The following is a 131,075-nucleotide window of genomic DNA, read 5'->3' as shown; positions in this document are numbered from 1 at the left end:
CTGTCGGCCATGTTGCGGCCGTTCCAGTTCCTGTCCCTGTTCCTGTCGGCCATGTTGCGGCCGTTCCAGTTCCTGTCCCTGTTCCTGTCGGCCATGTTGCGGCCGTTCCAGTTCCTGTTCCTGTTCCTGTCGGCCATGTTGCGGCCGTTCCAGTCCCTGTTCCTGGAGGAACAGGGACTGGAACGGCCGGGAGGTTTCCTCCAGGAGGAGAAGGAAACCTCCTCCTGGAGGAAACCTCCCGGCGGACCTCCAGGAGGGGGTCGCGCCAGCCGCAGTCCCGGCGGACCTCCAGGAGGGGGTCGCGCCCGTCGCAGTCCCGGCGGACCTCCAGGAGGGGGTCGCGCCCGTCGTAGTTCCTGCCGACCTCCAGGGGGGGTTGCGCCCGTCGTAGTTCCTGCCGACCTCCAGGAGGGGGTCGTTCCCGTCGTAGCTCCTGCCGACCTCCAGGAGGGGGTCGTTCCCGTTGCAGCTCCTGCTGCACCTGCATCTGTTCCTGGCGGCCCGGCTCCGGCCGCACCTGCATCGGTTCCAGCGGCCCGGCTCCGGCCGCACCTGCATCGGTTCCTGGCGGCCCGGCTCCGGCCGCACCTGCATCGGTTCCTGGCGGCCCGGCTCCGGCCGCACCTGCATCGGTTCCTGCCGGTCCGGCCGCACCTGCATCGGTTCCTGCCGGTCCGGCGCTGACCGCGTTGCCACGTCTGTTCTCGCCTCGGCAGCTGGACTGGTGGCCTCGCCCTCGGCGCTTCCTGCCGTTTGGGTGGCGCTGCCTCCTGCGGCGCCGTCCGCCTCGGCTCCGCCGTCGTCATGGCCGCTCGCCTGGGGAACGCCCCCTCCTGCCACGACGATGGCGAGGCCTCTGCCGCCGTCGCCCACCACAATCCTGGGACTCCCCTGCTGCCACCCTCCAAAAGAGGGGGGGGTTTTCTGGGCCCCATGGGGCCGTTGGGGATGAACTCTGAGCTTTCTGCTTCCGGTTTTATGAACTCCTGATTTGACCCTCCTCCAGTCCTCCCTCCACCCACCCTGCTTGTCTGCCTTGAGGGGGGGGATTCGGTCCCTCCTCCTGTGACCACCCTCTGCCCACCCTGGTTTGGAGGGGGGGGGGGCTTCCGTGGGCGCCGTGGAAGACGCCCTAGAGGGAGGGGTACTGTCAGGTTCTGGCTCTTTTATCAGGTTTATTTTGAAGGCACCCTGTTTTTCTGTCATATCATCATGTTTTGGGTTCCAGTTTCCACTTCCTGTCTTTATTTTGGTAGTCTCTCGGTTTCTGTTTTCGGTTCCAGCTTTACTTCCGGTCCCCATTAGTCACACCTGCTCCGTATCAAGTAATCACTTCTTGTATTTAACCACCACCTGTTTCCTCAGTTCCCCGCCAGATCGTCTTATGTATGCCAGACATCCCTTCCAGCATTTAGTTACCCTGTTCGCGCGTTTTTGATTCTGCTCTGTTTTTGACTCCGGATTCTCGCCTGCTCCCTGATCTGTACTGTTGCCTGGATAGCTCTGGTATACCGAACCTGACCGCCCGACTACGAGACAGCCTACTCCCTTACGGTACTGTAACCTGTGATTTTCTGTTACCGAATCTCTGCCTGTCCCTGGACTTGAATCAGCCTGCTCCACCGGTACTGAAGCCCAACGAACTCCTGTGTATGACCCGGACTGTCTGTGATACCGAATACTGGATTAAACTGTTTAACTCTCTACCATCTGCCTACGGTTCTCTGTGCTGTGCATGTGGGTCCTTTATCTGCCGTTCCGTGACACAGGAAACTACACTAGAACAAAAAATGCTGCTGAGCTAAATACAGAGCAAAACCCCACTATACAAAATAACTAAACGATAGGGATGAGGTTTTATACCAAGGCTACAAAGAGTGTGCCGAATAGGGAAGAGGGCGTTTCCGCAATGCCTGTATCGGCGCTTGCTTCATTTAGGGGAGGAGCTGAAACTGATGATGTGTGAAGCCTCGCTGCCCAGCTGTTCCAGGTGACTGACTCAGGAAGTGGTTCAGGTTGTGCCACGAGGAAGAGGAGGATTTCCCCTGTGAGAAACTTTGGAAACCTCTGTCCTGTACATCATTGTCCACATTACACAAGCATAATCTGTGCCCTTTTTCCAGTTCCAAAAGCACTTTTACTGTCCTCTGCCTGATTACGCCCATGCCATTTTCAAAAAAACAGCTTAACCTGCCATATTACATTACCATTTTGAGAAAATCTATGACAGAATACATAAAAATGTATTATAAATGTTTATTATAATTTTTGTACAGAGATATTTTTGGTCATACATTTTTTGTAATTCATATTCATTCCCAACAGACATAACAGACACAATTCAATCCAATGCATCACACATTATGTGGTTCAGATACAGCTGCATTTTATGCCGTTCGCTGACACACTTGAAGCTTCGAGAAATTAACCCTTCCCGAACAAATTGGCTCAAGTTGTTCAATGCCTCATGAGGCTTCATCTTGCCATCACTACTAAAAGAAATGGCAGCAGGCTCCACAGGCTCAAACAACTTGTTGGAGGAAAACTAGAAGGAACGGCATAATGCATATGTAAGCGTATGCGTATGGCAACAACACCAGTGACTACAGCATGCCTCAGGTGCGGTCTAAGTACTTCTATGTCAAAACCCCACCCCTGGCCCCACCTAGAGGGTGGAGACTAAACACAAACACAACACGTGTAATTTGTGTGGAAAATAATCAGTACAAGTTCTGTGGTGGGTAACAGGGTCAGAAGGCGTCCGCCACGGGAAAGAGTCATTTCTGGACCAACTGGAACTAGGGCTAGAAGGGACCCCGGGCCGCCGAGGATGATGGCTAGGTCTTGAGTTTGACGTGGCAAAGCTGGAGCTGGAGCTTACTGTGGCTCAGAAATAGGGACAGGAATGGTCGCTTCTGGACCAACAGAAACCAAAACTCTGGCAGAAGCTTGGCATGGCAAAAAGCCATTTGCCATTTGCAAATGCACTGCACATACTAATGCTAAAGACAGAGTGTTAAAAGGAAATGCTAAAGCAGACAAAGAAGCAAAAAGGGCCACAAAGCAATGTCACATCTATCTCGCTGACCCGGTAGACAGCACACCCCTAGAACAGATGCAAGACATCTCCCAAAAGTGAAAAAAATAAATGAACTGGAATGGAAAAAAGATAAATGGAGCAACTGTTAACCCACAGGGTTATTATGTTTGACAAGAGGGGAAACCTATCCTACCAGCATCCCTCTATGAATGGGCCTTGCCATGTCTCAACAGGGAGAATGGTACGGATAATAAACAAATATTATACTACTTGCATGGATTTACTGTTACAGTTCACCAAGATGGCGAACAGTGTCTATAGCTGAGAGTGTAGATTGAGTCAGACCCGGAGTGAGCCATGAATAGGTTAAAGACTTAATAAACCTTTAATAAATCAGATCTGTAGTAAATGACAAACCAAAAACGCTCCTAAACACAGGGTACGAACTGAAACAAACCAGGAGGACGAAAACTCTAGATAACAGAACAACGAATAAACAAAACTATGTTTACAAATACGACTAAAGACTAGGAAAAACATTAGCAAGGATGAACATGAAACTAAGGCATGGCATGAACAAACGAGTGTTGGAGGCATGGCCTAAACAAATGTGACTAGAGCAAGGCATGAACAAACGTGGCTAAAGGCATGGCATAAACAAACTGAGAGCTAGTGGCATGGCATGAACAAAAGAAGCCACTGCAAAGTATGAACAAAAGACAGGTGCCTGTGCACGTCTTATATGCCCAGCAACGCGTGACTAACTGAAGACAGTGTCGATCAAAAGTCCATGTCCGTAGTGACAGGTAAGGGCGTATTGCCAGGAGTCTACTGAGGGAGAGAGAGGGCGTGGGCATGGTCCAAGGCAGAGGCGTGGCGTTGTGAGGTAGAAGGTGTCGTCCAGGTTAGAAACAGAAGGGCTGGCAGCCCAGGATTTTGACATTTACAAATTATTCTAAAACATTTTGTTCTCGATGCATCATGTGCACTAAACATAACCCTCAGGGAAATATTGGACAAATAAGAAGAACATTCCCTAAAGCAGAATATCTGTTCCAAAATATACATATGGATTTTATCAAATTAACTAGGTGTGAGGTAAAAAGTATTCTTTCACATTTATTGATCATTTTTCCAAATGGGTAGAAGTGTTCCCCACAACGATTAATAATGCATTAGCTGTAGCAAAAATACTAGTACGAGATATAATACCTTGATTTGGAATACCAGAAAGGATTTACAGTGATAATGGACCACATTTTGTAAATCAAGCCATCTCTATTGCAAATGATTAAATATAGAAACACTGTGTCTACCACCCTCAAAGTGCAGGGTTGGTAGAAAGAACTAATACAACTAAAAATAAATTGAGAAAGGCCATGGCAGAAACCAATATTATCTGGGTTTCTTGTCTTGATCTAGTTAAACTTAGTATGAGAATCACACCTAATGAGACTGGTTTGTCACCTTTTAAAATACTGAATGGAAGACAGTATAAAACACCTCAGTTCCCTAATATACTAATAGCAGGGTTACATGTAGAAGGGGACATAATTGATCACATGTCAAAGGTGTTAAAACATCACCAGAAATGCTACTTTGAAAATGCTTCTCAAGATGTGCCTTGTCCACAGGAGGGACTGCTGCAGATGGGTGACTTTAAAATACATAAGACATAAAATGCAAGAACTAGACCTCACTGCGGTGGGAAGGCCCACACAGAGCGACACTTGCAACGCCTACAGCCTACAAAGTCAAAGGCATCTCTAGGTGGATACACAACACAAACTGCAAAAGACAACTGGTAGTATTGTCTGTGAGAAAAAACCCAACTGACGGAGGGGAAATTTCAGTAGAGTTTAGATCACTGGTTGTCTCAACGGCCGTGAAGAAACCAGGGGTACCCTCTCAAACTTAGGGGCACGTTCTCATAAGGAGATACTATGAGGGGACACTGTCCAGCCACGGGAGTTGTACTAACTACCCTTGTACTGTTGATTGATGCTAAGCCACTCCCTAACCTCATCGAGGATGAGGAGAGACCTCCTGATCAGTATCACACTAACTCGTGGTATTTCACATAAAGACAGAGCACTCAGGCCCTCAACCTTTCCCTCGGCGAGATCATGATTTTGCGCCCTCTACTCACCACCTCTTGGAGGGGGCGCAATTGCTTCGGTGCTCTAGGCGGGATTGTGATTTAGTGCCCTTCTCCTCCTCTCCGGGCGCCTTTACGAACATGTTTTTTACTGATGGTTTAGAGCGGCGCCCCAAAGCAGGTGACGCCCTAGACGACCCCCTAGTTCCCCTATGCCCAGAGAGCACCCTGAGAGCACTCATAACTTTACTGGTTAAGTGTGTCTCTGTAGAAATCCACGTCTGGACTGAGGTAACCTGACCTACATGTGAACTTAACTCCCTCCTTTGAAGAGCCTCTACGTTCTCTCCAGTCCCCAGAGATAAGGGACCCTGAACCTTCCTCCACCACAGGAGGCTGGTTTCTATCACAACAGGCACCAATTAGTGCCAACATCTCAAATGTCCCTATCAAAGAACCATGAGTCCACTTTGTTAGTCTACCTGTAAATCCCTCAGGATTCTACCTCTGCTTATCATGCCAAAAGGACAGGCTGTCACATTTATCACTGAGAAGCTGCCTCTCCCAGAACTGGGACCACCAGCCATAAAATGGGGAATGTGCTCATTAAGAGAAAAAAAGACTTCATTTGGACACAAGTTCTGGTTCAGATGCACCAGAACCTTCAAGTTCCATGAAACAGATGCCATTGTATTCTGTGGACAAAATGTTTTCATTTGATATTAGATTGGTTTCTGTGTGATGTTTAATGCCTGATCTACAGATTTGCCAGGAAATTCCTAAAGTTACAAAGGGACTTCAACTCATCACCATGCTTTTCTTTGTGTGTAGGCACAAAGTTGAAATACAGATACTCACCTTCTTTACTTCCTTTAATCTGTGCAACATACACATAGACTATGTCCACCAGCTACAATTCGGTATCCTCATTATTGTATTACGTTTTAAGTGTTACAACTGTTTAATTAGTAATGTCTAGATTAAGCCCTTTATAATTTGATTTTGCTTGCATTTATTATTTGTGTATGTTTTAGTGTTTACTGGGTGTTACATAAGACAAGACCAGTCATGATTAATAACATTACATTTGTTACAGCGTTTTAAGGGACCACGTATAAAACCTTAATATTCTATGCATTTAATATTGCTGTTTAACCATTCTGACTTCTCTGCTTATTTAAGTGTCAAAGTGATCATTACATGTTTATTGTGTTATGGTGTGATGAAACTTTGAGCTTGATGAAAAGAGGAAAGCTTAGTTATCCCAGATTTAGGAGCAGTCCAAATTAAATAGTTTGATTCCTGATCTGAAGAGGTGGAACTCTTCACCACTGGTTAAACCAAATTCTCCGCCCTGCAGTGACCACTGCCCCAGAGGTATTTAAACCAGTGACACCCTAGGCGAATTGGATTTCCCTCTATCCTCAAATTTCTTTCACTTTTTCTTTTTGCGTCGCATTACTTTTCTTTAATTTTCCTTTGTTCTTAAATTTTGTAAACCTAAGTTAAACTTAGAAACACGAACGAACAACGATTTTTGTAACGTTAGAAAGTCATCAAGAAACTCCGCGAAACTGAAACTATTACAACCAGTCCTTAATTGACTCGCTATTTTTGATCGAACTAATTAAATTGGATTCCAGCCCGTTTCCCCTTTGGGCTAGTTTAAGTAGCGCTGACGCTTTGAAACACCTTGGAGGTCCAGCCTGGCTGACTGTTACTTTGCTGAACCCGAGCCGTCCTCATCAATCGCGGGCGACGATTCCTGGCCCAGAGGCCGTGGCACCTGGACCAGAGAGGGCACTGCTCCACCCACCGGTAACGGGAGACGCTGCACAGCGGCTACAGCTCCAAACTAAGGCAAGACGAACGTCTCTAATCCTCTGAGAATTCTGGTGTTTCTCAAAGCGCTAAAATTGAACATTCCAAATTCATTAGTTGTCCCTATGTTTGAATTAGTTAGAGACAAATACTCTTTTCGTTTTTGTTTTCACTCATTGATTCATTCACTGTTCATCATCTCATTCTGATCGTTCTCTCATTTTCTGTTCTGTTTATTTGAGTATTTCCATATTATGTTATTCATATATCCAGTAGTGTTAGATTAATAAAACGTTAAAAGGAATCTGGTTTTGTGTGCATTGCTCTTCAGATTTAAGCAGAGGTGACTGAACCGCGACAAGAATTCACAGCATAAGAGACTGATTTGGTTTTATCACAAGAAAGTGTTAATTGTTGTTCATGAGTGGTAACTCTTGAATTGATATCTGGTGTTGACTAGATTAATACAAGCGTGGTTTCAGCTTTAAAACAAACCTGGTGCCCCAACTTCGAGGTATATTAATGTTTCTGCATTAATATCAAACTCTTAATAATTTGAATCCGCTACATCTCTTATTATGATGTTCCTGATTTCATGGTTCATGGTTCCACTATGTCTGTGGACACATGATCCATGTTCATTTTCTACTAAAATGGGTAGGTTGTTGTGCTCCTGTTTATTTTTCAGATGGCTCCTGAAGTACCTAATGACACCTTAGCGGATGACGGCTACGGAAAAGAGAGATCAACCTGAAGGAAAGTGACCACATCTGGGGATCAGACATTCCCATGGATACAAAGCTCTGGACAGAAAGTGGCACTATGCATATTTCCATGGTTGGAAGTAGGAAAATCATGCTGAGTTAAAACCATAAATTACTGCGTGACCCAACAGGCAATCTGTGACCTGAAGCACATGTCCAATGTGCAGGACAAATCCTAATTTGATTAGTTTAGGTCGGGCCCATGAACGACATCCTGATGAAAATCTTCGGTAATGTCAGTTCTACACTGTTTGCAAGGGCAGACAGACAAACAGACAGACAATAGTCTGTTTAAAAAAGTTGAGAAAAACAAAAAAGCTGAGAAAACTTGAAAATTTGACTTGAACGTGTTAAAAATGTTAATGAGACCACCCCCATTTTAGCACCAAATACGCAATTCCAGGGTAAAACCAAAAGGTGGAGCTTTAGTATCTGACCTGTATACCTGTACATCTGACCTGGGTCAAATACCAAGTATAGGCACAGTTCTGAGAACAGGACATAGATCTGATAATGTCAGTTCTACACTGTTTGCTAGGGCATACAGACAAACAGACAGACAATAGTCTGTCTATACAGTCAACTAAAAAGTTGAGAAAACTCATGTCAGAGTTGAATGTTGAACTTACTTTTTTAAATCATAGAAAAGCATCGGCAGTTCACGTTTGCCACAGCTGCCAAACTACCTTCTGGAGGTTTATCAGTTACTGGCTGTATTAGGTTTAATCGACTTTACTAATCTACCTAATTAAATCCTTAAAGTCTCATTCTATTTATTCGGCCATATTTACTTGGATGTAGTATGTGTCCGTCTGCCTGCTCCAGGAGCTGTTTTAAATAAAAAAAGAGCATTTGAATCTTCTAATCAAGCTTAGATGAACATAACAATAGAGAGCCTCTTTTCAGACAGAACGACCAATCCACAGCACTAGTTAGACTGGTTTCACACCACCCCCTTCTCCCCAAAGCACTGCAGAGTCCTGCAGTGCTGTTACCTGATGTGATGCAACCAAAAACATTTGTGAACTACTTAAACAGAATATTCTTTCTGTTAACTACAGTTAACTAAAGTTAACTACTTTACATTTAAGACACTCATGAGGTTTGTGTACTCTTTATATATATATATATATATATATATAAACATATACATATATACATATATACATATATATATATATATATATATATATATATATATATATATATATATATATATATATATATATATATATATATATATATATATATATAGAGAGAGAGAGAGAGAGAGAGAGAGAGAGAGAGAGAGAGAGAGAGAGAGAGAGGTGCAATGAAAAGACCGATGCCCAAGAGGTACAGCCAGATGACCATACCTGAAGCACTCGAAACTGCCAAGCAAAGGCTACAAGCCTTGGCCAGCCGCCTAAAGAGATACACCAGAGATAACGAAGCCAGACGAATAAACCGGCTGTTCGCAACACAACCTCCGAAAGTGTACTCTTAATGGCAGGGTAATAACAGCGGAGCAGACCCACCAAGGCTGGAAACTGAACAGTACTGGAAAGGTATATGGGAAAGGGAGGCATCACACAACAGAGATGCACAGTGGCTGGTGGATCTGAGGGAAGACCACAGCAACCTCCCTGAACAGAACCCAGTGACTATCACAGTGGCAGACATCCAACAAAGAGTCTCAGGTATGAAAAACTGGACAGCACCCGGCCCTGACATGATCCACACCTACTGGCTAAAGAAGCTCACTGCAATCCACGAGCGCCTGGCAGCACAAATGAACCAGCTGCTAAGGGATGGGACTCACCCTGAATGGCTAACCGAAGGGCGAACGATCCTGATAATGAAGGATCCCTCAAAGGGTGCAGTCCCATCCAACTACCGGCCAATAACCTGCCTCTCCACAACATGGAAGCTCATGTCAGGCATCATCGCAGCTAAGATAAGTGGGCACATGGGTCAATACATGAGCGAAGCACAGTGTCACGATGCTCGAGGTAGCGGACCCACATGCAACAGCGGAGACAAGACTGGGTGGTAACGCAGTTTACTAGTTCTCGTGGTCAGGCAGGCAAAGGTCGATACACAGAGTAGGCAGGTACAGTACAGGCAGGGTTAGACAAGCAGTAGTCACAAGGCAGGCTAGGGTCAACTCACGGCAGGGCAGGATCGTAGGCAAGACAAGAATCAGGGTCAGGAGAATCAGGGTCATACACGGGTTTTAAGATCATAGATACAAAACGCTGGATTGCTGGCTAATGCTCGTAGACAATCTGGCAACTGGCTGGGGTAAGAGGTGGTGCTTAAGTAGTGGCGAATGATGGCTAGATGGGAAACAGGTGTGTGGTCTGTGGCAGGAAGTAAAGCTGGCAGCAACTAATAATGACCGAGGCAGGACGTGACAAGAACATAAAACCGGAAATGAACATAAACAATGGTGCAGTGACTGAGTCCATGACAGAACCCCCCGTCTAGGGCGGATTCCTAGACGGCCCAGGGAGGTCCGGGTGGGCTTGATGGAAATCCCGGATGAGGCTGGGATCCAGGATGTCCCGTGCCGGGATCCAGGATCTCTCCTCTGGACCGTAACCCTCCCAGTCAACGAGGTACTGCAGCCCACGACCCCGCCGCTGACTGTTCAACAACGCCCGGACCGTGTAAGCCGGGCCACCATCGATGAGCCGTGGTGGAGGAGGTAGGGGCTTTGGGGGAACCAGAGGGCTAGAGTTGAATGGCTTGAGTCGACTGACGTGGAAGGTAGGGTGGATACGCATGGTTCTAGGCAAGGAGAGTCTGACAGAAGATGGGTTAATGATACGCTCTATGACGAAGGGTCCAATGAATCTTTGAGACAGCTTACGTGACTGGGTTTTGATGGGTAGGTCCTTGGTGGAGAGCCACACCTGCTGGCCTACTGCGTAACTGGGAGCCTGTGACCGGTGGCGATCCGCTGCCCTCTTGTGGCGCTCTTGGCTCGCGATCATAGCACGACGCGCCCTTAACCAGGTGCGTCGACAACGGCGGAGGAGGGCATGTGCGGACGGAATGACGACCTCCCCCTCCAATGATGGGAAGAGTGGTGGCTGGTAGCCGTACGCGCACTGGAATGGTGACAGACCTGTGGAGGAGCAAGGCAGGGTATTGTGGGCGTACTCCACCCAGAGGAGCTGTTGGCTCCAGGTGGATGGACTGGTGGAGGCAAGAAGGCGAAGCCCGGTCTCCAACTGCTGATTGGTCCTCTCAGTCTGGCCGTTTGACTCCGGGTGGTATCCGGAAGTCAGGCTGACCTGGGCACCGAGCAGGGAACAAAACTCGTGCCAGAACTGAGAGACAAACTGGGGTCCTCTATCGGAGACCACGTCCTTGGGGAAACCATGGAGCCGGAACACGTTCTCAAGCACTGCCTGAGCTGTCTGCTTGGCTGACGGGAGTCTGGGCAGAGGAATGAAATGGGTCAAGCGGGAAAATCGATCAATCGACGAAATCCAGTGCTATGTGGGACCAGGGTCGATGAGGCACGGGCAGAGGCTGGAGGAACCCCGGAGGGCGCTGGTTAGAGGCTTTGTGGGTCGAACAGACTGGGCAGGCTGCCACATACTCCCTGATGTCTTTGAGGACTGACGGCCACCAGAAACGACTGCCCACCACAAAAGCCGTCCGTTGGACTCCCGGGTGGCAGCTAAAAGTGGAGGTGTGGGCCCAGTGGATCACCTCTCCCCGAAGCTCCGGGGGCACGAACAGCCGATTCGGCGGGCACGCTGGGTGTGGAGGCAATCCCCGGGTGGCCTCCCTCACCCGAACCTCGACAGACCAGGTGACCGCCCCTACTAGGCAAGATGCGGGCAGGATAGTTGATGGCGTCTCCACCTCCTCCCCTGACTCGTGGACTCGGGATAGGGCATCCGGCTTGGTGTTTTTTGACCCTGGACGGTAGGAGAGGTGGAAATTGAAATGGGAGAAGAACAAGGACCAACGGGCTTGGCAGGAGTTCAGACGCTTAGCGGTATTGATGTATTCCAGATTCTTATGGTCGGTGAACACCAGGAACGGCTGCTCGGCGCCCTCGAGCCAGTGACGCCACTCTTCCAGAGCCACCTTGACCGCGAGTAGTTCCCGGTTACCAATGTCGTAGTTGCGTTCTGCAGGGGAGAGTTTGCGGGACAAGAAGGCACATGGATGCAGTCGCCCACCTTCGGGATCACGCTGGGATAGTACCGCACCCACGCCGGAGTCAGATGCATCCACCTCCACCACGAACTGATGAGCCGGGTCCGGCATCCGCAGCACCGGAGCCGATGTGAAACTGGCCTTGAGCTGGAGAAACGCCCGGTTGGCTTCTGGGGTCCACTGGAAAGTTGTCCTGGGGGAGGTGAGAGCATGAAGAGGGGAAGCTATTGCGCTGAAGCGGCGGATAAAACGCCTATAGAAATTTGCAAACCCCAGGAACCATTGGACGTCCCGATGAGACTGGGGTACGGGCCACTCTGTCACAGCCTGGGTCTGGGCAGGGTCCATCTGAATGCCCTCCGGGGAGATCACGAAACCTAGGAATGAGATGGTGGAGACATGGAACTCGCATTTTTCTGCTTTGACGTACAACCGGTGCTTCAGCAGCTTCCTCAGGACCTGGCGGACATGATCACGATGTTCTTCTTCATTTCGAGAAAATACCAGGATGTCGTCTAAATAGACGAAAACAAACACATTAATCATGGAACTTAGCACATCGTTCACCAGAGCCTGGAAGACGGCCGGCGCGTTGGTGAGTCCAAATGGCATGACTAGATATTCATAGTGTCCGGTGGGGGTATTAAAAGCTGTCTTCCATTCATCCCCCTCTCTGATGCGAACTAGGTGGTAAGCATTCCTCAGGTCAAGCTTGGTGAAGACCTTGGCGTCGGCTAGGAGCTCGAAAGCGGACGAGAGCAAGGGCAAGGGGTAGGAGTCCCGAACGGTGATGGCGTTAAGCCCCCGGTAATCAATGCAAGGTCGCAGGGACCCGTCCTTCTTCCCCACAAAGAAGAACCCGGCCCCCGCCGGCGAGGAGGATGGACGGATGAGGCCAGCGGCCAGGGCCTGGTTGATGTACGCCGTCATGGCTTGGCGTTCTGGAGCGGAGAGCTGGTATAGTCTGCTCTTGGGTGGCGTGGTTCCGGGGCGAAGATTGATCGCACAGTCGTGTGCCCGATGCGGCGGCAGGCTGGTGGCTCTGACCTTGCTGAAGACGGCTTGGAGGTCATGATAGCAGGACGGTACCTCAGACAGATCGATCTCCTCCATGCTGGGCTCCGGGGAGGTTCCGCCGTGGTCTCGGGCCCTGCCCCGAAACATGAATCGCGGCAGCTGGGACCCCACTCCACCACCTCTCCGGTCCTCCAGTCGAGACGGGGGTTGTGTCGGCGAAGCCAGGTGTACCCAAGAACGACTGGGTGATAGGAGGACTCGACCACGTGGAAGTGAATCTGCTCGGAGTGGCCATCGGCAAATGTCAACGTCACAGGGCCGGTGCGGTGAGTCACCCTCCACAACCGGTGACCATCCAAGGCTGTTGCCTCCATTGAGGCGGGCAGGGGAACCGTGCTAACACCTAGCTGTTTCACAAGGCTGGAGTCCATGAGGCTGGTGTCAGCACCTGAGTCCACCAGAACCGCTTGCTGGACAGACTGAGATTTCGCGGATAAGGTGACCGTGGGCATGGGGCGGGCGGAGGCATGACACATCGACTGACTGGCTCACCACTATCCTCCGGGCTAGTGGTGAGCGGGGGGCTTTTACTGGGCAAGATACTGCGATGTGGCCAGGCTGGCCGCAATACAAACACAGCCCGAGTGCCCGTCTGCGGCTCTTCTCGGCTTCAGGCAACCTAATCCGCCCCACCTCCATTGGTTCGACGGCGGATCCTGACGCAACCGCTTCTGTGGGCTCCACCAATCCCGGGGCATAGGGCGTGGTCCGACGCGCGGGCGGCTGCGGAATCCCTCGTACCGCCAGGTTGGGTGGGGCTGCCGCATTGCGAGACGGCGGTCGAGGATGGCGGGGGGGCGCGGCCCGCTCCTCCTCCCTGCGTTCACGGTCACTGCTCCACAGCCGGCGATCCACCTTGATGGCGAGCGCGATGACCTCGTCCAACTCGGACGGAAGCTCGGTGGCCGCCAGGCTGTTCTTGATCCGCCGCGCCAATCCTGCTAGGAACACGTCGATCAAAGCGGTGGAGTCCCACCCCGCCTCCGCAGCTAGTGTGCGGAACTCAATGGCGTAAGCCGCCGCGGATCGATCGCCCTGACGGAGACTCGTTAATCTCTGGGCCGCTGCGCGTCCCGGCGTTATCTCCTGAAATATGCGCTTCAGCGCTTGGGAAAAGGCAGCGAAAGTGCTCAGGCAGGCGGAGTTATTCTGCCATTCGGCCGTTGCCCACAGCTCTGCTCTGCCCGACAAGTGGGAAACGGCGTACGCCACCTTGGCTCGCTCGGTGGGGAAATTCGGCGCGTGCAACTCAAACTGGATCTCACATTGCGTGATAAACGCTCGACAGTCACCTGAGTCTCCGGAGAAGCGCGCTGGAGCTCCCAGATGAACATTCGGTGCAGGAGGACGCGGAGCCGGAGCGGCGGACACAGCTGGAGCGGGCGGCTGCGTCAGCCCCGCGGCGAGTTGCTGGGTAAGTAGCTTCAGCTGTTCCCCATACGCATTTACCTGCGCCTCTTGTCGTGCCGCGTGCTGAGTTAACTCCTGGAGCAGCACTCCGGTCTGTTCCTCTTGCTTGCGGATTCGTTCCGCCTGGGCTCGGAGCTCGGTCCGGATGGTCTCGGCGCTGGCTGGGTCCATGTTTGGCCAGATTGTACTGTCACGATGCTCAAGGTAGCGGACCCACATGCAACAGCGGAGACAAGACTGGGTGGTAACGCAGTTTACTAGTTCTCGTGGTCAGGCAGGCAAAGGTCGATACACAGAGTAGGCAGGTACAGTACAGGCAGGGTTAGACAAGCAGTAGTCACAAGGCAGGCTAGGGTCAACTCACGGCAGGGCAGGATCGTAGGCAAGACAAGAATCAGGGTCAGGAGAATCAGGGTCATACACGGGTTTTAAGATCATAGATACAAAACGCTGGATTGCTGGCTAATGCTCGTAGACAATCTGGCAACTGGCTGGGGTAAGAGGTGGTGCTTAAGTAGTGGCGAATGATGGCTAGATGGGAAACAGGTGTGTGGTCTGGGGCAGGAAGTAAAGCTGGCAGCAACTAATAATGACCGAGGCAGGACGTGACAAGAACATAAAACCGGAAATGAACATGAACAATGGTGCAGTGATTGAGTCCATGACACACAGAAGGGCATTGGTAAGGATACAGGAGGAGCCAAACACCAACTCCTGGTAGACAGAACAGTCGCCCAAGACTGCAGAATGCGACACACCAACCTGTGCACAGCCTGGATCGACTACAAGAAAGCCTATGACTCAATGCCACACACATGGATCACTGAATGCTTGGAGCTGTACAACATCAACAGAACTCTAAGGGCCTTCATTGCAAACTCGATGAGATTGTGGAGAACCACCCTTGAAGCCAATGGGAAGCCACTTGCCCAAGTATCCATCAAATGTGGCATATACCAAGGAGATGCACTGTCCCCACTGCTGTTCTGCATAGGTCTGAACCCCCTCAGCCAAATAATAAACAAGACTGGCTATGGATACCGACTCCGGAACGGGGCCACCATAAATCACCTCCTCTACATGGATGACATCAAGCTGTACGCCAAGAGTGAGCGAGACATCGACTCGCTGATCCACACCACCAGGATCTACAGCTCGGACATCGGGATGTCATTCGGGCTCGAGAAATGTGGGAGGATGGTGACAAAGAGAGGCAAGGTAATCCACACAGAAGGGGTCTCACTCCCAGAAGGAACAATAGCCGACATTGAGGACAGTTACAAGTACCTTGGAATACCACAGGCAAACGGCAACCTTGAACAGGCAACAAGGAATGCGGCAACAGCCAAATACCTCCAACGAGTAAGGCAAGTCCTAAGAAGCCAGCTCAATGGCAAGAACAAATCCCGGGCAATAAACAGCTACGCTCTGCCAGTGATCAGATACCCTGCGGGAATAATAAGGTGGCCAAAGGAAGAGATACAGACCACAGATGTTAAGACACGAAAGCTCCTCACCATGCATGGAGGGTTCCACCCCAAATCCAGCACCCTGAGACTGTACGCTAGCCGCAAGGAAGGAGGCCGTGGACTAGTGAGCGTGAGAGCCACTATGCAGGATGAAACATCCAAGATCCATAAGTACATCAAGGATAAGGCCCCGACAGATGACGTGCTGAGTGAATGTCTCAGGCAGTGGAGAACAGAGGATGAGATGCTGGAAGAGGGACCATCATGGGAGGACAAGCCCTTGCATGGGATGTACCACCGGAACATAACTGAAGTGGCTGATCTCAACAAATCCTACCAATGGCTTGAAAGGGCTGGGCTGAAGGACAGCACAGAGGCACTCATCCTGGCTGCACAGGAGCAGGCCCTGAGCACCAGAGCCATAGAGGCCCAGATCTACCACACCAGACAAGACCCAAGGTGTAGACTGTGCAAAGAGGCCCCAGAGACGGTCCAGCACATAACTGCAGGGTGTAAGATGCTGGCAGGCAAAGCATACATGGAACGCCATAACCAAGTGGCTGGCATAGTATACAGGAACATCTGCGCGGAGTATGGACTGGAAACCCCAAGGTCAAAGTGGGAAACACCTCCCAAGGTGGTAGAGAACGAGCGAGCCAAGATCCTGTGGGACTTCCAGATCCAGACTGACAGAATGGTAATGGCGAACCAACCAGACATTGTGGTGGTGGATAAAGAGCAGAGGAAAGCCGTAGTCGTGGATGTGGCAATACCAAGCGATGGCAACATCAGGAAAAAGGAACATGAGAAACTAGAGAAATACCAAGGGCTCAGAGAAGAACTGGAGAAGGCTTGGAAGGTGAAGGTCACAGTGGTGCCTGTGGTGATCGGAGCACTGGGGGCAGTGACCCCCAAACTGGAGGAGTGGCTACGACAGATCCCTGGAAAAACATCCGAAATCTCAGTCCAGAAAAGTGCAGTCCTAGGAACAGCAAGGATACTGCGCAGAACCCTCAAGCTCCCTGGCCTCTGGTAGAGGACCCGAGCTTGGAAAGGGGATGAGACCACCCGCGGAGGGTGAGAATAGAGTGTATATATATATATATATATATACACACACATACACAAACCTCATGCACTTCCAGTCTACCTGTGGGCCTGGATTACACAGCACTGCATGCACCTGGTGCATGAATGTGCAATTGCAGGTCATCTCTTAAAAAAGGTTAAGGTTAAGGGGGCGTTAACAAGGCAGCTACGCATTAAGTATATACCAAGGAGATGCACTGTCCCCACTGCTGTTCTGCATAGGTCTGAACCCCCTCAGCCAAATAATAAACAAGACTGGCTATGGATACCGACTCCGGAACGGGGCCACCATGAATCACCTCCTCTACGTGGATGACATCAAGCTGTACGCCAAGAGTGAGCGAGACATCGACTCGCTGATCCACACCACCAGGATCTACAGCTCGGACATCAGGATGTCATTCGGGCTCGAGAAATGTGGGAGGATGGTGACAAAGAGAGGCAAGGTAATCCACACAGAAGGGGTCTCACTCTCTTAATGACAGTGGGGGGATCATGACTGGTGTAGGGGGGCTTGGTGGAATGGTACCTAAGTCATGCTAATGTCATGACAAGATCAGCGTGAAATCAGTCAGGAACGAGTCAGCTAAAATTTGCCGCTCCATCTGTATACACCTTTGAACCTTGATAACTGTGAAAAGAACCTCAACAATGTTGACAGAAATACACACTAAGCTGTAAATACTGTGCGTTTGTGCATTTGACCCTGCCCAAGAGGTTGCAACATTTATTCCATGTTTTATGATAACTGCATTGAAAATTGAAAGAAGTTGTGCTGTTCTGATGTATAAATGTCTGTTTAATGAATGTTTCAATGTTAAACAGAGGGGAAACGTTGAAAAAAAATATTGCATTTAATTATTGAATATTTTTCTGTTTTCATGTAACCTTGTTAGCTGTGCTTATCCACAACAAGGACGACCTTTTTGTAGCATCTTTGTCCTTGATGCTTGCTCTGTGCAGAAAATACTTCCCCATGAACTGTGTGACCATGCACCGCCCCAGGGTATATAAGTAAGCTGTGCTCTTCTCTCTTGGACTGAGAGGAAGTTGCCTAGCTGTAAACTGCTCACTCCTGTGCAAGTAAAAACCCTAAAAGGTCTCCACTGATTGTGTCTCTTATATTTAAGGTGTAACTACAAAGGGGATTCAATTTTCTACTCAACAAATACAAGTAGAAAATTGGCCCGAAATGACAATCACACAGTGGCCAATAGCCAGTGGAGTCTGACACTAGCAGTATGTTCTGAAGTATGGAGTCAAATTAGGGTCACATATTACAGGAGATTTGTGTATGCGTAAACCGATCTGTGTGTGCGTAACCAGATGCGTATGTGCGTAGCCAAATCTGTGTGTGTGTAAACCGATCTGTGCGTTCGTAAACCAATCTGTGCGTGCTTAAACGGATCTGTGTGTGCGTAAAACAATCTATGCGTGTGTAAACAAATCTGTGCATGTGTAACCAGATTTGTACTTGTAGACTTAGTGGGGCTATACCATGCCTACACTTATAATTTGGGGAATTAAAATTACGCACAAATCGTGGCTGAATATACAAGTAAAATAACGTGACCATAATTTGCCTCCACGCTCTGATTGGCTAATGAACAAGGAAGTTGTCACAGTTCTTTAAAGTGGCGCAGCAGATCCTGAAAGCTCCACAAGCAGCAACAAGCTGCAACAAGTCCACTGACTGATGACTTTAATTATATTTAATGATCAGACAGACATGATGGCTCATTCATGTGTATGAAGTGTGACGTTTTCTCGTGATTTGCGGAGGTGATCCAGTTGCGCCAACGTCAAACTGGTGTTTCTATCATACGTCAATGTAGCATGTTAGTCGACAGGCTATTAGCAATGCCATGCTATGTTATGATGCAGCTGGAGTTAAGGTGGGTTTGTTCTACTTATGCTACCGTTGTGATTCTGTGTGATTGTTTATCAGACCACAATAAGCACGTTTACTTTAAAAATGCTTTTAAACAGCCTGATATGTAATGACAGGCTTGGATTTCAGTGCAGGCTCTCGGTGCTTCCCAGTGTTGCTTGCATCAACAGAGTTCCCACATGCTTACTTAGCCGGTTACAATTCCAAACAAAGAGGGGTCGCCATCCTGATAAATAAAAAGATTAACTTTATTCATAATGATAATATTTGTAGATCCAGAAGGAAGATATATAATCATTAATATCTTAATATAAAACACTGAGTATTGCATAGCTAATGCATATGGTCCTAATGTTGACGACCCCTCTTTCTTTCACAGCTTCTTCACTCTGACTCTATCACAATCAGTGATCATGCCATTAATCATCACCAGTATCAATTTATTTGATTAAGACAGTTACACCATAAACCAGGAATTGGAGGGTATAATACATCATTAATCAATGACTTCACCACTTATGTGAGGAAAGAAAGGGCAACCTTTATGGAAAACAACTGTTTTCGTATTTTGTTGAAGCTGCACCCTGCACACAGACATGGAAACAGGAAGTAGGTTGGGGCCGCTAACTTTTGCTGGGTTAATCGAAACGGCAGGAAAAGGTCAGCAGTCTTAGGGTTGAACAGTTCATAATGCTTTACGCCTATGCTTGTACAAACCAATCAAGGGTTTTATCCTTGGAATGGAATTTTCTTCTCTGTTGTTTGTTAGATCTTAATGTATTCATTGTAACCATACCATACACCCATATCATGCAACTTCAAGGCCTGTCATACTTTATTAACAAGCCTGCACAGGGAACACTGTTGGAGTTCGCAGTTCCTGGGTGAAGCACTTACAACTTACAAAGACCTCAGGCGGGCTACCCTTGTGCAAGTAGGACAAAGTTGTTGGCTTGTTGTGCTTTGTTGTCCTCATCTCTTTGCATGTAAAAAGTGTTGTGGCTACTTTAGACCCAACAACAATGATACACCAGGAACCTCACCTTGTGTTCTTTGGGAGACTGGGAAGGCAGTTATGCGTGGTAAAATAATTTCATATTCATAAAAAACTGACATGTTACTTAAATTAGAATTTAACCAATGATGTCCTAGAAGACAAGAAGAAGTAAATCTAAAGCTGTAATTAAATAATATAACTAATCGCAAAACTCAGTTTCAAATAGATTAATTACGCTGGGAGAACTTTGACCACTCTAACAAATGTGGTAAATTTTTGGCCAACCAATTAAAAAATAATAAGGAAAAACAAATCATCAATTCAATAACTAATAAAAAAGAGAACATCACTCATGATCCCCATGAAATAAATAATACTTTTAAAAACCTTTACCAAGAGTTTTATACGTTCCAAATAGATCCGTCCACCTCAGCCATAGAGGAGTTTCTGAATAAAACTAGAACTGCCAAAGCTAAAGGAAGAACAAACCACAACTCTAGACTCATTGTTATCTTTGGCAGAACTACACGAAGCTCTGCAGGAGATGCCCAATAAAAAAGCTCCAGGACCAGATGGATTCCCAATTGAATTTTATAAGGAGTTCTGGTCTATGCTGGCACTCAAGTTAAACAACAGCATTCATTACCCACAAATATGAATTCAGGCTTCATAAGCCTGCTACAAAAAACAAAAAAAGACGAAAAAAGACCTACGCTTCCATAGCACTTTATTCCATATACAGTATAATTCACTCTGATGAAACAGGATTTGTTAAAGGTAGACAGTCAATAAACAATGTTAACAGATTAAACAACTTAATTGAGTATGTCACCACCCATAAACTAGAGTCAGCCATCGTCTCCTTAGATGCAGAAAGAGCTTTCGAAGTTTAAACTGGAAGTTTCTTTTAGCCACTCTGCATAAATTTGGCATTGGGAAATCATTTATAGACTGGATCCAAATATTATACAGCTCAGCAAACGCCACAGTCAGAACAATTAACCAGATCTCACCAAGTTTTAATCTGCATAGAGGGACCTCTAGCCGCAGCAATGAAGGAATTACTGGAATATCGATCAAATCAGTAAATCATAAAATAAGTTTATATGCTGACGATGTGTTCCTGGAGCCACAGACGTCTCTTCCTACAACTATCAGCCTCATAGATGAATTCTCAGGACTTTTTAGAATACTCTATTAACTGGACAAAATCTATAGTGCTACCACTTAAGAGGTTATTGATCTAAACTACAATCCATTAATAAAACAAATAGAAGCCAACCTCAAAAGATGGCAGTCCTTACCCATTTCACCTATGGGAAGAATTGCCACCATAAAAATGATAGTCCTGCCAAAAAGTAATTACATAATCTCAATGATTTCGACTCAGCCAGGTCAGGTGTGGTTTAAGACATTAGACTCATACATACAAAATCTAGCCACTATGATTTATTTAAAAAAACTCTTTAAAAATCCAGACACTGCGGTGGCCTAGAACTACCTAATTTCCACCACTATTTTCTTGCCAATAGACTGAACTATGTCCACAAATCGATAAAACCCATGCCAGAAGACTACTTGCTGCCAGAGCATTAGCATAAAAGCATCTCTGGCAGCCTGGTGGGACTTTCTTAAAATTAATGGATTTTTGCTTACTCTTTGCCAAAACACACCTCTCTGGAACAATCCAGACATCATACAAAACAAAAAGGCAATACACTTTTCGACCTGGCATATCAAAGGGATAACACATCTAACATGTTTTCACAAGAGACAAGTTTACCTCTTTTGAAGAATTATTGTCCCACTATGAAATCACTAGTGCTAATTTCAGCAACTAAATGTCATTACTTAATGCAAAAACAAAGAATACTCCTATCCAGATGCAACCACCGCCAGCAATAGAACAATTTTTTGCAGGAAAAAGGACAGTATCAAAAATATATATTTTAATTTCCAATGTTGATTACACAGTGAGCCTTTCGATCCCTAAATGGAAAGCTGATCTGGACATCACCACTAATCATATGTTCCAAGGACATCCAAGGATGTTCCAAATGGGTCTCATAAACTCGAATATTTGCCCTCATTGTACAGGTAACGCCAGCTGTGGCCTCGCCCACTGGCCCTGGTGGAAAGATCCCCACCCAATTTTAACTGTAAAATAGACATTTAGGGTGGGGGGGGCACTGTCCCCGACTTGCACTCTACTTCCACACACTCACGTTCAAGCTGGGTTGCATGGTTCTGGGGTGCCTTTCCCGCTGCCCCTGCTTCTCCAGGTTTGGGGGGGCGGTAGTCAGGGATCGGGAGGTGCTGCAGTCCCTGCCTGGGGCCACATAGGCGGCAGGCCAGAGACCTACCCTCCCCACAAATTAGATCAAACAACAAAGCTGTGAGATCTTGTGACTAGCAACGTAAGACCAGGAAAAGCATGACTGAACATAAACCGGAAATAAAGGAGCTGGCAACAGCTTTCACACTATTGTTATCTTCTGGCATTCACTGTATTGTTTTTCTAATCTTTATTATTTCAATTTTCATTTTCAATTATTATTTATATCGCGCCAAATAACAACAAAGTTATTTCAAGGCACTTTACAAAGTAAAGTAAAGTTAAAACCTCACACAACTAAACCCAACAAATCCCACATACAGCAAGCATTTAATTTGACAGCAACAGTGGAGAGGAAAAACTCCCTTTATAACGAGGAAGAAACCTCCAGCAGAACCAGACTGGATGTGGGCGGCCATCTGCCTCGACCGGTTGGGGTGAGATTATAGTTCTTCTGTCTGTATATAACTAGCCCCACATACTTTAAGCAACAGAAACCATTAATATACCAAAACGTGCAGCTTTTTATTTTTCTCATTTATATGTTTCATATTTTTCAAGTTATTAAGCTTTTTGAAATGAATGGAAACAACTTTTCAAATCCTCTTCAGCCTTTTCTTCTTTCGGCTTTATCTACTTCCACATACTTTAAGCTACAGACACCATTTGAATTAAAAAAATACTCTTCAACTATTAAAATATTAATCTCTTGTTCAGCTTTTTAATATCTTTAATACTTTCTGTGTTTTAGCAGTTTAAGCATAGGGTGGTTTTTGAGGAATTCTCAGCTTTTCCATTAGTGTGTGTTGCGTGAGCTACAGTGCGTGATGTTTTTTTTTAAGACAGAATCTTTCTCTTTAACTCGTCTCTACAGCCACAGTTTACACTCTGAACATAATTTTTCCACTCGTTCGTAGTCATACTTTTTTTTCTTTTGTTCTGTCCAGCAGTTTAACAACCAACATATATTACGCTGAATACCATATTGTGATTGACAGCTTTGCTTTAACAAGAGGGGTATATATAATATATATATACTCTTCTTGATTAATGGTTTATTTAATGTTTTATTTAGCTAATCCTAAATATGTGTGATGTTGCTGTGTTGGTGGACAGGTTAAGTTTCTGCTTTGAGGTGTGTGTGCGGGGGGGGCTAGGGGTGCAACCAGCTGCTGAAACCAAGCAAATCTGTTAAGTAAACAATCGGTGCAAAATAAATAAGCAGGGATGTACCTTAGGATGACACATTCATAACTAAACAACTGTTTACCTGTGGTTTACCTTGGAGATTAATACTAATACCAATAATAGTCTTAAGGTATGTGCACATACTCATACAAACATATACATATCATATACATACACATATGCATTGCTATACATATCCCATACTACTTAATGTCATGACATACAACACCACAATTTCTATATTTACACATTATTGATATTGGTAGTGATATGTATCAGTAATACTTACAGTTGGGTTTGGAAAGCCTGTTTATCAGCTCAGGTGTTGAGTGTCCCACTACAAGGTTAGTAAAGCTGTAGCTTAACATTGTTCACCCAAAGGGTGAGGAGGACGTTGGTGCATGAACAATGCCACTTGTGGAAGCCAGGGTGATGGAGGAGCTCGGCCACTACGCCCATTCAACAAGCAGAGGAAAGAATCCTAGCAGCCAGGGAGCCCACGCACCTTCAGTTCCAGGAGGGCAGGTGTTGCGACCCAAGGTCCACAGAGAACCCCCCAGGCAGAGCTGCAGCAATGCTGTCCGCCCCATGAGAACAAGGAGCAAACACTCCCCCCAGTCGAAGGGCCGGCCTAAGAGAATGGAGCCCGAGGACCCTGGGTCTGTAGAGAGCCCACTAGGAGATGCCCCTGCGCCAGCAGCACAAGGCCAGCAATTGGTGGGGGTCAGCAGAGACCACCCAGGCAGCGGATCCATGTACCCCGGGAGGAAAACAGGAGCCCCCACACTCCAACCGCACGACACGCATACATACTAACACAAACACAGACGCACACACACACCCACACGTACATCAACACACACCATAAACTCTCTCACAACGAAATAGTCATATGTGAACCCATGCACTCTCAGATACATTCTCGCACCCACACCATTCGCTTGATCTAATTTGTGGGGGGGTAGGTCTCTGGCCTGCTGTCCATATGGCCCCAGGCAGGGACCGCAGCACCTCCCGAGCCCTGACTACCCCCCCCCCCAACCCGGGAAAAGCAGGGGGCAGTGAGAAAGGCACCCCAGAACCCTGCAACCCAGCTTGAACGTGAGTGTGTGGAACTAGAGTGCACTGAAAGTGGGGGACAGCTCCAGGAGCACGACCGCTGGCTAATGGTGTGACCCACAGACAGTGGCCTCCCACCCTAAATGTCTTTTTTGGAGTTAAAACTGGGTGGTGATCTCTCCACCAGGGCCGGTGGGCGAGGCCACAACTGGCCTTGGGAGGGACGGAACCACTTCCTGGTAGCCCCGGTCCCTCCATCACCAGGACGCCCCTTGCAGACCTAAGAGGATGAATGTGAAGAAATGAAGTTGGTAAGCAAAGCACCGAGGTCAGCAGAGCCAGGTTCCCGACTAGCTTTGCTATCCATCCCACCACCCCCGACAACCCCCAGCCAGGAAGAGATAGGCGACACCCGGGGACCGCAGTACTACTGCCCAGGCACCACACACAGCGCACCCAGAACCATCCTCACCCTTCTTTCACACTTATCCATTTTCTCGCCCAAGTATGCCCATACTCGCCCTGTGTAGTGCTACACACAAAGCTGCACACATACTCTTTTGTTGTACATTGAGGGCCAACCTCCGCCCAGGGCCCAATGAAGGCCGCAGCCCGAGTAGTCCGCCAACCCCCCGCAACAGGCCCAATCCCCAGGTCCGCCCCCGCACACCGGCAGGGAGGCCCGCCTCTGCTCCCCGGAGACAGGGACACGCCAACCCTCAAAATGTACCTACAGCGGCACCGGACTGCCGGTCTCAGCACCCACCCACCACAACCCCGCTGCAGGGGACCCATACGGCCAGCACAGAATCCACCAGCCCCCTTGTCCCGGTTCCTTAGGCAGGCAGGCACTCCCAACCCCCAGTCACCCCCCCACCACTATGCCAGACACGACGCAGCAGCCGAGCTCCACGCATCCCTACCTGGAAATGGAATCAATCAGAGTATAGTTTTGATTATTGATTTGACGAAGTATAAGTATATATAATGTGTTCTATGAAGAATTTTATATTGTATTAGTTGTAAATTTGTATTTTTTATCATTCTGAATAAATTAGAACACTAACATACTCTGGTAGCAACTAGGGTTTTTGATTTTGGTGCGGATAAAGGGTAGATCTGCAACTTTAATATTTCCACAAAATGTATGTTCAGTGTTTATCCAGGAGGAGTCTGCTGACATGGGTTTTATCAATTTGGGCACATGGTTCAGTCTATTGGCAAGAAAATAGTGGTGGAAGTGGTGGATTTTTGAAGAGTTATTAAAGGTCCATGCACACGCTTTTTTCATGCTCCACATTGCTGAAGAATTGGACCTCAATGTCTCAGTAAGGTGTCCGTAACTTTTCACACCAAAAAGCGCTGTAGATCGCCCACACGGCCCGTCTGAAAATGTGTGTTTTAAGCTCTCGTCCACAACGCTCTATTTTCGGAGTGTGTCGGAAGCTAAACTGATCACCACACCCCTTTGAGGAAACGCATAGCCGTGATCCGCCGCGGGAATCAAACGTCACGGTCACTGAATCCAACAGCGAAACTGGCTACCTCATCCTCGTAATGGAGTTCAACCCTATGTTTGAATGGGAGGCTGTTGAAGTGGTTACACTTTGACTGGCGCAAGGTACGTCTAACTGGCAGATTCACGTTTAATTTAATTTGATTTATATAATACGCAACTTGATTAGCTGCTAACGCTAATACTAATGGTTGCAAATTAGCAGCCTGAATTAATACAACAGAATATTCATAACACGACTACAGCTTGTTTGGGAGCATAGATTGATAAACTAATATAAACTCATTTTTACATGTTTTTTTATTTCTCGTTCTGCTGCTGTGTGAAAATAATTTTTCTATAATGGGATCTTCAGCTGCAGCTTATATTTTGCTGTGTTTGTCTGTAATTAAGTGCCAATGTAGGAACAGTGAATGCCTACAGAGGCATGGTGTGACAGCAACTCTTGCTTTTAAGATATTGCATGTGTTTATTACTTTTATTAATAAATTAAAATTTTGATAAATCTTACCTCAAGACGCCTGAACCAGTTGCCAAACCTACTGTCATGTATGGTTGATGATCCAGGAATGGAGCCAGTATGATTGAATGTGTATTCATTACAGAACACATTTAATATACAGTATATCAGACAATTACACATGCATGGAATAAATCAGTATCTCAGAAATTCATAAAAAACTTTAGAACATTTTACTATTTACAGATTAATCATAATGTACCTGGGAACTCTGGTTTACAAACATAGTTTTGTTTCTAAATATATATTGACCTAATATTTTTTAAATTGCTTTTAGTAAGGCGTATGATATATCAAGTGCTAATACAGAGGCAGCCGGTAAAAGTGTCTACCCCCACCGTGTTTGGGTTTCAAATTTGCCGCGTCAGTGCCGGGTTTGTACTGCGGGAGGAGTGTGTTACGTCCTTCTGGCCTGTAGGTGGCGATTGACTCCCACTTTTGGTCCTAAAACATCGTAGTTGCTTACGTCATATAGCCTCTTGTAGAACAACCAATGATCAGGTCTTTGGTGGCCTAGTGGTTAACGTGCATGGCCACAACGTTTTTTTTTTGTCCGGGGTTCGAGTCTTGGTGGAAGCAGTTTTTTTTATTTTAATTATTGGAAAAACAGCGTCTCATCATCATCATGTGATCACGAGATGACAACGTTGTATTACTTAGTGCATGTATCGCCAAGACCATGAACCGCTGGTCGCGTTATAGTATGAAGTTATGAACGTAAGTAAATTATAGCAAATTATGGCAGTTTAAAACCGAAAATAGGAAGCTGAACGGTGCGCCCTCCCGCGTGCAGCGTTCGATTTATGGCAGACAAGCTACTGTAACCCTGATTTCTTGCTGTTGGTACGGGCAATTTTCTTTACGTGGAATGCTTCTTTAATGCACCACACGGCAAGACAGTACGGCACATGTACACTTTTTTCTTTACGCCGCTCTTATCCAACGCGCGTCACCTTTTTCCTGTCCCCCGTCAACAAGGACAGGTAGGAACTAATGTTGATGACAAATAAAATCACAGTAGCTGAAATGTCACGTTTCCCAAACATAAAATAAAAAAATAAAAAGGAATACTAACTAAGGTTACACTACTACAATTTAAAAAAGTGAATAAGGATGATCTAGACCAGAGGTCTGCCACCGGTAACACCCACGTTTTAAATGAAAAAAACAAACACTGGGAGCCGCGGAGGGCGGCAATATTATATTATTTGAGAACATTCAACATTTGTTTTTTAATCCAAAGAAGACATAAAAGTCGGGGCTCAGAGATCTAACCGATGATAAAACATTGTCAAGGCATCGACAAGGACAGCTAACTCGCTTTTCCCTGCTTCAAACAGCTGTTTTAACTGAGAGCAACCCGTGCGGCATCACCGGTCAATCTGTAAACGTATTAATTTTTTTTTGTAAATAAAAATAATGTTTGCCCTGTTCAAACCTGCACTTCCATTCAACAGACGGACGTGAAAGAGGAAATAACTAAATAAACAGCTGGTTAACTTTGTGGGAACATGGCTGTAGCTCTGCAATGACTTTATGTGGTACAGATGTATATAATAACGAAATAAACAGCTGGTTAACTTCGTAGGAACACCTTGTAGTAGGAACTGGTATATTTAGAAAACCCAGTAGTCCTAGTGTTAAGGTGTGTGAACTGGGGAGGAGACGGCAGCAGCGACTGAAGAGCGACCGAATAGAGTTGATGTCTTCCCCGCTGACAGGCGCATTCATTTGATAATGCACGTACCTTGGCTGACAGTTCAGTTAAAAACCACACTGAATCTTTATTAAACCGTCCCTGAATAACAAATATGAACTGCAGTTTCTTCCTTGATTATCCATGATTATTATGAAAGAAGCGCAAATCTTCGCCAGTCCAAATTGTGCAATTAATACTGTGTTTACAATAAAGGTAATAAATAATAATATTAGTATTTTCATTTTAAAAAGCACTGCATATTTTAAACGAATGTCGAAGTGCTACAAATAACTTAGATCAGAAAGCTACGATAAATACATGTGTTTATTTTTGCAGAGTAAACGTATGTAGAACAAACTACTTGCTGCATTAATGTGTCTTAGACCTGCAGCTGATCACGCCGCCCGATGCTGCCCAGTCTCCTACGGAGCTTTGTCCTGAAGCTGAGGTATTTCTCACCTGCTGATTGAGTAGTAGCAACACATTAGCATGTCTATGCGCCTCTACGAAGGAGGGGGAGGGCTGTGTAGATTTCCTTTGCGACTGTGAGCAAACATGAGACAAGCAAAAGCTTGGTCGAACTCAGATCCAAGTCATCTGAGTATGAAACACATCACATTTCATTCGATCTCGTGTTTCATTCGAGCAGCAGTCGGGAGCTCTCTGCTAAGACTGCTGCCCCGCGACCCGTCCACGGATGAGCTTCCATTAAAAATTAAAAGCAGAGGTTTTTTCTCTAAACGAAAAAAAACAGCTTAAAATTCAAGTCCGTGTGTTTTTGTTAAAAAATATTTTTGTTCGGTTTATTGGTTTGTAATGCGGTGCTTTTATTCGGGATAGATAGACGGATGGGAAATCAAAGTTTTGAAACGTACACGGGCCGAATAAGTCACATCAGCCACTCATTCAGTTACAATGACACGCACAGTCAAAACAAATTCTCGCTACATCTAGTGCACCACTCCCCCGTTCCTCTCGTAGCCCGCATTTGCACGTCCATACATTTGTGTATTGGTCACTCTCTGTCTGGACACATGACTCCGAAACACGTCACGTGTTTGTGTAAGAGATTGATGTCTCCACCAAATTATATGCAGAGGTAACGAGAGAACGACTTTTTGTTTTCCGTTTGTCTCTAAACAATAAAACATATTAACTCCAATTCCGTGTCTTTTTGTAAAAAACAAATATTTTTGCCTGTTTTATTGGTTTGTAAGGCGGTGCTTTGATTAAAATCCGTTTGCAGCTCAACGAAAGAGAAACGAAAACGCCGGTGAAAGTGGCTGGATGGACGGATGGGAAATGAAAATGTTGAAACGTACACGGGTCGAATAAGTCTCTCAGCCACTCAGTTACAATGACACGCACAGTCAAAACAAGTCAAACTGCAGTTCTGCAGACACAGAGTAAACGCGTAGGAACAAACATGTTGCTGTAATGCGTCGCTATTGATCTGCTGATTTCTGGCGTCCTGTCAAAATTACGACCGACAACTGCTGTAAAACAAATTCCTATGATTATTACGGTTATTTACGTAAAATCTACGACTATTGGAAAACATTCATTAACAAGTTGTGGAAGTTTAAAACCTAAATAAGCGGCTGTAGTCGCAGATGGACTGCGCTCTACGTCTTTACTTGCGCATTCAAATTATATTAATTAAACCGCGACGAATAATCATGGTATTATGTGAAGTCAATGTGTTGTATTGGATGTTAGAGCGGTGGGTGTGTACATATTTTTAAGAGACGCCTTCTATTTAAAGACACGAAAAAGCTGAGGAGAATGAAAACAAGAATGTGTTGCTGCTGTGGCGCTGCCTGTTTTAAACCACACAGAACGATTATAACTTCGCAGTGAACAGAAAATAACTAAGCCATCAACAAGTTGTTGCCCTTCACACTCCCCATGTTTTAGCACACAACAGATACTTAATAGTAAAGACTTAATAGTAAAATAGGTCTGGTGTAATATATGTGTGTTACAGGTAGAAATGAACAGTCGGACCTCAGTTACGCTGTAGTGCTTTGGAGGCTTCTAATCAACGCTGCGCCACCTGGTGGTTAAAACGAGACTAGCGTCCTGATTTTTTCCAGCCGGCTGCAGGATTAAAAATCTTTAGTCAGCGACGCACTCGCTGCGCCGTGGCGACGCGGCGGTACTGCAGTAAAAACCCTAGTCACTTTGAACCGCTGCCACTGTATATAAATTATAATAAAAATGTAGTTATTGTTTTTTTCAGTACTATGTCTGTGTGTATCTCAAGTTGTTGCAGATATCTAGCCTAGACGTCTTGTCAGCTGGTGCTGGGGACTTCTAGGGCAAAGAGTCCAAGTCATCCCCCCTTCCCTAGTCTGGATCAGGGCAGTGTTTCCTGAGGGACAAGGCACCTAAGTTGGAATTAGACCACCTGTGAAATACCTAAATTATTGTTTTTTTTATATTTCAGCTTTTATTGATTTTACCTCAATAAAAGCTGAAATATTATAAAACATTTGTCTGTTTTCCCTTATTAGGTATATACATACAAAAATAGTTCAGTGAAAGAGCAATAGTCAAAGCCAACTTTATTTTTAACCAATGCACCAGCACTATAATGCTGGATAAGTTACCGTCACAGTTCAATTTGCAAACCACAAAATGAACGGGTAGGATTTATGGTTATGTTGAAAGCAAAGTTTCTGGAGTGGAACAGGTACAGTCATGGGCAGTTGGCTGGGGAGATGTGAGGATCTTTTTTGTCTTCACGTGTTGGAAGACATCGGAAGCAGTGCAGCTGCTGTACAGATGGAGGATGCAGCTGTTTTCCTTGACACCACTCTAGAAGGTATAAAGAATAGTATAGCAGATTAATAAAATGACCAGTATTTCCTATGTATCTCACAACCTTTACAGATCTAAACAATAAATAGAGGTAGATAGATCAGTTTTAATGGTGTTTGCAGCAAACACGTTTTCAACTTATTTTATAGTGCTGGTTTGTTAAATCTTAGCATGACATTAATGACCTCCTTTCTGTCAGGTTGCTCAAATTCTGCTCAGAGGGCCGGTGGGACAGGGATGTTTACAAGGTCCTCCATTGAACAACCTGAGTCCAGCAGGACTTTATTGAAGATGGTCTCCATCACATTTTCCACATAATCTGCACCATAACACTAGAGTTACAAATTACCCGTCAACAGACTAAAATATCAAAATAAGTTGACCAACTGCATACAGATTAATACATAGACAATAATATAGATCAGATTATGAATACAACTACTGAAATGTGAAATGCAAAATCTCTGTCAAATAAAACTGCATATTGGCCAACAAATGATTATACTGCTGTTAAATGTACAGACCTTTGCTCCTGAGGCGAGCACTCTAATACTCTTCTACAAGGTAGCCGCGTGTCAGTTTGAGAAGCAACCTCCTCGCGTTTCGGTAGCTGGCATGCGTCAGCCTGTATAAAAAAACATGTCACGTTTACAGCTAAAGTAGCTGACAAGATAACACACACGTTAGACTTATATAGAACTTGCAATAACCCAAATTCACGGGTCTACTTGGGCTACAACATACACACGACAGGCTCTGTAGTAATTAGAAACACAGCTGACTCTCACAACTTACTAGCGCTAGCCGCTAACGCTGCGCTAACATCGCGCTAGCGGCTACAATGTGAGCTGAGTGAATGACCTCAGTACCATATATCACACAATTCAAACTGGACAAATGCTGAATAGGTTTGGACTCATCCAAATTGCGTGTCAGCACCTTGCAACACTGTCTCTTTCTGTCGCTATAGCTGTTAGAATCCATGGTTCTAGCAATTAGCATTCCTTACACAGGAGGGAAGCTACATTATAAACAGAGAAACTTCTGGAGTACATACATCAAATAGGAATCAAGCATGTACTTACGTTTGGGGAAGCAGCAGGTGGATAACGTCTTGAGGAACAGGGCGCTTCTTCAACCTGAGTGACTTCTTCTTTTGTCTTTTAAATGGCGGGTGGCAACCAACTGAAAGGTGCATTAGCGCCACCTCCTATGGTAGACTGCGCAGTGCGTGACTTCTTCTTTTGTCTGTGACTGGAGTGTGTCACGATTTATGTCAGTTCCTGTTTTATGTTGAAAGGACTTCCTGTTTCACCTCAGCTGTTTTCTGTCATCCCGGTTCACCATGCACACCTGTCAATAATTAGTAATCACACCCAGTATTTAAGCACCACCTCAGCCAGCAGTCAGATGCCAGATTGTTGAGTCCTAGCACCACTTTCCAGCGTTCTCGTACCGTTACCGTGTTTTGCCAATCTTGCCTGTCATTGACCACCGATTCCTGCCTGACCCTCATCTGTACCTTCACCCTGGATTGTGATAGTTGTCTGACCGTCTGACCCGTGAGTTTTGCCTAGCCCTTGTCTGTACCTTTGCCGAGTGTATCCGTGTACTGAACCACTGCCTGTCTCTTGGACCTGATCTGGCCTGTTCCTCATTGTGCCTCACGCTGAGATACGTTGTGTATGACCCGGACTGCCTGACGACGCTGTACAATAAAACCCTGCTTAATTCACCAAGTCCGAGAGTGTGCTGTGCATTTGGGTCCTCAGCCGTGTGTTCATGACAGAGTGACTGAAACAAAATGTTTCAGGTACATTTAGGGGTCCAGGTTTGTCTGGGGGAGGGGGCGAAACTGGTTCTGTGATTGGTCATTGCGAATGCAGACGTATCCAGTCCGCCAAATTTGAAACAATGCTTCTTGAACCGGATTGGATAAACTCTCAAAAATGTGAAATAAGTATGGGGCGTACTTCTAACACACCAGGAGTGTCTTAACGTGACCCAGGAAGTCAAATAAACCTACCAGAATGTCCAAAAAGTGAATTTTGCATGTGCATGGACCTTTAAACTAATTTGTGGTGGCTTGGTTTTCCCCAAAACTGTGAGATGTCTGAGTCTAATGTCCTAAACCACACCTGGGCTGGCTGAGTCAGAATCATTGAGAATATGTAAATAAATTTCATCATTTTTTATGGTGGCAATACTTCCCATAAATGAAATGGGTAAGGACTGCCATCTTTTGAGGTTGGCTTCTATTTGTTTTAATACTGGATTGTAGTTTAGATCAATAAGCTCTGATAGCCTAGACGACAGTTCAATGCCCAAGTATTTAATGTTCCTTGAATGGAGTGTGGTAGAAGACATGTTAGTCACCCTAAAGGAGACTGATCATACTTTTCATTCTAAAAAATATTGGACTTTAATGTCTCAGTAAGGTCTCTGTAATTTTTAATTCCATAAAACCCTTTAGATCGTCCACACTGCCCCTGTCAATATGTGGTTTTCACTCCCCATCAGCAAACGCTGTGGTTTCTGGGCGTGTCGCAAGCGAAGCTGCTCACCAAACCTCTGTGCGGAAGCGCATACCTTTTTTGTTGTTGTTTTTTTTTATTGGCTTCATTGATACGAACCACCTCACGGTTAGGATACAATAGGTGGCAATAGTGCGACATTGAGAATGCAATCCAACGCAATCCTCCACATGAGAAGACCCACTACAGGACTGCACGACATTAGCCAGCTGGTTCGTAGCGTAGTAGAACCATACGTCTATGATCTTGAATCTGACCCTGAAGCTGAAGAGGAGGCTGTTGAAGTCGTCTCATTTCGGCTGATGCAAGATTTGTCTCATTGGTAATTTCGCATTTACTTCAATTTAATTGATTTATGTAATTTGCAAAGCGACTAGCGGTTGCTAATGCGTATGCTAAATGGCCTGTGCAGCTTGAATATTCACAACACGACTTACCTGGAAAACTCTCGTTAATAGAAAACACTACTTTAGCTTACATTATACAAATAAATAAAAGTTTGAGCGCATAGCTGAAATAATATAAATACATTTTACATTTACACATTTCACTGTTTTTGTCTTACTTGTGCTGCTGCTCTGACATAATTTTATTTAAAAAATGTGCATTCATATTTAGAGCAAGCACTGCATGACCCACCTGGGAACAAAAAGCATTGGTTCAAAATATATATTGCCTGATGTATTTTTACTGCTTTTAATTATGTTTTTTGTCATTCTTGATAAATCTGACAGTAATATGTCTCTGTATCTGAAGTTGTTACAGGTATCTAGTCTACAGAGGCTAGTGAGCTGGTGCTGGGGATTCCTGGGGTGAAGAATCAGAGTTGCCATCTCTTCATGCTTGGGTTTTAGATGAAGGCAGAGTTTCCTGATGGATAAAACGCTAAAACACTCATTGTATGATGGATGTAAACCACCTGTGGAATAACCCCTTTACCATTTGAGTAAAAATGTGTTTTTTTTTTAAGTACAATACTCATTAAGATTTTTTATTTATTTATATATAATTAATATGCTTTTTTATTTATGGCCGATTTAACTTTATTGCTAACCATATTAGAAAGTGAAAAACATGTAATTTCAATACTATGATTTTCTGAATAAGTGTTTTCCCTTCAGAAACAGAGTTCAGTGAAATACGTAATAGTTAAAGCCAACTTTATTATCAACCAAAAAAATGCACAAGTACTCCAAGGCTAGAACAAACTGTTATCTTAACACTCCAATGTGCAATGTATAGGTTACTGAGTTAATTAAGAAGTCTGGGGGTTTGAGGACAGAAGCTTTTGCAGGGCCTTGCAGATGAAATGCATGATGGAAGTAGGGTAAACAGTCCATGTCCTGGGTAGGGGGTAAACTTGGTTATGTTGAAGATTTGTTTCTGCAGCAGGACAATGTTATGGGAAAAATTGTGTCTTCCTTACTTCTATGCAGTTATTATATGATTTATGACTTATGTTCTGCAATTAATATCTTATGTTTTGTCTTACTGTATGCATTTGACATTTCACCTAGATTGTTCAATGGTTGTCTCTGCCTGATAGACTCTCAACTCTAGCTCCCAAACCCAAGGTCAGGGAGTTGTGTCTCTGTCTGTTGAGACTTGGTGCTCCTTTCTCACTGATAGTTGGCCGTCAGCGATGCAGGTGTGAGAATGTAAATATCTTCACACACACTGCGACAGGGAGAAGATGGTGCATGTAATTTGATTGGGTTAGAAAGACATTCCACCCTAGTCGGACAGAGAAACTAAAAGGCAGAAGCAACATGAGGATCATGGGCTCTTTGCATCACACCTTCGTGGTGTGTGCACTGATCTCCCCAGCTGGTTTTTGGTTTGTTGATGTGCATGATCAACATCCATGCTTTTTATTTGCTTTCCCCATTATTTTTATTTTCTTTATTATTTCAATAAATCGCACAAAAGGACAACTCTCTCATCTGCTTCTTTATGGAAATATTCCACCACACCAATAAAAAAGCTCCAGGACCAGATGGATTCCCAATTGAATTTTATAAGGAGTTCTGGTCTGGCTGGCACCCAGATTTTACAAAATGGTAGTTGAAATTAAAAAAACGCATTCATTAAACACAAATATAAATTCTGCCTTCATAAGCCTGCTCCAAAAACCAGGAAAAGACCCTACACTCCCATCGAGTTATAGACCAATTTCACTAATAAATGTAGATCTAAAAATAGTGTGTAAAGCACTTGCTAGAAGATTAGAAAAAGTCACTCCATATATCATTCACTCTGATCAAACAGGCTTCATTAAAGGTAGACAGTCAACAAACAATATGAACAGACTAATCAACTTAATTGATTATGTCACCACCCATAAACTAGTCAGCCATCGTCTCCTTAGATGCAGAAAAGCTTTCGATAGAGTAAACTGGAAGTTTCTTTTAGCCACTCTGGCAAAAACAGCCACAAAAGCTATTGTGCTACCACTTAACCTTAAAGGGGTCATATCATGCAAAATCTACTTTTTAGACATTTTGGAGCGTTCCTATGACTCTATGGGTCACATATACACAGCATTTCCTGCTTTTTCACATTTTGAAAACGTAAATTTTCTCATCCAATGGAGAGAGACCTCATCCTACTCTTAGGCCGTTCCCCAGAAACACTGCCTCAGCATTTATACGTATGTGCATTTCAAACTAGGGTGCGTACAATGCTGGATTTGTTTCACGGCTCCTGTTGGAAAAAAGGATCTATTCCTACAGTCCGTCATTCACTCACTGAAGTAAATACATGCTTGATATTTATAATGTTTTAAAATGTTAGTTTGTCTGTTTAAAATGTAGTAACCTATGTGTGAGGCAAGTTAGTAGCTAGCTATTCTAACGGCTACAGCCAGTCCACGAGCCTTTGTCTCCTTCAAATGTGTTTATGTGGGCTCCTGCAGCCACACACCTGTGTGGAGAAAAGCTAATGGCTATCGGCATCGAGCGGCTACAGGCAGGGAGCGGTGGGTCTAGCTCGCTGTAGTAAGTACGTGCTTGATACTTACTATGTTTGTTGGTCTGTTTAAAATGTAGTGACCCACATGTGAGACAAGCTAATGGCTATCGGCATCGAGCGGCTACAGGCAGGGAGCGGTGGGTCTAACGTTTGTCCTTTTTCTGTAATCGCATACATCTGTGGAGAACAGCTGATCGTTATCGCCCTTTGAGCAGCGACAGACAGGAAGCGGTGGATCTAGCTCGCTGTAGTAAGTTTGTGCTTGATACTTGTGATGTCTTAATATGTTAGTTGGGTCTGTTTAAAACGTAGTAACCCACATGTGAGACAAGCTAATTGCTAGCGTTGCTAACGGCTACAGCGAGTCAACCGAGCCTTTGTCTCTTTCAAATGTGCTACTGACTTGGTGCAGTCACACACCTGTGTGGGGAACAGCTAATAGCGATGGGCCTTCGATCGGCGACAGGCAGGGAGCGGTGGATCGACCTTTTGTCCTGTTGACGTGCTGCCTTTCCTGTTTGTGTCTTTTCTATACTGTAGGGGGGCACATCCCAGTTACCCACATGCAAGGAGGCTGTCAAACAGAGAAATCACTACAGACTGTTGGTACACAGACAGCTCAGGAGTGAAGGTATGTAAGTTTGTATGTACTAACAGTAAGATAGGCAATAGAAGGTTTTAATTTTAATTAGTATATACTGTTTAGATTTTAGATTTGAATTGTAACAACTGTTTATCTGTTGTTTTAGCACAGACAGGCCCATCCTTTTTGTTTGGTTTAATTTTTTGTCTGGTATTGTGTATTCTTACATTAGAGAAGGTTTTGACCTACATAATAATGAACATTTTACTGATCTACAATTCTGATTGCAGTACCTTTTGTTTTGATGAGGTGATGGTGAGGACAGCCACAGCTTCCATCTGGTAGAGGACTGCTTCCACTCAGTCTTCCAAATAGTGATGAGAACAAGGATCACCACATCTCCCTGGTCATCTGTCTACAACTATACCTGTTGTGGTGGAAATTTTCCAATCAAATTACATGCACCATCTCCTCCCTGTCGCAGTGTGTGTGAAGATATTTACATTCTCACACCTGCATCGCTGACGGCCAACTATCAGTGAGAAAGGAGCACCAAGTCTCAACAGACAGAGACACAACTCCCTGACCTTGGGTTTGGGAGCTAGAGTTGAGAGTCTATCAGGCAGAGACAACCATTGAACAATCTAGGTGAAATGTCAAATTCATACAGTAAGACAAAACATAAGATATTAATTGCAGAACATAAGTCATAAATCATATAATAACTGCATAGAAGTAAGGAAGACACAATTTTTCCCATAACATTCCCCCCTTTTGATTACACAATCAACCACTCAGAATAAAAATTGTCAACATCACATTCTGTAATAATAAAAGACCCTTGCAAATGAAACAATAAGGGTATTAACTCATCAAGATTCAAAATACACCTTCACATAAAATGCAAGTAACTTAGGGACAAAAGGTTGGGAGCTGTTTTTGGTGGGTAGTTATACAAGAATAACCTCTGTATTGGCATGTGAAGAAAATAAGCCAATAGTCATATTTGTGTCAGATTATATTTCGTGATCAGGTAGCCTAAGACCATCGTCAAAGTCATTACGTGAATTAGAGTTGGGGTTTTTGAACATAGTGCATTGTGTCATTTGATACGAGAGTGTTGCTGAGGTCGCACGCATGATGAGACCTCTAACCAGTGGGAGAACCTTCGGATATTTAAATGTAGATTTGGGTCTAGAATGAATACGAGAATCAGGGATTTAACCAGAATGATGATGCGTTTTGTCTCATACCCTCTGTCATCTGTAAATGAAGGATAAAAAGTAAATGTAGCAGTGACTAAAGTGATTGTGAGCAAATTAAACACCAAATCAACTTTAGGATATTTAAACTCAGTGTTGTGAAATTTTCTTTTTTAAAAGTAGTGTGTAAAGTTATATAGAAACATCATATGCTAAAGGCAACAATCCAAGTAACATAAAATGAAGTCTAACAAAGCATGGTTACAATTGATGTCTGTAACAATCTGCTTCGTCCTGTTGAACAGTAGCGTTAGATTGTTTCCAACCTGTGTGTTGAAGTATTGACAGTTTGTTGGGGTTCTTCAGGTTGTGATCAGCTGATCACAGAGACACTTGGGATTCGTTATCACCGCCAGGTTTCCTCCCAATGTCGTCTGTGTCACTGTCACTCCCGTGATGTGAAGAGTCTACACGTCGTCCAGCGTCGGCAACTCAAGGCTGCTCGTGTGTGTGTTTTCTCAGGAACGTGTGTGTAGATGTATGGTCTGACAGTGTGATTCATCGGCGCAGCTTCAGGCGGCGCTTGGCTCACACCTTTAGCTGAACGGTCAACGCAGCCTCGCCCCAGTGCGTGTGTGAGCACAGCGAGGGTCATTTCTTCTCAATTCTTTTCGTTAGTGGTGATTTTCTCCGTGAGATGTAGATGGAGGGATGTTCGTCTGTTGGATCTGGGACCTTCCTGGATGGAGTGGATCCAAGTTGCTCTCTCTGCGATCTTTACAGCCGTGTGGGTCGTCAGAAGGACCTGGAAGGGGCCTCGCCACCGTTTGGAGTCCCAATGCTTCTTCCTGAACTCCTTAACAATCTCTCAGTCCCCTGGTTGGATGGTGTAGTGGTCCTGTCGCCTGTTTTCAACTGTTGGGAAATCTGAATTGTGGGGAAAAAGTGTTTGGGCGGCATGGCTGCCATCAGGCCCAAACCAGACTCCATGGCTACAGGTGGAATCATTCGTCAGCCAGAGTCTGCATTCCTGTGAGGTACAAAATGTTTAAAGCACAGGGAGAGATAGGAGGAGAGGGTAGAGAGAGTTGGAGAGGAAAACGAGGATCAGGAGAGGGAGGGGTTGTTGGGCAGCGACCTTCGCAGCAGCGTCTGCAGCTGCATGTCGGCAGAAACAAAGTCGTCACTAATGGTGTGAGTCGGACGGTTAAAAACAGCATTAGCTGTAGGTACTGTAGCAGGACAATGTCCAGCAAAGCAGAACCTAATCACAATGTGAGATAGGTTTGCAATCAGAGTTAAAAAGCTTCCTATGCTTCCACAGAGCACCAAAGTGTCACAAGCATCTGTGGAGTCTGTGTAGATGGCAACAGACTCTCCTTCTGCTGGTTTACCAGCTTCAGTCAATACGATCAACTCTGCAGCCTGAGCAGAGTACTAGACTTCAAGACGGCCTCTTGATAGTAACGTTCAGCATGTTGAGCAAAGTGGTGTTGCATCTAAGCCGTCAGGCTGTAGAAAGATGTGATCTATTCCAAAAGAATAAAAGACACAGTATGAGGACAAAAGAACAGAAGTCGTATAACCTGATTTCTCATTCACTGTTTGAGTGAAAGGTCGCGTAGGGTCAGATCAGGAAGACCCAAAGTAGGAGCCAACTGAAGAGCAAGCATGAGGTCGGTGAACGTTGTTCAGCCTCAGACGTCCACGTGAGACAAGAAGTGGACTATGAAGACGTCTGCATCAGAGCCCTGAGTGGGGCCTCAGAGAAGGTAAAGTTAGGACTGAAGGTCCTACAATAAGAACAAAAACCTAGAAGAAAATAAGCTGTTTTTACGTGCACGGTTTAGGCAGGTTTCAAATTGCTTTTACTCTGTTGGGTGATATGGATTTGCCATCAGCTGTAATTACAATGACCCAGAAAATAACCTTTGTCTGAACAAACTGTAATTTAGACAGGCTCTTTGTGGCCTGTAGCATCCAATGATTCAGTATCTTAGTGGTGTCTGCAGTAACGCCATCTATGGCTTCCTTTAAGAGGGTGTTGTTGTTTACATGGTCTGTGGTCAGATTTAGGTGTGATGACCCCTGGTTCACATCCTCTGATCAAACCTACATTATATCTGTGTGTGAGCCACAGGGAAGCAGGGCTTCCTGTAAGGCTGAGTGTTGGGTCAGAGCGTCCTCTGAAAAATGAAAATAAAAACAAAAGCATGTAGTGTGTCATTAGAATGTGGAGGTACCAAGTTCACTGTTTGCTGCACATAACAGGCAGAATAAAAAAAATTATAAAGTATGCAAACTAGGTAAATACGTCACATGGGGTCAGAGGTCGTTTACCAGTCTCCACCCCGTTAACATCTGTTCACGAAAGGACCCACGTCCTGCATCTGTCTCCATCATGTTTTCACAGAGGGACGTGTGGAACTGTAGAACAAAAATCAAAAATCTTTTTGTTCGTTAGTAAAAGAAATCGTAAGCGCAGACCTGTGTTCATCCCAAAAGAGGGAAGTTGAGGTCAGTTTGAGTGTGTGTGAAATAATAACTCTTCAAATTTATCATCAGGACCAGAAGACACATGTGCTGTACAGGACAGGTCAGATGTGTTTCTGGAGGTCGTATCACATGGAAACAAGCTGTGATGCAGCCTGTGTGAGGGCCTCAGTTACAGCCCCCCCTCAGCAGCCAATGATAAGAGCACAGCTGAGCTGAAGTTAACAGCAACAAAAGAGGGATTATTTAGAATGTCTGTAGATGTAACCTGCACTCCGTCTGGAGTGGAAATACATCAAATACCTAAACTACACATGAGATCTCTTCTTAAGAATTTAACTGGGCATAAGTTTGAAAGCAAAAATTAATGTTAAGGTGTCTGATGTCAGATGTTGCACAGTGAAAGAATAAGTTTTTCTTTAATAGTCTGGTACGTGCAGTAATTATTATTACTTCTCTCTAATAGTCGTCTTCCCTTTAATAGTCATTAATAGTCTGTTTCAGTCAGTTTCAGTCTTCCTATAGTATGTTTTGTTTTGTTTTCCTACAGTCTTCTAGTCTGGCCAGACAAACCTATATTGTGCACAAATCTTTTTAGAAACATGAAGGATTTTATTACTGAATTTGTTGCAAGTTAAAATAGATTAAACCCATCAGACTGTAAAGTCATGCAGCAGTTGTCATTTAGCTGTTTGTCATCATTTTAAAATCACTCTGTGGGATTTTTTTAAGCAAAAAGCGATTCTTCATTGCGAGCAGATAAGCATGAACATGAATTTGAGCGTGTATCAGCTGTAAGCGTGTTTCTTCGTTGCGTGTATGAATGTGTGTGTGTTTGTGGTACCGTCTTGTACGTCACGTGAAAAGGAACCGTCACCTTCCTCCTTCCCCAACCATCAGTCTGATGTGAGCGCCAGTGGGTGAAGCCTTTCGATGGGACAGTTGTTCCTCGATGACAGACCTTTCCTGGATCCTCAGATGCAGCTCTTTTGGGCCGATCACGTCTGAAGCCTCTCCTGTTGTTTCAACCAGTGTCTGTGTCAGAGCACGTCTTCTCGCTCTGCTGTTGCTCTGTCCTTGTTTTCCTTTGCTGATTGTCATGAGCAGGTGTCTGTGTCAGACACACACGCTTGTAGTAGCTGGTTCATCTGATGAGCCCAGAACGTGATGGCTGCAGACGTGGGGTCAGTGAGGCGTCCATGCTGTGGTCTGTGTCCTCCAGCTGCTGTGGTATCAGAGCTTCCACCCTGTTCTGGTTGTTGATCAGGCGCTTCTTCTCCTTCGGTTCTTCTGCTGATGGTGGGAAAGGAGTCCAGATCCGGATTTACCCTCATCGCGCTCAGTTCTGCATTAGAATAGAGAGCAGAAACAATGGGAGCATTCGCTCTTGACATGATATGTGTGTGTGTGTGTGTGTGTGTGTGTGTGTGTGTGTGTGTGTGTGTGTGTGTGTGTGTGTGTGTGTGTGTGTGTGTGTGTGTGTGTGTGTGTGTGTGTGTGTGTGTCTGTGTGTCTGTGTGTCTGTGTGTGTGTGTGGTGGAGTGCAAACAATTCTTCCCCAGAGTTGTTATCTCCTTTTTTTCTGTTACTCTCATCTCTCTTTTGTTTCTTTTAGGGGTGTAGTTTTCATAGTTTTGCTTTTTCAGATCTTTTCTTTTGTCTCTAATTTTTTAAGGTGCGTATGTCCTTTTACACTAAGCGATTTTTCTTTTGAACCCATAACCAGTATTCCACTCATGGAAACATGAAACGCACTAATAACCATATTTACTTTAATTACGTTTAGTTTTGTACGGTTTCTGTCTGGTGGTGAAGACTCAAATTTCCCCGAACCCGTCTTTCAGAGTCCAGCGGTTTCCTGCCTTAGATTTTTTGTGTGTTCCGGCCCGAACCTTCCCAAAATGCCTTTTTATCGGACGTCTCCGTAAAAAGGGAACCAACCTGATCTGGCGACAGAGCCTTTCCCGAAGTATTTCCTCAACGTTAGGCCCCTCTAGGCCCGGGTCCCTCGTATCTTGAAAATACTTCACTCTGCAAACGCGCTCCATCTTTCAGAAGCCGTCTTTTATACTCAGTCCCCCACGTGTGGACCACGCACAGATAAAAAAAAACATGTCTGTATCCTCAGTACAGACGAAAGCTCGGTTCCACGAGCCAACCCTTAGCAACCGACGTCTCACCACCCAGAGCAGACTTTCACCTAATTAAGAACGTGTATTATTGGGACTTTTTTTCTTTTTCGATCTAATTAACTTTCCTAATCAAATTTAGTGTTTCAACCAAATAGAAGATTTCTTTTCTTTTCTTTTTTTTCAACCAATTGAAATGTTTCAGCTAAATTAAAATTAAAAGTTCCAATCTTTTTGTTTTTCCCAAATCAAAGGAATCTCTCTCACTGGCTGAGCCAAGTTAAGATTTGAGTTTGAATCTGAGTTCGTGAATCTCGTCAGAGGCGATCCAGACGGGTGTGCAGTCCTCCCAGCTCTGAATGTCTGTAGAGGTTTGGAGGCTGAGCGACCCTAGTCCTCAGGACTATCGTCCCTGGTCACACCTTCCAGACGACCTGCAGCGGATCCTGTTCGTAGATGCCAATTTCTGTGGTGTAAATTTTCCATAAAGAAGCAGAGAGTTGTCCTTTTGTGCGATTTATTGAAATAATAAAGAAAAAAAATAATTGGGAAAGCAAATAAAAAGCATGGATGTTGATCGTGCACATCAACAAACCAAAAACCAGCTGGGGAGATCATTGCACACACCACGAAGGTGTGATGCAAAGAGCCCACGATCCTCAAGTTGCTTCTGCCTTTTAACCCCTTTCTGTGGCTTTGGTGGAATGTCTCTCTGCACCAATGGAATTGTTTGCGCCACCTTATCTCGCTGTGAGTGAGAATGTTTGCTTTCTCACTTCTGCATCGTCATGTCTTGTTATCCAAAGAAAGGAACACCGAGCTTCCAAGACAAGATGCATTCGCTTTAACAGCCTTGGGTCTGGTGGGGAGTCAGATAGGATGGAGCCAGAGTCCGGGTGTAAAAGACAAACATATATTATAAATTATATCAGTCAAATGGAACATCAGATGTTTAGACTTGATGTACGACAGCACAAGAGTTTAGTTGTTTGTGTAAGAATGTTCAGTGTTGCACCTAACCAGCACATGTTGACTGTGTTGGATAAGAATGAGCACAAAGGTAAACTTTTTCCATTACAGTGTTCACATTCAGCTTTTTTAAACTACCCGATTTTTGTTCTATAGGCATATTTAGCCATACTTGTATTGTAGTATTAATAGTGAGTATTTCTGGCACCCTAACAAAAGCTGGTGTAAGAAGACGTGACCATTGCAATGACTAATGCATGGTTCTGTATTAAAATATTCATATTTGTTTTAGGTTTATACCTTTGGGTCTGTTACAACATTCAAGGCCTCATTTAATAAATTGAATATCTTAAACCTCTGAAGTATTTACAAAGCAAAACGTTTTTAGATTTTTATTGAAATAAGACTGTGACAATAAGACAATATTTTGACTTCTGACTTTTGAAGTTCTTGACTCTGGAGTGGGGGATCTGTGTCCAATTCCTGTCTCAGCCATGCAGTCACATTATAATATAAATATATATATTTCTATATAATTGACCTATATGCTTAATGTATTACCAATCTTCAGCTATATTATAGATTAGAAGTTTCCAGTTTTTCCAGTAGTATGTATACTGCTCCTCTGAGCAGTGTTTTAAGCTGCTAGTTTGGCAGTGTGGCAAACATGTTTCTGATGCAGGCGATCCTGTGTCAAAACCTGATTAGAACAAGTCTTTTAACTAAATTCAGAAGAAGAATTTACAGGGATCTACAGTAGTCATGTGCAAAACATTTTATATTTTTATTTGAAATCAAACTGCTTTTCCTTGCAAAGGAAACGTATCCACGTATCCTTGCAAAATAAGACCACCAATCTAGATCTTTAGAAAGAAAGAAATTAACCCTTAATAGTCCCACAGTGGGAAAATTCATTCTCTGCATTTGACCCAATTTGAGCGGCGCTCGGGGAGCTAGCGCGAAGTGTCTTGCTCAGAGACACACCTGATGCCGAGGCGGGGAATCGAACCGCAGACCTTTTGCCTTCCGAGGTCGACACGCTACCAACTGAGCTACCAGGCCGCTTTAGCTAAATGTAGCAATATTTCTGCTGTCAGCAGGTCTATTATACAATTTAGCAATTATCCACACGTCTTCTTCCATATAGTTTCAAAATAAAAGAACCAATCCAAATCCTTTGCTAAAAATAGCAATATTTCTGCTTTCAGCTAGTTTATTATGACTAGTTAAGACTCTTTTACTGTTTAGCAATTACCTGCACACGTTTCCTACTAGAGGTGTATTAAATGTTTCCATAACTTTAAGGTATTCTTTTATCTCTTGAACTTAAAATTATTTATTTATTATGATTTAGCTTTTTTTTGTTACATTTAGGTATGTTGTGTCTTCCGGTATTTTCAGCAGTTCTTTTAATTTCAATTTTAGATAATCTTTTTCAACTTTCCTTAATTTGAAATTCAGCTGCTTCAGCTTACAAACATTCAGCAAACATTCAGCTCTGTTTAAACAACTCATTCTCTTTAAATACATTCATCTGTGCTTCACATGCTTCAGCTATTTTAAGCTGTCTTAAGTGTTTCAGCTACTTTTAGCAATTCTCCAGGAATACATTCAGCATGGCAGCATTCACTGTGCATTTTGGAAATGCTTTATCTAGTTGTCGTTGTGTTTTGTTTTTTGTTTGTTTGTGTGAATATGTGAATAATCCAATGGAAGAAGCCAAAAGTGAACCAGTGAGGATGCCTGAATGACAGGCTGAGGGGTGTGGCCAGGTGAGACAGACACCATGACACACATAAGCAGCAGTGCAGGTGGGTTAATAAAAGCAGCAGTTGAGAAACATAAATTAGTTAAAGCACCAAAAATATGAGAGAAATCAAAAGGAGAGCAATACAGATGTCAGCTGCTTTAGCACAGCACCGTAACACACACAGGCAGGAATATCTGCAATGGGAGCCGAACAGAGGACCATATAATTAATGAAGAAAGCATAAATGTTAATTTATTTTGTATACATAACATACGCCACCACATCCAGTAATTTGACGGAGGTCACTGTGATTATCCACCAACATCTGCTCAATCATTTCTGTGTGTTAAACTAAATATTTGCGGTTTTGTATATAGCAGTGGTAGAAAAACAAAGATTAAAAAGGAACAGGCTAAACGCTAGAAGCCAGTAAAGGGTAAAAGTTGTGATGGAAAAGTGAAATCAGGGGCTGTAAAGACCTGTTAATTGTGTTTCTGACTGAAGAACAGAGAGGAAGAATAAAGGTCCAGAGTTGCTAAAAGTGTGTGATGTTTCTATTGATCAGCCCCACAGACAGACAGGTGAAGTGTGACTCCATGACCCAACACCGCAGCTAATCGAAAACTAATTCCCCGTCTCCATCATCATCGTTACTCCTGACAAAATCTTCCTGTCACCACTAACTTCGAAAACGTTACCTAAGCAGATCTAAGTTGCTTAAGATAAGATAAGATAAAACCTTTAATAGTCCCACAACAGTAAGTACAGGGCAGAGGAATACAGCGACATAATCAAAGACAGTTAAAAACTTCTAGCACAGTTGGCTAATTTTTTTGTTTCACAAATATTTTACAGAGGAGATTATTACGTAACCTCTGATGCAGTGCATGAGTGAATGTAGTGGCAGGTAGTTCTTACTGTATAGTCTTATAGCAGCAGGTAGGAACACACAGCGAGGGTGGATCAGTCTGCTACTGAAGCTGCTCTCCAGAGCAGACAGTGAGTCCTCCAGTGGGTGAGAGACCTGGTCCATGATGGATGTCAGTTTAGCCAGGACCCTTCTCTCACCACCTCCTGCACCGTGTCCAGAGTGCAGCCCAGGACAGAGCTGGACTTCTTGATGATCCTGTCCAGTCTCTTCCTGTCCCTCGCTGTGATGCTGCTGCCCCAGCAGACCACACGTACAGGACGGCTGATGCCACCACAGAGTGGTGAGAAACTAGAGAAATACCAAGGGCTCAGAGAAGAACTGGAAAAGGCTTGGAAGGTGAAGGCCACAGTGGTGCCTGTGGTGATCGGAGCACTGGGGGCAGTGACCCCCAAACTGGAGGAGTGGCTACAACAGATCCCTGGAAAAACATCCGACATCTCAGTCCAGAAAAGTGCAGTCCTAGGAACAGCAAGGATACTGCGCAGAAAAACGGATGAGACCACCCGCGTGGGGTGAAAAGGGAGTTTTTTTTATATATGGTACCACTCATTTATCTCATTCATTGGTTGTCACCTTCATTTCTAAGGTGTACTTTAGGTTTTGCTGCTTTGAATGTCAACTGCCTGAGACGCAAACTCCCACTATACAGACAGCAACTCTGAGTATGCACTCAATATAATAATAATAATAAATATTTATATGAATTATTCCCAGTCTGTGTGAGTTCATTCTCTCTCTTCCCTGCTGTCTGTCTGCGTCAGTCTCTCTGCTGTCTGTCCATCTGTGTCGCTGCTGTCTGTCTGTATTGGTCTCCCTGCTGTCTCTATCACTCCATTAGTGAAGGTGTCTCTTTAGGTCGATATTTAGCGAGGTGACAAATGGTAACGCCCCCTTCTCTGTAAACACCCAATCATGGACCTTATGACTTTCACCTTACCTCTGACCTTTCTCTGTGGAGAAGTGTGTGTGTGTGTGTGTGTGTGTGTGTGTGTGTGTGTGTGTGTGTGTGTGTGTGTGTGTGTGTGTGTGTGTGTGTGTGTGTGTGTGTGTGTGTGTGTGTGTGTGTGTGATATCTGTTCGCATAGCAGCCTGAGTGATTACACTGTCAATAAATGTGTTTCTTTTTTCCACTGACAAATTGGAGCTTTTCTTGCAGTTGAAAAGGTGTTTTGAAGCACATTGTTGCTCGGAGGAGCTGGAGAAACAATAATCAGATCACTGTCGGGGAACATTGTGCACCCAAAATAATGTTTTGAAAGCTTTAGTGCGCAATCAATACTGGCTTTTGGCAAACAGTGAGAGAAAAATATGAAAACACTGTACTCATCTTTAATGGCTTCTGGAGCCACATCACCTTGCTGCTCGTCTCAGAGGCTCCTAGTAATTTTAGCACGTCAACAAAGATGACTAAATTATTTAGAATTGTGTAAAGTCTTTATTTTTTAGTTTAATTTCAGTTTTGGTGAGTCTGATAATACACAATATTGATAATTGTTCTTTTTTCTTTAATCCTATGACAGGGAGAATATTGAGAATCCTAAGACTCTATTAATGAAAAAGACAAAGATCTAAAATGATTCATGCTACAGGAGTCTGAGCTGCAGGTCTCCAATTAGATAAAAAGCCAACAAAAAGAACAAGTGATCTAAATAATTACTTTAAAAAATTATCCTAGGATTAAAAACATTAAATTCTAAGGTAGATATTTGGTCTATACACACATAGAATCAAGAAACCAGCCACACACTCACATATAGGTGCAGTTTGGATTCTCCAATTCTCCATGTGTTTAGAGAGAGGACTCAGCAGAGTGAATATCTTTAGAAAACTTTCCAAAGCACCACTATAAAATCACTTCCATTCATTTTCTACCGCTTATTCCCATGTGGGGTCGTGGGGGTGCTGGAGCCTATCCCAGCTTCCTATGGGCGAGAGGCAGGGTGCACCCTGGACAGGTCGCCAGTCCATCGCAGGGCAACACACAGACAGACAAGCATTCACACACACACTCACACCTATGGGCAATTCAGACTCAACCTAATGCACGTCTTTGGACCGTGGGGGAAAACCGGAGAAGCCGGAGAGAACCCACGGGGAGAACATGCAAACTCCACACAGAAAGGCAACCGGGCCCTGGGAATCAAACCCAGGCTCGCTGTGAGGCGACAGTGCTATCCACTGCACCACCGTGCCCCCCAATCACGATTTTATTATGCACTTGTCCTCAAAACTAAATCAAAATCATTTTATCCCACCCTTTATGATCAAAGTTCCATACTTTGAAAATTATACATATTATCTGCCTAAATATAATGAATGATACTGTTTTGCGGGCAAAACATCTAATAGAAAAGAAAGTCACACTGGTCAGAGTTCTGACCAGTGTGATCCATGGGTGCCATCTCCTGGCTGCTCTTCTATTCTCATAAGTTCAAAAATAGTATAGACGTCCACATTTCTGGTTAGTGAAAGGGGAAAACCTGCTCCAGCCTTTCAGAAGAACATTGTTTGCAGAAAATTTCAAAGGGCAATTTCTAAAACACTGCACAACACATAGATAGAGGAGATAACTGAACGTTTTTATCATTTGTAGTTCAGTATTTTTATTAATAAATAATTCAATACAATTCAATTCAATTTTATTCATATAGGATAGAGAGAGAGAAAAGCACAGCAACAGCAACAGCAACAACAAGCAACAACAGAGCACAGGCAGGATGGTTGGATCCACGGCTGCCCATCACAGACACCAAACTTTGAGTCCTATGATACCTGTAGGTGAGGACAGAGAGGGGTAGAGAGAGAGAGAGAGAGGGAGAGGAGCACAACTACTGGAGAGAAAGAGACAAGGTTAGTTAAACATGGGACAATGATGGGAGGTATATAACAGTATAACAGAGGTAAATAACAGTGGCTTAGAGCATTATAACGCATCAGCCTGGGAAGCAGAATGTTCTGGTTCAAGCACCGCCTCTACTAGGTCGATGCGTAGAGTGGACAGCACAAGCGCCTGCTCCATCTCCTTGCGCAATAAAAGAATTTAATTTATGGTCCCCGGGTAGGGGACGTATCAGATATTATACTGATAAGAACAGATACTACACTTGACCTTAGCCAAAGGGCCATGAAGGCTGCCCACTGCCCCTTCCCCCCAGGGGATGGATTACATAAATCCTGTGTCTGCTGGTGGTGTATCTATGTTTCAGAGCAGGACAGTGTTATGTCCACTGTTATATAGTGTGTTACCTCTGAAACATCACAACTCTTACGTCACTACCTCACCTGGGGCAGTCTTCAGAATTGGGGTGAGAGAAAGAAGAATAAAGTGCCCATGGATTACAAGCAATAATATTAATAATAATTCTGTATTCAGACTATTCCTTTCATACAGGTTTATGACTACTGCATTAATTTCATTGTTGAGTGTTCTACTTATTTGATCTTTCACAAATGTCAGACCTTAATATCTCATGTGCCTTATATTTATTCTTGGATCAGGCTTGCACTTTTGTAATGGTTTTTGCTACAGGTTTTTTATTTTTGGACAGGTTAAGTTTCTGCTTTGGGGTGTGTGTGCGGAAGGGAGGGGGTGCAACCAGCTGCTGAAACCAAGCAAATCTGTTAAGTAAACAATTGGTGCAAAATAAATATGTAGGGATGTACCTTAGGCTGACACATTCATAACTAAACAACTGTTGTACTTTGGTTTACCTTGGAGATTAATACTAATACCAATAATAGTCTTAAGGTATGTGCACATACCCGCCCCATGAGAACCAGGGGCAAACACTCCCCCTGGTGGAAGGGTCGGCCTGAAAGAGTGGAGCCCGAGGACCCACGGTCTGAAAGGAGCCTGCCAGGAGATGCCCCCGCGCCCAGAGTGGCCCACCAGTCCACCACCCCCACACGAGCGGAGCGGAGCAAACCCCATCGGCCCGACCACATCCCGTGGCACCACACTGGGCCCACAGCACAAGGCCAGCAATTGGTGGGGTCAGCAGAAAAAACACCACCCAGGCAGCGGATCCATGTACCCCGGGCGGAAAACCAGACCCCCCCACACTCCAACCGCACCACACGCATACAAACTTACAGACGCACACACACAGACGCCATAAACTCTCTCACAACGAACTAGTCAATCATATGTGAACCCATGCACTCTAAGATACATTCTCGCACCCACACCATTCGATGATCTCTATAGGGTTTTAAACTTTCATGTTAAGTATTAAAAAAATAATAGCTACAGTGTGAAGGTTTTTACAGTAAATTAATAATATATTAACCTAATACTTTTGTAAAACAACATTTGTGCTGTTTATGTACATGTTAAAAGATAAAAAAACATATTCACCTGTTCCTGGTTTTCTGTGACAGCGGGAACTTGTAGTGAAGCACAGATCAGTGATTTTTGAAGCTATGTAAAATGTTTTTGGTTTAAATAAGTTAACAGTGAGTATTTTAGTTGAATGTTTGCTACTCTCAAAATATTAAGCGAAAATACTGGCAATGTAATCCATGCACCAAAATAACCACAATACAACTTGATTCATCTTAATATATATGAAAATAATAATAATAATAATAATAATAATAATAATAATAATAATAATAATAATAATAATAATAATAATAATAATAATTTTCAAAATATTCAGTTTCAATATAGAAATAATATTCTTCTCTAATGTAGGGAGGCAATATATCCTAGGTATAACTTTGTCCAAATTCAACTCACTAAACGTAGTAGCACCTTTCTTACCAAGCACCATGTGCTTAGTTAAATACAAGAACTTAATGACAGTGTAGTTTGGCCACCACCTGGTGGCCACTTGGTGTTTCTGTATCCCACTTAGGTTTCTCTGGTATTCTGTGGCATTGTTACACTGATGAGAAAAAGCTGCATGCACCTGCATTTCTGAATTTAACTGAAATGGATCACAATTGTGATTCCTAATCTGATAAATAATTTATCACAATTGTAAACATCAGAGCCTGTACATCACAAACATGAGCATGAAATGCATGAAAACCAAGATATGGGATTAGAAAGAAACGAAGACATTAAAACCTTAGAACCACACAAAACACTAAATGATTAATAAAATAAATCTGTAATATTTAGAGGTGGAATGCAGAGAAATAAACAATGATAATAAATATTGACAAACAACCATAACAGAAGCAAAAAGAATCATGCTAATTATTAAAATAGTCCTTTAAATTGTACTTAATGACACAAATTACACATATCCAGAATATACATGTCCAACACCATCAGCAATATGATGTTATATTATTTTATCACTTGGCCAGCCAACAGCCAAGCACTGATATTACAGGAGATTCCATTCAGATATGCTTCCAAGATAATTGGCTTTCATGCAGCTCATCTTTGTATAATGTACAGGCTCAGTTCATGAATGTTTAGATCCGTTACCATGGCAACTTAAGCGACTGAGTGGAGTCAGAAAAAAAACAAACAAGCAGATGACCCCATGTCCTGGGAGAACTACAGCTTTCATAGACCATAGTAAGAAAATGACAGGCACACACATTGTTAATCATATTACCAGAGAATGACAAAAACAATGGGACACCAGAAGCGACCTGCATCTACATCTTCTACAGCAGCTGTAGCACGGGTCTAGTGGATGTAACTAAACTACTACACACCAAATTTTATGTTTGAAAACTTTGCAGTCACTTAGAAATGTCCTTATTTTTGACAGAAAGTTTTTTGAACTAGTCAGAAATACACTGCATACATGGCTAATGTGGTAAATGACTATTCCAGCTTCACACTGGTTTTGGTGCAACATCTACATAGGTGTATAGAGGCCCATTTCCAGCAACTATCTGTCCAGTGTTTTAATGGTACAATATGTCTGCTCATTGCGTCAAAAGGCAGATGGAAATTACCAGACTATCTCAAACAACTAACAGCTGGAATGCCAAAGCTCTGCAATACTGTAATTTTGCTCAGTATTCAAATGTATGTGTATTTTTGTTCTTCTGTTGTGAGCTATAAACCGAATTTAAAAAGCTAAGTTGCATTATGAAAATGATACTTTAAAACCTGATTTATTTGGTTTCCTGTGAAAATCAAATTTAGTTTGCCCATTTTTTTAACTAATTGTGAAATTAAACATTGAAAATAGACATTGGCCTTTAAAGTCCCACAGGAAAACTGTTTGTTTATTTCTTTTAGTAAGAGTACAACTAAGCTTATGTCAAACAAACATTACCTTTTAAAAATGCATTAAAGTAAATCAATCTTGTGTTCAATTAAAATAATTTTCACTGTAAATTGTAGTAGGGTGGAAAGAAAGGTTTTCCGTATACATGAGATGTCACATTCATGATGTCACACAGCTGCATGTTCCCATATTGGTAACTGGTCTATGTAGTTTTGCTCAGTCAGCATTTTATTGAAAATATTTAAATAAAAAAAAAAGTTAACCTAATATTGCAGCTTACACAATAGTGTTGCCCAATGTTACAAAGTGTTACATTAAACATTGAACTACCTTCAGTTTTGAATATATCTTTGATCCCTTTCCACGGACAACCTAAACCTGTAAACAGCGTCTTAAAAAGAAATGTCTTTTTTTTTTTTTTTTTAATAAAACAGTGCTGCTGGACAGAAAGAAGACATGAGCAAATAATACCGTCTACGGTTAATCAAGTTGTGTTTTTTAAAACATGTTTCAATTCGTAGGAGTCTGCTCAGATGGCAAACGTGGGTGACAACATCTAACTGCTGTATTACATGTGAGTGTCAGTTAGTGGGTCACCAGTCAGCTAATCCTGTGGCCATGGTCATTCACTTTGTGTCTCTGTATAGATATTTATTTTTATAAAATATTTTATTCATACAATATTTCTTTTTACTACAGCAACATTACTATTTAATTTTTAGTGCCAAGATATCAGTCACAAATCACTTTATAAGAAGAATAGTATATAAACCAATGCAAAAAATAATAGTAACAATAGTATTTTGGATTCATTTCAGAATGCCACTTTTGTTTTTCAGTTCATCCTGTGTCTGTACACCTGCTTGACTGTCAGTGAAGACAATAGGTGTACTGCTGGTCCTGGTGGGGGTGTGTGATTGGTACAGCTGAGTTCTGGTCTCCACTAGCTGACCAGAAGGAGAGCCCTGCATGGCAGAAGAGGCTGGCCGCTGACTGGCTTTATGCAACCCTCATGCTGGTCCATTTACAGATTGCTCTGGGAAAACAACACTCTGGTCTAGCCTGGAAAAAACAAACAAAGGCAGGTATATAAATGAAAAGGTAATATTATAAAATAATATAACGTGCAGTCTCAGTTTGGGGGCTGCTGCTTATACCAACAGGTCTTTCTATTATTTTAACAAGCCATTCACATCTGTTAGGCTGTTAGGCAAAGAAAAAAGTAAGTAAAAAAATAATTCTGTGCAAACATCCTATATCCTCCAAAAATGTGATTTAGAATAACAATAATTAAAGATATAGTTTTGTAATAGAACTGTACAATTAACAAATAATGTGATAGACCTGTTCCATATGAAAGATAACATGACATTCAAGCAGTGTCGATGTAGTTCCCAACGACAGTCAGACTTACTTGACATCGTCTATGGCTGACATGTCCTCTAGAGGACCATTATGAAGCTCCGCAATGGACGGAGACTTCTCACTGTTTACAGGAGACATAAAGGAAGATAACAAACCAAGCTTAGAATCATTAAAACAATATGCATGTTCCCGGTATAAACTATAAACATATGCCAGTGGTTAGTGTGTGTGCGTGTCTGACCCTGATTTGGGGTGGCAGGCTACAGTTGTGCTGATGCCTGTATCTGAATCCAAACACTCCACTACGGAGTGTTTCTCTAAAGAAGCATTCTTCTCTTCATCACTGAAATAGAGGAATAGAGGAGCCAACACACACACACACACACACACACACACACACACACACAACACACACACACACACACACACACACACACACACAACACACACACACACACACACACACACACACACACACACACACACACACACACACACACACACACACACACACACACACACACACACACACACACACACACACACACACACACACACACACATTAATAGCAGATAAAGTGACTCATAACCAAAGACCTATGAAGCACCATTTTCAAAGTACTGTCATGCTTGGAAAGCATATTTTTCATATTTTAGACTACAGTTGTCTCCATTTATTGAGTCTCAATGACAGCTTGGCATTCTCTCATCAGGATCACAAGGAAATCAACTGGAATAGTTTTCAATTCACAGGTGCATTTTGCCTTCTTTATGTGCTTTAAAGCTTTGATGACACTGACTTTCACAAGGACCATTTCAAGAAAAGGAGAGCAAGGAGCTACCTCTGCTGCAGGGGATATATTTAATAGAATTACCAGCCTGACCACTGAAACCACTAAATAACTACTAAAACATAAGGATTTATTTCAATACGATTAATGGAAATGCTTTGAACTGTAGCTTAATGGAATCATTTTAAAACAAACTATTTTAACTGGCTTGGACAAACATGATGGTATGAGGCAGGTTTGTAGTATAAGTAAGCATTGTGATCATTGTTGATTGGTGGTTTACAGACAAACATAGCTGTACTCTGCTTGCTTACTGTTGACACATTACTGAAACATAGTGTAAAATGATATAACAATCCAAACAATCATAATCACTTTCAGTTTTCACTTTATAAATATGTGTAAATACAATTATATGCAAGAAATGTAACAATATGAAATATGTTTTAAAAAGTGGAAGAATTCTTGCCTGCAAATTGCTTTAATATTTAATAAATAAATACCAAATTTTTTGTCCAGGACAGTTTTGTCAGTTTGATTTTATATTAAATTTAAAAATCAACGTCTGATTAAATTTACTTGGAAATTTGTAAATTACTACTTTTACTTTTTACAGTAATTCACTAGCCATTGTAGGTCTCAGTTTGGAGGGGTGGGTACCAACAACTTTGTCAACCTCTGTAAGGCCTGTTCAAATAGAACAATAATGAACTTTAGATTAAATGGTGTCACAAAACGTAGTGTTCCCTCCAGTGAACAAGGGAGAGTCCCCCAGAAGCTGGTAGCACAACAAAACATGACTGAAATTACACGCATCATTCCCCCAACACCAGAAGCCACCTTTGACCTTTCACTTGTGAGGTTGACCCATAGAATTCCAAGAGAGTGTGCAAAGCTGTCTTCAAAGAAAAATAAGCCATCATAAAACATGTTCTCATTTAACATATTTTGTTGAGGTAATCAGAATATATTCTTTTTACCTGAAATTGTATTTGCAATTCTTGTAAGCAACTCAATTTAATTTATATAACTATAAATAATGTATTAAATAAAAATACTTCAACACCACAGGTAATGTTTGAATTTCTAATGTGTGCATGTGCAGTCAAAAGGTAATTATGTACATGCATGTACTGTAATATCCAGTAAGTATAAAAAGTTAACCTTTGGACATTTCACCCTTTTCTTGACGTTATAAATCAAATCATAATCAACATCTCAGAACAGGTCATTGAGAAATCCAAGTCAACAAATGGACTAAATTTCCATGGCACTGAAGATCCCTCGAATGTCTTTCAAAGCCATCACCAATAAATGGCATATCTGAATCTGACTAGAACAGATGGTCCTGAAAACTAGTGAAAAGGCCAACAACACACAGACAACTACTGAGAAAGTTACATTGTGCAAAGACACAGAGACTGTGAAGTGTAAAAATGTTATTAGCTATGATTTTTGGTCATCAGATAAGCAGTGTATGTGGCAAACAGTGTTGCTACTAAGGGGAAGGTGGTTCTTAAGCATTAAATATATGGAGGAGGACAACTGAAATGCAGAAATGGTTACTAGCAACAAGGTGAATGTTCAGGAGTCACCAAATGGCCAGCAATTAAACAGAAAATGTGGTTTGTTTTGAAAAGCTGTTCATCCCTGCAGTCTGACAGAGCTTGAGCAGCTTTGCAAACAACAATGACATGAACTTCCAGCGTCCAGATGTGCAAGCCTGAGTGAGTTGCCATGGCATGATTGACTTATGGTGTCAGTAAAATGGTGAAACATCCAAGGGTTCAATGTTTTTTATAGTATATAGTAATAAAAGTATATAAGTACTGGTTCATGTTCATTTAAAAAAAGGACTGTGTTCTCAGATGCTACAAAGTGTTTGTCATTTTTCAGATTAAGACAAAAACACTTTGAACTATTCCTGTTTATGTACATGTCTACTAGTAATGACCGCCACAATCCCCAACCCAACCCTTCAAGCCTTCACTTCAGATGAAATGTTTGCAACACTAAAGAACGTAATAGTAACACATGCAGAATGAAGATAATGAAGAAAACAAACAAGGAGCCAAAACTAAAGAAGAACTGGGAAAGTAAAGTTGATGGTTGACATGACAAGACTACATCACGGCTGCAGGCTGATCTCTGATTGGCTGTACATACCGATAAGATTTCAACACTCTGAAGAAATTACCCACAACGCACAGCAAAAGAGAGAGGGGAAGCTCAGACTGTAAGTGTTACTCAGTTCATCAGACAGTTATTTACTTAGACAGACAACATAATGCAGCATTAAAACGGGAATAGAATCAACACTTGACTTGAAGACTCAGGTACTTCTTGATAGCTACGTGCTAAAACTTTGAATAATGTATAATAATCAGTCCTTGAACAAATTGAACAGGACTAATTCAAAATCTAGCACATTTTTTAAAACCTTACAACATAGTCACGCAAATGTTCACGTGTAACGTGTTTATTTTACTTAAGCTGTGTTAGCACTAGGGCTGCAAATAACGACTATTTTGATAATTGATTAATCTGTCGATTATTTTTCCAATTGATCGAATAATCAGATTAATCGGATAAAAAATGTTTAATTGCTTATTAGAAATATATCAGTTTTTTTAAACTAAATATTGATTTTGACTCTTCAAATCTTAAACAAAACAAAAAATCCAGCGTAATATATATATAAATGTAAATAAACACAGCAAGCAGAGTTTTGTTCCAACATGAAGATCTGCAGCAGCTCCAGTCAACCTGACTCTGGGAAAAAAACCATGAAGACACGGGAGAACATGTTAACTCCACAGAGATTTCTGAACTCCTTCTGGTTCAGGGCACAGTGACAACCACTAAAAACCATGTTGTCATATTTTGTTTTGTGGTGGTGCCGTTCATCATGAGATGATTGGGCAGCCAGCTGATGCTCGTGATGGAACAGATTAAGTAACAAGGTAACTTTTAACACAACAGCACTTAATAAAGAGTCTTCACGTGATGGATAAACAGTGTTTGTTACCGCTGCTACATCCGGGACACCAGTGTTTCTTTTTTACGTTCTCCTGTGTTGCTGTAGTATTTACAAACCACGAGCTGAACTTTGTACGACTTGCTGGTTAATGTATATGAAGAAATTAAGGCATAGCCTTCCTTCTGCTGCCGCTTGGTTCGTTTTCTCCAGCATTTCGCCTGCGGCTACGTTATTTTGCCGGCACGCTGCACTGTACAGTGGGTAGCCCGACTAAATGATAGCGGTAAATCAAAATCGATTAATTTTCATCATCGATGATTGTCAATTCGTTGTTGCAGCCCTAGTTAGCACAAATGAGACATCCTAACAAGTAGCTACCGTAATGTAGTGTAGGGAAGCATTCAGTGGTTTCCTTTAGAGATTTTAGTGTTAAAATCCCTACTGCTAGCACAGATACACAGTTTTTTGGCGTGTATGTGTTTGTCGAACCTCTTGAAGACGGCAGTCTCAGTCTTGGCATCAACAATGAGACTGACAGTTTCTTTCATGGAGCCGTTGATTACCGTCTCTGTGATGCTGCGTTGCTCACAACACGTATCCTTCTTCACATTGTCTCCCCCACACTCCTTAGATGAAGTGGTTGAAGGAGAGGCCACACTGGTTCCTAACCAGCCATCACAGTCTGAAAGGTGTTAAAAAATAGAGCAATTCAAGTGAAATGATATCATTTATTCTCAATGTTTAAGTCCATGTGTGGAATTATGACTGTACTTAAGTCTCACTGTCTGTTAACATGAACATTCACATGTACACACCTTGAGGCTGCATGGGTGCATTGACCCCCAGAGGGTCCATTGTCTCTATACTGGTTTCCATAGCTACAGGAGAGTTACATCTCAAAGGGTCTCTATAGCTGAAAGACAGAACATTTTGGTAAGAATGCAAATAATTCATTTCAAAGAAGATGATGGCCAAAAGGCAAAATTTGTGGCTTACCTGACAGGGGTGAAGTTGGAGAAATCTGCCCAGCCTGTTTCAGAGTTAAAGGTGACAGCAGGAGAGGACCTCCATGCTGTCTCTTTGAGCGCTTCTGTGGAAGGGGAGGACAAAGGACAGGAAGCAGCAGGCAGGTTGGCTCTGCTAACTGAAGCTGTGGATGTACCCGTGTCCATAGGGATTTCATCGAAGTTGGCTGTCCACACTGGCCCTAAAAACCCATGATCATTATTGAAACATGTGCCATGTAAAATGCAAGTCCATAGGCAAGAATTCTTCATCTTACATAAATCTATTTGCCATTTATCTCTTCTTGGATACACCAACCTGTGTCTACTTCCATTCTGTCGTCTGTGCAGGAATTGGAAGTTTCAAATGTATCTCTCTTCACGTCATCTTCCTCTGAGTCTGTGCTCTCCTCACTGTCTGTACTGCCTGAACTCCTGAGATGAACAAATAATCGGCTGGGTTATTTCTAATTCGTAAATGATTAAGCCTCTTTTTCAATGATCATGAAAATTGCATTATATGTGGTGCTGCTGAGAGACAAACGTTATGGCAATCATCCCTTCAAACTATTTCATTTCATCATTATGATGGGGTTATTTACCCCAGCGTATTTACCCCAGCATATAGCAGTAGGTTTATACCGTGGCTTTCTTTTCTGCTTGTCATACTTTAAATAGTTTACCAACATAAATCTGAATTTTCATTTTAAACAAATTTTTGTTATAAAATGTTCAACCTTTAACAATCATATACTATTTTGTCATCAAGAAAGTTTTATTACACCTGAAACTTTGCAGAGACAAATTTGTATCATTTTAAGATATTTCAATCTAATTTCAAATATTTTTAAATAACATTTTCAGTTTTAAAAACATGAAGCAACAGATAGTTTAATATCTTTGTATGGTTCTGGTTTTGTTTAGATCACCTTGGGTGTCTATGCGACTCTGAAGGACAAGTGACGTCTTTTTCATCCCAGATATCCTCCTCATCTGAACCTGGATCTTCAAATTGTTGGATTTTCTCCTTACAACGGGCTTCAAACAAAGCTACATTTGACTAGAAAAAAAACACAAACAAAACATGAATATAATAAATGTACCTGTACACAGAGCAAAAGGAAAAATGAAGGACATTTGTATCAACACAGCAGCTTCACTGAAGACCTAAAAAATCCAGCACAATAGCGTTCATGCATTACTGCACCTTTCTGCCCCTCTACCATATCCTCAAAATGAAACAGAATTGTTTTAAAATATTCGTTTAAAATGTAGGTTGGAGCTTTCTTCACATATTCATTTACATTGTATGCTTTAATTATTGATGTTAACTGATAAAAAAGGAGGTACTTACACTTTCATTTGTATTTAAGGAAAAATTGATGTCTGATATTCTATCAAAGGGAATACTGCAATGATGAAAAGAACAGAATTTAGATCAGTTGTCATTGGACACTTACTACACAGATAGGCAGGTGAGCTTTAACTGTGACATTTTTTCTGCTCAAGACAAATTTATAAAAAAAAAGAAATCTGACTTTTGTTCGTAGGTTTACATAACCCTGTGTGTGTGTGCACGCACACACACACACCATCAACTTCAAATAAAAGTGACTATTTTAAAGGCTATTCACTTTCAGCATATCACAGCACAGCATGTTTTTTTAAATCCAGTGTTGATTAACAATAACAATTTTTTATGTGTAAATTCCAATCAGATAACTAACTAAATGTATTCATGTTTGAGTGGACATAACATACAATTAAATGAAGGATAATAAAAACTATCTTTGTCATAATTTTTCAAAATTCAATTGAGAAAAAAGGAAACTTTGGCTATTACTAACACATTTAACCAGTCAAACCACTCCAACACAAGAAAGCCATTAAATGGGAGACTATACGATTATATGGTGTCCTCTTTACAAATCAGATTTTGTATTTGTGTAATATAGAAATTAGGCTTTATTTTAATAAAATGGCATTAGTTCGCTGAGCTCATTAGTCTAACTCAGGCCTAGTTTTCAAGCGTCTTTTGCTTTATCACATCGTAAGTTATAATATTGTTGTGTCAAATAGAAGATTTGGGTAGATAGGTATATACCAACAGCACACACATTCTTGCAGCATGAGTACTTACTCCACAACATCGTCCTGGTCAGCAAACTCTTCATCATTGAAGCCAAACTGCTCAATAAAATTGGACGTCATTTGTTGCATCTGATAATCAGAAAAGGCCTGGCAAAACCCAGGACCAGTGATAATGATAGAGTCTTAGCACTACAGATCAAAACATCATCTAAACATTGAATTGAGTTTCGAATGATGCTTGAAGAATGCATAGAGCAGTAGTATTAGTACAGCTGTAGTGTAGTAGAGCTAAAAATACATGGATTTACAGTCAGATACCAAAATATTATTAGTCATTTCTGCTGTTTTCAGAGTAACTCAAAATTTTGTAAAAAAAAAAAAATTAATATGAGTGCATTCAAAACATAAATACAATTTGTCAGAGACTGCTACTACCCGATTGATATGTAATTTTGAAGTGTAAGGCCCATTCAGACTTTGCCTTTCGTATGTTCTAATATGCCTCTACAAAAAAACATTAATAGGACTGCATTCAGTGTTTTTTGATGCTCAAAAGCTAAATTGAATCCCTGAAACCTTCTCTAATTTAGGTGTTATAGAAAGAGACAGCATCTGTGTATTGAAAAGTGTGTGCTAGAAAGAAAATCTAATTAATAAACCCTTCAAGTTAATTACCAATTGTTTAAATATACTGTCTCTGATACAGACCAAATCTGACTATATATATTTACGTTGCTTAGAGGATTTTCTGCTTCAAACAGACATCCATGCAAAGCCAAATAAAAATTTACATGGCAAAACTATAAAGGACTCAAGAGATCGCCTTCAATTTTGTAAAACAGCCTGTGGGGATATGAGTCAGTCTTCTATGTGTGTATACTGTACATTTATGTGTCTTACTTGCTGTAGAGAGGAGTCCTGGTGAAAGCCACTGTCTTTAAAATCAACTTCATCATCACTGGAAGAATGGATGTGGTGTGTGTTCACCTAAAGACAATGTTGATGAAAGTTCAGTCATTCAGTTTAGTCAGGTCATAGTTAGACAAATAGCAAAATACCATCAGTCTCAAGTGTTGGTATGATTAATTCAGTATGTTATCATGCATTCCTGCTGTTTAACAGACAGATCAAACTAACGTTTTAGGTTCAACAAACTGTTCTTTTTGTGATTACTTACCAGATCGACTGTGTTTCTCTTGTTTGTATCAGCCAGCTGCCCAGAAATAAAGGCTTCCCATTTTTCTTTGTCCTCCACAGGAAGCCCTGAGAGACACATGGACAAATAGGAAAAAAAATATATATATATCATATAGAAATTTAGAACACTTTCAAAGCCTTCAGGAACAGTGATCACCAGAATCTTAAACATGTGCAATGTGAACTCAAAGTACAGCTTAAGGAGGTGAAAGGGCAGTACAAGAGGAAGTTGGAGCAGAAGCTGTAGAACAACATGTAAAATTGTCAGATGCGTCTCAAGAGTTTAATTTCTCCTTCTGGTCCATAATTGTCCAATAGCAAGATTATTAGTCATTGTGTTGATTAACTGGTTGCCCATTTCAAGTCACACTTCAACTCAATGAAACTTTAAAAAAGGAGAAAACTCTGAAGGATAGAATTTAATGAAGACAGGGATAAACCTACCAGATATAAGATGTTGTATCTGTGGTTTATTAGGCCCCTTGTCACAGTTATGGACTATAGAATTGGCTATTCTGGTGAGGTGGCCCATGTAGCCTCGACGCCGGCCACCTGCAGCCCTATTTATGTAAAAATAAATAGGTAAATAAAGAACAATAATGAGAACGTTATATTACCAAACCTTCATGTGAATATTAGCATAATCAACTTGAGAAAATACACCTGTGTACAGAAGCACAGAGACTTTGGCAAGGACAACACAATTATACTGTTATACTTGACGGTAATATTTTTTGTTTATGTTTTTACAATTGCGTGATACTCACTGTTCTTTTTCATTGGAGCTCCAGGCATCAATGATTCTTTGTATAAATTGGCAATTTTGAAACAGCTGATAAAAAAATGCAAGGAAAATAAATACAAATAATTCACTGTAAATAAATGTGCTTAAACAAAATCTCCTGCACTGTACTGATACTGATCAAACCACAAGCTAATCAAGAATATGGATTAAATGAGGCAAACTCATCAAGGCACAGTAATTTCTTATGTATATAACCAGCACACCGTAAATGACATCTCAGCACAAGAGGTTTAAAAAAAAAAAAAAAACTTGATTCTAGAGGGTAGTATGATAAAAGCAAAATATAATAAGTATTATTTTTTATCCATTTTGTCCATATAAAGACAGCATTGATTATTAAAAGTGTTACACATAAATTAAATTTCAATGCAGAAAAACATTAATAAGACATTAAGAGGTAATGGTGGCATTTCTGTTTCTGTAGTAATTAAAGCTTACATGCTGTAAAATGATGCTTTCCCTGGCATGGTCCTCCTCTGTGTCTGGCTGGATGTCTAGTGGGGCCGGGGGCATAGCCAGGATCATTGCTGTGCAGATCTCAACCTGAATGTGTAGGAAGTTGTTCCAAATGTATTTGAAATACATGTCCTGTGAAGCAAAGTGAAAATTTAAAAATTGCAAATGCATGGCCTCAGAATTTCTGCCATCAACTGGCTGATGACCACCTTCTAGCTGCCCTTGTTCGCCTGTGGTTGAAAGACGGTTTAAACATTCCAATGTAGCCACCTCTATGTTCGGCTGCAACTCCAGTGCACAACCAAAAATTGGCAATATGACCAGAAAAGCTTGACCGTGTTTACACAACTCCACAATTGTGATCAGAAGTACAATTCAACTCATTAATATTTCCCTATTAGTGTTATCAGGGTCTTAGTTGGTTCACTGAAAACAATGATCCATGTAAATCAATGTTCCTCCCAATCATAGTAACACAGAGGTCCTGCCGTGGCTGGATATGTGGGGTCATCAGAAATTCTCCTTCTCAAGACAGAGCTCCCACCAGCATGGTTTTTGCTATTGTCAGGATGGCTGAATTAATGTCCAAAGGACAGTGGACACTGTTTTGTTCTCCTCATGCAGGAGGTTTTTCTTTAAGTTCATCCCTGCTCATCCAATTCACCCATTCAGCCAGATGTGTCCTCTGTGCCAGTCTTACAGTTCTTGAATGAAAAACATGAATTACTGCAGTGACTGCAAGCATGGTCTCTTTCTCCATAAGACAGGACATAATGTTTATATGCAATAGCCAAACTTAAACTATTGAGCATATTACTAAGCATAGAATATGTATCCTTTAATCTTAACAAACGGTCAGTTTATGTTAATCAGGGTTACTGACCTGGTATAAAAAAGTAGTACTCACAAGTATAACTCCCATGGTGTTGAGGTTAATGAGTTCTGTGTTGATGTTGTGGGTGTTGCTCTGCAACAGACTGGCCACAAGTCTGACTACATTTAGCCTGGTGTTTCCAACTGGAGGGTCCAGCACGCCCCATGTGGTCTTCATCACATTCTTCTGTTTATTAAGGGGGGCCCATTGGTCAATATAAACACATGATATATTTGCATATATTCCTGCTACCAAGGACTCATTTCAAAATTAAGCTGTTAAATAATTCTGAATCTCAAAAAGCAATGTCAATTGATTTGTACTGAAAACGTATTTAATGCAGACTGCAATTATAGCTGCTATTTAAAGGTGCCACTGCTGTTTTTACCTGTGGAGGTTCCAGTAGGAGTTGGTGAAAGTCTTTTAGTCGGGGTCTCACGGCCTTCAGGATGCTGTGGTTTACAGAAAATGAAGGATGGGCCATGCCAGGTGGGCATTCCATATGACCCTCAAATCTAAAACATTAAAAGTATAGTCTATTAAACTAGTTATTATGCAGAGTATTTTGACCTGTCAGACTTTCAAATCATCCTGCATTTGAAACCTGCGCCTTAAATATAAACACAAAAAGTGAGTGATACACAGAAATGTGGTGGGGCAAGACAAGAAAATAAACGTACTGCTGAATTTACCAAAATGTATTCGTCTGTTACAATTGACTTTGGTGTTAGTGTTGATAGAATATACAATACCACTAACAATAACTGCACTTCGACACAAACTGTTCGGGTGCTCCCCAATACATTACATGGTTATAAAGCAAACAACTAACTGAATCAAGGTGAACTGGGCCCCAGTACTAATATACTGATATCAGTGTCAGCAAAGCAGAAAGCAGTTAACTAAAAAAATATTACTTTTTCAGAATATGACTTCAAATAACAAAATAAGGATATATTTCTTCTCATTCTGAACATCAAGAAAACAAAACAAAAAAAATCAAAAGCCATGGTACATACGCCGGTCTCCTGGTCTCAAACAATGTGAGAAGGATCTGGATAACACTGACAATTGCAGATTCATTTCGCTCTTTGTCAAAGATATTAGACAGCAGCTGCTCCACTGTTTCCTGCCTGAGGAGAAAAGACAAAGATCAACATAAAGTAGACAAAGTCAAGTCAACAACAAAATCTGTACTTAATTTGATCATTATGAATTCTGATACATTAAATAAGTACATGTTTAATTAGTGACTATCAAAGTAAAAAAATACATTAAGGAGAAATAAAAATGCTTTGTCAGAGAGCATAAAAATGTTTTAAAAAAATAACTACAACAGTAAAACAGACTATAAAAAAAACAAAAAAACACAGCAGCATACTTTTCAATTGTGCCCAGAAGAGGATCAGGCTCTGAGCAGCCCTGGACCTGGAACATTTGATCTCTGCTTAGTCTGATGATCTCACACAGCGATTGGGAGGCATTGGAGTGTCTCTATGTAAAGAAAGTTAAACAACATGACTTAAGTAATCATAAATTTGTGTTTTAGACTCAGACCCATTTGTAACTTTGTACATTTATATTTCAATTCAATGTCACTTCAAAGTAAAAAGAAAAAGCTTTACGTGGAACAGAAAAGACTTACATCCTCATCTTGAGAAGGCTGTACCACATCCACCAGTCTCTGAATTACCTTTTCTTCATTCAGCCACTAAATGGACAAAAAACACATAACAGATTTATTTAGAATTTAATTTAGAATTTTTAATAGTAATTTGTATTAACAAATTGTGATTATTACTTCAACAGTTGCGAACCTGTAATTCGTGAAAAAATAAAGCTTAAGAATTATCTCATGCAATATTGTTAATAGCCCAAAACATATTCTAACATATCCAGATGCAAGTGCAAATATCTAGATGTTGGAATGTACCTTAATGATGGTACAACTATTTAAACTTCAACCATTATATGTAGATTCAGGCTCCTTGGATAAAAGATTCTTAAATGACTATTGATCTTGACTATTGATTGAGGAATTGTATCCATAGTTATGATAAGAATATTAATTATTTATTTATTTTCACTTACTTATATAAGTTGATGAAATAGGTAATTGTCTTTTGCATGTTCTTCCCCTACTCACTCTGAGAACATCCTGTCGTAGCTGTTGTGGTTCAATGCAGGTAAGCATTCGGAGCATCAGATCCATGATGGCAGACGTCCCAATGTGTTTGATCATCAAGTCTACAAAGTCCTCCTGCTTCCGTAGAAAATCCACTATCTACAAAAACAGCATTAAAACCAAATTCAGTAACATATCTTGATATTAAAATAGAAGATATGTTGTGTTTTCACACGTAAAAAACTTAAAATTGTGCTTGATGAAGAATCTCAACTCTGAAACCAAGAACTCACCTGTTCTGGTTTGCGCCCTATAAGAATAGAAAGGACCTTGGAGAAGAAGCTGGCCAAGAGTGGATTGAGAGGCGGCTCATTTTGGAGAAAGCCATACAGTTTCATCAGTAATTTTTCATCTTCTCCCAGTCGGTCATTGATCTGGCTCACATCTGATGTGAGGAGCTCACATGATATGTTGGGATACCTGAAGGAAAGAATACGTGATCCTTCATCCTTGATTTTAACTGCAATATCATTTGTATCTATGTAGTGTTCTCATAATACCAATATTTTGGTACCAGTACCGATACCAACATGTATTTTGATACTTTTCCAGATAAAAAAACAGAACTAAAAAAAACGTCATTAGTGACTTAATTTAAAATCTTAATACACAAAATCCAGACAACAACAAATCAAAATAATTTCCTTATTGCACAACAATTTTAGAACAGTCAGTGTGAATAAATAAATGTTTGTATAGAACTGGACATGGGTGGGAGTTACATGGCGGAGTCAAGTATCCAGTTGAATGTCTCTAGAAAACATCCCTGTGCGCTTTTCTTACCATGGATTATGTGCAATAGATCAAAAACTCATACGGACTACGCTCATGTATGATTGCTGAAATGGGTTATGCTGGAGTAAGTTTTCTGCTTGCTGCTCAAATCACAGACTGGATTACGAATGTGGTAGGCTCCCTGACTGACGCTGACTGATGTTTGTGCCACACAAGTTGCGATGTGGTGACTGTTGCAGCAGCAATTCTCCTCTCCGTGCTCCTCTCTCTCTCCCTCTCCAACATTTCTGCTCTCTCCAAGCTTTCCTCCTGCTCCGTCACATGCTAGCTGTTTCCTATGGCTTGCTTGTTTTTTTTTCTTTTTTCTCCCCAAGCTACAGCTTGCTCTTAAAGCTTTACTTAAAATGCGGTGAAGTCACGTGGCAAGGTCGCTGGGCCGTTGTGGGCGTTGCCGGCTTATATCTTTGTATACATACACAATAGGCTGGGATAGATCTTAATAGCCCTAATTAATTGCAGTTGTCGGGTGGACAAGTGTCCGCCGTTTGTTTGCATATACAACTCACTAAGTTGAATTATATATGTTCTTTCAGTTTCCTCTCTCTATTATCTGTGTAGGCTGTTATGCATATAGCCTACACGACAAACTACACAAATTCCAAATTACACAAGTAATGTAAACTGTGTTAGGCAGCCGTATGAACATAAGTCACAAAGCTCTCATCGTCACATAACATATTTTTACACCGCAAAAGTGACAGCCAGCTTTTTGCGCAAATGAGAAGAGACAAATCAATTAGTCAATCTTCAAGCCAGATTGATACTGGTCTGCAGCTCCCCCACTGCTATGTTCACACAAAGACTGTATATGGCCCCTTTGTGTTTTTCCAAAACAAGCTTTCTACACCTGAAAAATATATCAAAGATTAGAAGCAATCTGTCCCAAGGTGATGTTTAAATTAGACTTCATACATTTAACTTACAGCAACTCCTTACTAATAGGACGCCCCAAAACCTTGTTTAAAAATGGTTTCAAAATGCTCAAACGATAAATGGTGCACAGCTGCAGTTCAAAAGGACAGTGCACATGGCATGCTACTGCTACTATGGCTACAGACACTGGCCTTTGGCTGCTTCCATTGCAGACACTGGCTCCTTGTGGATAAAGAGAGAAACTGTTTCTTACAAATACCCGTGGAGTGGCATTTTAAATGGAGTGAAAACGCAAGACTCCTACTGGGACACCTAATTTGTCTATTGTAATTTACACTCATTTATATGTTTACATTATGTATAAAAAGTGTAGGAAGGCAGAGCATGTAGTAGAATTTGCCTGGATTTTGACATTAATGGTTTTTATAGTAGTTTTTGGTTTCTTTGGTTGATTGTACATACTTACAATGTAGACTTAATAGAAATTCAAACAGAAATAAACAGCAATTAAAACTTAAGAGCCTAGAGGGTTTTAAGCATCTAAGGACATGCTGGTGGAACAAAGTACAACACTTACTTGTATTTTACTTTCTCTTCAACATCAGTATTGGGTTCCTGAGTAATGAAAGTGACCAGGTCCTCCATACACTGTGGTCTCAACAAGAAGTCAACCAGTTTGTGGTTCTGGGCCTTGCATTCTTGTAGGACATCATCCTCATCCATCACCTCAGTTAGCATCACATCCTCCTTCTCTAATAAAGTGTCAATGTGGGATGTGGTATGGAGATCAAATTTCCAAAACATGTTGGATCTGAAAGGGTCACACCGCACAGAGACATTTTATGCACAAACGCAAAGGTGTGTAGACTTGCACTGTATCAGTGGTTATGTAGAAAATGTAAACTGTGCAATACTTACAATATTTCTGTTAGACTAAAACAATATAGAATAACCCTTCCTATGACACCATACACTCTCTGCCCACCTGTATAGTTTTAGTACTGTGCCAACTCAACTTAATTCAATTCTATTTCTGTACTTTTCATTTATTGTGCCGTGATGAAATTTCCCCACTCTGGCACTATTAACGGTTTTCTTATTCTTAAAAAACTGATAAATAAATTCATAAAAATCTCATTTTACCTGAGAGTTACTGGAATCCAGGTGGTGGATCTCAGGTTACAAAGACTTTTGTTGTAGTTTATAAGAGTCGAGGCCCATTCCAGACTAGCTGGATAGAAGGAAATGCAGGTGGTAAAGACCAACAAACAGCATGTGTGCAGGAATTCAATAGATCACACCTGTGACACAAGTGACATAGAATAATAAATTTAAAAACCCAGGTTTTTATACAGATAGAAGTTAGGTTACAATATATTAAACAATAGGCAAGTGAGTATCATACATCCACACCAGCAGAAATTTGCATACCAACGTGCTACAGAAACCATTCAAGGATCAAAATGATCAGCTTTTTAGGGCATGAGTCCACTTTTTTTTTAAATCTTCATGTTTTCTTATAATAGTTACCCTTTTCAGAAATTCTTACCCACCGAAATAAATAGAAGCCCTATTTTCACCATTTCTAAAAACCTGTTTAGAAATTAAATTAGGTTATTGTGTTCTAAAAATTTATAAATAAATTTGCTAAATAACTCAAATATTACAACTTACAGGAAGTGGTTAGAACAAGTCAAAAGTTCAAATTAAATGCTTTGTTATAGAAGTTTACACAGGCTCATTTAATTCATTCATTGGTCTTTCATCAATTTCTATTATTTATCTTCATTAATTAAAATATAGAATAAGCCATTCATTTATAAAATTAGAATTTAATTTAGTTATCTTCAGTCCTAACTTAAACTTATATGGATATATGGTCAGGCCCTCATTTTGTGAGGAGACATTTTAGACGAAAGGAATTACCTTTTTTTAGAACCACCTATGCCAAGGTGATGATTAAATTAGACTGCATATTTTTAAATTTGGATTACAGCAACTCCTTACTAATAGGACGTCTCAAAACTTTGTTAAAAAATGGATTCAAAACGCTCAAACAACAAATGCAAAAAAGTAACAAATCACATGACAGTGCTGGAACATCTGGAGATTTTTCTGTACAGAAATCTAAAAGAAATCACTTTAGGGCCTACTGTGAGAATAAAATCTGCTTTTCTGTTAGGTCACATTTATTTTTACAGATAATATAAAACATTTCATTTTTAAGTACACAAGTTCCATGAAACATCCTGCTGTTAAACACATGACTCTACCTTCACTCTACCCTTCAGGTAAATCCAGGCATTTTGTTTCATTGATTGAGTGTAACTGCAGTGCTATGATGTACACATGAAGTCAGACAGAAAATGCCATGCACTGATCAAAGGTAATCAAGTCTGTACAGAACTTGCTTATCTTGAACAAGACTACTGTCAAGTGCTTTGATGTTGTTCTAACTGTGCACTATATAAATGAATGTAATTCATCTGAACATCACCTAAGGAAAACAAATTAGTCGAGGTTATCATTTTTCTTCAGGGTATATGTTCAACGTCATGAAAACAATAAGAAAAATTATTTCACGAGATTCAGATGTTGATTCAGCACAGCTACATACAGTCTGAAGGCCTTCAAGTGTACAATATAATTTTTGAAATATAATCTATAACGCATCCATTGCCGTTTTAATAATAGCACTGTAAGAAATGGCTAAAATGATTCAATATTCTTCATAGTTCTTTTTTCAAAAGGGAGTTTCATTAGTTTGAATGTTGCTGCAGACTATCAGTGTGGTGAGGCAGAGGACACAGGGATGCCTGGCAAAGCAACTAAACAACTTTTAGTTGTTGTACTGCTGCATGATAAAATGTGGCAAAGATTTGCATTGCAGTTCATTGTAGTTCTATTGTTCATCCACCATTTATTACAATAAATAATAATACAAGTACAAAACAGTGTCAAGGCCATAAGTATCAGACAGGTTAGTTTAAGCACTGATGCTATACACTGCCAAAGAGGAAATAAAAAAACACCCTGAAGCTATATGTATTTAACACAAGACATTGACAAGAGTGGAGGAAACTCTATTACTGACCTACTCCGTGTAAGCACTGCATTATTACTAATTAATATTACTAATTATTATTGGAATAATAACAAGAACAAGAAAGGTCAGCTCCAAACAACTCAAAAAATGAAGAGTGTACTTAATGGAGCACAACAACCTAAATTGATCAGTCGAAATACTGGGTACTTACTGCTCCCAACAACAGAGCTGAAATCCACACAGAATGCAGTAAAAGCCACAAACTGAGTACATTAGATACATCATTATTATTCAGCTATCGGCACATTCCGATTAATCTACATTCATAAGGTTTAACTACGACAAACCTACATGACGTAAACAGAGAACAGGGAGCACCTAGGGCATTAGATGTGGTATCTGCTAATGTAACAGAAGGCTGTGTAACGTTAACTACCAAGCCCAAATACTAAATTTTCATTACTGTGTTCTGTTTCTCGGCCCAAAACAAACCAACGCGAACCTACCGTTTCATATAAACTGGCTAACACAGCTAGCAAGTTATCGGTAGCCATTGTCAGTTAGCCTGCTCACCTAAAATAGACAAAAATGACGTTATGGTGACGTTAAATTAAACAGTGCCCGTGTGATACCAGTTTAACTCGCTTGGCTGACACGATGACCCAGTAAAAACGCAATGGTTGCACGGTACGCAGCAAAACATATATGCAATGTTAACGCTAACCCCGGTAAATCAAGTGGTACACCAGCAGTGACTACAGAAGACTACTGGCTACTCGCTCGTTGGCGCCGACTGATTGGATGGGGTGTAAAGGGTACCTACCGATAAACGACGACTCTTTTATATCTTATCCTGCCATTGACCACAGACATTAAGAAAATGGACATAAAAATAGAACAATCATCCAGCACAGAGAAGAAACTGATTCTGTCAGGAGCAACAAAACAGAGCACCAGAGGGCACTTTTCAAAATGGCGGTTCCGTCATTCTCAGCGACCCTTCCCCCACTACGATCGCAGTGTTTGTCACTCAAACGCTCAAAGCTCAGTTATTGGTTAAAATCCAATCCCTCGTAAAAAGCCTTTTGGGTGTTATTGGCTACGCAGCACGTCAGCTCAGGCGTCATTAATGGGAGTACTAATGTTGCCTTGACCGGAAAAGCAGACTGCGTTAAATTATTAAAACATTCACGGACCCTACTTATTCAACTTTTCATTATTATTATGTTATGCGAAATAAACCTAATGAACAGTAGAGTACTGAGGCCTTTTTCTGCCACCGGATATATATATATATATATATATATATATATATATACACACTGTATTCTCACCCTCCGCGGGTGGTCTCATCCACTTTCCAAGCTCGGGTCCTCTACCAGAGGCCAGGGAGCTTGAGGGTTCTGCGCAGTATCCTTGCTGTTCCTAGGACTGCACTTTTCTGGACTGAGATTTCGGATGTTTTTCCAGGGATCTGTCGTAGCCACTCCTCCAGTTTGGGGGTCACTGCCCCCAGTGCTCCGATCACCACAGGCACCACTGTGGCCTTCACCTTCCAAGCCTTCTCCAGTTCTTCTCTGAGCCCTTGGTATTTCTCTAGTTTCTCATGTTCCTTTTTCCTGATGTTGCCATCGCTTGGTATTGCCACATCCACCACCACGGCTTTCCTCTGCTCTTTGTCCACCACCACAACGTCTGGTTGGTTCGCCATTACCATTCTGTCTGTCTGTATCTGGAAGTCCCACAGGATCTTGGCTCGCTCGTTCTCTACCACCTTGGGAGGTGTTTCCCACTTTGACCTTGGGGTTTCCAGTCCATACTCTGCGCAGATGTTCCTGTATACTATGCCAGCCACTTGGTTATGGCGTTCCATGTATGGTTTCCCTGCCAGCATCTTACACCCTGCAGTTATGTGCTGGACCGTCTCAGGGGCCTCTTTGCACAGTCTACACCTTGGGTCTTGTCTGGTGTGGTAGATCTGGGCCTCTATGGCTCTGGTGCTCAGGGCCTGCTCCTGTGCGGCCAGGATGAGTGCCTCTGTGCTGTCCTTCAGCCCAGCCCTTTCAAGCCATTGGTAGGATTTGTTGAGATCAGCCACTTCAGTTATGTTCCGGTGGTACATCCCGTGTAAGGGCTTGTCCTCCCATGATGGTCCCTCTTCCAGCATCTCATCCTCTGTTCTCCACTGCCTGAGACATTCACTCAGCACGTCATCTGTCGGGGCCTTCTCCTTGATGTACTTATGGATCTTGGATGTTTCATTCTGGATAGTGGCTCTCACGCTCACTAGTCCTCGGCCTCCTTCCTTGCAGCTAGCGTACAGTCTCAGGGTGCTGGATTTGGGGTGGAACCCTCCATGCATGGTGAGGAGCTTTCGTGTCTTAACATCTGTGGTCTGTATCTCTTCCTTTGGCCACCTTATTATTCCCGCAGGGTATCTGATCACTGGCAGGGCGTAGCTGTTTATTGCCTGGGATTTGTTCTTACCATTGAGCTGGCTTCTTAGGACTTGCCTTACTCGTTGGAGGTATTTGGCTGTTGCCGCATTCCTTGTTGCCTGTTCAAGGTTGCCGTTTGCCTGTGGTATTCCAAGGTACTTGTAACTGTCCTCAATGTCTGCTATTGTTCCTTCTGGGAGTGAGACCCCTTCTGTGTGGATTACCTTGCCTCTCTTTGTCACCATCCTCCCACATTTCTCGAGCCCGAATGACATCCCGATGTCCGAGCTGTAGATCCTGGTGGTGTGGATCAGCGAGTCGATGTCTCGCTCATTTTTAGCGTACAGCTTGATGTCATCCATGTAGAGGAGGTGACTTATGGTGGCCCCGTTCCGGAGTCGGTATCCATAGCCAGTCTTGTTTATTATTTGGCTGAGGGGGTTCAGACCTATGCAGAACAGCAGTGGGGACAGTGCATCTCCTTGGTATATGCCACATTTGATGGATACTTGGGCAAGTGGCTTCCCATTGGCTTCAAGGGTGGTTCTCCACAACCTCATCGAGTTTGCAATGAAAGCCTTTCTACTGATGTTGTACAGCTCCAAGCATTCAGTGATCCATGTGTATTGCATTGAGACATAGGCTTTCTTGTAGTCGATCCAGGCTGTGCACAGGTTGGTGTGTCGCATTCTGCAGTCTTGGGCGACTGTTCTGTCTACCAGGAGTTGGTGTTTGGCTCCTCTGGTATCCTTACCAATGCCCTTCTGTGCTTCACTCATGTATTGACCCATGTGCCCACTTATCTTAGCTGCGATGATGCCTGACATGAGCTTCCATGTTGTGGAGAGGCAGGTTATTGGCCGGTAGTTGAATGGGGCTGTACCCTTTGAGGGATCCTTCATTATCAGGATTGTTCGCCCTTCGGTTAGCCATTCAAGGTGGGTCCCATCCCTTAGCAGCTGGTTCATTTGTGCTGCCAGGCGCTCATGGGTTGCAGTGAGTAAAGTACACTCTTCATTTTTTTAGTTGTTTGGAGCTGACCTTTCTTGTTCTTGTTATTATTCCAATAATAATTAGTAATATTAATTAGTAATAATGCAGTGCTTACACGGAGTAGGTCAGTAATAGAGTTTCCTCCACTCTTGTCAATGTCTTGTGTTAAATACATATAGCTTCAGGGTGTTTTTTTATTTCCTCTTTGGCAGTGTATAGCATCAGTGCTTAAACTAACCTGTCTGATACTTATGGCATTGACACTGTTTTGTACTTGTATTATTATTTATTGTAATAAATGGTGGATGAACAATAGAACTACAATGAACTGCAATGCAAATCTTTGCCATATTTTATCATGCAGCAGTACAACAACTAAAAGTTGTTTAGTTGCTTTGCCAGGCATCCCTGTGTCCTCTGCCTCACCACACTGATAGTCTGCAGCAACATTCAAACTAATGAAACTCCCTTTTGAAAAAAGAACTATGAAGAATATTGAATCATTTTAGTCATTTTTTACAGTGCTATTATTAAAACGGCAATGGATGCATTATAGATTATATTTCAAAAATTATATTGTACACTTGAAGGCCTTCAGACTGTATGTAGCTGTGCTGAATCAACATCTGAATCTCGTGAAATTATTTTTCTTATTGTTTTCATGTGTACATCATAGCACTGCAGTTACAATCCATTAATCAATGAAACAAAATGCCTGGATTTGCCTGAAGGGTAGAGTGAAGGTAGAGTCATGTGTTTAAAAGCAGGATGTTTCATGGAACTTTGCTCTTTGTGTGTGAGCACTGGGGGCAGTGACCTCCAAATTGGAGGAGTGGCTACAACAGATCCCTGGAATAACATCCGACATCTCAGTCCAGAAAAGTGCAGTCCTAGGAACAGCAAGGATACTGCACAGAACCCTCAAGCTCCCTGGCCTCTGGTAGAGGACCCGAGCTTGGAAAGTGGATGAGACCACTCGCGGAGGGTGAGAATAGAGTGGTATATAGAATGTTTTTTGGATTTAAAAAACTGATAAAAAAAATTTTTCAAAAATAATACATTACTTTCTTCAAATTGCGATATAAAAATGGGACAAATCAAACTAATGAGACATCTTAAAATAATGACTTAGAACTTAGAATAAGATATAATACTGATAGTTTGACTGACATAATATGACTTTTTAGTTAGTAAGTGAATTTATTGAGGCGCTCTCTCAAAAGATTAATACTACTGCACTACAATTAGAGAAGCTGTGCGTCAACTGGCGTGACTTCTTTAAAATTTAATAGCGGTTGGCAAACAACGTATCGATGCATTACCACCACCTTCTGGATAGAATCAACATGCACAGTAAAGTGCATAAACAAACCAGTATTATCTTGTTCTTCTATATCACCCACCCGTGTTATTAAGTCTATCATGCGCTTGGGGCATAGAATAATAAATGACTGCAAGCCTTTGGACGATGGAACGTTCGAAGCAATGCTACTTACCCCCATCCATCCTGCTGGGTCCCTGCCAATCCTCCAATTTAATCGCTTCTTGCCAATTGTTAGGAGTTCTCACACAGTCTGTCTGGGGCTGACAAAGCACCTCGGATAAATACATTGGCACGCAGGGTTCTCCGAGTCAAGGAGGAAGTTGAGAGGAACTTGCTCAATGGCAACGACACTGGATTTAAATAACATCATAACGCAAATGGAGACAGGAAAACAGGACTCAGTATTGAGGGCTCTACAGACCTACAACAAGGAGGTAAACAGAAACAACACAAGGAGTGCGTCATTCTGTTAAGCAATACAGAAATAGTTCAAGTTTCAAATTAGTTACTATTTTTTTATTTACTGCATATATGAGAGGTGAAACACTGACACACACACACACACACACACACACACACACACACACACACACACACACACACACACACACACATGCCTAATATCTTGAAAGTAGTAAATGTCATTGCCTATAATGGAAACATGGCCGTTATGCATCACAAATCTTATTTCATCCTTGAGATGTTTTGAAGGTGCCAGCTTGCTCTTAGTTTTCCCCAGGGCACTTTGCTGGCTGTGCCCAGATTCAATATCTTGCACAAACGCAAAAAATGCCAAAGCAAAATGTGAAAACGTGGTGCAACCTTTGAGACCCTACAGGAGGAATTCAGGTGGTCAAGTACAGTTTGTTGAACACTAAATGGTTCATAAACATGAAACATCATTTCACTCTGTTGTATGTGCGGTGTGTTATCCAGAGACAAGCAGAGACTACAAATCCTTAAGGCAATAGGATTAGAGTCAATTATTCCTAAATAGTCTTTTACTGTCCAGTTCAATCCTTCTATACCAAAGCAGCTTTGTCTTAGGAGACTGTACCGATTAAGCTGCACACTCTGTTACCTTCAGTGGTCAGTGCCTCCAAATGTGATCACGTGGGTTAAAGAGCAGAAGATAGATTTTAGAAATAAGACAACTATTTTTTGACTGTTGACTCATGCTGCATGGTCTTTATGAGCATTTGGATGGTGACTGTTCTGTCTATTTTACCTTTGTTTGTGCCGTCTGTTCTTAAATCCTTCAGATGAACCTGTGCTTTACATTCAGCAGGGAAGAAGAGCAGGACAGAGAGGTATCACACTCACTGAGATGTAACTGACTGGTCTTTACCAGTCAGTCCTTGTGTCCTTGTGCTGGGGGAGACCGCCTCCTCTTGTGATGTTTGAGATGTTTGACAATTAGACAAAAGGATGGAATGATGGAATATTATTTTATTAGGATACTTTTGACATAAACAAAATGAATATAATCAAAAAACATCACACAGTATCACTTTTTTTTTATTTCTGACGATATAAGCTTAATTTAGGCTCAAATATTATATATTTGTTATATTTTTGTATATTAAAATTAACATTAAATATGTACTGTAAGCTAAACTCTTCTGCTTGCCAAAGCTTACAATATAAAGGAATCTTAATTTGACATTAACCTAGAATCTAATCTAGACTCAGAGATATTTTATTGTAAGTGACATAATGCCGACCTCAGATTCTACTATGAGCGACATTAGTGATATCTTGACCAGGACTGTGACAACTGGCAAATTGAAGGCCTCAGTTCCTGTTTTCCCCATCTGACTCCTCAAGCTTAATTAATTACCTAAATTAATTTCACCTTTATTGCACTGTAAAAGCTACTTAGTCCATGTACAGACTTACTTCCGGCTACAGTCTTGCGAGTCTCATTTGCACAGTAAGAAGTGATCTTATTTCTACAACATTTCCTGTTTTTGCTGAAGAGTATGGCAACATTAAAGCCTTGTTTGACTGGTGATTTTGTGGGAAAATTTCTGCTTCTGTGTTTGAAAGAGAAATGCGTGGATGATCACCTTTTGTTCCAGAGTTAAGAGGGTAATCGTCTGCCACTATCTGCCTCATGCTAAACCTGGATTCATAGCATAAGGACTGCATGTGTTCACGTATCCTGGGGTTTGGATCTTGATGAAAATGAAGAAAGGGGATTTAGTCCACTAAATTTTTTGGATCTCCATGTGTTGGAATATGTTATCACATACTTCCAGCATTCACTGTATTGTTATTCAGTTCTTTATTATCGTTCTTCCATACGTTTTTGAACCTTAACTCCTCCTACATGTTTTCAGCTATAGAAACCATTCAAATATCAAAATGCTCAGCTTTTTAAGGAGTAGTGTGCTATTATTTTTCTCATTTATGTCTTTTATATTTTTTGAAATATTAAGCTTTTTTTCAATTTTCTTCCCATTGAAATGAAAGGAGAAATTGTTTCAAATCCTTTTTAGATGTCTTTTTTAGCTTTAACTACTTCAGCATACTTTAAGCTACAGACACCATTTAAACTAAATACAATCTTATGCACCATAACAGAAACTGGTGTGAGAAGAAGAGACCCTTGCAATAACTGATTAATGGTGCTGCATTAGAATCCTTACATTTACAGCACTACAGTACTTCCCCTTTCAATCAGTTGTAAATTTTAGCTTTTTATTAAATAACAATATCTACAGTATGTTAATGCTTTTAGGAGTTAAAATATATTGTTTTCCTATCCAGAGAAGGCACTTCAGCTTTGTCCTTTGACTTACAGATATTAATGGCGAAATTAAAGCCTTGTGATTTCCTTGTTGAAATCAACACATTACTCAATACTATTTGACAGAGTCAGAACACCGGCATCTGCTGGTTGTGTTTGAGAACTGCATCAGAGCAAATTGACCAACTTGATACAGTTACGTGGTTGTTCAAGATCACGTTATTATTAATATTTAATCAAAGGTGTGTAATTGTGTTTCTGTGGATAATAATATATCAGTAGCCTTTATATGGCAAATATATTTGATAGTCAGATGTTATTAGCAATGTATTTGGTGCTTCTGCAACTTTGTTTTTTTACTACATAAAGAAGATGTGTTTGTCATTTTGTTAAATCAAAGGCTTTTATTTTAAAATCGTTTACACAGAACATGGCTTTAATCAGCTTCTCAGAGACTGATATCTGATTATTAAATAGATTTTTATCGCAATTGTGACTTGTCAAAATGTAGTTGTGGCTATCTTAAATTACAGTTTTGGACCAGTCATAAATACATTACAGATATCTGTAGTGTGAAACGTGTCTGTCTTATAGATGTTAAGTCTGTTTGCCATGTTTATAAAGCGTTGACACATTGAAACAACCAGTCCATTTAAACTGCAGATAAGCAGCTCACGTGACGTATCGGCGCCTCTCGCTCGCATTGGTCACGTAATTTGATACATTAAGCTCTTCTCAAAGGGAATAAATAAAACTGTAGTATATTTGCAGTTGCCAGACTAAAATGGACAAACTAAAATCACCACTACGTTAAAGATCCATGCACACGCTTTTTTCATGCTCCACATTGCTAAAAAATTGGACCTTGATGTCTCAGTAAGTTGTCGGTCACCTTTCATGCAAAAAGCGCTGTAGATCGCCCACACGGCCCGTCTAAAAATGTGTGTTTTAAGCTCTCGTCCAAAACGCTCTATTTTCGGAGTGTGTCGGAAGCTAAACTAATCGCCACACCCCTTTGAGGAAGCGCATAGCCGTGGGAATCAAACGTTACGGTCACTGAATCCATTGTAACAGTGACACTGGCTACCTCGTCCTCATAGTGGAGTTCAACCATACGTTTGATCCAAAATCTGACTCTGAAGTCGAATGGGAGGCCGTTGAAGTGGTTACACTTCGACTGGCGCAAGGTACGTCTAACTGGCAGATTCACATTTAATTTAATTTGATTTATATAATACGCAACTTGATTAGCTGCTAACGCTAATACTAATGGTTGCAAATTAGCAGCCTGAATTAATACAACAGAATATTAATAACACGCCTACAGCTTGTTTGGGAGCATAGCTTGATAAACTAATATAAACTCATTTTTACATGTTTTTTTATTTCTCGTTCTGCTGCTGTGTGAAAATATTTTTTTTATAATTGGATCTTCATCTGCAGCTTATATTTTGCCGTATTTGTCTGTAATTAAGTGCCAAATGTAGGAACAGTGAATGCCTACAGAGGCATGGTGTGACAGCAACTATTGCTTTCAAGATATTGCATGTGTTTATTACTTTTATTAATAAATTAAAATTTCGATAAATCTTACCTCAAGATGCCTGAACCAGTTGTCAAACCTACTGTCATCTATGGTTGATGATCCAGGACTGGAGCCAGTATGATTGAATGTGTATTCATTACAGAACACATTTAATATACAGTATATCAGACAATTACACATGCATGGAATAAATCAGTATCTCAGAAATTTATAAAAAACTTTAGAACATTTTACTATTTACAGATTAATCATAATGTACCTGGGAACTCTGGTTTACAAACATAGTTTTGTTTCTAAATATATATTGACCTAATATTTTTTTAATTGCTTTTAGTAAGGCGTATGATATATCAAGTGCTAATATATAACTAATAGAAATGTAGTTATTGTTTTTTTCAATACTATGTCTGTGTGTATCTCAAGTTGTTGCAGGTATCTAGCCTAGAAGTCTTGTCAGCTGGTGCTGGGGACTTCTAGGGCGAAGAGTCCAAGTCATCCCACCTTCCCTGGTCTGGATCAGAGCAGTGTTTCCTGAGGGACAAGGCACCTATGTTGGACTTAGACCACCTGTGAAATACCTAAATTATTGTTTTTTGGCAATACCTCAATAAAAGCTGAAATATTATAAAACATTTGTCTGTTTTCCCTCATAGGTATACACATACAAAAATAGTTCAGTGAAACAGCAATACTCAAAGCCAACTTTATTTTTAACCAATGCACCAGCACTATAATCCTGGATAAGTTACCGTCAAAGTTCAATTTGCAGACCACAAAATGAACGGGTAGGATTCATGGTTATGTTGAAAGCATAGTTTCTGGAGTGGAACAGGTATAGCCATGGGCAGTTGGCTGCGGAGATGTGAGGATCTTTTTTGTCTTCACATGTTGGAAGACAAATCGGAAGCAGTGCAGCTGCTGTACAGATGGAGGATGCAGCTGTTTTCCTTGACACCACTCTAGAAGGTATAAAGAATAGAATAGCAGATTAATGAAATGACCAGTATTTCCTATGTATCTCACAACCGTTACAGATCTAAACAATAAATAGAGGGAGTTAGATCAGTTTTAATGGTGTTTGCAGCAAACACGTTTTCAACTTATTTTATAGTGCTGGTTTGTTAAATTAATGACCTCCTTTCTGTGAGGTTGCTCAAATTCTGCTCAGAGGGCCGGTGGGACAGGGATGTTTACAAGGTCCTCCATAGAACAACCTGAGTCCAGCAGGACTTTATTGAAGATGGTCTCCATCACATTTTCCACATAATCTGCACCATAACACTAGAGTTACAAATTACCCGTCAACAGACTAAAATATCAAAATAAGTTGACCAACTGCATACAGAGTAAATACATAGACAATAATATAGATCAGATTATGAATACCACAACTACTGAAATGTGAAATGCAAAATCTCTGTCAAATAAAACTGCATATTGGCCAACAAATTATTATACTGCTGTTAAATGTACATACCTTTGCTCCTGAGGTGAGCACTCTTATACTCTTCTACAAAGTAGCCGCATGTCAGTTTGAGAAGCAACCACCTCGCGTTTCGGTAGCTGGCATGAGTCAGCCTGTATAAAACAAAATGTCACGTCTACAGCTAAAGTAGCTGACTAGATAAGCAACAACACACGTTAATGCGAACGATTCGAATCGGACAAATGCTGGAGTGGCTTGGACTCATCCAAATTGCGTGTCAGCACCTTGCAACACTGTCTCTCTCTGTCGCTGTAGCTGTTAGATTCAAAGGTTCTAGCAATTAGCATTCCTTACACAGGAGGGAAGCCAGTTTTTTTCCGATTGTGGATCGTATTTTGACCTAGTCTTGCCTGCTTTCCGCCTGTACCGCTGCCTTGATCTTGTCAATTTGTGTACCGACTTTTGACTGCCTGATCTGAACCGCGCTCTGCGCACCGCTCCACGCGCAGGTCAGATGCCAGCGCCCGTCTCTCCTCCGATGCCATGGCCGCTACCAACGCTGCATTGCGAACCACAGTCTGCCCCAGCCACCGAGCCACAGTCTGCCCCAGCCACCGAACCACATTCTGCCCAAGCCACCAAACCACAGTTTGCCCCGGAACCACAGTCTGCTCTTGCTACAGCACCCCAGTCTGCTCCAGTACCACAGTCGGCCTCCTCCACAAAACCACAGTCCGTCCCAGTCACAGAACTGCAGCCTAATCCAGTCACAGGACCGCAGTTCGCTCCAGTCACAGAACCGCAGGCCGACTCAGTCATGGAACCGCAGCCTGTCACCGTATCCCAGCCTGGTCTAGTCACAGAACCGCAGACCGATCCAGTCACCAAACCGCAGCCTGTCACCTTATCCCAGCCTGCTTCAGTCACAGAACCTCTGGCCGATCCTGTCACAGGACCGCATCCTGGTCCTGCCACAGAAACACAGTCCGTTACCTGGTCGGCGCCCCAGCCTACCGCGGCTGTCCCGCAATGTTGGATCCCGGCCGCACCGGTTCCCACCGGGATTCAGCCCCGGGCTCTGCTCCAGGACGACACACCTACTTCCATTGCAGGCGTCCCTGACAGTGTCTTTTAACGCATCAGCCTCCAGTGCTCACCTCCAGTTGTGTTCCTCCTGGCGCACTTCCCAAACACCGCTCATGCCGCCACCGACCCAGAAGCGAGAGGACGACTACTCCGGGAGGCGACAGCACTCGTCCACAGAATCCCTGCCCTTGCCGAGGCTATGGGGTTCACGGAGCCGCCGTCAGACCAGGTAGCCAAGCCGGTCACAACCTTCCAGTCGGCTCCAACCGCAGAACCCAGGCCGGTTGACACACCACAGTCTGTATTGTATTGGAAAAATTGTACTTTTATGCTTCTTGTGTTCACTTCTTTCAACCATGCATTCTGTACTCTGTTACAAAGCTTCTCTCTGACAGTGCAATGCCCTGGCATACACCATCTCATGTTCACAAACACAGCCAGAGCCCCTCCCTTCCTCTTAACGGTGTTCTCCGTTCTGTCTGCTCGCAGTAGATGAAAGTTGTCCAGTGCAACTCAACTCATCCCGTCGAGTCCAGGATGAGTTAAGTTGCACGCTGCTCGTCCTGTACTCCAGCTGGTGCCGTGTGAGTGCCGCGAGCTCGTCCATCTTGTTTGGGAAGCGATCTCACGTTTCCCATGATGATGGAGGGGATAGCGGGTCTGAAGCGTCTTGTTTTCACCCGTCGTAGTTTTCTGGCGCGGCGCCCACGTCGGATCTTCACTAGCAGCTTAGCAATGATCTTGTGTCTGTCTCTGGGAAGAACTGCGGCGCTGCGTAGCGCGATCAGCTGTTCTGCGATGTAAACAATGCGCGCTCTGGCCCGAACGCTTTTAAAAAGCTTTTGTATTGTGCCATTTAAAAGCTGTGTACAGGCGGTGTACACTAATGCTACTAACAATACACTAGAGAGATAAACTTAAATAGGTGAAGAAATAAAAAGCAGTAAGAGGACAGGAGCTGTTGTGACCAGCAGCCAGCTTGACCCTAAAATAAAATATATTAAAAAAAAGAAGCTGAATATTTGGATATTTGAATGGTTTCTGTAGCTGAAAGTATGTGGGACTAGTTAGCAGATAGAATAACTATAAATATAACTAGATAAAGCATTTCCAGAGGAAAATGAAGAGTGAAAGCTTCCATGCTGAATTTATTAATTGTGTTGAAGAATTGCTGAATGTAGTTGAAACATTGAAGACATAGCTAAAAGTAGCTGAAGCATTTAAAGCATAGATGAATTTACCTGAAGAGAATTAGGAGTTATTTAAAGTTGAATATTTGCAGAAGAAGGTGAACCAGTTGAATTTAAAATTGAGGAAACTTGAAAAAGATTTGCAAAAATTAAAGAACTGTTGAAAATGAAGGTAGAGTGTAAAGGTTTGTTTAATATGACGAAATATAATTAAATGTATCAAAACAGCTTAATATTGTAATTAGTTTTGCATTCAAGAGTTAAACAAATAGCTCAAAGTTGTGGAAATATTTAATGCAGCTGAAATTTGCTGCAGAAGAAATAGTTTAGTAACTTTAGTAACTAACTAAGTAAAGAAATAGTAACTTTAAATTGAGAAAAGTATGAGCTTTGGAGGAAGCGTGTGCAGGTAACTGTGAAACAGTAAAATAGTACCCTGTGCCCGGAGGGGTCCCTCTGGGGGTGCCTGCCTGTGCCCGGAGGCGTGTCTCTCCCCTGGGACGCTGCCCCTGCTCAGGCAGGGCGCTGCCTGCCCTAGCGGTCAGACGCCCTCTCATAACAGCTCGAGCCTGTTGCGGGGGGGTCTGGTGGACTACTTAGGCGCGGTCTTCATTGGGCCCTGGGCAGAGGTTAGCTTTCAATGCACAGTCACAGAGTATGTGTGTAGGTTTGAGTGGAGCACCTCACGGGGCGAGCATGAGCATGCTTGAGCGAGAGAATGGGTAAGTGTCACAGAGGGGTGAGGATGGTTCTGGCTACGCTGCGTGTGGTGCCTGGGCTCTTCCTGGCTGGGGGTTGTGGGGGGCAGTGGGATGGGTAGCAGAGCTAGTCTGGAACCTGGCTTTTGCTTCCCTCAGTGCCTTGCCTCCCAACTACATCTCTTCATACTCATCCACTTAGGTCTGTGAGAGGCGTCCTACTGATGGAAGGACCGAGGCTCCTGGAAAGTGGTTCCTGACCCTGCTCCTGCTTGAAAGGCTGAACATCACTGAGCTTCCACACTTGCTTAGCTAAGAAGCCTGGCAGACGCTGGAGGGTCAGAGCAGGTCCTGCTGATCTGTATTGGCTCCCCTTCAGCAGCTTATAGTAGCTTTACTTGCTTATTTTTTTATAACCACATACAAAATGAAAGGAAAAAAATGGCTCGCTTTTTCATTTCGATTTTTGATTTCAAATGAAAAAGCAATTGAACGAAAGGTACATGGACCTAGCGGTCTCACTGGGGGAAGCAAAAAAAGACTATTGCTTCCTTCAGTGAGATTGCTACAATGAATTTCATCCTTTCACGTTGTATTTCCAAACATATAGCAGTAGAGCAGTGGAACCGAGGATGTCACTCACAGACTCATAGGAACTGCTCAGCCTTGCAAGCGGGACCAGGGTCAGCGATCCCACGAATCCCACCCCCCATAGTGCGTGAGTGATGGCTCTTTTACATAACAAAAGCAGCTGTTCACAGGTGATTCAGGGTGTGAGCTCGCCCAGCAGATGATTTGAACACCTGGCCTTATAGGTATAACTAGAAAAGTCAGTAGTCCTGGTGTTAAAACATATATTATAATCAAATAGTTTTAAGTTTTAAGAGTTGAAAGAATAACTCAAAGTTGTGAAAATATTCAATACAGCTGAAAGTAGCTGCAGAGGAAGTAGTTGAATCTTAAATTGATTGATTTATTTGTTTATTGCTGTTTTATGCTACAATGCTGAACGTATTGCTAAAGAATTGCTGGAAGTAGCTGAAACATTGAACACACAGCCTGAGGTAAGTGAGGAATTGAATGCATAGCTGAATAAATCTAAACATTTGTTTTTTAACCAGAACTGAAATTACACAACGAAGGTGCTCCACTCAAACCTACACACATACTCTGTGACTGTGCATTGAAAGCTAACCTCTGCCCAGGGCCCAATGAAGACCGCGCCTAAGTAGTCCACCAAACCCCCCCGCAACAGGCTCGAGCAGTTATGAGAGGGCGTCTGACCGCTAGGGCAGGCAGCGCCCTGCCTGAGCAGGGGCAGCGTCCCAGGGGAGAGACACGCCTCCGGGCACAGGCAGGCACCCCCAGAGGGACCCCTCCGGGCACAGGGTACTATTTTACTGTTTCACAGTTACCTGCACACGCTTCCTCCAAAGCTCATACTTTTCTCAATTTAAATTTACTATTTCTTTACTTAGTTAGTTACCAAAGTTACTAAACTATTTCTTCTGCAGCAAATTTCAGCTGCATTAAATATTTCCACAACTTTGAGCTATTTGTTTAACTCTTGAATGCAAAACTAATTACAATATTAAGCTGTTTTGATACATTTAATTATATTTCGTCATATTAAACAAACCTTTACACTCTACCTTCATTTTCAACAGTTCTTTAATTTTTGCAAATCTTTTTCAAGTTTCCTCAATTTTAAATTCAACTGATTCACCTTCTTCTGCAAATATTCAACTTTAAATAACTCCTAATTCTCTTCAGGTAAATTCATCTATGCTTTAAATGCTTCAGCTACTTTTAGCTATGTCTTCAATGTTTCAACTACATTCAGCAATTCTTCAACACAATTAATAAATTCAGCATGGAAGCTTTCACTCTTCATTTTCCTCTGGAAATGCTTTATCTAGTTATATTTATAGTTATTCTATCTGCTAACTAGTCCCACATACTTTCAGCTACAGAAACCATTCAAATATCCAAATATTCAGCTTCTTTTTTTAAATATATTTTATTTTAGGGTCAAGCTGGCTGCTGGTCACAACAGCTCCTGTCCTCTTACTGCTTTTTATTTCTTCACCTATTTAAGTTTATCTCTCTAGTGTATTGTTAGTAGCATTAGTGTACACCGCCTGTACACAGCTGTTAAATGGCACAATACAAAAGCTTTTTAAAAGCGTCCGGGCCAGAGCGCGCATTGTTTACATCGCAGAACAGCTGATCGCGCTACGCAGCGCCGCAGTTCTTCCCAGAGACAGACACAAGATCATTGCTGAGCTGCTAGTGAAGATCCGACGTGGGCGCCGCGCCAGAAAACTACGACGGGTGAAAACAAGACGCTTCAGACCCGCTATCCCCTCCATCATCATGGGAAACGTGAGATCGCTTCCCAAACAAGATGGACGAGCTCGCGGCACTCACACGGCACCAGCTGGAGTACAGGACGAGCAGCGTCCTGCTTTTCACAGAGACCTGACTGACTTAACTCATCCTGGACTCGACGGGATGAGTTGAGTTGCACTGGACAACTTTCATCTACTGCGAGCAGACAGAACGGAGAACACCGTTAAGAGGAAGGGAGGGGCTCTGGCTGTGTTTGTGAACATGAGATGGTGTATGCCAGGACATTGCACTGTCAGAGAGAAGCTTTGTAACAGAGTACAGAATGCATGGTTGAAAGAAATGAACACAAGAAGCATAAAAGTACAATTTTTCCAATACAATACAGACTGTGGTGTGTCAACCGGCCTGGGTTCTGCGGTTGGAGCCGACTGGAAGGTTGTGACCGGCTTGGCTACCTGGTCTGACGGCGGCTCCGTGAACCCCATAGCCTCGGCAAGGGCAGGGATTCTGTGGACGAGTGCTGCCGCCTCCCGGAGTAGTCGTCCTCTCGCTTCTGGGTCGGTGGCGGCATGAGCGGTGTTTGGGAAGTGCGCCAGGAGGAACACAACCGGAGGTGAGCACTGGAGGCTGATGCGTTAAAAGACACTGTCAGGGACGCCTGCAATGGAAGTAGGTGTGTCGTCCTGGAGCAGAGCCCGGGGCTGAATACCGGTGGGAACCGGTGCGGCCAGGATCCAACATTGCGGGAAAGCCGCGGTAGGCTGGGCCAGGTAACGGACTGTGTTTCTGTGGCAGGACCAGGATGCGGTCCTGTGACAGGATCGGCCAGAGGTTCTGTGACTGAAGCAGGCTGGGATAAGGTGACAGGCTGCGGTTTGGTGACTGGATCGGTCTGCGGTTCTGTGACTAGACCAGGCTGGGATACGGTGACAGGCTGCGGTTCCATGACTGAGTCGGCCTGCGGTTCTGTGGCTGGAGCGGGCTGCGATTTTGTGACTGGTGCAGGCTGGGATACAGTGACGGGCTGTGGTTCTGTGACTGGAGCGGGCTGCGGTTCTGTGACAGGCTGGGGTTCTGTGACTGGAGCGAACTGCGGTCCTGTGACTGGATTAGGCTGCCGTTCTGTGACTGGGACGGACTGTGGTTTTGTGGAGGAGGCCGACTGTGGTACTGGAGCAGACTGGGGTGCTGTAGCAAGAGCAGACTGTGGTTCCGGGGCAAACTGTGGTTCGGTGGCTGGGGCAGACTGTGGTTTGGTGGCTTGGGCAGAATGTGGTTCGGTGGCTGGGGCAGACTGTGGCTCGGTGGCTGGGGCAGACTGTGGTTCGCAATGCAGCGTTGGTAGCGGCCATGGCGTCGGAGGACAGACGGGCGCTGGCACCTGACCTGCGCGTGGAGCGGTGCGCAGAGCGCGGTTCAGATCAGGCAGGCAAAAGTCGGTACGCAAATTGACAAGATCAAGGCAGCGGTACAGGCGGAAAGCAGGCAAGACTAGGTCAAAATACGATCCACAATCGGTACATGGCAGGACTTACGTGACATGAGCACTGGAGAGCTGAACGGGTGAAATGAACAAACAATCTGGCAAACCAAGGACGTAAGTGTCGGGGAACAAGTAACCAACTAATGACTAATAGAATGCAGGTGGTGAAATCACATGACTGGTTGAGCAGAACAGAACAAAACCGGAAGTAATACCAAAATAAAACAGGAAGTGGTGACATGACTAGGTAAATAAACAAGAACTAAGGCCGACAGGAAACAAGACAGGAAATACCAAAATAAGACCGGAAACTAAGCACACACATGACCAAAATGCTGGATCTATGACACCTTGATGTCTCAGTAAGGTGTCTGTAACTTTTCATGCCAAAAAGCTTTGCAGATCGAATGTGTGTTTTAAGCTCTCATCTACAACACTTTGTTATAGGGCTGTGTCGCAAGCGAAGTTGATCGCCACACCCCTTTGAGGAAGCGCATAGCTGTGATCCACCGCGGGGATCAAAAGTCACGGTCACTGAATCCATTGTAACAGCGAAACTGGCTACCGTACCTTGTCCTCATAGTGGAGTTCAACCATATTTTCAATCCAAAATCTGACTCTGAAGTCGAATGGGAGGCTGTTGTAGTTAAATTTCCACTGGCGCAAGGTACGTCTAACTGGCAATATCACATTTAATTTAATTTAATGATTTATAAAATACGCAACTTGATTAGCTGCTAACGTTAATATTAATGGTTGCCAATAAGCAGCCTGAATTAATACAACAGAATGTTCATAACACAACTACAGCCTGTATGGGAGCATAGCTCAATAAACTAATATAAACTCATTTTAACATGTTTTTGTCTTTCTCGTGCTGCTGCTGTGTCAAAATAATTCCTCCATATTGGGATCTTCAGCTACTTATATTTTGCCGTATTTGTCTGTAATTAAGTGCCGATGTGGGAACAGTGAATGCCTACAGAGGCATGGTGTGACAGCAACTATTGCTTTCAAGATATTGCATGTGTTTATTACTTTTATTAAAAAATTAAAATTTCGATAAATCTTACCTCAAGACGCCTGAACCAGTTGCCAAACCTACTGTTATGTATGGTTGATGATCCAGGACTGGAGCCAGTATGATTGAATGTGTATTCATTACAGAACACATTTAATATACAGTGTATTAGACAATTACACATGCATGGAATAAATCAGCATCTCAGAAATTAAACAATTTTAAAACATTTTACTATTTACAGATTAATTATAACGTACCTGGGAACTCTGTTTTACAAACACAGTTTTGGTTCTAAATATATATTGACCTAATATATTTTTAATTGCTTTTAGTAAGGTGTATGATATATCAAGTGCTAATATATAACTAATAGAAATTGTAGTTATTGTTTTTTTCAGTACTATGTCTGTATGTATATCAAGTCGTTGCAGGTATCTAGCCTAGAAGTCTTGTCAGCTGGTGCTGGGGACTTCTAGGGTGAAGAGTCCAAGTTGACATCGCATTTTCCCTGGTCTGGATCAGGGCAGTGTTTCCTGAGGGACAAGGCACCTATGTTGGACTTAGACCGCCTGTGAAATAACTAAATGACTGTTTTCGTGGCAATACCTCAATAAAAGTTGAAATATTATAAAACATTTGTCTGTTTTCCCTCATAAAAAATAGTTAAGTGAAACAGAAATAGTCAAAGCCAACTTTATTGTCAACCAATGCACCAGCGGTGGAAGTTACCTTCACAGTTCAATGTGCAGGCACAGTCATGGGCAGTTGGCTGGGGAGATGTGAGGATCTTTTTTGTCTTCATCACGTTTTGAAGGACATTTTGATCGGAATCAGTGCAGCTGCTGTACAGATAGAGGATGCAGCTGTTTTCCGTGACACCACTCTAGATGGTTAAGATAATAGAATAGTAGATTAATGAAATGTCCAGTATTTCCTATGTATATCACAATCTTAACACATTTTCAACTAAGCTTTTATAGTACTGGTTTGTTAAATCTTGGCATGGCATTAATGACCTCCTTTCTGTCAGATTGCTCAAATTCTGCTCAGAGGACCCGTGGGTCCGTGCATGAAGTGCAATTCATTATTCATGTGTAAAATGAAAATTGAATAACGTCTTTTTATGCTGTGTTTCGTTTCCGTAAATCGGTAAAACACATCTACGATATACTGATTTACTCATTCTCCTTTTCTCCACTTTCAAAACGAAATAAGAAAAAGGGAAACCGGGGGCAGGGCCAGTCGCCGGACTTTCACAATAAAACGCGAGCATTTGAAGCGCAACATCGACAAATATTTGTAACTCTTGAAGGTTTGCGGTCGTTTTTTGACACACAATGAGACCCACATTGTTAACATTAATCAACGTAACAATTATTTACTTAAATCATTTATTTAACCAAGCTATTTAACCAAGTGCTGACAACTGTCGATTACGTTACGACACATGGCGTTTGCTATAGGAATGACAGGTCAGTCAGCTCGCCACCGTCGGGTCACTTACAGAATCACCTGCCAGCAAAGCTAAGTTTTCGGGGCATCCAGCTTCATTAGACTGCAGCGACATCACGACCTTGTCGACACCTGATTAGGTGGGTGGTGGAAAATAAAAAGATCCTGTACAGGCACTCATGTGCTCTTTACATACAGTAACACATTGAAGTTGCGTGACGGATCATCTGATCACACACACTTTGCCACAGAATCTGCCTCACAAAGATGATGTGATGCACATTAGGGCAGTCATGGCTCACAATGAGTTCAGTTATTGTGAGGCAGGTTGAGTGGCTGTTATTCTCCCGCAGGTAAAGCAGGCTCTGAGACAGGAAGTCCAATAATGGAGCATGTCTAAAGAGCCACAATAAACTGTAATAAATCACTGTTTAGAATACTTGCAAAGATCGGCACAACATTAGAGAGTCTTCCTGGGCATAAGAGCATCAACCGGCCAAGCAGGAGGATGCGATTTCAGTCTCACCATAAACTGAAAATCACCGGAACACCGCAGATGCGCCAAATTCTTCCTCATCAGGTGTCGACAAGGTTGTGATATCGCTGCAGTCTAATGAAGCAGGATGCCCCGAAAACTTAGCTTTGTTGGCAGGTGATTCTGTAAGTGACCCGACGGTGGCGAGCTGACTGACCTGTCATTCCTATAGCAAACGCCATGTGTCGTAACGTAATCGACAGTTGTCAGCACTTGGTTAAATAGCTTGGTTAAATAAATGATTTAAATAAATAATTGTTACGTTGATTAATGTTAACAAGGTGGGTCTCATTGTGTGTCAAAACACGACCGCAATCCTTCAAGAGTTACTGTACACATATTTGCCGATGTTGCGCTTCAAAGGCTCTTGGGTGTTTTATTGTGAAAGTCCGGCGACTGGCCCCGCCCCCGGTTTCCCTTTTTCTTATTTCGTTTTGAAAGTGGAGAAAAGGAGAATGAGTAAATCACTATATCGCAAATGTGTTTTACCGATTTACAGAAACGAAACACAGCATAAAAGACGTTATTCAATTTTCATTTTACAGATGAATAATGAATTGCACTTCATGCACGGACCCCCGTGGGACAGGAATGTTAATAGGGACCTCTATATAATGACCTGGGTCCAGCAGGACTTTATTGAAGATGGTCTCCATCACATTTTCCACATAATCTGCACCATAACACTAGAATTACAAATGCCCTTTTGTAAGCCCTTAAACAGATTAAAATATCAAAATAAGTTGTCCATCTGCATACAGAGTAAATATATAGACAATAATATAGACCAGATTATGAATACTTCAACTACTACTTCAATGTGAAATCCAAAATCTGTCAAATAAAACTGCCTATTGGCCAACAAATGATTATATTGCTGTTAAATGTACATACCTTTGCTCCTGAGGTGAGCAACAACTCTTCTACAAGGTAGCTGTGTGTCCACAGCCTGCAGTGTCAGTTTGTGAAGCACCTCCTTGCCTTTCAGTAGCTAGGATGCGTCAGCCTGTATAAAAAAACAGTCACATTTATAGATATTGACTAGATAAGCAACACATACTAGAAGACAGCCACAACATACATATTAAACTTAGATAGAACTACCATTGCGCTAGCGGCCAACATGACGCTAGCAGCTAAAATGTGAGCTGAGTGAATGACCTCAGTACCATATATCACACGATTCGAACTGGACAAATGCTGGAGAGGATTGGACTCATACAAATTGTGTGCCAGCACCTTGCAACACTGTCTCTTTCTCTCGCTGTTAGCATCAACTCTAGCCATTGGCATTCCTTACACAGGAGGTGAAATGGTGTCCACACACAAAGAAGCATTTAGGCATCGGTTCATTTACAAGTAAATTAATACATAAAGTTCTCCTTTCTTGCTCCACTGGTAAAATGAAAAGGCTGCGATGCTGGTTACAACAACCAACAACAGAGCACTTTCTGAACCCTAATGGCCCATGTCAGTTCGTGCCACAGTGAGTGACCTTCTTCTATCTTTTAAATTGTGGGTGGCAACCAACTGAAAGGTGTATTACCGCCACCTACTATGCTAGAGTGCACAGTAAGTGACTGTGCAGTGAGTGACTGAAACGCAATGTTGCAGGTACATTTCGGTGCCCGGTGCTCTTCGGTTTATCTGGGCGGGGCTGAAGCTGGTTCTGTGAGTGGTAAAGCAAATGCAGACGTACATAGTCGTCCAAATTTGAAACCGATGGTTCTTGAACCTGATTGGATAAACTCGCAAAATGTGAAATAACTAGGGAGTGTACTTCTAACACACCAGGATTGTCTTAACACTGAACCAAGGAGTCATATAAACGTACCAGAATGTCCAAAAAGTCAATTTTGCATGTGCATGGACCTTTAAAATGTTCATATTTGTTTTAGGTTTATACCTTTGGGACTTCGCCATTCAACTTTCTTAGGAGATGGGGGCTATTACTTTTTATGTTTTCAGCTTTTCAACTTTTAACGTTATTCAACGTTTTTTGTCGTTTAAATGGTATAATGGTTGTCTATGGGAATCATTGTTCAACTCTTTGTCAACGTCCCTTTTTTCGTCAGCTTCTGTCATAATTTTTCAACGTCATTTCAACTTCAAAAGCGTCTATCATCGTTCAACTTTCTCCTTGTAAAGCAGCGTCCTCGTATCTTCTATACTTTTCAACTTGTGAGCGTTTAAATTTAGTGTGTTTTTTGTTACAATTTCAGCTTTTCCATTAGCGTGTATTGCGTGAGCTAGAGTGCGTGATGTCGCAGCTAGAGTGAGAGGTCGTGCTTTTTAAAGACAGAACTTCTGTCTTTAACTCGTCACTACAGCCACAATCTGAATTCTATCAGCCTAATATTTTGAGTAGACTGTAGTCACACTTGTCTTCTTTCTAATGATGTGTCTGTCTATACCCTCAGACCTATACTTTAGTTGCTATCGACCTCAAAGCGCAGAGAGATCCTGAAATTCTCCCATAAACTCTAATGATAATTTTCGGCAGACGTCTTGGTAAAAAAACAGGAGGAGACATATTTTGAAATTGCGACTGTGGCTATAAGCTTTCGTCCTCAAACATAAAATTAACTCCAGTTGTTCAGGAAAGCCTTGGGATTCAATAAATGAAAATATTTTTGTAATAACTATTATGGTTTTGCTGGAAAAAGCCTATTTATCAAGGCTGAAAGTCTGCTTTCACAGAGCAGAGGAAGCCTGATTTTCCCGCTTTTCGTCTCCATGGCGACGGCGCAGCTGGAGATTTGACTGACAAACTGCTGATGCTCAGTGTACACAGCAGTTCCATGCTTATTGATGATTAGTCAACTACACTATTGGACTGAGTAGTAATTAAGCACACACTTTCTATAAATCCTTTCAAAATAAAAGCACCAAGCCAAATAATTAGCTTTAATAGTAATATTCCTGCTTTTGGATGGGTAATTATGACTATTTAAAGATAGATTAACAGTTTAGTAATTACCCATAGATGCTTCCTCTATGTCATTTCAACATAAAAGCACCAATGCCAATTATTAGCTTTAACTGCACTGTTTTTGCCTTTAAATGGTTAATTATGACTATTTAAAGACTAATTGACAGTTACGCTATTAACACCAGATATTTCCTCTAAATCCTTACAAAATAAAAGCATAAATACAATTTATTACCTTTAATGGCAAGTTTTTTTTTTATTTCTGGACAATTACCAATCGTTAATGAGACTATTTTACAGTTCAGTAAATAACCACTCACACGCATGTTGCTTTTATTCTGAAAAGGCTTATTCTAAATCTTTTGCTTTTTGCTATAAAATGATAAATTATGACTATTTAATGACTATTTTATAGTTTAGTAATCACTCACACAACCACCAATGCAAAAGCACCAATTACCTTAAATGGAAAGATATTTGTCTCTGACTGGTAAATTTTTACTACTTACTTAACTATTACGCAGTTAAGTAATTATTAACAAATACTTTCTTCTCATAAAATAGGTAGTCAGCTTACTTATGATTGGTGTGTGTAGCAATGGCGCATTGATCCATCAGGTGGAGCAGTGATGTGTGATCCAGGCACATAGATATACTTTTAGACTGTAAACAGATGATTCGTGTCAACTGCCTAATTCAAGTTGAAGGAACAGCTCAATAATTTTCAAATTCATGTCATAAGGAAAACTTGATCCTCACTTTAAAGAAATAGACAGTAGACAAACACTTAGTGATGAGATGAGACTGATAATAAACCCCAGGAGGTAGCAAATTCTCCCAAAAGACAATAAGACGATGTATGTATTGATGAATAGATGTTTTGAATTGTTTACACCACCCATACAATCAAGGTGTTGTGCTGCGATGTTAGCTTAGGCAACATCCAGCATGTTGTACCCATACATAAATGTTGTAAGCTAGTTTTTGCCTCAGTTTAACTTGACTGAGCTCTGCTGGGTTATATTTATAGATTTTATAAGTTACAGTTACAGTACAGTTCATTTGACCACTTTCTAAATTAGGTTGTCTGAAAGTTGAGTCATTACAGCTACATTATTTCTAGAGCAAAAATGTTTATCAGGGAGCTTCTACTGTCTGTGTTCTTCATGGGGGACTCATGGAGTTGTGCAGGTGTGAAGTCTAAACATGTGGTAAAAAAAGACATCAGAGACATGGATCAGACCATGGTCTCTAGTTAGGAGTTTCTGTGACTTAAACACTAGGCTATTGGTCCTGTGAGGGTTACCTATAGACACACAGATTTAATAGCAAGAATTCTGCATGTTATTTATTTATTTGTCTGTTTGTTGGTTTGTCTTTGAGTAGATGTATTCGTGTATTTGTTTCTCTATATTTTTGTTAATTTTCATAGTTTTTAATTACCTTGTGTTTTGGGTAAACTTAGCTTCGCCTGTTTCACTCGTTAAATTTCTTTACCTTTTTTAATATAGTTTAAAATATTGTAACATTGTAAAATATTGCAACAACTAAACTTTGTTACGCCCCGGTCTAGGGTGAGGACGCAACAGTGTTTTGCATTCTTCAAGTATCAACCCAACAAAATACCATCGATATAAGTGCAACGCCCAAATTTACTAACATTACTCTCCTTCCACCCTTCCTTACCTACACAAAAGAAAAAGGAAATAAAAGCCTAACATGTACTCCTACTTTAAAACAGGAGAAAATGTACAGTAAGGAAAAAACTCAACATCAAACGTACAAATCAGCACCTATACACCGCCCACACACAGGAAAATAAAGATGGCATCCACAATACTGTACCATACCTAATTACAACCTGATTAACAGAACAAAGTACGTTATGAGCCACGAAATAACGGGAGAATTCAGGAAATACAATCTGTGTCTGTAAGAGTAAAGTACCTGATTTGAATGTAAGCAGTCTGATGTTTTTGTGTGATGCAGCATTTGGGGGAGTTGGTCATAGATTTCCTGAAGTTGGAATTACAGCCTTCCTGTCAGCTGGCGTGTCTGGAAACCGTTCGGATCTTGTCAAGAGACAAACACTGCCAAGGCCCCTTCATCAGCCATTCTGCCATGTCCACTCTTGCTCACTATGCTGGACTCGTCGTGACCAGTGCTGCAGAAGATGTGCTGCAGGGCCCAGGTAGTTCCCACTGCTGGCAAAAAAATACTAGATGGGCCTGTTCATGTCAGTATGAGGTCGGGTGGATGGGTGGCTTCACAAAGCACAAGCTCTCTCCAAGCTCCAAGGTTTAGGGCAAATAAACCATTGATACTGAACACATTATTAAAAACTGTCATTCAGAGAGTCTTTCAGTTACTGAACAGGGATATGCTGTTGCACCTGTTTTGCAGGTGGTGATGACAGTAGATAAGCTAGTTCACTGTGGTTGAGCATTAGCTCACACATCAGTAAACCACTTAATATTAGCTGATAACAGCTAAGGTGTCACAGATAATCCATTTGTGTTGTTTTTAGTTTCAGACTGAATAACAGAGTATAATAGATCCTGGGAGCTCGTGTAGAACATTACATAATTCTCAGTTTCACGTTAGATTTGACCCAGGCCTGGAGTTACAATAACTGAAAAATACTACAGTACATTTTTTACTTCATTGACTCCTCAGTTTTAAAATGAAGGAAGATGCTATGAGGCCAAACACCAATGTTCAGGCTGTCTTTACTTTTTTGGCTTTAAAAAAAAAGCATTTTTGCCTAATTTTAGCAGGATGGAGCACTGCCAACCACCTGATTGTGACATGTCCCTTTAATTAATTCAATACCTAACAGATTTTAAAGCATTCCAAATAAGAATAAGGATAAGAAAACCTTTAAAAGTTCTACAGTGGGGAAATTGCATCACAGCACAAACCACGATACAGAGAAGAAAAATAAAAATACAGTACGGCAGCAAGAATTAACACCATACACAACAATATACAGGTAGGTAGAGTGAGTATGAAGTAATGGGAGGGGTTATTGCATATTGTATAAGTATATAAATATTGCAAGTTTGCGAAAATATTGCACATAGAAAATCTTTCTACATAACCACTGATGCAGTGGGTGATGGTTATGGACTGGGAGGTAGTTAACAGAGCTGATTTTACAGTAGTACACATGATAGCAGCAGGTAGGAAAGATCTACAATATTTCTCCTTCACACAGTGAGAGTAAACCAGTCTGCTACTGAAGCTGATCTCCAGGGCAGACAGTGAGGCCTCTAGTGGGTGAGAGTTATGGTCCAGGATAGATGTGAGTTTAGCTAAGTCCCTTCTCTCACCCACCTCCCACTTCCTGCACCATGTCCAGAGTGCAGCCCAGGACAAAGCTGGACTATTTGATGATCCTGGAAGTATTAATTTACAAGAATGGAAGAATGAATGACTGGCTTTAAGGCTGCACCTGATTTTTAAAAATGGCCCTAATTGTACTTTATTTGTAGAAAAGCACAAAATTTAGTTTGCGTTTGAGTAAAACAAAATTGTAGAAACTAAACTTACAGACACATAGCAACTTATAGCCACTGTCACAGCTGTAGATACTTGACTTTGACTAATTCTAGTAGATGGTGAAGGCGAAGAAGGTGAAGAAAGAGAGAATGGATCCCTCGAGGTGGCCAACAAACCCTCCCCTCCTTCAGAAAACCTTGATCTGGAAGTGAATGCTGAGGCTCTTAAGTCCATTTGTAACATCTTGCTGCACAGTGAGACAGGCCAGGTGAGTCACTCATGTGCTTCTCCATTAATATAACTAAGATTGGTTTGGGCTAATCACAAATAATGACTGACATTTTTAGGTAGTAGCAGCAGATCTCCATCTGATAACAGGTGTGGCAGAGAGGCTAAAGCAGCGTCATATCCCCAGCTGGAACCACGAGGTATGAAAGAATGTGTTTTAATGTAGTGATTTTCAACTGTGAGTCACAAAGCCCTTTTCTTTTTTAAATGCATTTAAGAAGTTTCCTTGAACTTGTTTTGCAGCTTGTCATTAGCGATACTTCACTGCTAAAAAGCAAGATGTGTTGTAAATATTTTACATTTTATTAGCAAAAATGTTCAACAACATTTACCATTGATGGTCTATGTTCAGGAAACATAGAAAACGGAAGTAATATGTGTTGTCCTTGAAAATGGTCATATCCTACAACATCCAGAATGCATTGCGCTCTGACGAATTACCTGAGCTGCAGTGATTTGGCCTACTTGTTGTTTAGCCCCCCTCTGAGACTGGCTGTGGCTGGGGCAGGTTAAAAAAAAACAGGAAGTACTAGTTGTAGTCTGTGAGCACATGGCAAAAAGTCCTCCGAGATGTTTCAGAGGACATTTGCAGAGGAATAAATGATAATTTCTCTGCATAGAAATAGATTCCTGTCAGGCACTCGGATAAGGCGGACCCACATGCACAGCCCGGAGACAGACAGATGCAGGAACGAAAAGCTTTAATGCGGTGAACATGGTGGTTAAACAGGTGGAGATCGATACACGGGAGAGCAGCCAGCAGAGATAAAGGTGAATAACAGGCAAAATTTGGTGGATGAATGGTCAAGGTAATGGAACACATGAATTAACAATTCCTGTCAGGCACTCGGATAAGGCGGACCCACATGCACAGCCCGGAGACAGACAGATGCAGGAACGAAAAGCTTTAATGCGGTGAACACGGTGGTTAAACAGGTGGAGATCGATACACGGGAGAGCAGCCAGCAGAGATAAAGGTGAATAACAGGCAAAATCTGGTGGATGAATGGTCAAGGTAATGGAACACATGAATTAACAAAACTCGGACGTGGCTACAAAATAAAACAGGAAGCTGGCTGTCAGACTATGAGCAGCAGGTAGGAAAGATCTACAATATTTCTCCTTCACACAGTGAGAGTAAACCAGTCTGCTACTGAAGCTGATCTCCAGGGCAGACAGTGAGGCCTCTAGTGGGTGAGAGTTATGGTCCAGGATAGATGTGAGTTTAGCTAAGTCCCTTCTCTCACCCACCTCCCACTTCCTGCACCATGTCCAGAGTGCAGCCCAGGACAAAGCTGGACTATTTGATGACCCTGGAAGTATTAATTTACAAGAATGGAAGAATGTATGACTGGCTTTAAGGCTGCACCTGATTTAAAAAAATGGCAGACTTAGTGCCCCAGAACGAGCTTTAAGCAATGGGAGATCGACGTCGAAATGGGCCGCGTCCAGCTGCCTGCAGGAAGCAACAACGTCCTCCAGGCAAACGCCCCCTAAGAGGGCAGAGTCGAGGCGGCTGGCGACGAAGGAGGCCGCGCCACCGTTGTGGCAAAAGGAGCAAAGTGCGAGGCCACCAGTCCGGCAGACGGTGTGAACGCAGGGCCTTGCCAGGCCGACGGGAACTGAGACAGGAACGGCCTCTTCGTGGCTGCCGGGAACTGAGACTGGAACGGCCTCTCCATGACTTACGGGGACTGATACAGGAACGGCCTCTTCAGGGCCGACAGGAACGGCCTCTTCTTCAGGGCCGACAGGAACAAGAATGGCCTCCTCTGGGCCAACACAGACAAGACATGGCTGCGCTGGAGCTTGAGCTGGAGCTGGAGCTGGAGCTGGAGCAAGACGTGGCTGAGCTGGAGCTGGAGCGAGACGTGGCTGAGCTGGGGCTGGAGCTTGGGTTGCACCCAACAGGGCTGGAGCTGGGCGTGACCGGGCAGCAACAGAAGTGGGAGCTGACTGCAGCAGCAGTGCAAGGGCTGGAAACAGACGGGGATACAGGACTGGTGCTTGAGCCGACTGTGGAGCTTGAGCTGGACACGGTTGGTGCGCTAGAATTTGCCAGATGATCGGGTCAGTAGGGTTTAGGTGTGGCTAGGGAACCAGTGCAGCCAAGGTCCGATGTGGCGGGGAAAGAGTGGTTGTGGCAAGCTGAGGCATGGGGCAGGCTGTGGTTCTGTGGCTGGAGCTGGGGCATGAGGAACAGGGCTGCACAGGCACTTCAATTTCTTCCAGATCTGGCAGCCCACGTCGGAAGTGAGTACGGGGTCCAGAGATGCGGGATGAAGCATGGGCCCTGGAACAGACTGCGGTGCTAAGACTGGGATGGGCTGTGGTTCTGTGTCTGGAACTGGGGCATGACAGGAAAATGGGAGAAAACCTGAGCCGGAAATTGTGGAGCTGGTGCTGAACCAAGAGCAGGAGAGTACTGCGGTGTTGGCATCGAGGCAGGAACAGGAGACAACTGTGAAGTCGGCAGTGAGGCTTGACCTGAAGACGGGGGCAGAACCGGCACTGAACCAGGAACTGGCGTGGAACAAGGAGCTGATGCGTAGGTGAACAGAACGCGCTCCAAATCCTTGTTCCTCTCACATAACTTGAAGAAGGTCCACACCCTGGGGCAATCTAACCACTTCCCGGTAATCCCTCGCAAGCGTGGAAAAGCAGGTCCGGAGATGTCCCGGTAGATCGGTGCAGGAAAAATCAATGGCGCAAAAGAAACTCTTCTCCCCGAACAAACAAACTGGATCTGAGACAAAAACTGACAGCTGGCTGGGTCAAAGTCTGGCCAGATCGTTCTGCCAGGCACTCGGATAAGAAGACCCACATGCACAGCTCGGAGACAGACAGATGCAGGAAAGAAAAGCTTTAATACAGTGAACACCCACCGTGTTCACTGTATTAAAGCTTTTCTAAACAGGCGGAGTTCATTACACGTGAGAGCAGCCAGCAGAGATACAGGTGAGTAACAGGCAAAATCAGAGTATTACTGATATACAGGTTGGCAACAGACCTATCCGGATCAGTTTTGGTACAGGCAAGGAGATTCCACAAGGATACGAAAACTTACGGACACTCGCAGGACGGCGGTGAAAACAAGCGACAAGCTGGCAGGGGACTAAGGTGACTAAAAACACAGGCTGATTACTGATGAAATACTGGTAGAGCCAATGGTCAAGGTAACGGAACATATGAATGAACAAAGCCTGGACGTGTCTACAAAATAAAACAGAAGGCTGGCTGACAGACTCAGACTATGACAATTCCCAACTGAATTTTATATGGATCCATTCTGGATCTGGTCCATGCTGGCACCCAGCTTCAAGTTACAGACCAATTTCACTAATAAATGTAGATTTAAAAATAGTGTGAAAAACACTTGCTGGAAGATTAAGAAGAATTACTCCATATATAATTCACTCACACAATTAAAGGTACAGTAGACAGTCAACAAACAATATGAACAGATTAATCAACTTAAGTGATTATGTCACCACTCAAACTAGAGTCGGCCATTGTCTCCTTAGATGCAGAAAAAGCTTTCGATAGAGGAAACTGGAAGTTTCTTTTAGTCACTCTGCATAAATTCGGCATTGGGAATTCATTCATAGACTGGATACGAATACTATACAGCCCAGCAAACGCCGCAGTCAGAACAAGAAATGGGAAGTTCGGTTCTTTTTACTCACTCGGATCTTTAACTCGCGATCAGTAAAGTGAACGAATTTCGAGTAATTTGTTCATTTTGTTCATTTATTCAGCCAGTGGTCACATAGTAAAAGAATGAACAAACAAATGATCCATGAAGATCCATATGAATGAATCAGGAATGAACTGGAGCGCTTGCTACTCTACAGAGCCTGCGCAGCTCAACTGTCACGTGACAAGTGAACGAACAAACGATCCATGAACAAATCCCAAAAGAACTGTACACTGTACTTGGTGCTCACCACAGAGCCTGAGCTGTGAACGATGAATGAGAACGATGAACTAAACCGTGCAGCCTTTTACGTGATAGCTGTTAGTGAACAGTGGAAAGTAAAACTTATTTTGACAATTGGGGAGACTTTTAAAGCAATAATAATAATAATAATAATAATAGTAATAATAATATATTAAAATACTAAAATAAAAAAATATATACTCAAATATTTACCTGGAGCATTGGTGCATTTATCTTGTCCAAAACTTGACATTATTATTATTCAAAGCGAACTAATTAATTATGATTCCATGAATAAATAATGTATGTCGGTTGTCAGGTGACAAATAAATAAATATCAGAAATCAGAGCCTGTGCGTCTAAGTAAAACTTATTTTGACAATTAGTGAGACATTTAAAGCAAAAAGTAGCAATAAGCTCCCTAAAATATTTACCTGGTGCATTGGTGCATTGTCCTTGTCCAAAACGTGAGATTATTATTATTATTAATATTATTATATTTTAATTTATGTGGCAGAGTATACAGAACCAAAAAATCTCTCTCAACATGTTGATATAATGCTTAAAAGTATTGATTTACTGTACACACTTTACATTATATACACAATAAAACTACACACATCTACAAAAATCAAAGGCCACTAATTAATTATGATTTTATGAATAAATAATGTATGTTTTACTTTTTTTTTTTTTACTGAACCTCTAGCTGCAGCAAGAAGACAGCATGGAGGAAGTACTGGAATATCGACCAAATGAGTAAATCATAAAATAAGTTTATATGCTGACGTGTCTTCCTACAACTATCAGCCTCATAGATGAATTCTCAGCATTTTCAGAAGACTGTATTGACTGGACAAAATCTATAGTCTTACCACCCTAACCTAACTTCCACCACTATTTTCTTGCCAACAGACTGAACCATGTCAACAAATGGATAAAACCCAGTCCAACAGACTCCTCATGGTTAGACATTGAACAAACATTTTGTGAGAACAATAAAGTTGCAGATCTACCATTTATCAGCACCAAAATCAAACATCATAGTTGTTACCAGAACATTAGCATAAAAGCATCTCTGACAGCCTGGTGGGATTTTCTTAAAATTAATCGGTCTTCGCTTACTCTTTGCCAAAACACACCTCTCCAGAACAATCCAGACATCATACAAAACAAAAAGGCAATACGCTCCAACTCCAACTTGGCATATCAAAGGCATAACACATCTGAAACATGTTTTCACAAGAGACAAGTTTACCTCTTTTGAAGAATTAGTGTCTCAATACGACATCACTAGTGACAATTTCTTAGAATATCAACAACTAAAGTCAATACTTGGAAAAACTAAGAATACTTATATCCAGATGCAACCACCACCAGCAATAGAACAATGTTATGACATATAAAAAAATCTATATTTTACTTTCCACTGTTGTTGACACAGTGAGTCTGATCTCCAAATGGGAAGCTGATCTGGACATCACAACTAATCACATGTTCTGAACAAATATATGTTCTAATTTATTCCAAATGACAAAAAATACAAATACAACAAATACAATAAAAACTTCTTCATAGAACACATTATACACGATAAAGGATGTTCCAAATGGGTCTCATAAACTCGAAAAATTTGCCCTCATTGTACAGATAACACAGCAGATTGATTCCTACATGCATTCTGGTCATGTTCACCTGTGCAGCAATTTTGGCAAGGAGTATGCGAACACTTGTCAACCTGGTTAAGCTGTCCAATCCCAGCAGCCCCTGTACTTTGTCTTTGAGGAGATTTAAGTGGGCTTGACCTAAAGACAAACTTATCACACACACTTTTTTCTGCTCTTTGTGTTGCAAAGAAAATCATCCTCGTGAACTGGAAAACTAAAAAGAAATTAAGGATTACTCAGTACTTGAACATCTTATTAGATTACACAACCTTAGACACATTGTCTGCTTGTTCAAATCAATAACCAAAACTACACTCTGATTGATTCCATTTCCAGGTAGTAATGGTGGAGCTCGGGTGCTGCGCCGTGTCTGGCACTATGGTTGGAGGGGTGCCTGGTGGTTGAGACTGCCTGTCATAGTCTGGACTCGTGTTTTTTTTTGGTTCCCTTTCCTGTTTTGTTTTGTGCTTTTCCGGCTACTGCCACTCCAGGTCTAGCCTGAGCTTTACTTCCGGTTACATGACTCATGCAGCTGCAGTCAATTAACAATCTGTCTAATATTTAGTCTCCAGTACTCACCTCATACCTCTGCCAGATTGACGCGTGTTATCACCACATTCCAGCGTTTCTCCTAGTTCTGACCTGTTAATGAATCTGTGACCGTACCTCGTCTGCACTCTGCTTCTGCCTGAACCCTGTCTGTACCGTCGCCTGATCTGATCATCTGATTGTCTGATTACCATACCTGTATTCCCGAACTTGTGATTAAAGACCCTTCAATCGTACCTGTCTGTCTCTAGCGCCATGCATGTGGGTCCGCCATATTAAGATGCCTGACAGTGCTTGCCTGCCCAAGCAGCGGGGCTGGTTGATTCTGGGGCGGCTGAGGTGCAGTGGCTGCTGGGACCGGCAGTCCGGTGCCAAAGTAGGGCCGTTTGGAGGGTTGGTGTGTGCCTGTCTCCAGGGAGCAGAGACAGGCCTCCCTGCCAGCATGCAGGGGTGGACCTGGGGATGGAGACCTGGGTGCCCTGTGTCAGTGGATTCCTCTGGGGGTACCTGCTTGTGCCCAGAGAGGTGGGTGGGGGTTGGCCCTCAATGCACAGCCGCAGAGTATGTGTGTAGGTTTGAGTGGAGCACTACAGGGGGTGAGAATGAGCATGCTTGAGTGAGAAAATGGGGAAGTGTGACAGAGTGGTAAGGGCGGTTCTGGCCACGCTATTTGTGGTGCCTGGGCAGTAGTACTGCAGTCCCTGGGTCTCATTCATCTATTCCTGGCTGGGGGTTGTGAGGGGCGGTGGGATGGGTAGCAGAGCTAGTCTGCAACCTGGCTCTGCGGACCCCGGTACCTTGCTTCCCAACTACATCACTCTGACGTGTCACTGCATCCTACTGATGGAGGGACTGGGACTTTGTCTGCTGGATCCCTCTGGGAACTGGTATTCTCCCAAAGTTCATCATACCTAGCCACATACACATACATTCAGAGCCGGGGGGTGGGCTCTTTCACTGGGGCCTGGAAGCGAGGCCAACTGTGGGCAGGGTTTGGGAGGTGCTGCAGTCCCTGCCTGGGGCCACATGGGCAGCAGGCCAGACATCTACCCTCCACATTAATGAGAAGCAAATGGTGTGGGTGTGATGAGAATGTATCTGAGAGTGCATGGGTTCACGTATGATTGAGTAGTGTTTGTGGGAGAGTTTGTGGTAGTGTGTGCTACGATTGGTGTATGGGAGGCCCGTTTCCCACTCGGGGTACGAGATCCGCTGCCTGGGTGGTCTCTTTTGTCGACCCTCACCAACTACTGATCTCGTGTTGCAAGCCCGGGAGGGTGCTAGGGGTATGGTCGGGCCAATGAGGTAGGCCCTGCTCCGCTCGTGTGGGGGTTGCGGACTAGGGGTTGGCCATTTTCCACCCTAATTTTTCAAACTTGATCCTCAGTGAAGTTTTAAGTACACACTTTTTCATTCTGTTTTAATCGGTTAAGGCATGTTGCTCTTTATGAAAAACAAGAAAGACAGTAATTCACTCAAGGTTTTTTTTTTAAAACTAGGATCTGTGGTCTTACTGAGGGGTATATACATCATCATGTATCATTCTAGCATTTATTTTATATTCCAACACAGAAGTACCAGATGTGTGGATTTGTGTAAAGGTCTCATCATACATCTTTTCTCTCACTCAGGTGTGCTTCTACATCTTACGTCTCACTTTCCTGTTGACTGCTCTGAGAGTGGACATCAGGGCTCAGCTGGCTCAGCAGCTTCATGGCGTGACTTTGCTAGGTACTGACTACTATTTTACTAATGACTAATGGGAAAAACAGCCTTAAGGTTTTCAGTCTGCAAAATGAATAAAGGTACAAAGAACATACTGTAAGATGATAACTGCTTTGTCTTTGCTCTAGGCAACTATTTGGAAGACACTCTGAACCTGTGTTGGATAGACACACTGGAGACAGCCAGGGCAGGGTCAGAGGGCATCCCGCCCAAAGAACTGCCCCCACTGACTCGGCAACAGATTGAACTAGCCATGGAAGTACTGAAAATACTTTTCAATATCACATTTGATTCCATGAGGCGCAAGGTTGATGAGGTACTGAATTAGATGTTACAGGAGTTTAATACATAAAAGGGAAATAATAATACATAATACAAGAAAGCAAAAGCAATGAGCAACATTTTACAATTGCGATTACAGATTTTCTATGTAAACCACCTTTCAGGATCTGTATTATGGTGGTGAAACAGCAGAATCTGCTACTTGTAAAAAAAGTATTTTTCCATGTGCTGTGTACAGTATGTAAAGTCTTTTTATTCTATAAAAAATGATATGTATGTATGATCTAAGCTGTTAACATTTACAATGTTCAGGTGTCTCTGCATGTTATATAAAACTAAATGTTAATTTATTGTAAAACAGTGTTTTTTCTTTTGAACATGTAAATATTACACATGTAACATCTCTGTGTACAAAGGAGGAGGCAGCAGACTACAGGCATTTGGGAGCTATACTGAGGCACTGTCTGCTCAGCTGTGCTGATGGAGAGGAGCTAAATGATGAGTTCCATGGGTAGGAGCCACTTCAGCCAACTTACTAGTTGTTCTGCTCATAGACATACTATACAGACATGATCGTTACTATAATTTTTTTCTCAGCCACACTGTGAACCTGCTAGGTAACCTGCCTGTTCCTTGTCTGGATGTACTGGTGATGCCCAAAGTGCAACAGTGTTCCACTGAATCTCAGGGGATCAACATGGATGCCGCTGACATGCTGCTGGAGTTTATGGAGAGAAAAATTAACCAGGTGATACAGTGTGTGTCTATTTTATTTCTAATGCTATGTTTACATTTGATCAACAGGGGTGAGATCTCTATCTTTAGCTCTTGCTCAAATCCTCCTACTCACTTTCGGTTCTTACTTCTTCTTCCGAGATAATCAAAGGTCACCAGGCAATAAGAGGCCAGGGCTGCTGACCAATGACATGACACTTACTTTTAAGAGAAGCAAAGTGACTTTAGAACAAGTATTTCAGAGTCCGTGTATTAAAAAAAAAAGGGAAAGTCAATTTTATTGTCAATTTCTATAAAACAACCTAAGAACACAGAACAAACCCGACCACAAATCCCACCCCCCAATCCCCCCAAAAAACAAAACAGAAAGTGGACTACTAGTATATCGTATGATGCTATGATGCGTTCATTCTATTTTTCATAAAAGGTGACCTGTTTTTGCGTAATCTAATTATACGTTGTTTAAGAGAAAATAAATTAATTTATCCGAGGTCAGGCGTCTGTCTTTAGACTTGTTGACATTTGACAGAAAATTGGAATCACATTATAATATATTTTGATGAAATAAAGCTGTCACCCTGTAAAGTCTATGTGTAGGTCAAGCCCAACAACATCAGCACCAGGGTTAGATCGCTAAACTGATTTAACCAGTCAGACTGAAAAAGTGATCAATTACAACTACAAATCATCGGGTGTGGTGGATCAGGACAGACACCAGCTGAAGTCAATGGCAACAACGGCAGATTCTCTGCCTACATTGTATTTCCCAGTTAACTCCAAACATCAATAATCTCCCCTTTTAATTTCCACACTCATTGAAACAATGAATCGGTTTCCTCCAGTCTAATAAATGGACGCTGCTTGAGGCCCTGCAGTCCGATGAAGTTAAACAGTTTTGCTAAAGGTTTAAACATATCAAAAATCAAAGCTTTACTGATGGTCTGATGTCTCTTTATTCCTTCATTGTGCTGAAACCAACATAAGAGCTAGATGGACAAACGTACATCATATTAAAAAATAAAAATCATGTTGGACTGTTAATGTTTTGTATCCAGTTGTGGTACGCTATCTTAATCAATTAGCACAGTTAGCGATGTAATTAAATACAAAATAGCTCAACGATGTTCATAATTTCCATAATAAGTGACGTTACTGCTTTCAATTAGAGTTTTAACCAAAATACCATCACCGTTTTCATTTTACGTTCTCATTGCTTCTCTTCCGCATGGGAAAAGTAAGCGTCATGTCATTGGTCAGCAGCCCTGACCTCCTATTGGCTGGTGACTTTTGATAGGATTATCTCGAGTCATAAAATCGAAAGAAGTGTGAAACGAATTGAGAGCGAGCAGCAAGAACCGAGAGCGAGGAGGATGTTTTGAGAGCAAGCATGACAAAATCTTAACATATCAATAAAGTGCGCTCTTGAATTAAAAAAACTACGCTCTTGATTAAAGATAAGAGGTCTCACCCCATAAACAACTGCTAAACTGCAACAAATTCAGCTGATGATTTTTACATGGTACAGTAAGACTTATAACTTTATAAAATGATAGAGAAATAAGAATATGCACAAGTGGAAAAACTCTGTTTGATAGCCACTGAAAGCAAAAAGAAAACGAAAACTAACAGGTTTGTTGTGTTTCTTTACACAGAATACAAACATTCAAGACTGTAATGCAGGAAAACAATTTTCAACACCTAACACACATTTGTACATTTGACATATGTACAACACTGACCAATACAACAAATTCCACAGACAAACCTCAGACTTGACACAGATGATGGCAGACATACAGAACAAGACAGGACCACAAATGACAACACACAAGAGAACGATAAGGACAGAGACCTTCAATACTGAGCTTTGGGCACAGGTGTAAGTAATGAGAAGGATTAGATTGGAGCAGGAAACAGACAGGAAAATACATACCACCAACAAGTAAAACGAGACTGAACAAAAATCAAGGCACTCCTGGCAGGCTGGACAGCTGAAGTGTGACAGTTTGACCAGAAGGAATATTATAAGGAGGAAAGGTTTTAAAATCCAATTATCATGATCAGCAGTGGTACAATAACAACAAGCAACCATGTTGTATTGGACTTTGCTCTGCTCATGCATCAAGTTAAGTTAAGATCTTCTTGAAAACACGGTATTTCGCCTCGCTCTCTTCAAGAGGATTACGTATGTAACCAAAATCTGGACTGTTAGTTATTTAAGCCTGGGATTGTGAAAACATATCTAATATCTAAGAGGTTACTGAGGGATATAGCACAAAAGTAAGATAAAGGATTAAGCCAGGTTTTTTCACATGCTGGTTGAACTAATCTTTTACTTGGTTTTACAAAAGCAGGATCTGTTAAACCCAGTCTAGTTTCCATGAAGATCTGTTCTGTTGCTTTTATTGTGATTAACCACTTTATATAGCCCAGACTAAGTTGTACAAAAAGAACTGAATTAACTAAGACAACAACTGTCAGAGTAGTGGGGTTATGTACTGTGAACACTGTCAGCTTATACTAGACGCTGGACCCACATGCACAGCTCAGACACACTTGGCGATGATAAATGAGGATTTATTCCCATAGACAGAGTCCAGATCAGGCAGGGTCATACACAGGTAGGCAATAATGAGTAATACAAAGGATCAGACAGAATCCGTGTCGTGGAAGGCAAGGTTTGTTAACAAAGAGCTCAAGATTACAGTACCATTCTGTCAGAGGCAGGGTCGTCGTCAAGCTAGCGTGCAAGGTCGTTACCAGACAGGATCAAAAAGTAAGGCGTACAGAGCAGACAGGGACTAGACAGAATCGGTATCGGTGTTCAGTAGCAGGGTTCAAGGTAACAAGGCTAGACTAGAGTACAGGACGCTGGAGAGTGGTGGAAATCACGCAACAATCTGGCAAGGTACTGGGGTGAGAGGTGGTGCCTAAATACTAGGTGACTGATTACTGATGAGGTGCAGGTGTGGATAATGAAGACCGGTAATGGCAGGGAACAGCTGTGACATGATGTAAACATCCTTTCAAAATAACAGCGGATGTAGACCTAAGACATGACATGAAAAACAGCTATGTTGTAAGTGGCAGGAAGTCCTTCAAAATAAAACAAGGAGCAGGAACAGAAACTGTGACAAACACAGGTGGAAACTAAATGGCATTATTTATTCATTTATTTAATTTTGTGCCCCATTGCGTTAAAATGAAGTTTGTGCCCCATTGCGTTAAAATGAAGTTTGCTTTCACCATTTGTTATTAAGGCTTCTATGTATATCTCCCAGGGACATAAGCTAAAGGAAACCCTCCTCCCATCACTGAATTTGCTGACTGAGAGTGCCCGCATTCACAGAGAGACCAGGAAGTTCCTCAGGTCAAAGGTCAGCTAGGACAAGGATGAAGAATTCAACTATAAGCACTGCTAGTGTTTCGATGTACTCATATAAATTTGTGTTCAGGTGCTGCCTCCACTGCGTGAAGTGAGGAACAGGCCAGAGGTTGGCAGCTCCCTGAGGAACAAACTAGTCCGTCTCATGACACACATTGATACTGATGTGAAGGACTGCGCTGCAGAATTCCTCTTTGTACTCTGCAAAGAAAATGGTAAAGCATTAAAAAATTTTCCATCAGTTTTTCCAACGTAATTAATGTTGTACTGAATGAATGAATGAATGAATGAATTTTGTTTTTGTAATTTTTGTCTTAAACAGCTGCCATAATAACAGAAATGTGTTTCTATCCAGTTTCCAGGTTCATTAAGTACACGGGGTACGGTAATGCAGCAGGCCTGCTGGCTGCCAGAGGACTACTCAGAGTGGGCAAAGACCTGGGAAATTACTCTGACGATGAGGAGTCTGAGACGGAGGAATACAAAGAAGCCAAGGCTAAGTCAGTAAAAACCAGCACTAGCTCTGTTCTTTGGTTTTAATTGAATCTATATCTTGATGTTTAACAAAGTGTAATTTTTCTGCTGCATCTGCCACTGTAAAGTGGGGCACATACATTCTGTTGAGTCTCAAAGACAAATAAAAGCCATCCATTTAATGTTAGTTTGAATGAATGTCTGTAAACATTTATTCCTTCTAAGGCTTAATAAAGAATAATAGAAACATATTAAATCTAACTTTGTTTCTCTTGTCTTTAGTATAAACCCAATAACAGGGGTTGTAGAAGACGAGAAGCCTGATCCCATGGAAGGAATGACAGAGGAGGAGAAGGAATATGAAGCCATGAAGCTGGTCCAAATGTTTGACAGACTTTCAAGGTTAGTAACAGCACAACCGCACAATTTACAACATACAGTATAACCTTACAGTATATCATTTAAATGGGTCCTCCTCCTCATACTGTATCTTCTTATACTGTACCTTCTGTTCGTCTGTGGTGCTTATACATGCATTATGCACATTTCTTGCCCGAGTCCTCCCATAGAAAATGTTCAGTTCTTGGGTGTTTTAACCAACAACAAAGTCTATTCATTTTACCAAGGCATCTACAAGTGAGGACTTTGTGGGTCACTTTTATTTTAATCTGACCGCTGCCAGAAACACTGCCTCAGCATTTGTATGTATGTGGACTTGATTTCACCTTGGACTGCTTCAAGAATGAGGGTGCTACAATGCTGGGTTCGCTTCGCGGCTCAGATTAAAGAAAGGATCCAAAGGATACAATTTGTCATCCACTCGCTGTAGTAAGTATGTTCTTCATACTTATGATGTCTTAATATGTCAGTTTGTCTGTTTAAAATGTAGTAACCCACATGTGTGAGGCAAGCTAAAAGCTAGCTATGCTGACGGCTATAGCCATTCGACCAAGCCTTTGTCCCCTTGAAATATGCTGCTGCAACCACACAGCTAATGGCTATCGGCCCAGGAGTGAAGGTATGTAAGTTTGTATGTACCAACAGTAAGATAGGCAACAGAAGATTTTAATTTTAATTGGTATATACTGTTTAGATTTTATATTTGAATTGTAACAACTGTTTATCTGTTGTTTTAGCACAGACAGGCCTGTCCTCTGGTTTGGTTTAATTTTTTGTCTGGTATTGTGCATTCTTACATTAGAGAAGGGTTTGACCTTCATAATAATGAACATTTCACTAATCTACAATTTTTGATTGCAGCACCTTTTGTTTTGATGAGGTGACAGCCACAGCTTCCATCTGGTAGAGGACTGCTTCCGCTCAGTCAAATAGTGATGAGAACAAGGATCACCACATCTCCCTGGTCATCTATTTACAACTATACCTGTCCTGCTGCAGAAACAAATCTCCAACATAACCAAATTTACCCCCTACCCAGGATATGGTCTGTTTACCCTACTTCCATCAAGCATTTCATCTGCAAGGCCCTGCAAAAGCTTCTGTCCTCAAACCCCCAGACTTCTTAACTAACTCAGTAACCTTTACATTGCACAGTGTGAAGTGTGCAGTTTGTTCTAGCCTTGGAGTACTGGTGCATCTTTTTGGTTGACAATAAAGTTGGTTTTAACTATAACGTATTTTACTGAACTCTTTTTGTTTCTGAAGGGAAAACACTTTTATTCAGAAAATCATAGCATTGAAATTACATGTTTTTCTCTTTCTAATATGGTAAGCTATAAAGTTGAACCGGCCATAAATAAAAAGCATATAAATTATATATAAATTTAAAAAAATAAATTCTTAATGAGTATTGCACTCACAAAAAAAACATTTTTACTCATGATCTGGGTTTTTGTTTTTAAGTTTCTGACCGTCTGACCACGATTTTAGCCTACTCCTTATCTGTACCTCTGCCGAGCTCACCAGTTACCGAACCCTTACCTGTTTCTGGACCCGATTAAGCCTGCTCCCGTCATACTTAAATCCTACGCTCTATCGTGTATGACCTGGACTGTCTGTGACAACGATTACTGGAATAAACTCTGATTTTCTCACCACCTACCTCGTGTCCTGGCACTGTGCATGTGGGTCCGCTCTCTGCCTGACAGAACAATCTGGCCAGACTTGGACCCAGCCAGTGCCCAGGCTTCATCCAGGTCAGTGATTGTTTTTGTTTTTCGTTTTTTTCTTTTTCCCTGTCTGTTCGGCTGCGTGTCCTAACCACACGCTGGAGTATGGAGCTGTGCTGTCCGAGTTTGCCAGAGGATATTCGTGGAGACCTCCAGAGACTAGCTAAAGAATATGCGGAAGCGCCCAGTCTTAAGGTCCGGCTCTGCATAGTAAAATTGGCCATTGAGATTTTAGAGGATTTTGGTGGCGTGAGTACCCCGGAGTACAGGCGTTCTTTGACAGACTCTGGCTAATGTGGAGGAACTTGACACGCGTCCTGCGCACATCGTTCGCGTCTCCGCCACCGCACCTGTCGCCACTCTGGCGGTGCCAACTCCCGTTCCTGTCACCGCGCCAGCGGTTCAAGCTCCCGTACCTCTCACCGCGCCAGCGGTTCAAGCTCCCGTTCCTGTTGCCGCTCCAGCGGTTCGAGCTCTTGTTTCTGTCGCCGCTCTGGCGTTTCAAGCACCCGTTCCTGTCGCCGCTCCGGCGGTTCAAGCTCCCGTTCTTGTCGCTGTTTCGTCGGCTCCAGCCCAAGCCCCAGATGCCGCCGTCTCTGTCCTCCACTCAGACCCAGTCACGGAAACCTAGCCCGCGCCGCTCCCAGTGCCTCAACCGACAGCCAGTCGTAGGAGCTTCGGACGACGTCGACGGGGGCATGGTTCCAGGGTCCAGAGACCTCGGTCGCTGTGATTGAACGGCTCTATTCCCCGGCAGAGGATCCCTCTGGTTCCCCTACTGACTGTCTCACCGCAATAGCAGGCATCCCGGACAGCATCGTCCAGCGGATCTGCCTCCACTGTACTCCTCCGGTTGCATTCCTCTTCGCCCACCTGATGAACACCGCTGATTCGACAGCAGACCAGGGCACAAGGGAATACCTGTTTGAGGAGGCAGCCACTTTCATCCTGAGGGAACCTGCCCTGCGTGAGGCCCTGGAACTTCCAGGCCTGCAAGGTCAGGTTTCAGATCAGCCATCTCACGCTCAGGTTTCAGATCCGCCATGTCGCGCTCAAGCTCCAGTCCAGTCTTGTCACGTTCAGGTTCCAGTCCAGTCTTGTTACGCTCAGGTTCCAGTCCAGTCTTGTCACGCTCAGGCTCCAGTCCAGTTTTTTCACGCTCAGGCTCCAGTCCAGTCTTGTCACGCTCAGGCTTCAGTCCAGCCGTGTCCCAGCCAGGTGACAAAACACGTTGGTCAAGTGCAGCCCTTGCCCAGTCAGGCTCGGCGTCTACCCCATTGAGCTCGACAGTTGCAAGCAGCACTGTCGGCTCCAGAGAGGAGGCCGCAAACAGCACTGTCGGCTCCAGTGAGAATGCCATCCTAGTTTCGGTTGGCTCCAGTGAGGACGCCATCCCAGTTTCTGTTGGCTCCAGTGAGGACGCCATCCCAGGTTCTGTTGGCCTCAGTGAGGACGCCATGCCAGTTTCGGTCGGCTCCAGTGAGGACGCCATCCCAGTTTCTGTCGGCTCCAGAGAGGAAACCGTTCCTGTCGGCTCAGGTGAGGAGGCCGTTCCTGTTCCTGTCGGCTCCGGTGAGGAAGCCGTTCTAGTTCCTGTCAGCCCTGAAGAGGTCGGCCCTAAAGAGGTCGTTCCTGTTCCTGCCGACCTAGTGGAGGTCGTTCCTGTTCCCGTCGGCCTCCAGGAGGAGGTCGCTCCTGCTGCGGTTCCCGTCGGCCTCCAGGAGGAGGTTGATCTAGCTTCAGTTCCCGTTGGCCTCCAGGAGGAGGTCGCTCCAGCTTCGGTTCCCGTCGGCCTCCAGGAGAAGGTCGCTCTAGCTTCGGTTCCTGTCAGCCGCAAAGAGGTGGCTGTTCCAGCTTCGGGTTCTGTCGGCCGCAAAGAGGTGGCTGTTCCAGCTTCGGTTCCTGTCGGCCGCAAAGAGGTGGCTCCGGGCTTCGGTGACGCCAGCCAGACCTGTTTGGACTGTTTGGACTCACTGCTCTGTTTGGACTCACTGCTCTGCTGTGGACTCATGATCGACGTTAATCCTGGTCCTTGTTTTGTCTCTCCTCCGGTCCTCCCTCCGCCCACCCTGCTTGTGTGCCTTGGCAGGGAGGGACTCGGTAGTAAGTTTTAGTTTTTTTTTTTTAGTTTTATTCGGTCAGTAAAAATACATCAGGTCAATATATAACTTGAACCAATGCTTTTTGTTCCCAGGTAGGTCATGCAGTGATTGTTCTAAATATTAATGCACATTTTTTAAATAAAATTATGTCAGAGCAGCAGCAGCACAAGTAAGACAAAAACAGTGAAATGTGTAAATGTAAAAAGGATTTATATTCTTTCAGCTATGCTCTCAAACTTTTATTTTTAGTTGTATAATGTAAGCTCAAGTAGTGTTTTCTATTAACGAGAGTTTTCCAGGTAAGTCGTGTTGTGAATATTCAAGCTGCACAGACCATTTAGCATACGCATTAGCAACCGCTAGTCGCTTTGCAAATTACATAAATCAATTAAATTGAAGTAAATGCGACATTATGCAACCAATGAGACACATCTTGCATCAGCCGAAATGTGGTGACTTCAACAGCCTCCTCTTCAGCTTCAGGGTCAGATTCGGGATCGTAGATGTATGGTTCTACTACGCTACCGGATCAGCTGGCTAATGTCGTGCAGTCCTGTAGTGGGTCTTCTTCTGTGGAGGATTGCGGTGGATTGCATTCTCAATGTCGCACTACTGCCACCTATAGTTTCCTAACCGTGTGGTGGCTCATAACCATCAAGCCAATTTAAAAAAAAAAAACAACAACAAAAAAGGTATGCGCTTCCGCACAGAGGTGTGGCGAGCTGCTTCGCTTGCGACATGCCCAGAAAACACAGCGTTTGCAGATGGGGAGTGAAAACCACATATTACTGAGACATTAAAGTCCATTATTTTTTAGAATGAAAAGTATGATCAGTCTCCTTTAAAGATGAGACCAAGGTTCCTTGAAGTAGAATCTGAAACTAATGTTATGCTATCCAGGGTGGCTATCTGACTTAAGTGTCTCCCTCTGATTTTTAGGCCCAATGATAAGAATTTCAGTTTTGTCTGAATTTAGTTGAAGGAAGTTTTGGGACATCCAGGATTTGATGTCTTTTAAACAACTTTGAATTTTGACTAGTTGATCTCTTTCATTTGGTACCAAAGACATATATAGCTGAGTATCAATTGCATAACAATGAAATTAATGATTAATAGAATGCTTCTTAAGATCCATGCACACGCTTTTTCATGCTCCACATTGCTGAAGAATTGGACCTTGATGTGTCAGGAAGGTGTCTGTAACTTTTCATGCCAAAAAGCGCTGTAGATTGCCCACACGGCCTGTCTGAAAATGTGTGTTTTAAGATCTCGTCCACAACGCTCTATTTTCGTATTTTGTGTGTCAGAAGCTAAACTTATCGCCACACCCCTTTGAGGAAGCGCATAGCCGTGATCCGCCGGAATCAAACGTCACGGTCACCGAATCCATTGTAACAGTGACACTGGCTACCTCGTCCTCGTAGTGGAATTCAACCATACGTTTGATCCAAAATCTGACTGAAGTCGAATGGGAGGCTGTTGAAGTGGTTACGTCTAGTAGGTACGTCTAACTGGCAGATTCACGTTTGATTTAATTTGATTTATATAATACGCAACTTGATTAGCTGCTAACGCTAATACTAATGGTTGCAAGTTAGCAGCCTGAATTAATACAACAGAATATTCATAACACGCCTACAGCTTGTTTGGGAGCATAGCTTGATAAACTAATATAAACTAATTTTTACATGTTTTTTTATTTCTCGTGCTGCTGCTGTGTGAAAATATTTTTTCTATAATGGGATCTTCAGCTGCATCTTATATTTTGCCGTATTTGTCTGTAATTAAGTGCCAATGTAGGAACAGTGAACACAGTGCCTACAGAGGCATGGTGTGACAGCAACTATTGCTTTCAAGATATTGCATGTGTTTATTACTTTTATTAATAAATTAAAATTTTGATAAATCTTACCTCAAGACGCCTAAACTAGTTGTCAAACCTACTGTCATGTATAGTTGATGATCCAGGACTGGAGCCAGTATGATTGAATGTGTATTCATTACAGAACACATTTAATATACAGTATATCAGACAATTACACATGCATGGAATAAATCAGTATCTCAGAAATTCATAAAAACTTTAGAATATTTTACTATTTACAGATTAATCATAATGTACCTGGGAACTCACCTGGGTTTACAAACATAGTTTTGTTTCTAAATATATACTGACCTAATATTTTTTAATTATGATATATCAAGTGCTAATACATAACTAATAGAAATTGTAGTTTTTTTCAGTACTATGTCTGTGTGTGTCTCAAGTTGTTGCAGGTATCTAGCCTAGAAGTCTTGTCAGCTGGTGCTGGGGACTTCTAGGGCGAAGAGTCCAAGTCATCCCACCTTCCCTGGTCTGGATCAGGGCAGTGTTTCCTGAGGGACAAGGCACCTATGTTGGACTTAGACCACCTGTGAAATACCTAAATTATTGTTTTTTAGGCAATATCTCAATAAAAGCTGAAATATTATAAAACATTTGTCGGTTTTCCCTCATTAGGTATATACATACAAAAATAGTTCAGTGAAACAGCAATAGTCAAAGCCAACTTTATTTTTAACCAATGCACCAGCACTATAATGCTGGATAAGTTACCGTCAAAGTTCAATTTGCAGACCAGAAAATGAACGGGTAGGATTTATGGTTATGTTGAAAGCATAGTTTCTGGAGTGAAACAGGTACAGTCATGAGCAGTTGGCTGGGGAGATGTGAGGATCTTTTTTGTCTTCACGTGTTGGAAGACATCGGAAGCAGTGCAGCTGCTGTACAGATGGAGGATGCAGCTGTTTTCCTTGACACCACTCTAGAAGGTATAAAGAATAGAATAGCAGTTTAATGAAATGACCAGTATTTCCTATGTATCTCACAACCTTTACAGATCTAAACAATATATAGAGGTAGTTAGATCAGTTTTAATGGTGTTTGGAGCAAACACGTTTTCAACTTATTTTATAGTACTGGTTTGTTGATTCTTAGCATGACATTAATGACCTCCTTTCTGTCAGGTTGTTCAAATTCTGCGCAGAGGGCCGGTGGGACAGGGATGTTTACAAGGTCCTCCATAGAATAACCTGAGTCCAGCAGGACTTTATTAAAGTATAAAGATGGTCTCCATCACATTTTCCACATAATCTGCACCATAACATAAGAGTTACAAATTACCCGTCAACAGACTAAAATATCAAAATAAGTTTACCAAATGCATACAGGGTAAATACATAGACAATAATATAGATCAGATTATGAATACCACAACTACTGAAATGTGAAATGCAAAATCTCTGTCAAATAAAACTGCATATTGGCCAACAAATGATTATACTGCTGTTAAATGTACATACCTTTGCTCCTGAGGTGAGCACTCTTCTACAAGGTAGCAGCGTGTCAGTTTGAGAAGCAACCTCCTTGCGTTTCGGTAGCTGGCATGCGTCAGCCTGTATAAAAAAATGTCACGTTTACAGCTAAAGTAGCTGACTAGATAAGCAACAACATACATGTTAGACTTAGATAGAACTTGCAATAACCCAAATTCAGGGGTCTACTCGGGCTACAACATACACACGACAGGCTCGATAGTAATTAGAAACACAGCTGACTCTCACAACTTACTAGCGCTAGCCGCTAACGCTAGCCGCTAAAGCTGTGCTACTATCACGCTAGCAGCTATAATGTGAGCTGAGTGAATGACCTCAGTACCATGTATCACACGATTCGAACCGGACAAATGCTGGAGAGGCTTGGACTCATCCAAATTGCGTGTCAGCACCTTGCAACACTGTCTCTTTCTGTCGCTGTAGCTGTTAGATTCAAAGGTTCTAGCAATTAGCATTTCTTACACAGGAGGGAAGCTACATTATAAACAGAGAAACTTCTGGAGTACATACATCACATAAGTATCAAGCATGTACTTACGTTTGGGGAAGCAGCAAGTGGGCGCTTCTTCAACCTGAGTGACTTCTTCTTCTTTTGTCTTTTAAATGGCAGGTGGCAACCAACTGAAAGGTGCATTAGCGCCACCTCCTAAGGTAGACTGCGCAGTGAGTGACTTATTCTTCTTTTGTCTGTGACTGGAGTGACTGAAACAAAATGTTTCAGGTATATTTAGGGGTCCAGGTTTGTCCTGGGGGGGCGAAGCTGGTTCTGTGATTGGTCAGCGCAAATGCAGACGTATCAAGGCCGCCAAATTTGAAACGATGGTTCTTGAACCGGATTGGATAAACTCTCAAAAATGTGAAATAAGTATGGGGCATACTTCTAACAAATCAGGAATGTCTTAACCTGACCCAGGAAGTCAAATAAATGTACCAGAATGTCCAAAAAGTGAATTTTGCATGTGCATGGACCTTTAATAATCAGATCTAGAGGAGACATGTAAAGGCTGAACAGAATTGGACCAAGCACAGAAACCTGTTGTACTCCATAGCTGAACCTTGTGCATGTGGAGGATTTGTTGTTACCATAAACAAACTGGAATCTGTTCAAGAAATAGGATTTAAACCATCCCAATGCTGTTCCTGTTATTCCGATGCTATGTTCTAGTCTCTGTAATAGAATGTTATGATCAATTGTATCAAATGCAGCACTAATATCTAACAGGACAAGGACAGAAACTAGACCATTGTCTGAAGCTAAGATAAGATCATTAGTGACTAACCAGAGCTGTTTCTGTGCTAGGATGTTTTCTAAATCCTGACTGAAAATGTTTGTACAGGTTATTTCCACTCAGGTGGTCGGATAATTATTTAGACACAATTTTTTTTAAAAACCTTAAAAATAAAGGGTAAATTTGAAATGGGCCTATAGTTCTCCAGGGTCCAGGGTTGGTTTTTTTCAGTAGAGGTTTGACCACAGCCACCTTAAAGGCCTGTGGTACATAGCCTAAATGTAAAGATTGGTTGATTTGATTTAATATGGACGAGCTGATTAAAGGTACAACTTCTTTGAGTAATCTGTTTGGGATTGGATCTAAAAGACAAGTGGATGACTTGGAAGAGTTGATTATTGAGGTTAACTCCATATGAGTTACGGGGAAGAAGCAGTCTAGGTAAGAGGATTTAGTAAATTTAAAGTTGATGGATCTGGACAGTGCTTTCTGTCATTTGGAGGAAGCTGCTGCTGAATGTCTTTTCTAATGGTGATAATTTTATTAGTAAATTAGTTCAACACAGCTATGACTCTTAGTCAGCCTGGCTACAGTGCTGAAAAGAAACCTGGGTTTGTTTTGGTTTTCCTCAATTAAGGAGGAATAATGTGTTTTTCCATCAGCACAACATGCTTTTTTTTACATATTATTAGACTGTCCTTCCATGCATTGCAGTTTACATTTATGCTTTAGGCTGCGGATCTCTGAGTTACTGTATACCATGGAGCTAATCCCCTCTGATTCACTGCCTTCTTCTTCAGAGGAGCCACTGTGTCTAACATTGTATGTAGAGAAGCTGCAGCATCATCTACAACAACAGCGTTGTCAGATAAACATCTGCTATAGTAAGATTGCTTTCCAGCTGCTGTAAGGTCAATTATGCTAAATTCAAAAGTTAATAAGAAATGGTCAGATAACAGAGGGATTTGGGGAAGAACTATTAAATTATCAATTTCAACCCCATATGTCAGGACAAGATTGAGGGTATGAATAAAACGATGAGTGGGTTCATTTACCTGCTGAGTAAAACCAATAGTGTCTAAATTAAAAGCAGTGCTGAGACAGTTGCTGTCAACATCTACATGAATGTTAGAGTCCCTACTACAATGGCCTTATCTGTGCTAAGAACTGAGTCAGATAAGAATTCAGAGAATTCAGTTAAGAACTCTGAATATAGAGCAGGAGGACGGTAAACAATACAAAACACAACTGGCTTCTGGCTTTTAGAGTCTGGGTGAGAAAGGCTTAAAGTGAGGCTCTCGAATGAGTTATAAATATGTTTAGTTTTAGCAGTAATTAATAAGTCTGAGTTATAAATTGCTGCTACTCCTCCACCTCTACCTGTACATCTTGGAACATGATAGTTGATGTGACTCATTGGAGTCGACTCATTTAAACTAACATATTCATCCTGCTGCAGCCAGGTTTCAGTGGGCCAGAACAGATCTATGTGATGGTCACTTATCAAGTCATTTATTAACAAGGATTTAGATGAGAGAGATCTGATATTTAATAAACCACACTTTATTAACTATTACTTTGTAATATGGCCATGCTTCTAGAGAGCAGAGAGGCTCTGTCCAACGTGGGATGGACGCCGTCAGCTCTAATCAGCCAAGGTTTTCCCCAAAAAGTAGGACTCCTGGTATTGTCTGTTAAATGCAGCTTTCTTTTTGTATTTGTAGTCGTTGGCTCTTCTTCTGCCTCACTGGCTCTTTTACGCTGCACAAAGAAATTTGTTCACTAGCTTGGGGGTTTTAATTTAGCGGTAATGTGTTACGCGTTATGGACCGGAGCAGCCCATTTAAAAGGTAGCAGTTGTAAGTACATGTGTCAAGACCAAGTCATAGGTGGACTTAGCCAAGAGATTCCGGTAATTTTGCAAAATAACATCATTCAGAATCACACAATAAATAAAACAGAAATAATGTAAGATTTCTCTGCGGCCCGATACCAATTGACCCACGGACCGGTACTGGTCTGCAGCCCGGGGGTTGGGTATCACTGCCGTAGTGGGTCTTCTTCTTCTGTGGAGGGTTGCAGTGGATTGCATCCTCAATGGCACCTATCATATACTAACCCTGCGGTTGCTCGTATCCATGAAGCCAAGTAAAAAAACAAACAAAAGAGACCATACTGAGACATTGAACTCCAGTATTCTGAAGATGAAAAGTATGATCAGTTTCCTTTAAATTAGCTGTGATTATAGTGCTAACTGATGATGTTTATAGTAACTATAAACACCATCAGTTAGCATGATACAGACAGGTGGGATGTATGGGTTTCCCATTACTGCTCTAATATAATCATTCATTCACACAATTCTACTCAGCCACAAATCAAATTTCATGGAACATGGAACAAGAATTTTATTTACAAGGGAGCTTCATGTATAAATTTAGGGTTTACCACTCAACAATAATTATTATATAGAATAATAATTATAATTAAAAATTAATTGCATCATAATTCCTAATCATGACTCACCACCTTCATCAGTGTCTCTATGTGCCCTACTGTAGTAGTGCTACTTTTTGACTTTTCAGTATTAAGGTTTCTTTTACATAAAACTAACAAAGCTCAATGAGCAAGTCAGGTTGAACTAACAAACTTGGACCCGACAGGCCCAGTGGGGTTAGGGTTAGGGTTAGCCCTACTGTGGTGGAAATTTTCCATAAAGAGGCAGATGAGAGAGTTGTCTTTTGTGCGATTTATTGAAATAATAAAGAAAATAAAAATAATGGGGAAAGCAAATAACATCAGATGTTTAGACTTGATGTATGACAGGGCACAAGAGATTAGTTGTTTGTGTAAGAATGTTCAGTTCAGTATTGCACCTAACCAGCACATGACGACTGTGTTGGATAACATAGCACAAGGCAAAATTTTTCCATTACACCTACACAGGACCAGAACGAAAGTTTCAGAAAATTTTAAGAAAGAAAGTTTTTTCAAAATTTCAAAGTTGCAGTGTGGTAGATAGAAGCATTTTTGATTAAATTAAATGGATACTTCGCTAAAAAGCAAGTTGTGTCAAATTCCATATTTTATTAGCCAAAATGGTTGGCTCACAGACGTGATTTTTAACAAAAGTTTATATTTTAAGTATGTTTGAATGAAGAAATAATTTAGCAGCCTTTTATTTTGAATCAAAGCAGACAGTTGTTAGAAAGCCACAGATTCTTCATTTAGTCAAAACCCTCTTTTCTTCATCTGCTGTTAGTGGCTGCAAAAACTAGATGGTTGTCCCTTTGCCTGGCTCCGCCCCCCTCTGTCTGATCTGGGGTAGGTACAAAGAAAACCAGGAAGCACCAGTTGTAGTCTACACAGAAAGTCACCAGGGTGGTTGAGAATGGCGTGTTTTACGTCATCTTCAACTGCCCTGGTGACTTTGCAGAATAAATCATAATTTCGCTGCATAGAAATTATAGAGGTAGGTGAGTGTCTCTTTTTCTTATATATTATTCGACATGTTTTTGGTCAATTCCCACTGAAAATTGGTAAAGTATTCCATTCATGGTGTGATTGACTCAGTTCCATCAGTTGATAGAGTTAGAGTTTGTGTCTCTCTCCCTGCAGGACCAATATGATTCAGCCCATGCAGCTCGGGATGGACGGGACGATGAGAGAAATGACTCTGGAGGACCTGCACAACCAGACACACAGTCCTGTGATTAGGTCAGAAGAGCCAGCCAACACAGACGATGCAGACGAGGACAACTAGTTCCTTTAGTAACTACTTTACAGGGTCAACTCAACTTATTCTGATTCTGATGCTGTACGTGAAAGCTGCAATTGTCATTTATAGCTAACAGTTGATATCATAATAAAATAGCTTGGTAAACGGTGAAAAATACATTTGAAAATCTACAAAGTTCAGGTCATTAAAATAATAAATGAGTAATCAGTAAGTAAAATGTAAATCTATAAATAAAATAGTATTTCTGTTTTATGTGTCTCATTTGTACTTATTTGAAATTTAAAACTGTTGTAAACATTGTTTACACCGCGGAGCAGCCGATTGTGCTGCGCAGCGCCGTAGTTCTGCCCAGAGACAGACACGAGATCACCGCTGAGGTGCTATTGAAGAACCGACCTGGGCGCCGTGCCGGGAGACTACTACAGGAGAAAACGAGACGCTTCAGGCCCGCTGTCCCCTCAATCATCATGGGGAACGTGAGATCTCTCACCAACAAGATGGACGAGCTTGCGGCGCTCACACGGCACCAGCCGGAGTACAGAACGAGCAGCGTCCTGCTGTTCACAGAGACCTGGCTGACGCCACTCATCCTGGACAATTTTCATCTGCTACGTGCGGACAGAACGGAGAACAGCGGTAAGAGGAACGGAGGGGGTCTGGCTGTGTTTGTGAACATCAGGTGGTGTATGCCAGGACATTGCACTGTCAAAATGAAGCTGTGTAACAAAGACATTGAGCTGTTAGCGGTGGGCATGAGGCCATTCTACCTGCCACGGGAGTTCACACGCGTTATAATAATTGCTGTGTACGTCCCACCCTCTGCTAACGCTGACACAGCTTCTGAGACCCTGCTCTCAGTCACCAGCAGGCTGCAAACACAGCACCCACAGGCCCTCTTCCTGATCTCTGGAGACTTTAACCATGCACCTCCTTTAGCTGCTCTGTCTACATACACTCAGTATGTGACCTGCCCCACCAGAGACAATATTCTACGTCAACACCAAACAGGCCTTCACTGCATCCTCCCTCCCACCGTTCCCTCCAGGCGGGTTCGGTGCTTCACCAACAACAAGCCGTGGGTCACCTCTGATATTAAAGCTCTGGACAGGGAGGAGCTGAGGAGGGTGCAGAAGGAACTGAAGAGGAAAATCCGTAAGGGGAAGGCCAACTACAGGAGGAAGATGGAGGAGCAGCTGCAGCAGAACAATGTCAGTGAGGTGTGGAGAAGCCTAAAAGCCATCTCTGGCTTCAAAGCTCCACACCCACAGGCTGAGGGGGACCTGAGCTGGGTCAACGAGCTGAACTCACACTTTAATAGGTTTGACCAAGCACCCACTCACACCTCCCAGCAGCTGCCTCCAAACCTTTTGTCACCTTATACCACTGGATTACCAGCCCCCACAGCCCTTCACACCTTTACACAAAGCCCTCTACCCTCAGCCCTGACGACTGGTGACTCATCCCAACAACACCCCCTCACTTCACACCACACTGAGACACTCCCTCAACCCCTATTCTTCTCCAGCACCCAGGTGAGAAGTCAGCTCAGGAAGATCAAGGCCAGGAAAGCAGCTGGACCAGATGGCATCAGCTCCAGACTCCTAAAGTCCTGCGCAGGCGAACTGTGTGGAGTTATGGAGCATGTCTTCAACCTGAGCCTCAAGCTGAGGGTGGTACCACAGCTCTGGAAGACCTCCTGTGTGGTACCAGTGCCCAAGACACCGCACGCCAAAATCCCCAGCAGCTTTAGACCAGTGGCTCTGACATCACACCTGATGAAGACACTGTAGAGACTGGTCCTGGGTCACCTCCGCTCTGCAGTGGGAACCTACCTGGACCCGCTGCAGTTCGCCTACCGACACAGCATAGGAGCAGATGACGCCGTCATCTTCCTCCTACATCGAGCTCTTTCTCACCTAGAGAAGCCCGAAACTGTGAGGATCATGTTCTTTGACTTCTCCAGTGCCTTCAACACCATCTAGCCGGTGCTTCTAAAACACAAACTGGGGGAGGCTGGTGTGGACCTTCATCTGACGGAGTGGATTATGGACTATCTCACAAACAGGCCTCAGTTTGTGAGAGCCAGGGACTGTGTCTGACACTCTGACCTGCAGTGTGGGGGCCCCACAGGGGACTGTACTGGCCCCCTTCCTTTTCACCCTCTACACGTCAGACTTTAGACACAACACGGACAGCTGTGTTCTGCAGAAGTTCTCTGATGACTCTGCGATCGTCGGACTGATCACCGATGATGACGACGCAGAGTACAGAGGACTCACTCAGAACTTTGTGGACTGGTGCCAGCGGAACCACCTCCTGATCAATGCAGGGAAAACGAAGGAGATGGTGGTGGATTTCCGCAGACAGCAGCCTGCTGTCATACCACCGATGCACATCCAGGGAAGGGACATCGAGAGAGTGGACTCTTACAAGTACCTGGGTGGGCATCTGAACAATAAACTGGACTGGACTCATAACACAGATGCACTGTACAGGAAGGGTCAGAGCAGACTCTACCTGCTGAGGAGACTGCGGTCTTTTGGAGTGAGAGGGCCACTCCTGAAGACCTTCTATGACTCTGTGGTGGCATCGGCCATCCTGTACGGTGTGGTCTGCTGGGGCAGCAGCATCACAGTGAGGGACAGGAAAAGACTGGACAGGATCATCAAGAAGTCCAGCTCTGTCCTGGGCTGCACTCTGGACACGGTGCAGGAGGTGGGTGAGAGAAGGGTCCTGGCTAAACTGACATCCATCATGGACCAGGACTCTCACCCACTGGAGGACTGACTGACTGAGAGCAGCTTCAGTAGCAGACTGATCCACCCTTGCTGTGTGAAGGAGAGATATCGTAGATCCTTCCTACCTGCTGCTGTCAGACTGTATAATCAGAAGTGTTGAGCACATCCCACTACAGTCACTCACCCACTTCATCAGTGGTTTAAATGGCAACCTGCTCTGCACAATATTTGTGTAAATCTGTGAACGATCATGTATATTGTTACCGGTACAAATCTTATACCCATTACTGTGCAATAACCCTGCAATGACCTCATACTCACTCCAACTGTATTGTACTGCTTTGTACTGTGCCAACACAAACTGTTCTGTAGCTGTACTCTCGCTTATCTGTACTGCTGTTGTGAGAAGTAATTTTCCCACTGCGAGACTATTAAAGGTTTTCTTATCTTATCTTATCTTATCTTATCTTATCTTATCTTATCTTATCTTATCTTATCTTATCTTATCTTATCTTATCTTATCTTATCTTATCTTATGACAGGGAAAGGCATGGTGTTGGCAGACATGATGGAGAAAAGGAAGGAACATGTTCTGTGTGCAGAAGACCGGGTAGAAGGGCAGTAAAGCACGTAGTATTTGGGGAGAATACAAACTTTTCTAAAATGGTGTGGATAGGAAGAAAAATGGGTAGGAGTGTTCCTGAAGGAGTTTGTGAACAATGCTCTAGAGGTGAAAAGAGTCTCAGACAGGGTGATGAGCTTAAAGTTAGAAATCAAAGGGGTGGTGGTAAACGTAGGTGGGCTCCACAAGTTGGCTGTGAATTAGAAAAGAAAGAGATTCTGGAATTAGTTTGATGAGGTCATAGAGAGTATCCACAGAGGAGAGAGAGTAGTGGTTGGAGCAGACGCTAATGGGCACGTTAATGAGGGGAACAGAGGTGATGGGCAGGTTTAGTGTAAAGGAAAGGAATCTAGAAGGTCAGATGGTGGTGGACTTTGCTAAGAGGACTTAGGACGTAATGGCTGTAGTCAACAATTACTTCCAGAAGAGAGTGGAACACAGAGTGGAGGTAGGAGCACACAGGTGTACTGCATTCTATGTAGACAAGGTCATTTAAGAGAGGTTACTGACTGCACCAAGTGTAACCAGACAGCACCATATAGTGTTGCGTAGGATGTAGGGCTGCAACAACAAATCTACGAATCGATATAAATCAATGACGGAAACTGAAATTATTTGCCGGTATCAATTAGACGGGCTGCAGCGCAATGGCAAAATAACGCAGCTGCTGGCGAAATTCCTGAGAAAATGAACCAAGCGGCAGCAGGAGAAAGCTTTCATATACACTAAGCATCAAATATCAAACAAACACAACGTTAACCTGCAAGTTGTCAGACTTGGGCAGGTGGCGGACCCACATGCACAGCACAGAGGCACAATTATGGTTAAGCACAGGTTTATTAGATAAGGCAGGGTCAGGCGGTCCAGGTCATACACAAAGCGTTCAGTGAAGTACTACACACGGGAGCAGGCGATCTCTAATCCAATGTCCAGGCAGGGTTCGGTACACAAACAGGCTCGGCAAAAGTACAGGCAAGGATAAGACAAACTCACGGTCAGATTATCAGGCACGGTTCTCTCACAGGCAGCGGGATACACAGGGTTCAGGCAAGAAGCAAGGGTCAAGGCGATCAGGGTCAAAACACGAGTAGCTAAACAAGAGATGCTGGAAAGAGTACGGAAACTAACAATCTGGCAACTGGGGTCTGTGAGTGGTGAGGCTATATACTGGTACTGATTACTGATTGGTAACAGGTGTGGATACTGGGAACCGGAGAGTGACGACTGGGTAAACAGGAAGTTAACAAAATAAAACAGGATGTGACAGATGGCGTGAAACATGACAGTACCCCCCCCCCTATGGCGTCTTCCACGGCGCCAACGAGCCCCTCCCCCCTCCGCCCAGGGCGGGTGGAGGGAGGTCGTAGGAGGAGGGCCCGAATCCCCCCCTACGGCCGGATCTCGAAGCAGGGTGGGCGGAGGGAGGACATCAGGAGGAGGGACAAAACAAAACCCCACAATGGTCCAAACTGTCCCTTCCAGGAGGCCAAGGGGCGCGGCGGTCGGCCGCGGCAGAAGCAACGCCATCACCACCAAAGGAAACGGCGACCCCCGGGCCGGGAGTCGCCCCCGGAACTAGACAGCCGAGGTGGCCGACGACGCAGGAGGCCGCGCCATCCTCGCCACAGGATGCGCCAAAGGCGAGGCCACCCATCAGGCCGACGAGGTACCAGCCGGCGGAATGCCGGCACCAAGAAGCAGAACAGACGTGGAGACGTGGTCAGCGCCGGACCACCAGGAACGGAAGCAGATGCGGTCAGCGCCGGACCACCAGGAACCGAAGCAGATGCGGTCAGCGCCGGACCACCAGGAACCGAAGCAGATGCGGTCAGCGCCGGACCGCCAGGAACCGAAGCAGATGCGGTCAGCGCCGGACCGCCAGGAACCGAAGCAGATGCGGTCAGCGCCGGACCGCCAGGAACCGAAGCAGATGCGGCCGGGGCCGAGCCGCCAGGAACCGACGCAGGTGCGGCCGGGACCGAGCCGCCAGGAACAGACGCAGGTGCGGCCGGGGCCGAGCCGCCAAGAACAGATGCAGGTGCGGCCGGAGCCGGGCCGCCAGGAACAGATGCAGGTGCGGCCGGAGCCGAGCCGCCAGGAACAGATGCAGGTGCGGCCGGAGCCGAGCCGCCAGGAACAGATGCAGGTTCTGTAGGCGCCAGACCACCAGGAGCGGAGACGGGTGTGGCCGGGACCGGACCACCATGAACTGCACCTGCACACATTGGCCCAAAAAACACAGGGACCAGGAGCCGCCCGACCACCTCCTCCGGGAGGCCGGCAGGGACTGCGGCAGGAGCGACCCCCTCCTGGGGATCGTCGGGAGCTGCGGCGGGCGCGGCCCCCTCCTGGAGGTCCGCCGGGACTGCAACGGGCGCGGCCCCCTCCTGGAGGTCCGCCGGGACTGCGACGGGCGCGACCCCCTCCTGGAGGTCCGCCGGGACTGCGACGGGCGCGACCCCCTCCTGGAGGTCCGCCGGGACTGCGGCTGGAGCGACCCCCCCCTGGAGGTCCGCCGGGACTGCGGCTGGCGCGACCCCCTCCTGGAGGTCCGCCGGGACTGCGGCTGGCGCGACCCCCTCCTGGAGGTCCGCCGGGACTGCGGCTGGCGCGACCCCCTCCTGGAGGTGCGCGGGGACTGCGGCTGGCGCGACCTCCTCCTGGAGGTGCGCGGGGACTGCGGCTGGCGCGACCTCCTCCTGGAGGTGCGCGGGGACTGCGGCTGGCGCGACCTCCTCCTGGAGGTGCGCGGGGACGGCAGCTGGCGCGACCTCCTCCGCTGCGGCTCCGAGGGTGACAGGGACTGGAACGACCGCTACAGGACCGACAGGAACGGGGACTGGAGCGACCTCTACTTGGTCGACAGGAACGGGAACTAGAGCGACCTCAACTTGGTCGACAGGAACGGGAACTGGAGCGACCTCAACTTGGCCGACAGGAACGGGAACTGGGGGAGCCTCAACTTGGCCGACAGGAACGGGAACTGGGGCAGCCTCAACTTGGCCGACAGGGACGGGAACGCCCTCAACTTGGCCGACAGGGACGGGAACGCCCTCAACTTGGCCGACAGGGACGGGAACGCCCTCAACTTGGCCGACAGGGACGGGAACGCCCTCAACTTGGCCGACAGGGACGGGAACGACCTCAACTTGGCCGACAGGGACGGGAACGACCTCAACTTGGCCGACAGGGACGGGAACGACCTCAACTTGGCCGACAGGGACAGGAACGACCTCAACTTGGCCGACAGGGACAGGAACGACCTCAACTTGGCCGACAGGAACGGCCGCAACATGGCCGACAGGAACGGGAACGGCCGCAACATGGCCGACAGGAACGGGAACGGCCGCAACATGGCCGACAGGAACGGGAACGGCCGCAACATGGCCGACAGGAACGGGAACGGCCGCAACATGGCCGACAGGAACGGGAACGGCCGCAACATGGCCGACAGGAACTGGGACGGCGTCCCCTCCGGAGCCGGCATGACTGCTTACAGCTGCCGAGCTCGACGGAGGAGACGTCGGGCCTGATTGGGTGGAACTAACAGTCGTCAGATGGACGGTGCCCTCTGACTGGGACAAGGACTGAGCGTGACTGGACTGGACTGGGACGTGACTCGACTGGACTGGAACGTGAGCTAGACTCGACTGGACCTGAACGTGACCGGACTGAACGGGGGCCTGGACGTGGCTCAACTGAACTGGGATCTGGACTGGGCTCGGCTGGACTGGGCTCGGCTGGACTGGGACCTGGACTGGGCTCGGCTGGACTGGGACCTGGACTAGGCTCGGCTGGACTGGGACCTGGACTGGGCTCGGCTGGACTGGGACCTGGACTGGGCTCGGCTGGACTGGGCTCGACTGGACTGGGATCTGGACTGGGCTCGACTGGACTGGGCTCGGCTGGACTGAAACCTGGACTGGGCTCGGCTGGACTGAAACCTGGACTGGGCTCGACTGGGCTGAAACCTGGACTGGGCTCGACTGGGCTGAAACCTGGACTGGGCTCGACTGGACTGGGGCTGGAACCTGAGCGTGACAGGGCTGCACTAGAGCATGAACGTGGCGAGGCTGAGCGGCGACTGGAGCCTGAGCGGGGCATGGCTGACCTGGGGACTGGGCAAAACACGGCGGAACTGGGGACTGGGCAAAACACGGCGGAACTGGGGACTGGGCAAA

At 43.0% G+C, this 131,075-nt stretch overlaps 2 protein-coding genes, 2 long non-coding RNA genes and 1 pseudogene across 15 annotated transcripts; 1 reads left to right on the top strand and 4 right to left on the bottom strand.

The window, feature by feature from the left end:
• Positions 1–30,802: 30,802 nt before the first annotated feature.
• Positions 30,803–32,476, bottom strand: LOC129604252 (uncharacterized). Its single transcript, XR_008694978.1, has 3 exons — positions 32,043–32,476; positions 31,482–31,582; positions 30,803–30,954 (listed from the first exon to the last, which is right to left on the bottom strand). It is a non-coding gene; the product is annotated as an uncharacterized LOC129604252 (long non-coding RNA).
• A 7,656-nt stretch (positions 32,477–40,132) lies between these two features.
• Positions 40,133–44,224, bottom strand: LOC129604266 (uncharacterized). Of its 2 annotated transcripts, none has more exons than XR_008695014.1 (2): positions 42,520–44,224; positions 40,133–42,084 (listed from the first exon to the last, which is right to left on the bottom strand). It is a non-coding gene; the product is annotated as an uncharacterized LOC129604266 (long non-coding RNA). The 2 variants fall into 2 exon arrangements; XR_008695013.1 differs by having other exon boundaries at positions 42,681–44,224.
• Positions 44,225–49,475: 5,251 nt separating this feature from the next.
• Positions 49,476–49,652, bottom strand: LOC114858011 (U2 spliceosomal RNA; annotated as a pseudogene).
• A 2,066-nt stretch (positions 49,653–51,718) lies between these two features.
• ppp6r3 (protein phosphatase 6, regulatory subunit 3) lies at positions 51,719–72,197 on the bottom strand. Of its 5 annotated transcripts, none has more exons than XM_029153380.3 (26): positions 72,007–72,197; positions 69,281–69,438; positions 68,715–68,948; positions 66,703–66,889; positions 66,431–66,568; positions 65,930–65,995; positions 65,666–65,778; positions 65,304–65,417; positions 64,673–64,799; positions 64,318–64,470; positions 63,393–63,542; positions 62,917–62,981; positions 62,594–62,709; positions 62,130–62,215; positions 61,853–61,939; positions 61,002–61,081; positions 60,216–60,270; positions 59,791–59,921; positions 59,181–59,296; positions 58,854–59,064; positions 58,673–58,770; positions 58,347–58,539; positions 57,044–57,061; positions 54,328–54,429; positions 54,136–54,207; positions 51,719–53,783 (listed from the first exon to the last, which is right to left on the bottom strand). In XM_029153380.3, the coding sequence occupies exons 3-26, from the start codon at positions 68,939–68,941 to the stop codon at positions 53,732–53,734; spliced, it is 2,757 nt and encodes a 918-aa protein (XP_029009213.1). In that variant the 5' UTR covers positions 68,942–68,948; positions 69,281–69,438; positions 72,007–72,197; the 3' UTR covers positions 51,719–53,731. The 5 variants fall into 5 exon arrangements, with proteins under 5 accessions (XP_029009213.1, XP_029009214.1, XP_029009210.1 ...); XM_029153381.3 differs by having other exon boundaries at positions 61,002–61,048; XM_029153377.3 differs by having other exon boundaries at positions 61,002–61,099; positions 72,007–72,196.
• Positions 72,198–75,517: 3,320 nt separating this feature from the next.
• ric8a (RIC8 guanine nucleotide exchange factor A) lies at positions 75,518–123,753 on the top strand. 7 transcript variants are annotated; one of them, XM_041071317.2, is made up of 15 exons: positions 75,518–76,372; positions 77,201–77,248; positions 96,404–96,605; positions 98,029–98,183; positions 98,263–98,343; positions 105,991–106,090; positions 106,213–106,400; positions 106,783–106,877; positions 106,964–107,114; positions 110,383–110,478; positions 110,557–110,701; positions 110,842–110,986; positions 111,243–111,362; positions 119,177–119,229; positions 123,414–123,552. In XM_041071317.2, the coding sequence occupies exons 1-14, from the start codon at positions 76,277–76,279 to the stop codon at positions 119,214–119,216; spliced, it is 1,662 nt and encodes a 553-aa protein (XP_040927251.1). In that variant the 5' UTR covers positions 75,518–76,276; the 3' UTR covers positions 119,217–119,229; positions 123,414–123,552. The 7 variants fall into 7 exon arrangements, with proteins under 7 accessions (XP_040927251.1, XP_055365819.1, XP_055365820.1 ...); XM_055509844.1 differs by having other exon boundaries at positions 119,177–119,217; positions 123,414–123,515; XM_055509845.1 differs by lacking the exons at positions 119,177–119,229; positions 123,414–123,552 and adding an exon at positions 117,460–118,003.
• Positions 123,754–131,075: the final 7,322 nt, after the last annotated feature.

Source organism: Betta splendens, chromosome 6 (assembly GCF_900634795.4).
Source record: "Betta splendens chromosome 6, fBetSpl5.4, whole genome shotgun sequence".
Lineage (NCBI taxonomy): Eukaryota > Metazoa > Chordata > Actinopteri > Anabantiformes > Osphronemidae > Betta > Betta splendens.
The sequence above is the reverse complement of the archived record's forward strand: the minus strand, read 5'-3'. Positions and strand labels throughout refer to the sequence as shown.

What these genes read in the sequence shown, in the direction of transcription:
- ric8a (XM_041071316.2), top strand. Translation starts at nt 76,277, where the DNA reads ATGGCAACGACACTGGATTTAAATAACATCATAACGCAAATGGAGACA. An exon ending in AGATGTGCTGCAGGGCCCAG is followed by an intron (nt 96,606 to 98,028) that starts GTAGTTCCCACT and finishes GACTAATTCTAG; the next exon opens with TAGATGGTGAAGGCGAAGAA. An exon ending in CTAAATGATGAGTTCCATGG is followed by an intron (nt 106,878 to 106,963) that starts GTAGGAGCCACT and finishes TTTTTTTCTCAG; the next exon opens with CCACACTGTGAACCTGCTAG.
- ppp6r3 (XM_029153377.3), bottom strand. Translation starts at nt 68,941, where the DNA reads ATGTTTTGGAAATTTGATCTCCATACCACATCCCACATTGACACTTTA. An exon ending in AGCTCCAATGAAAAAGAACA is followed by an intron (nt 62,710 to 62,916) that starts GTGAGTATCACG and finishes TTACATAAATAG; the next exon opens with GGCTGCAGGTGGCCGGCGTC. An exon ending in TCAGCCATAGACGATGTCAA is followed by an intron (nt 53,784 to 54,135) that starts GTAAGTCTGACT and finishes TGTTTTTTCCAG; the next exon opens with GCTAGACCAGAGTGTTGTTT.